The sequence below is a fragment of the Propithecus coquereli genome, unplaced genomic scaffold, assembly GCF_000956105.1.
Source record: "Propithecus coquereli isolate 6110/MARCELLA unplaced genomic scaffold, Pcoq_1.0 Scaffold72, whole genome shotgun sequence".
NCBI lineage: Eukaryota > Metazoa > Chordata > Mammalia > Primates > Indriidae > Propithecus > Propithecus coquereli.
The window spans coordinates 6,070,329-6,198,094 of record NW_012153285.1 but is presented as its reverse complement, the minus strand read 5'-3'; the positions used below and the strand labels follow the sequence as shown (position 1 = coordinate 6,198,094).

At 38.9% G+C, this 127,766-nt stretch overlaps 1 protein-coding gene across 1 annotated transcript; it reads left to right on the top strand.

Moving 5' to 3' along the window:
- Positions 1-10,423: 10,423 nt before the first annotated feature.
- On the top strand, positions 10,424-77,560 carry WIF1 (WNT inhibitory factor 1). Its single transcript, XM_012661552.1, has 10 exons — positions 10,424-10,972; positions 11,458-11,597; positions 52,807-52,915; positions 60,549-60,689; positions 61,656-61,751; positions 62,716-62,811; positions 66,698-66,793; positions 73,026-73,121; positions 73,621-73,716; positions 76,705-77,560. Exons 1-10 carry the CDS (start codon positions 10,825-10,827, stop codon positions 76,833-76,835), a joined length of 1,149 nt encoding a protein of 382 aa, XP_012517006.1. The 5' UTR covers positions 10,424-10,824; the 3' UTR covers positions 76,836-77,560.
- The last annotated feature ends 50,206 nt before the right edge of the window (positions 77,561-127,766 follow it).

Sequence of the window (127,766 nt, the reverse complement as noted above, 5' to 3'; positions counted from 1 at the left end):
CTCTTTTCAGGTTAGTACTAAATCATATTTTTTTCTAGCATTTTGCTTCCTGTTTTATATATATGTGTATTTTATTTCAAAAAATTTAGAAAGTATAGTTTTTTGTTACATGGATGAATTGTATCATGCTGAAGTCAGGGCTTTTAGTGTATCTGTCACCAGAATAGTGTACATTGTACCCAATAGTTAGTTTTTTTACCCCTCACCCCCTTCCACTCCTCCCTCTTCTTAGTTTTCAATGTCAGTTACACCACTTTATGACCATATGTATCCCTCCTTTAGTTCCTACTTATAAGTGAGAACATGTGATATTTGTTTTTCCATCCCTAAGGTCCTTCACTTAGGATAATGGTCTCCAGTTGTATCCAAGGTGCTTCAAAATTCATTATTTGATTACTGTTTATGGTGTCCATATACCGCGCCCCCCTCCCCGCCACATTTTGTTTGTCCACTCATCAGTGATGGGCACTTAGGTTGGGCCCGTATCTTTGTAATTGTGAATTGTGCTGAGATAAATATTTGGGTGCAAGTGTCTTTTTGATAAAATGACTTGCTTTCCTTTGGGTAGATAACCAATATTGGAATTGCTGGATCGTAGGGGAGGTCTACTTTTAGTTCTTGAGGAATCTCCGTACTGCTTTCATAGCAGTTTACTAGTTTACTTTGCCAACTATACCAACAGTGTATAAGCATTCTGTTTTCACTGCATCTGTGCCAACATCTATTGTTTTTTGACTTTCCATAATGGCCATTTTGACAGGGATAAGGTGGTATCTCACTATGGTTTTAATTTGCATTTCCCTAATGATTAGTGATGTTGAACATTTTTTCAGATGTTTGCTGGCTATCTATCCTCTTTTGAGAAAAATCTGTTCATGTCTTTTGCCAGTTTTTGATAGGATTGTTTGTTTTTTTCTTGCTGATTTGTTTGAGTTCCTTGTAGATTCTGGATATTAGTCCTTTGGCAGATATATATTAATAGTGTGTGAATATTTTCCCCTATCATGTAGGTTGTCTATTTACTTTGTTGATTAGTTCCTTTTCTGTGCAGAAACTTTTTAGCTTAATTAAGTCCCATTTATTTATTTTTGTTGTTGCTGTATTTGTTTTTGGGGTCTTACTCATAAATTCTTTTCCCAGGCCAATGTCCAGAAGAGTTTTTCCTAGGTTTTCTTCTAGAGTTTTTATGGTTTCAGGTCTTACATTTAAGTCTTTAATCAATTTTGAGTTAATTTTCATATATGGTGAGAGGTAGGGATCCAGTTTTATTCTTTTGCATGTGTCGATCCAGTTTTCCCAGGACCATTTATTAAATAGGGCATCCTTTCCTCAGCACATGTTTTTGTCTTATTTGTCAAAAATCAGTGGGTTGTAGTTATATGGTTTTATTTCTGGGTTCTCTATCCTGTTCCATTGGTCTATATGTTGACCTTTATACCAATACCATGCTACGTTGGTTACTATGGCCTTATTGTATCATTTGAAGTCAGGTAATGTGATGCCTCCAGATTTGTTTTTTTGTTTGTTTGGTTATTTTTGTTTGTTTTTGCTTAGGATCGCTTTGGATATTTGGGCTCTTTTTTGGTTCCGTATGAAGCTTAAGATTATTTTTTCTAGATCTGTAAAAAATGACATTGGTATTTTAATGGGAATTGCATTGAATCTGTAAATCACTTTGGGTGGTATGGACATTTTAACAATGTTGATTCTTCCAATCCATGAATGTGGGATGTTTTTCCATTTGCTGGTGTCATCTATGATTTCTCTCATCAGTATTTTGTAGTTCTCCTTGAGATCTTTCACGTCCTTGGTTAAGTATATTCCTAGGTAATTAATTTTCTTCGCAGCTGTTGGTGGGTATTGATTATTCTTTCCCATGTATAGAGCACTTTTTAAACATTCTCTGTAGGGCAGGTTGGTCTAGTGGTGACAAATTCCCTCAGTGTTTGGTTATCTGGGAAAGACTTTATTTGTCCTTCATCTATGAAACTTAGTTTTGCAGGATACAAAATTCTTGGCTGGCAGTTACTCTGTTTAAGAAGACTAAAAATGAGACCCTAATCCCTTCTGGCTTGCAAAGTCTCTGCAGAGAAGTCTACTGTTAGTCTGATGGGTTTTTCTTTGTCAGTTAGCTGTTGCTTTTATCTTGCAACTTGTAGGATTTTCTCCTTTAGTTTGACTTTTGCCAAACTGCTGACTGTGTGCCTTGGTGATGTCCTATTTGCTATGAATCTTCCAGGTATTCGATGATCATCTTGTAAATATATAAAAACAATCTGTCTGGCACTTATCTCTAAACATAGAATGATAAGATCTACCTTTTTTCCCAAGGAGGAACCAGTCACCTCAACATCATTTATTCATTGTTTTCCAGATATTTTGAGTGTCTGTATGTAGTCTGTCTCTATATACTATATTAGTACAATATTGCTCTGGTTGTCACATAAGGGCAAGTTTCTCATTTATTGCTGACATTTCAGGGCATTTTCTTATTTCTTATGTGTATTTATATATACATAATATATTACACAGAAATGTTCTATTTTCCTTTATGCTTTTTTCACTCAAAATTATATTATGAGCTATCAAAAATTATTTGAAAATGTTATTTAATATAACATTCTTAAGGTTTTATTTTCAAAGCAGGCAAGCAAAGAGAATTAAAATAGCTCATAATTACATTACCCAAGAAATTTCTAAGAGCATTTCAAAAAGTAGAAATTAACTATATGGCTAAAAATTTCAAACACTGGAGAAAAAAAATAGTAGAAAAAGTTTCTCTCCCCAAACTGTACCTAATCTATAGTATTTCTCTCCAGAGTAAATCAGCATAAATTTTCTTTGTATTTTTCCTGAAGATAAGTTTATGATGTATCTGCCTATGTGTGCTTGTAACTGTGCCTGTTTCTGTGTGTACATGCATATCTGTGTATATATGTTTGTGTATATATCACTTTTTTATGTACACCAAAGAAAACATACTACAAACACTCTTTTGTATCTTACTTTCTTCCTTCATAATGAATCTTGGAGAACTTTCATGATCAGCACATACAGACCTTCCACTTTCTGGGTTATGGCTGCCTGATGTTCCCCTGCATATATGTACCATAAATTTGTCTGGCTAATTTCCTATTAGTGGATATTTAGGTTGTCTTAAGTTTTTTGTTTGTTTGTCTTTGCTATTACAAACAATAATACAAAGAATATCTTTATAAATGTATTTTGGTGGACTTTTTAAGGTATATTCATGAAATAAATTCCTAGCAGTGGAATCATTGAGTCAAAAGATATATACATGTTGGATTTTGATGGATATTGGGAAATAAAAAAATGTTCTCCAAAAAAGATAAATCAATTTATACTTACATCGATAATATATGAGAGTCTCTTTCCTACATTCTTGACAATATTTATATTTATTTACTTTTTAATTCATTTAATTTTATATTTATCAATATTTTATATTTAGACAATCAGTAAAACAAAACAATATCTCTCATCGTGATGGACTTAAGCACCTTTTTGTCTTTCTATATCTGTGAATCATCTATATTCTTGTCCATTTTTCTTTTTTTTTTTTTCTCGAGACAGAGTCTCACTGTGTTGCCCGGGCTAGAGTGCTGTGGCATCAGCCTAGCTCACAGTAACCTCAAACTCCTGGGCTCAAGCAATCCTTCTGCCTCAGCCTCCCGAGGAGCTGGGACTACATGCATGCGCCACCATGCCCGGCTAATGTTTTCTATATATTTTTAGTTGTCCAATTAATTTCTTTGTATTTTTAGTAGAGACGGGGTCTCGTTCTTGCTCAGGCTGGTTTCCAACTCCTGAGCTCAAACAATCCACCCACCTCGGCCTCCCAGAGAGCTAGGATTACAGGCGTGAGCCACCGTGCCCGGCCATATATTCTTGTCCATTTTTCTATTCGGTGACATACTTATTGGTTAGTACAAGCATTTCAGAAATTAAGGAAATTATCCCTTTGTCTGTCATATGTTTGCAGGTATTTTCCCTGGTATTTTGTTTATGGTGGGTTTTGCTACATAGCTGTTTAAAACTTTTTTCAGGTCAAATTTTTATATATATATATTTTGTAGCTTTCAAGTGTCTTACTTAGAAAGTCTTCCCCCATTCTGAACTTCTAAATACATTTGGCCATATTTTCTTCTAGATCTTTCATGATTTTTAGATGATATAATAATTTTAATAAATGTTTTATTAAAATATAATATGCATATAGAAAAGTACATAAATCTTAAATATACAACTTAATGAATTTTCACAAAATAAACATTCCCATGTAGCTAAAATCCAGATCAAGAAATGACATTATCAGTACCTCCGAAGATTCTTTTATGTCCCTTCAAACATTACCACTCTCCAAGGGTTATCACTATCTTGACTTCTAATATCACAGATATGTTTTTCCTATTTTTGAATTTTTAAAATATGAAATCATACAGTATGTACCCTTTTGGCTTCTTTTTTAGCTCAGTATGGTGCTTGTGAAAGTCATCCCTGTTGTGTGTAATTCTAGTTTTATTCTCGTTGCTATGTAGCATTCTATCTATAAAAACATAATGATTTCTTTATCCATTCTACTGTCAATAGACATTTGAGTTGTTTCCATTTGGGGGCCATTACAAATAGGGCTTTTATAAACATGCCTTTGGATCAATATATACACAATCAGTTTTTTGTCTGGGCTTATACCTAGGAGTAGAATTGCTGAGTTCAGCTTTAGCAGTTCTTTCCAAACAGTTTTCCAAAATGATTGTACCAGTTTATACTCCCACCAGCAGTATAGGAGAGTTTCATTTGCTTTACACCTCACCAACTTTGTATATTATTTCTATTTATTTTAACCATTCTGATGGGTCTGAAGTGGTTTCTCACTGTGGTTTTAATTGACATTTCTTTGATGGCTGATGAAGGTCAGCAATTTTTTGTCTTAGTTGCTGCTTAGGTAAGTTCTTTTGTGAAGTGCCTGTTCAAGCCTTTTACCCAGTTTTTTTACTGAATTGTTTGTTTTTTTCCTTATAGATTTGTAGAAATTCTTTATATGTTCTGAATAAGAGTCTTATATATCGATGCATCTTATCCCATTCTATGGCTTGTCTTTTCACTCTAATACTATCTTTTGATTAGAGAGATTATTAATTTTAATATAATCTAATTTACCAATTTTTTCTTCTATGGCTAGTGCTTTTATGTCCTGATGAAACACTATTTTTTTATTTCTTTAAAACATTTTGAAACAGATTTAATGAAATAATAGTTGACAGACAATAAACTGCATATGTTTAAAGTACATAATTTGTTAAACTTTGGGGAGTGATTAATAGTGCCTATTATTTTGATTGCAGTGATAGATTCATGGTTGATTGCATATGTCACAACATCAATTTTAATAGTTCAATAATATTTGATCCTATGAAGGTATTCTAATTTGTTTTCCCATTTCCCTAATTTTGGGCAATGAAATTCTTTTCCCTTTTCTCCCTATAATAAAAATTAGATTTGTTAAATGTCATAAGGATGAAACAGCAGGGATAAACAGAGAATAATGGATATAATTTGCAGAAGACAATATATACTAGGTTGCTTGGCAATGCTATCGTGAGGAGAGAAGAGCAAGAATGTTGTGTGGAATGAGGAGGAACACTTGAGCTGTGCTGCGCTTCAGTAATGAGCTGTCATGTGTTGTGATATACAGTTCTTAAGTGATAAAGTGTGCAAGCAGCACAGCAAGAGGGCTGGCCTACGGCGGTGACAGCTGCCTACTTTGGGAGAATCTGACTGAAGCAGGAAAAAACAAGCTATTTCTTTCTTAAAAAATGGTTTTTCAATTATACAAGCATCTGCTCATTTTATTAAAAATCAGGAAATATTTGTGCATAAAGTGAAAATCATTCTGCATTCCTGTTCCTACTCTCCATAGATAACCACTGGAAATATTTTGATATATAACAGTACATAATCTTTCAGACATTTTATATATATATATATATATGTGCACACACACATATACATACACACACGTGAAGTTATAATCTATGCATAGTTATGTATATATACTTATTATATACATAGATGGAGACAGAGAGAGGCTTTGTGTTTTTAAAAAAACAGAAATGTATTAAGCATAATGCTTAGCAACTTGTTCTTTTCATGTACTATCTGTGGCTCCCTTTCCATAGCGGTGTGCTACAGGAGTGTCTGCACTTTCCTTCTCCTGGCGCAGCTGATATGCCCCAGTCTCAGTCCCAACCCCTGCAGTCTCCAAGATAGTTCTGGCTGAGACTGGCAGGGGACAGTAGCCAGCAGAAAGGCAGCTTGCCTGGGCGAGTGAGGGTTGGGCAGGTGAAGTAAAAGTGTGAAGCAGGCCGGGAAGAAGAGCAGTGCCACTGTGGAAACAGGACGGGGCTAGCCCTGTCTGAAGGACAGCCACTGCTCATGCCATCTGATCATCCCCTCGTCAGAAGGGAATAGTGCCAGATCTCGAAATTTTCAAGAGAAGACAGAAATCTAAATTTTCATGAAAAATCTTCTGATTTTCAAATGTCAGAAGCTAAATTTTTTTTAAAAATGTATGCAGGTCTTTATCATTTATTTTATTTTTAAAATACACTTTATATTTTAGAATAGTTTTAGATTTATGGCAAAAATGGTAAAGACAGTACAGAGAGTTCCCATATACCCCACACTTCCATTAGTCCAGTATATTTGCCACAATTAATGAGCCAATATTGGTACATTATTACTGATAGTTTTTAGATTTCCTTAATTTTACCTAATGTCCTTTTCCTGTTCCTAAATCCTATCCAGGATATCACATTACATTTAGTCGCAATGCCTTTTAGGTATGCCTTTTAGGTTCCTCTCAGCTATGAGTTTCTCAGAATTTTTTTTTCGATGACTGTCAGTTTTAAGGAGTATTGGTCAGGTATTTTATAAAAATGCTCCCCAATTAGATTTTCCTGATGTTTTTATCATGACTAGACTGGGGTCATGGGTTTTCAGGAGGAAGACCACAGAAATAAAGTACCATTCTTATCACATCACATAGATGGTACGTACTATCAACATGACTTATCACTGTTGATGTTGACCTTGGTCACCTGGATGAGGTAGTGTTTGTCAGGTTTCTCCATAGTAAATTAACTCTCCACTCCCTTTCCCATACTGTACTCTATGAAAGGAAGTCAGTCTGCACATCCCACACTGAAAGAGCGAGGAGTTTTGCTTCACCTCCTTGGAGACAGTGTCTCTACGTAAATTATTTGGAGTTGTTCTCAGCACAATCTTCCATAACCAGCTCCTATCTACCCTTTTTGGCTGTATCCCCAGCTGCTCCCTCGTCATACGGATCAGTAGCTGCTGTTCCTGCAGAGTGCCATTCTTTCTTGTCCCTTTTTTCTTGCTATTTATGCTCTCTATGCGTGGACTTTCCTTGTCTCTCTCCCTTGGATGCCCAATTCCCCAGTGACCTTCAAGACTGCTTAAGTACCCTCCACTCTAGGATGACTTCCCAGAATCCAGTCTGTATTAGGAGACTTTCCTCTTACTTAGTCCCAGAATACCCTGTGCATGTCCCCACCATGGCATTCATTCCTCTCTATTGTTCATTCTCAACACTCTCCCCTGTTAGACTGAGAGTCCTATGAGAATAGAAGCTGTCTGTTTACCTGCCTTTCTATCCCCAGTGCCTATAAAGTGCATGCATCAGACACTTGGTAAATAATTTTTGAATGAAAGAATGAATTTAAAAAACTTTCAAAATTCCAGGTATGAGATTTCTTCTTTGAATGTCCAGTCTTTCTTCCTTTTATCAACAATCACCATATTCTGCCCTGTATTATGGCTGTTTGGGTGTTTGTCTTACTCATTTTAGTAGCTTCAATGCTCTTTGAGGGCTGAGATCATGTTTTGTTTGTCCTGTAGTTTCTACGTTAGTGTTCTGCACATAATAGGTGTTTAATAAATCTCTGTTGAATGAATGAATGAGTTAATGAAGAAATAAATGAAGCTGTCTGCAAACATAATTGATGAGAGTGAATCACACGAGGAAAGGAAGGAGAATGGACTAGAAAATAAATGATAGAATTTTCAGGCTAAACGAAGTTGACTGGTAATATCTCCTACCACATTATTTCCAAATTTTTATCACGTGCAAATAATATTGTCACATTTTTATTTGAGTGGAGAAATTTAACTCTATTCTAAATGAAATAGCTACTTTGTCTCCTCCTTAACAACAGAAAGGAGAGGCAAGCCTGATTCAGCTCCTAGATGGACAATCCCACAAAAAAGATACAACGTTACTTTTAAAAATAGCTGACTGTTGTATATCGCGATGTATATTCCCTCCTTTCATTTAAAAACCAAAAGAGCTTAAATCTGAGATTTTTAAAATAGCATTTTCTTTATCTATCTATCTCTAATAAAATATAATTCTTCTACGTGTCCTCTGCTAAGAAGTGAACAGAAAACAACCACTCTGGAAGGAAAAAATGTCCATACAACAAAATAGATTACCATTATTATCAACATCGATTTCAACTGCTGAAGAAGAACTTCACTCAGAGGAAGCAGAATTAGGGGGGAAGTTAGTCCCTCTTTTTCTCTTACCAAAAAGTAAATTTTATGAAGGATATTTCTCGATTAATATTTGATTAGAACAACCTGTAGAGGGCGTCCTTGCACCAAGAGCCATAGAGACTTGAGCAATATTAAGGGAAAAAACGACTGACCACAGGCTCCAAGACAAAGAAAATGTCTATTGTGTTATGAAATTATTATCTTTAACTGGATGACATTGGCATTACAATGCTAAAGTATCTTAAAGGTTGCCTAATGTATTAATACATTATTTAAATAAATATTCACTGAAATAAAAAATAAAATGTTGGAAAAGAGGTAAATATTTTTATTTTAAAGGAAGAATGGCTGTGAAGCTTTGGATGCAGACACACTTAATTATGATTTACTTAGTATTAAGTATAGTCATTAAGAGAATGAGCTTTGAAATCAAAGCTGGGATTTGAACCCTGACTCTGTCACTTACCAGCTGGATATTCACAGTCAACTCACTTAACTTTTTGAGCCTTGTTTCCCCATCGGTAAAATGGGAATAATAATAGTACCTAAATAAAAGTTGTGAGGATTAAGTAAGCATTTAAAATAAAAGTACTTTAAATATTAAGACACTGCAAGTTTGAATTAGTCATAATTAGACAGACTCCTTGTCTAATTGCTTTCCTCTGTTTTTCTATAAGTTTTATAGCTGAAAATATTTCATAATTGGAAATGTATATAGTCTGTTCTGTTTAGTAACTTCTCATGACCTAACATTGATTTAACTTAATGCATGCACATGTCAGCTTCTCTTCTGTTGTTTCTGTTTGTTTTTCCCTCCTGAGGTGTCCACTACTCTAAAAAGGATTGAGTGAAACACCACGCCCAGCCCCAAATACTCCATCCTTGGGGCATTTGTCACAGCATCTGGGTACTAAAGAACAAAAAGAAGTAAACAAACCTCTTCTGAGTCTGAAAACTTTCTGAGTTTTTGAAAAACCTTTTGCTTCTGTTTTCTTTGCACATCCAAGGAATTGGGCAGGAAGCAAAAGTAAGTCCTTTCTTCTGGGGCCGATGGATAGGTTACGCTGTAGCCGATTGCCTGCCAAATAACGCTTCCCACAGACAAGGCCAGAGCCTTGATCTTGCCCCCCAAGCACCTGTGATTTCAGCAACTGCACGCACCTCCAACTTTCTTGAATCACCAGCCTATACGTAGATATTCGTGACTTTAGGGCAACCCTACCCCAGGGAGTCAGGCACCTCTCTCATCCAGGGCCCAGGGAACTCTTCCAGGCACTGCCGGGTTATCAGGGAGACAGAAAGACCTCCCCAGCAGTTGGGTGTCTGGCAAGTGCCCGCCGAACACCTGCGCCTCGAGCCAATCCGAGCGCCTGCAATCAGCACCACTGGACAGTTAAGTCGCGGGTTTTAACTGCGTAGGAGCGTGCAAAGTGTCAGCGTAGCGCCGAACAGAGAAGACAAGGGATTGCAGGGAGAGAACTCAAACTGGTGGAAAGGGAGACAGAGGGGGGAATATGATCCTTTACTTAGTATCGGGGTAGAAATGGGAGTCGTCGTCGTCATCATCATCATCATCATCAGCGCTCAATCAAGCCCACCATTGTCTGTTCACCCCATTTCCCTCCACCCAAGCCTCCCCTGGCCCGAGGAGGAGCGAGTGCCGTCCCAGGGGTTCCTTGGAGTGCTCTTCCGCGCGTCCCCCCCGCACCGCACGCGGACTTTGCGCTCCACTGGGCGCGCGGCTGCCCCGGGGTCCCGAGCGGCCCCGCCCCCGCGCCCTGCAGCGCCCCCCAGTGGCGGCCGGCTCAGCCTTGAGGCCCCGCTGCTGGCTCGCACCTCGCGGGCGCCAGCCCTTGCCTGTCTTCTGCTCTCGCTGCATGTGACGCTGGGACTGCTGGCCTCGCCGAGTGTGCGAGCATCTCCAGCTTTGCCAGTCTTTCCTCTCTGCCTTCCCCTCTCCCGCCCGCGCCCCCTCCTCTTGCGCAGCTCGCGCCGCTCATCCCCTCCCTTCTCGCTCTCTTCCCTCCCTCTCTCTCCTCCTCCTCCTCCTCCTCCGGCTCTCCCAGGCAATCTGGCACCCAAGCCAGGAGGCTGCGCGCCCAGCCGTCTAAGCGGGAACAGCTCCGGCTGAGGGAGCTGAAGCGGAGCCGAGAACCTGACGGCCGCAGGTTGCGTGGGTGCAGCAGCAGGAGTTTCGCCACCAGCGAGAGGGTCCTGAGCAGCATGGCTGGGAGAAGCACCTTCCCCGCCGCCGCGCTCCGGCTCTGGAGCATCCTCCTGTGCCTGCTGGCGGTGCGGGCGGAGGCCGGGCTGCCGCGGGAGGAGAGCCTGTACCTGTGGATCGATGCTCACCAGGCCAGAGTGCTCATAGGTAAGGCCCCCCGTCCAGCACCTTCCCCGCCTGTGTCCGCGCGCTCTCCACTCTTCCATTACAGAAGGAGGGATACATGTTTAAAACTTAATTCCCCAAGGAAGATTGCTCCCCCTCTTTTAATTAAATATTTTCCATCTGAAAGCATATGAACTTTCTTAAGAAACCAAAGCTGATCTCGTGTTCTGATCACGCTGTTGCTGGTTTTTACAGCCCTACGTTTTTAGGTGCACCTAACATTTGTCTGCATCAGTTAACCCCATGCCCATTCCTTTTCCCTGAGAGCATGTGTCTCTTGGCATCATTCTTACCACATACAGAGGAACATTAGTTTCAGTAGCGTTGTTGGTACCAAAAGCAGGTGGTTCGTGAACTGAAATGACCCCTACTCATTCTTTGGTTTTCTTTTTGCATGAAACTTCTGATTTAGATTCTTTCAAGTCCACCTAATTTGATAGTTTTGTGTATCATTTTTTAAAAAACAGGATTTGAAGAAGATATCCTGATTGTTTCAGAGGGGAAAATGGCCCCCTTTACACACGATTTTAGAAAAGCACAGCAGAGAATGCCGGCGATTCCTGTCAATATCCATTCTATGAATTTCACCTGGCAAGCTGCAGGGCAGGTAAGTTCTGATAACCAGGAAGGGGGCAGAAAATTACCCTTGAACATTTCCACAGCCTGATGGCAGGTAGGAGTAATATTGTATAGTGTGTAGTCTGGTACATTTTACAATATTTAAGAGCAATTTCTCATCTGATCGCCAGAGAAAATAATTAATTTCCATTTATTTAAAGTTGTCACATAAATTAAAGATTCTGAAAAGAAAAGAGTAGACAATGTGCCTAAGCTCACTATTTTGGTAAGACTCTTGAAGCTGCTGGAAATGTAGAGACACAAATACCACATCACTGTGTTTCTGTGATCACTGATGTTAAAATTTAACATAATATTTAAAAGACTTTTCTTCATAGTATGTACTGATGTATGTCCTTGTGACATTACTTATACTTCACAACAAATTTATAAAGTCTATCTTGCGTGTTTTAAAAAGTTGGTATGTTGAATGTTACTCACTGGAATGTGAATGATATACGTGTTTCTGGTAGAAGTTCATAGACTCAAAAGATGTCACATAAGAATGTTGTAAAATATTGCAGCCTATTGATTTTTTTAAGTTACTATTTTAAATGCTTTCATGTGGAAAAGGAAACCGTGATCTATTTTTATGAAAAAGCATTTCTTTTATTTCATAGTACATTAGCATCTTTCATATGTTACCTTTTGCACGTTTTCAGTATTATATAAATGGCCCCTAATTTTGGAAAGAAAGGAAGAATAAAATGCTTATGTGAGTTTAATTTCTTTTGTACAATTGGGGAATTTGCTCTAGAGAACAAATGGTAAGTAATAAATTCTTTTGCTCATTAGTTGGCAAAATGTGTCTACTATGACAATCATTGTAATTATAATTCAAATCACATTTTCAGGGCTTTTTTTTCTGAAGTTACTTAAATGGCTATTTTCAAGAAGAATGTGATACAGAAAACACTTTATAAAAAGTAACTATTTTGAATTGAGAAACACTTTGGTTTCTTCTAATTACCTATTATGGTATGGACACTATCATTTCCTCCTCCTCTTCCTCCTTCTCCTCTTCTTTAGATAAAATCTAGACCCTTCAACACTTCCATTGCTATGTGATTTTTAAAAATTTAAGTTTTTGGATGCACCAAGTTTATAACAGGAAGGTCAGCTATTCCAATACTCCCATTTTGCAGATAAGTTCACTGAGGCTTCTATTGCTCTATAGGGAGAGTATTCCCTTTCTCCCTACAATTCCCTCTTCATAGATACTTTATGGGCAATTAAGTTTGGAATGTTGTGAGGTCAGTAATAAATGGCCTTTCATTATCTCCTTTTCTTTTCACCTGAATCTATTTACTTGTGGTTGACCACTTGTCAGATGGTCATTAATTAAAGAGTCAATTAATTCTATATTTTTGAAAAGACATTTTTTGACCTATACTTTTATGGATTCATGAGAATCATTAGAATGGTAGCTTAAATTGCACCCCCTAGCTGAAAGGATTTGGTAACTGGATAACTATAGCAGAAGTGGAAAATGCCAGTAGCTCTTTTCTTTTTTATTTCTTTTCTTCTTTCTTTCTTTCTTTCTTTCTTTCTTTCTTTCTTTCTTTCGCATATGAGTATGTCTTTTGAAGAATAGAATTTGAAGCAAAGTTTTAAATCCCATATTATCTCCCCTATTACTTTATAGCATAGTGCATGTTTGTAAATACTGACATATTGATGAGTACGAAATGGATTGACACATCATACAATCTCAGAAATATGTCCTGTGGGGGATTGGGGAAGATAGTGGAACTGGCATGAAGATCAAGTTTCTAGCATCTTTTTTTCTCCTGCTAAGTGTTGCTCACCCATGTGAATCATCTCATTATGCAGGACAAATGTTAACACCTCAATTAAGTTACTTGCCTTCTATGTTCAGTCTATCCTGAATAGGTTACCACAGGTAACTACATGAAATCTGGTGTCTGTTTTTCTTAGGGTAGAAGGTGGCAAGGAGGAAGGATTTATACAATGCCAAACAGCAAGATGTTTTAAAATATAATTTAAATATGACTAATTTTACACACTGAAGTTATATGATTCCAGAACCATAATTTTTGAAATGCATAGAAATTTTGAAGATGGGAAAAATGTGATATCAAGACCGGTTAAGTATTCTGAAAGGCATCGGTGGCTAAAGCCAAACCACATCAAAACATTTATATAGAAAATGGAAAGTTCATTCCATTATCTAGTTATTTCATTCAAATGATATCAGACATTTAGGTGTTTCCACAATACATAAACAAAACACATAGCTGATTAATGAAATTTCAAGCTCTATATTTAAGTGTCTTGGCAGCACGAAGACAAAGTTAAAATAACTTTAGGATTGAAGACCTACTAGAGACAGTAAGGCGTTATCTACTTCCAATATATTTAGTTCAGTAGCCCCAAGTGTTTTTGGTGCCACTTAAAACACATTTCCTGTTCTACTGCAAACGAATGCAAATAAAAATTACAGTGAGATTAATTTCCCCGCATCAAGTTGGTCAAATTCTTAAAAAGTTATTTTAGTTGGTGGAGAATTAGGCATACTCATATGCTGCTGATGTGCATGGCTGCCTTTTTGCAGGGCAATTAGACTCTGATGGCAAAAGGCTTGATACAGATCCTTTGTGAAATTTTACTTTCAGATTTTCTTTCAAATTTTCAGATTTACTTTCAAATTTTACTTACATTTATGCTAAGGAAATAATCATGGACATAAATAAAAATTTAGGTTCAAGAATGTTCCTCATCATGCTGTTTATAAAAATAAAAAAATAGACACAATTTAGGGTCAGCAATAGTGACAGAAGAATACAATGAAGCGATAAGAAGGGTACTCTAGACATCCATTTGAGACCACAGAAAGATGTTCCTTCAATTAAGTAGTCTATAACATAGTGTATCCTGTCTGATTCCATTACAAAATATGTTGGCAGTCATAGGAAAAATCATCTAATCAACATCCGATCCTCCAAGGTGTAAACACTGGTTACATCTGCTTCTATCATGTTTTGTTTTTTTCACAATAAATGTGTGTTAATTTGTAATTTTTAAAAGTATAAATTAAAAACAAGTTACAACTTTTGTAAGTTATATGAGTTTAAAATTATGTGATTTTCTGTATTATAAATACTTTATCTATATTTGTTATCTGGCATCAATTTTACACTAATCACTCAACAAAATGGTAAAACAAATGGTTTTCATGGGTTATTACAACTAGGGAAACCAAAGAATTCACTAATGCTCATCTGATTCTCACCAGTTTCTTTTAAGGTCCCCTAAAATCTTTCCTGCCTGGAATCATTTTTCTTGACCTCTCTCTGTCCCTGCAATTCTCATTTTCCATGGACAACTTTTCCTCAGTTTTATCTCTGATTTTATTTTATTTTATTTTATTTTTTTTTTTTGAGACAGAGTCTCACTCTCTTGCCTGGGGCGAGTGCCGTGGCGTCAGCCTAGCTCACAGCAACCTCAAACTCCTGGGCTCAAGCAATCCTACCGTCTCAGCCTCCCGAGTAGCTGGGACCACAGGCACGCGCCACCATGCCCGGCTAATTTTTTCTACATATATTTTTAGCTGTCCAATTAATTTCTTTCCATTTTTTGGTAGAGACGGGGTCTCGCTCTTGCTCAGGCTGGTCTCGAACTCCTGAGCTCAAACAATCCGCCCGCCTCGGCCTCCCAGAGTGCTAGGATTACAGGCGTGAGCCACCACGCCTGGCCTTCTGATTTTATTTTTAATACTCATTTTCTGACATGCTTTTTCTCAAAGCTTTTAGATGAAAGAAGAATTTCTACTGAAGAGACTTTGGCTTAAACGATTTTTAGTAATTAAGGGAAAATACCTTTTATTATTGTATATAAGTTTTTAATAGTTGATATTTTTCAATGAGGCATGCCTTATTCTTTTTTCCTAAATTTGAGACAGGCAGGAACCATGAGCAACAATTTTGGTTTTCTAAATTAGGTGCTAATCAAACATTTTATTTGGAAAATAACCCTTTCTAAACCCAATGGCTTTCAAGTAAAAATTTAATGAGGAGTTTTGTTAGACAAATCTGAATCTAACATTAGGACACCACTGCTGATTTCCATATGAACCAATTGGGTGTAAGGCCAAAATGTTTTTTTATGTGGCTCATATAAATAGATCTTTATTTATAAAGATCACGTAGACTTGATCTTGATAACTATAATATGTTCTATCAGCTCCATAAATACGCTAAGGTGCTATGAATCTAGTACTTAGGTAATGGAGCATCTCTTTTTATGTTGCCTTTTTTAGCAGTGGCAATGGATTTATGTTGACCCATCTGTATTAGTTTTTGAACCTCTTTGTGACCAAAGGCCTGGATTTCTAAGATGGATGGCAAGGGTTGGGGTGAAATTGGTGTCTATGGAATAGAAGTTCTCTGGGCGAAGATAACCAACCAGTATTAATTTCAAATCCACCACTTGGAGTACTAAGCAAGCTCTAGTCATCTGTACCAACGGGTCCAGATCTTAAAGTAAATTTTTTGTCATGTAAAGTGTGCAGAATTCTTATAACCACTAGAAGTCAGTGGTGTAGCTTCATTTTTCTCAATTTCAAGACGTTTAAAAACAAAACTTTAAAGTGTTGCTGTGGATGCAGGAAAAGAAGAGGAGAATTTTGTCTGCTGCCCTGGGGATTTGTGAGGTCACGTGTATGTTATTGAATAACTAACTTTATAGAATTAAACTGCATAAACATGTTTCTTTGTTTTTATGTATGACCATCGGAAATAGGAAATATTAGATATGCTGAGGGTACAGCATACAAGTGCAACATTTTCCAACACGTAAGGGTTGTTATAAATGAGTTAATGACACTCATTAGCTCCCTATCAATTAAAAAAAAACTTCTCAATTGAAAACTGTCAGAAATAATAATAATAATAATGATAATAAATCAAGTAGAAGGAAAGCTTGAGAACTTTGCCCAGATAGTAGTGCCTTTGTGAATGATTCTAGTCAGTATCTAGATATCTAGTCAGTATCACCCAAATGCAGCTTTAAAGTGAGAAAAGTACCTTTGGAAAAAAGGTAATTCAGAAACAGGCCCTTTCTCTGACAATTGACTTACATTTTTGCTGATTTTTTAAAAACAGAATTATTCTACTGACATGTTTCTGTGATATCGATTGGATAATCCAAGGCCATCATTCAAATATGCCTAAAGCCCCAGATAGCTTGTTTTTCTCTGTCCTGTTTGATATGATGTAATACTGGTCCCATTAAATTGGCTGCAGTTTGCAGTCTCAGGTTTCCCATTGGACTGGACTGGAGTTAAGCAGACCTATATTAAAAGTATTTTTTTTCCTTTCCTTTCTCCCCTTGACAAAAGTCAAAGAAAAATAATAGAGGGTGAATTTTAATTCAAGTATTCCCTCTCCATCTTCAAAGGAACTGCCAAACACCGTTAAACACCTCTTTCCTACCCCGAAGTTATGAGAACACATTATTATTATTTAAATCCCTTAATGTGTACTGTCCACATTTTTTCCTAATAGAGTTATGATTGTTTTGGTAGTTACAGCCCAAGTGGTTTCATACCTTTGCACTCCTGGGGTTTGCCGTCATACCTTAGTGGTGGTTTTATGTCACCAAATGAAGGAAATGCCTCGTTTTCTGACCCCTGTTCCATGGTTTCAAAGTGGGAATGTGGATATGTTTACATACTGTGGGCATGATGTTTTTAAGGAGGTACTCATATCAAAAGCACAGCTTTAAACCTTTAATGTTTAGATTCTGCTATGCTGTGGTATTTTGTATTGCGGTGTTGTGGACATGCCACTAGGGATCAAAGAGTAATTCTGCAGAGAGCCCATTTCATTTAGTGAAGCAGGCATGTGCCAGCCATCTGTTGTATCTGCTGATAGAAAACAGCAGTAAGTTTCTCAAACTTTTGCCAGAAAAAAAAAAAAAAAGGCTTTATTGCTTAGAGGAGATGAGTTACAAGGTACCTTGTAAGCCACATCTGGTTCTATAGGGATTTACATGGCATAAATGTAAACTCTGCTATGTCTTCTTTCCACGGTGGTGTAAAGGCGTGTAAACAAACCCTTCATTGGTGTCCTCCTTGTTTATTCCTGACTTTAAATTGCTTGCACAAATCAAAGTCTTTTACATTGTTGTGATGAAGCAGAAAGTTATGATATTCAATAAAGCATTTTGTTTTGGATTAAACTAATTTAATTTACCTGTCCCTGGTGCATAAGATGGGTGCTGTGAGGGAAGAACTTTGGGGACTAAGAGTTCAGTGATAATGTCCTTCATCCTCTTGCCAGATCTCTGGAGGAGGCCTTGTCAGATCAGGGCTTCTTTTGCCGCAGTAATTTAGCCAACTGGCTAAAGTTATATGGTAGTAACTTGGCTGCGTTACCATGGACCCTTGGTGGATGGGGGTTTGTTTTCCCACGTAGTGTTTCTCTCTGACTCAAGCACTCAGTCAACAAGCACAGAGCAAGGCACAGAGCATACAAAGAGGAATAAACTCAGTACTTGCCCTCAGGAAGCTCATAGTCTAGGAAACAAATATTCAGCACACTCACCCAAATGAGGTTAAAAGTACAGGATTGGCTGAGTGCAAAAAAGAAGCCACTCTTTACCTGCCTGGGGGAGGCAGGGAGCCAGGGGCACTTCAGTGAGCTCACTGAGCAGATGATGTTTGAATTAATTCCTGAAGGATGAGTCAGATCAGCTGGGGGGCGAGGGGGTGGGGGAATGCCTTCCCAAGTGGAGAACTCAAGACGCTCAACTGCGTGGAGGTCTTCAAGGGGAATACATGCTCCAGGTGACCGTAAGGGGCCTTGTGTCTCATCCGAGAGGTAATGGAAACCCGGCGAAGGTCAGGGTCAAATAATGGAGAAGGGCTCTGGGGGAAGAGAAGTAGAAAGTAGAAACAACTTGAGAGGTTTCTCTCTGCTCTGCTGTGGAGAGAATGGACTCAACATCTTGCAAGTTTGTCCCAGGGATGTATTGAGTAAATCTTTACTTATATGTTGAGTGGGCAATGGCCTTTCCACACCCCAATTTATCTCTTCTTTCTTACTAAACTTTTGGAAGAGTTTGCAATGATTAGTCTCAGCTCCAGGTTTTGTTTGTTGGTTGGTTGGTTGGTGATTAGGGCATGGAACTATAAAATAAAAATCACTTCTTGTGAGTGCATCAAACTAAAAAAATCAATTTAACTTTCTAATGGAGTCTAGAACTTTGAATGTAACATAAAAGGGAGCTTAAATAAGAAAAATAATATGCTAATTTGAAAAAGAATTGACTTAGCAGCTATTTTCAACTCCTACACTACCTTTTTAAACATCAAGAAAAGTACAATAAAAGTATAGAAATTAAACTTGGCAGGTGATCCTTCGGTTTAAAAAATGAGAGCCTGAACACTGGAAATGGATTTATTTAAAATAAGCCTGTTTCTTCAAGTATTTGATTTTGTTTTAAAACTTATTAGCTAAAACTCTAAAGTCACAGGACAATTACTATTCCTCCCTGTTTTTCTCATATAGACATGTGGATATCCATCCTTCTGATCTGTACATTTTATCTTCTTTTTGGATTTTATGGATGAATATGATGAAAGAATCTTGGGATATTATCAAGCATCTTTTGAAACTCATTTACCTGAATAAAATCTTGCAGGGCAGCTAAGTATTGTGGGCTTGGGACAAAGGGAAAGTTTAAGGGGTAAATTCTTAAGCAGGCAACACCAGAAAGGAGATGAATGTAGTCCTTGCTTAGCTGCTGTTGGCCAGAACTCAGATCATGCCCAGGGAGTAAAACACGATTAAGAACCAGTTCCCTAGACCAGCCTGAGCAACATAAGGAGACCCTGTCTCTACAAAAAAAAAGGAAAATTAGACAAGTGTGGTGGCACAGTTCTGTAGACCCAGCTACTCGGGAGGCTGAGGCAGGAGGATCGCTTGAGCCCAGGAGTTTGAGGTTGCTGTGAGCTGTGATGACGCCCCGGCACTCTAGCCTGGGCAATAGAATGACACCTGTCTCAAAAAATAAAGGAAGAAAGAAAGAACCAATTCCTTGCTCTTGAGAAAATTAGAAGCTAACTGGAGCGACAGATATATAAACATATCATCTTAACAATTCCTGGAAAATGATATTGTAGAAGTACTGAGGTATTCTCAGGTTATAAAGACAGCACAGAGAAGTATTAATAACTCCAGAGCTGAGTCTATTGAGTTAGCCAAGCAAAAGTGTGGAAGACGGAATGGTTTTTAGGGACAGGAAACAGCTTGAGGCAAGGCACAGAGACCAGAAATGCAGTTGTCTGGGAAGCTGGCACTTAGGTGTGGTTGGAGTGTACGGTGTAAGGTGGAAGAGGGGTAGGCAGGGACTAGGTCGTAGAGCACTTTGTCCGTCACACTAAGGCATCTGAGACTTATTCTACAGGCAATGACGAGTCAATCAATGAAGATGCATAAAGCAGAGGACAACAGGGCCAGAGTTACATGTTTAGATCATCCTGTCAGCAGGGTGGAGGGTAGTTTTGAGGGGAGCTCGACTGCAAGGAGAGAAATCTGGGGTAATGAGAGAGGAGATCTGGGATGAAGAGGAGGGAGATAGATTGGAGAAATATTTAGAAGATAAAATCTGAAAGTTTTGGTGCTAAGAATAAGGAACGTCTCATTTCCTCCATTCTGCTTCACTAACTTGGCAATAACCCTGTCAACCTTTCCATCCTCCACCCCCAAGCTCACCTTTCCTGCCTCAGGGCCTTTGCACATGAAGTTCCTTCTGTCTCGAGTGCACTCTCTTCAGATTTTTGCATGGCTTGTTCCCTCGCTTTCCCCATGTCTGTGATCAAATGTCACTTCCTGTGAAAGACTTCCCTTGATTCCCCTCCCTAAAACAGCCACCACCGCTTTCATCACTCCCAGTTTCCTTCTCTGCTGTATATTTCTTTTCTTTTCTCTTTTCTTTTCTTTTCTTTTCTTTTCTTTTCTTTTCTTTTCTGAGACAGGGTTTCACTCTATCTCCTGGGCTAGAGTGCAGTAGCATCATCATAGCTCGCTGCAACCTCAGACCCCTGGGCTCAAGTAATCCTCCTGCCTCAGCCTCCCAAGTAGCTGGGACTACAGGTGTACACCACCATGCCTGGCTAATTTTTCTATATTTTGTAGAAATGGAGTCTCACTCGTGCTGCTGTATATTTCTTCATGGCACTTAGAATAATGATAATACTTAATTATAATTGGTTTTAATTGTTTAACTGTTCCATTCAACATAAGCCCATGAGAGCAAGGACTTGGTCCTGTTCACTGGGTATCTCCATGTCCTGGAACAGTTATTTGCTGAATGAGTGAATAAGTAAAGTCAGTTCCATATTATTATCATTTGACAGATAAGGCAACTGAGGCACAGAGGAGCACAGGTCACAAAGCTAGTAAATGGCAGGGCTGGGATTCAAACCTAGACAGTTAGGATACAGAGCCCTCGCTCTGGTAAATGCTAAATAGAGGTGTGAACACAGAGCTCTGGGAACACAGAGGAGAAAGCAGCTAATTGTGGCTGGGGGAGTAGGGGAAGGCTTCACCAGGGAAGATAGGTAGCAATGGAACTGGCACCTGAAGGATGTTCATGAAGCTGTTTAACCAGCCAAGGCAGGGGTAAGGCGCTGTAGGAAGGGCTGCCGCAGAGGCAAAGGAGTTGCCAGAATGCAAGTGCATTCTGGAAAGGTTAGCGGTGCCTGAGACTGGAGCTCGGTGTGTGGGAGGGAGAATATTGGGGGCTGGGGACAGGGGGAGATGAGGACATGAGGCTGGACATTTGGTCAAGGCCAGGTGGAGAAACACTAGAGCCTGCGGAAAGGTCACTTAACCCATTTGGGCTCTAATACTTTTACCTGTAAGAAAAGCAATCTGGGTTACTTCTAAACTCCTTGCAAATTTGAAAATATTATGACTCTAACTCTGAAGTAAAAAAAATCTTCAATCATTTAACATTAATGGTAATATCTTTATGTAAAATGTGATATCTGTCTTCAGATTTTTAAAAATTAATGCACAAAGATTCTTTTCTCCAAAATTGTCTTGTTTGTTGCCAAATTTAGAAACATTCTCCTCAGAATACCCCTTTATTTATACTATGTTAACAATAATAGGCAGTAATTACATAGTGCATACTCTGGGCCAGGTGCTCTTGGAAGCATTTTACAGATTATCTCAGTGAATCTTCACAATGACTTTGAGGTAGGCACTATTATCGTCTCCAATTTATAGACGAGGAAACTAGGACAAAAGGAAGTTCAGTTACTTGCCCAAGACTACACAGCTAAGAACACTTAGGCACACATTTATATACTTCAGAGATCTGTATCAGATCTGCTCTGATACCTTTTGGAATATCTTCTCGTTCCAAACAATAATAACTTTTGGAACAGCTTCTCATTCTAAAAAATAACAATTTAAAGAACACTTATCAATGTTCACTATGTCCTAGGTCCTGAGAATATGAATTTTAACTGATCTAACTGCCTTCAGGAAGTCACCATGGCATCATAATAATTGTGATAAGTTCTCAGGGCCAACATGGACAAGGTTTCTTGTTGCACGTGGGAACCTGACCAGAGGGGCAGGTGGGAGCTGGAATCCAGCCCACACTTCACTTCTCAAGTCTTATACCCTGACACAGAGCTGTGTCTGTCGAGAGGGGGCACTTCTACCTAATTTGCACAGTGACTTCATGGGGGCTAGCTGTGGTCCCCGTAAATGCCCTAAGAAAAGTGCCATGGGAGCCTAAAGCCAGAGGAGTTTGCCACTGATCACGTAAATTCGCAATTACTTAAAGCTGGAGAAGACATCACCAAGGAGGCAACATCTGAGCTGGGTCAGGAAAGATGTTTAGGCTGAGTGGCCAAGGCAGGTGGGGTTGAGGTGGGCATTCAAGGTATCCTGAACAGCCCTCAGGGAGGTACACAGAACTGAGAATCAGTGGTGTGTTTGGAGAATGACAATTAGTTAAAACAGTTAAGAGCTTATGGAGCAGAATTGAAAAATATTGTTCTAAAAAGGTAAGTTTGGGAAAGGTTATAATAACATCTATGCGCCATAGTTGACTTTGTCTTAAAGATAATGGGGAGCCATTGAGTGTTTAAAAGTAGATAATAGTGTAGTACCTGTAGGGGGTGTAACTTTGGCAGCAAATGGAAGCAGATGATGGGATGCGTGACTGAGGACCAGCAGCCAGTTAGGACATTATCTGAGATACAATGAAAGGTGGGGAGAGCCTGGACTGAGGCAGGCAGGGGAGAGAAAGAGGAAGGGACAGACTCCAAAGGTACAATTGACAGGACTTATTGAATGTGGGTGTTAATGGAAACAAGGGAGTGGAGGATGGCTCTGAGATGGCTGGGGGGATAGTGATGTCTTAACTGAGAAATTAATTACAGGAACAGGAGCAGAACAGTTTGGGGTACAAAGACAAGGGGATCCACTTGGAAATTGCTGGACACATTTTCTATTGAACATTCAGATGGCAAAGTCTGGTGGGCAGTTGAAAAAATTTGAGTCTGAAGCTAAGACGTGGAGTGGAGAATGGAAATATTGATTTTGAGCACTGAATCTTCCTCATCCTCCCTACCTCCCCCAGCCTTCTTTTGACCTCAACTCAATAAATATTTCTTGAGGTCCCCCTAATGCCAAAGCTTAGGCTGAACATTAAAAAAAGTAATGTAAACTGGATGTGAAGCTTGCTCTCAGGGAGATCACAGTCTAGTGTGGAGACAGGTATGACCCAAATCACAGTACTGTAGTATGAAGCATATTATCATCGCAGTATGAGCAAGGTGCTGTCAAAGTGCTGAGGAAGGCACATGAACTGTCGGAGGAGCGGGGAATTGTCTGCACACGGTTCCTGGTGTCCTTCAGGGTGTACCCTGAGACCTGTAAACCAAGATATTCACAACCGGAACAACTTTTGCTCTGTTTAACTTCATAGCCTTTATGTACTTGAGATAATTGAGCCTAATGTATTGTGCCTTCCAATTGCCATAATTTTTTGGAGCTGAATATGACAAATGTCACAATATCACGAGGTGATAGAGCAAGTCAGCTCTCTCAAATGAAACATATGGAGCAACCTTTGAGGAGATGAGTTTGCAGGAGCTGAAGATAGGCCTGAATAAACTTACATTGCAGAGTGCGTTAGATGCCTTATTTGCAAGGGCTGTTTCAGCGTCAGTCACGGGTGCACCAGTGGCAGGATTCACATCTGAAGTCAAGGCTCTATGGGACATTTCCCACTTAAGACAATAATCAGATGGATCCCAAAAGACTTGTAGAATTACTCTGATTCCTACCATTTGAAGGTTCAACCAATATTTTTATTTCCAGTTAGAACTTGATGAGGATTTGGTCTTGTATTAATATTGCTGTCACTTATAGCAATAGCCAGCAGATGGCAATGTAAAAATTACTTCATGGAATTTTCTACTTCAACAAATTTTTTTAAGGCTGTGGGTGCTCTCTGTGTAACAGAAACCCATTTGTGGGGTACTGTGATCTTACTCATTTCAATAGACCATTACTGTGTTCAGTAGGTTGGAAAATAAACTTGCTCAAAGTCAGTGTCACTGATAGCATTAAAGCTCATATGTTTGGGAACTCATCCTCACTAAAAATGTGAATGATTTTATTACACATTGATTGCATATTTCTTCCTTTTAAATCATTGCTCAAATTCAGGCAGAAGTTAAGTTTTGAGTTATCTCTTCATCTTCATCTAATTTCTTCTTTGCCTTCTTGGCTGTATATTTAGAAGACACAGAATAGCAGAGTTGGAAGAGATTCCAGAGCTCATCCAACTCAAAGAGGCCAACCTTTCTCCAAAGTATCCATGAATTGTGGTCTTCTGGCCTATAGTTGGACATGCCCAGTTGAAGCTCCATTGGGATGCCTGGTCACATAGATAATTTCTGGCCTTGGTCCTCTCTCTGTCCTTTGGAGCCAGTGCGAGTATGTTACAACCCCTTTCTCATTGGAAACTATAGGCATTTGAGGCCAGCTTCCATCCCCTTCAAATTATCTTTTCTCTATGCCAAATATCCCCAGTTACTTCAGGTACTTCATATAAGCAACTTTTCATTTCCAAAAGTACAATTGACAGGACTTATTGAATGTGGGTGTTAATGGAAACAAGGGAGTGGAGGATGGCTCTGAGATGGCTGGGGGGATAGTGATGTCTTAACTGAGAAATCAATTACAGGAGCAGGAGCAGAGCAGTTTGGGGTGCAAAGACAAGGGGATCCACTTGGAAATTGCTGGACACATTTTCTACTGAACATTCAGGTGGCAAAGTCTGGTAGGCAGTTGAAAAAATTTGAGTCTTGACTCCAAAATATTTATCAAAAGTATTGGCTGGGTGCAATGGCTAATGCCTGTAATCCTAGCACTTTGGAAGGCCGAGGAGGGAGTATTACTTGAGTCCAGGGGCTCAAGATTAGCCTGAGCAACATAGCAAGACCCATCTCTACAAAAGATTAAAAAAAAATTAGCCGAGTGTGGCGGCGTGCACCTGCAGTCCCAGCTACTGGGGAGGCTGAGGCAGGAGGATCACTTGGGCCCAGGAGTTTGAGGTTGCAGTGAGCTATGATGATGCCACTGTACTCCAGCCTGGGTGACAGAGCAAGACCCTTTCTTAAAAATCCAAAAAACTGAAAATAAGTATAAAATTATCACAGATGGAATTTACTGGTACTTTACTCTTTATACTCTGATGAGAAAAGAATTCATTGCTAGAATTGGAGATTAACTTATAGAATTTAAAAATCATCTTTTGGTCTATGAACCTTGTATAATAAACTAAAGAAGAAGAAGAAGGGATTGAGCACAGGAAAAGAAAAAGAAGTAGGAGAAGGAAAAGAAAATAGAGGAAAATAGCTAAAGCTTATTAAGTGTTTTTTATATGCCTGTCATTGTCCTAATCACTTTTCATCGTTATCTAATTCCCCCAACAACCCTATGAGATAAGCACTACTAATACTTTCATTTTACAAAAATGGCAACTGAGTCACAAAAAGGTTAAATCATTTGCCTGAGGTCACACAACTAATAGGTAGCGGAGCCAGGATTTATACTCAAGTAGTCTGACTCCAGAATCCATGATGAACTTTAATTGAACTCTTTGAAATCAAGATTTTCCTGACTCTTCATCTGTATTGTTTACATATCCCTCTGTGTCCTGTGTGCATTAGTTTAAATAAAGATACTGAGCAGGAATTTACCTTCTTAGAGGAGGGTAAAATAGCGTGGCTTCAGTAAATATTAGGTGGACTTGCTTGACATTACCTTTTTAATAGATCAAAATGATTGAATTTTATGTGATTTAATCTAATAATAAGAAGTTACATTTATTGGGTATTTGCTATGTGCCAGCAGCTCTTCTAAGTAATTTACGTAGATTGTCTCATTTAATACTTGGACCAACTCTATGAGCTGAAAACACCATTTTAATCTCCATTAAAGATAGGAGAAAACTGAGGCACAGAGAAATTACGTAATTTGCCAAGGTCACACCGTAGTCACCTATAGAACCTGGGTTAGAACCCTGGCAGTCAGATGCCAAGGTATGTGTATATATGCATATGTTATTTCATCTCTATATTATATAAGGGTAGGCCACCTGTCCATCCAAATCAATTTTTAAAAAAGCAGCTTCATTTGGAGAGTCCTTCCTTACAAGACACATTTCAGATCATCTGAGTCAAGATCCAGTTCAGAAGCCGGATGAAATTAATACAAAATCCTCTTGGCTCCAGACTGACTGAATGTCTTGGATTCCCAGAGTTTGAGCATTAAGCTTATCTGGTTTCTTGAATAGCTGCAGGCTTGAGTTTAGAGTTATTGTTGCATGTCCTGCATTGTCCAAGGTTTGAGGAGGGACCGAGTGTAAACTGGTATAGCTCTTCTGAATTGAGGTAAGATATTGTTCTATCATTCTGCTAAAGCAGCAATACCTTTCATTTATTGCACACTTGATAGTTTCAAACATGCTTTCATTTATATTATCTCATTAAGTTCATTCAGTCCTCCCAATAACTGAGAAAAACCATGCATTAATGAAACTTTAGATAACTAAATATGAGGAATAACTGAAAATTTGCAGTGAGTGGCCCTTAGCCAAAAGTAAAATAATTCAAACCTGATCTTTAATAGTTGTGCATTCTTCTATAATACACAAAAGATTCGTGTGTTTGTGATTTTATAGAATTGCTTTTGCCTTTCAATAAAAATAAATAAGGGCCCATTGAATAAGTATTATTTGAATTATAAGGAAACATTTAGAGTGGAAAATATAAGTGGATTTTCATTCCATTACATAATAAGCATAAAAATAATTACCCTTCATCTGTTTCTGTACTCGATATTTCGGAGATATTTTGCCATCCATTCCTTGAGAAACTCTGCATATTTAAAGGCTTTTAAAGCTTTACTTAAAGAATGATATTTACTTGATTGTAGAAAGTTATCCCCCCAAAAGAAAACATTGCAAGTTAAGAGAGGTGATTGAATCTCTGAGTACTGGGCACAGCAAATGGCCCTCCCTAATATGGGTGGGCCTCAAACAATCAGTTGAAGGCCTGAATAGAACAAAAAGGCTGACCACTCTGCGAGGAGAGAGAGCTCCTCCTGTCTGACTGCCTTCGAGAAGAATCACTGGCTTTTCATGCATCTTACGTCTGCTGGCTTTCAGACTGGAACTGTACCACGGGCTCTCTTGGGACTCTAGCTTGCCAACTGGAGATCTTAGGACTTGTCAGCCGCCATCATTGTATGAGCCAATTTCTTATAATAAATCTCTTTAAATATATCTCCTGTTGGTTCTATAATATTTCTCTGGAGAACTCTGACTTATACACCATGTTTTCTGTAGTAACTGCCCACCAATGGGAGAAGTTACTATCAAAGACAGGCAGAGCGGGCTCTCGATCAATTTAACCTCTTGAGCCATCATTTTCTTCAAGTACTAAAAGGAAATAATTAACTTACTTTTCACAATGGAAGCAAGATGCAGTTGCATAATGTGTACAAATACTTGACACACAGTAGACACTGAAAAAGTAGGGTCTTTTCTTCCCTTTGTGTGATTGAGCTGTTAGTGCTAGGTGGGAGTCGTGAGGCCAAAGACAGTCCGCCAGATCCCAAGCTGGGGCGTATGCTGGCAGGATGCCCAAATTCCACTGAAAGTGAATGGTGTCCCACTCTCTGAGCTCAGAGTGTCACACTGAGCTGACCTTGGGGGACCTGGCTTCCAGCCCAGCTCCCACACCAGCTATCTGGAACCTCAGACAAGTATTTCACTTTCTTTCTCATCTGTAAAGTAAAAGGGTTTTTTCCCCCCCATTCTAAAATGTCTGTGATTTATTAGTCATTATAATTTCTGCGTTGTTCTTAGTTTTGTGTTTGGATTCAAATCACAGTAACAAAAAAACAGCTTGGTTATACGGTTACTCATAACAAAAATAAAACAAACTTTGAGCAGAATTAACTTTTCAAAATACTGTTTGCCTGAATAATGTTAATAAAATCTGCTAAAATCTGTTTTAGGCAACTTTTATCTGGTTTCTCTATTGGCTTGGTTTCAGTCCATTCAGTTTGTCTGATAAACTGACTTCAGGAGTTAAACTCTGAGGCAGGTAGACAGAATGGCTGTATTACTAATATTTACCCTTTTGGACCTTCTGCATATAGTAGTTCCTTTCTAGATATTCATAACCTTTATTACTGGAGTGGCTCTTTACAAAAAACTGAGAAATCAACTCTGAGATTTTTGTCTCTCTGTTATAAATTGAAGTTTTTACGTTGCTAGTTGTTCTTCCAATAATTATAACTTGCAAAACCCATTACTCACCAGGAACGTAAACTGGACTTCATTAGAGTTTGCAGTACTTAATTTCCTGGGCATAACTATTTTTATGAATCCTGACAGCATTTTGTTTTAAGTTCATTACTTTTTTCCATCATAAACTAGTACACACTCTAAAAATTTTGGAAAATACCGAAAAGGAAAAAGAAATATGGGAGAGGAAAAGTCATACATAGTGAACCCACCTAAGAAAATGTTAGTATTTGGGGGGGTTCTATCTAGTGTTTTTTTTTTAATTGAAGTAACAATTTGTGTCCTTTTTTTGTTTGTTGTTTGCATAAGGACAGTAGAGCAGTTTCCCATGTTACAACAACATTAATGGCCACACGATAGTCTGTGGTTTATTTAAACATTCTCCGATTTAGGTTATGTCTAATTTTTCACTATTAAAAATAACACCGAGAAGAGCAACTTGATGTGTAAGACTTTTTCCATGTTAGGATTACTTCCTTAATGGAATTCCTGTCAAAGTGACGGTCGTTGTACAGGTTCTTGGCACATATGTTATTGCCCAATGGCTTGTAATGGCTGCTCCACACTTCCAGCAGAATTATACAAGAATGTCTTTTTTAGTATTCTTTTGTGGCTTTTAACAAATCCTCCAAATGAAGCTTTCCAAGTGGTACTGATAACTGTTGATTTGTGCCCGCATTTTTGTTCCGTTATGACAAGTGTATCTCAGCAGGAATTTCATACTGTAGGGGGCAGTGGGGGATCAGTAAGCGGTAGGTGAGTGATTCTTCTCCCTTCACTACCAGGCTGTTAAGGTCCGTCAAGATAAGAGGCTTTGCACAGGTATAATTATTGATTGTGAGCACGGGACTCATCAGATAGATACCACATTATAAATTATACTTCCAGTATAAAAATGTAAAACTAGTGGGTGATTTCTAAAGAATAAAACAGCTTATTTCTTTTCAGCATAGCAAAGAAGCACATTTTCTACTAGTTTTAAATCAATATGAGTAAATAAATATTTGTATGAGTTTCTCTGCACATTTCATATACAGGTGCAGATGTACTTATCCATAAATATTTTGATATAACAGTGATCGTAACACTTATTTTTGTATATATACTCTTTCTAAAAATTTTTGTATATTAAGTAACGTATTCTCCCAACACTCAGGGGAGTTAGTTCCTCAATTTTCATAAGGACAAGACAGAGTGGGGATTAGCAAGTAGATCAACTTCATAGTTTAGAGAGTTATTGGCATCAGTGGCTGGAACATAGCACTTTTTAAGAGAAAGAATGATGTATTTGCTATATTTCATGCAAATGTGAAAACTCTGAGCAAATAAATATACTCTTATAGGTGTTCATAAAAGAAAAAAACAAATTAATTTGCTGGTCAGAGCTCCCAGAACTGTATGTATAAGTGGAAGAAGAGGAAAAAGTAGATGTAGGAGAGTCTCTAGACAAAGTATTCAGCCAAAGAGCTGGTTTCACTTGAACCAGCAGTCTTGATATCTGAGTAAATACTCTGTATTTTAGGCTTTGAAGTGTCTGTTAAGTTATGCTGAATTTGCTGTCCGTGGAATAAAAGAGTTTGAGGCAGCGGGGTAGGGGCGGGGGAGCCCGGTAGGTAGACACAAATTACTGTTTATAAACTGCTGGCCTCTCTGCCACAAAGCATCTTCGGCAGCCACTTCAAAGGCAGGAGCCATCACGTGGCTTCTCTGAGCGAAATCTCCTGCAGCGAACATGCGGCAGACAGGAGGGAAATGGGCAGGTCTGATGGAGGGAAATCAATCTCGACCATCCCATTGGCTCGCTATAAATAATCTCTTAAATTGGATATCAAAATAGATTTATGCAATTTGAAAACATTAGGAATTGAAAAAAGGCAAAAGTTCGTCTCCAAAATTTGTGCACTGAATTGCCAGGTTTGCATGTTTCTGAGATTGCTCATTGGATCTTAGATCACTAAAAGCTCAGAAGTAATGTGCTGAGACTTTCAGAACTAACTCTTTATTGAGCCCATCAATTCTTTACCCAGATATGTATGCAGAATGAACTATTAATATATTCTTCCCAAATGTTGGGACTCTGTGTTAAACTTCAGAAGAATATGTCAAGGGCTTCCTTAGAATTACAAACTCTTGGAAGGGAAAGAATCATAATACTAGTTCAACCACCTTATTTTTCAGATGAGGAAACTGAGGACCAGAGATGATGACCAACTTCTGAGAATCCCAGAGAGAGTTAACAACCGAGCTGGCAAAAGAGCACATGTTTTCTGACAACCAGAGCAGAGTTTTTCACTGTGTTTCAGTCTTAGGGTGCAACATCACCATATTACAGCTCAACAGTCCCATAAACTGTAGAAGGAAAAAATTGCCTACAGTTTTTCTTCCTAATGGAGTATGGGGAAGTCTGTTGATCTGTTTTTGTCTTATTCAGCCCAATAAACACACACACGTAGACTTTCATGTTCAATTGTGAGGCAATAGCTGGGTGGGACAGGCACCACTGGTTACTCAATTCTGGCCGTGATACGTTTCTCCCAGGGCAGTGCCCAGGACATGGTAGGTGTTTAACAATGGCAGAGTGGCAATGGCTGGTAGGAAGGCAGTACAGTGTCATGGAAAGTGTGCAGGGCCAGTCCTGACTGGGTGGGCTTTGGAAATGTAACCTGACCTCCCTGATCCTTAGCTTTCCCACATGATCTCCTAGAATTTTTCCAGCTCTAAAATGTCATGATTTGCTGTTTTACCTTAGAGGGGCTTTGTGAAGACTGGCCTGTTTACAAAGCTCTCTGAGATCCCTTATTATGGAGATTCCAACATCATCAAAAGGAACTGCAGATACAGATTTTTCAAACAGAGTTGAAAAGTGTTTAACAGTCAGATAACATATATGTTTAAAAATAGCACTGTTTTCCCATGACTTTGAAAAGTTGGCCTGACCCTGTGTTAACCTGTTTCTAAAAGCCTGTGTTCATAGATTGGCTTTGTCTTTTATCCACTGCCTATGGAGGAGGAAAGACATTATGTCTTTTAGCACAGCGTGTACTAACCCTTGTGTTCTGTTGTCCTCTTAATTTGTTTTAGAACTTTGGTGGCTCTTTCTTGGTGATATGTTCCTTTCCCCAGAGCCTGTCAATCCTAGAATTACAACCTCTTCCTTCCTCCTTCCTTATTCCACTCAGTAAACATATTTTTCCCCTATGATACTAGAATTTTTTAGTTTGTTTTTTCAAAGATGGAGTCTTTTTTTTTTTTGAGACAGAGTCTCACTCTGTTGCCCAGGCTGGAGTGCCGTGGCGTCAGCCTAGCTCACAGCAACCTCAAACTCCTGGACTCAAGCAATCCTCCTGCCTCAGCCTCCCAAGTAGCTGGGACTACAGGCATGCACCACCATGCCTGGCTAATTTTTTCTGTATATTTTTAGGTGTCCAGCTAATTTCTATTTTTAGTAGAGACAGAGTCTTGCTCTTGCTCAGGCTGGTCTCTAACTCCTGAACTCAAATGATCCTCCCACCTCGGCCTCCCAGAGTGCTAGGATTACAGAAGATGGAGTTTTATTATGCTGCCCAGGCTGGAGTGCAGTGATTAGTCACAGGTACCATTGTGGCACACTACGGCCTCCAACCTCTGGGCTGAAGCAATCCTCCCGCCTCAGCCTCCTGAGTAGCTGGGACTACAGGCACAAGTCACCACACCGGCTAATACTAGTGCTTTTTAAAGTTTAATTTTCTCTAACAATATCGCCCAAAGGGATATGACACAACCAAAGAAAACTGAGGGAAGACATTAAAGATATAAATACGTAAGAGATAATGCCAAGGTAATTGTAAAAAAGGCAGACAGAAGATTACAAAAAAGGCTGTGGAAAGATTCACTCCCTGGGAGGGAGATAATTTAGAAATGAATGTTGGGGAAGGATTTGATATTTTGAAACAAAGCGACTTTGAAGGGATCAGGAAGAGTAACAGAATAGAAGGAACAAATGATAAGGCCTGGGAGTGGGAAAGTAGGAAAAAGAAGTAGACAATGTGAGCATCTTCATATTTTGCTTGTCAGAGTCACGAATTAGAGTATCTAATAGTTGAGTTTCCAAGACTAATCTGAATGGAACGCCACCCAGTATGTACACCGGGTGACATAGGTTTATGCTTTGGGTTTGGTTCTTATATCTATTGTTCAGCCATCCCGTAGAATGGTAAAAGCTAGATTTCCCATTTTGGTCAGTAAGGATGCCAAGTAGGAAGGGATCAATATCAATTCTGAAATAGAGGTAGATCTCTCTGTTGTTTCCTGTCCTCTCTTTTGAGGAAGGACATTAATGTAGTCTGGCACTGTTTGCTTCTCATGACCGTATGTTGATATCTAGTTTGTTCTCCTAGGTACTAAAAGAGCCATGAAAACAGATATTGATACTGACTGGTCTGTAATTTCCAGAGCCATTCTTTTTTATTTTTCAAAAAAAAGATGAATTAAAAAGGTGAATCAAGGCTGGGCACAGTGGCTCACGCCTGTAATCCCAGCACTCTGGGAGACCCAGATGGGAGGATTGCTTGAGCTCAGGAGTTTGAGACCAGCCTGAGCAAGAGTGAGATCCCTGTCTCTACTAAAAATAGAAAAATTAGCCCGGCATGGTAGTGTACTCCTGTAATCCCAGCTATTTGGGAAGCTGAGGCAGGAGGATCGCTGGAGCCCAGGAGTTTGAGGTTGTTGTGAGCTAGGCTGACACCACAGCACTCTAGCCTGGGCAATAGAATGAGACTCTCTGTCTCCAAAAAAAACAAAGGTGAATTAAAGTTTTCAGAGCTTTTAGTTTCTATACATTCATAGAAATCATAAATCAGATCATATCAGCCTTGCTGGTTTGAGTACATCCAGTTTTTCTATTGATCTCTTTTCTTTTCTTTTTTCTTTTTTTCTTCTTTATGTGACCTGTTACTCTCTGTTACAACTGGGGGCTCTAACAAGCTAACTGATATTTTCTTTAATATTCAAAAGCTAAATCCTTCTCCCCTCTGGTGTTACTGGTCTTCTCTGATCATCCTTTGTGTGTGTGTGTAAGACATTTGAAATTAATTTTATAAAATAAACTGGACCATTGGAAATAGATTGATAAATAGTTATAATCTCTGCCTTTAGGAATTATAATCAAATAGAGGAGATGTGAGCCAAATATCAGATTTTTGATGCAGACGAGGACAATGGATGCATTGTGAGTCAGTAATTCTAATTTTAATTTAAAAGCTACCAACATGTTTACAAGTGGAGAAGTTCTGTACAGTGGCACTGAAGTCACAAAGATCACTTTTTACATAATTGTAGTGCTCTTTTGAACTAAGGAAACTAGAAATGGATATATAAATAAATTTGCTGGAAATTAGCTTTGGCAATTTTCAAATATGTTCCGACAGAAAGAAAAATCCATGATAACAGGTAACAGAACTGACTGAGGTGACACTGGGGGTTGGGGGCATAGTAATAGTTCTTGTGAGGGAAGGAACCAAGATGCAAAAATAACTCCTTTGATGTGTCCCCTCTTTATTTATTGCATTTGGCTTTATATACTCATCTCTCTTTAAAGATCTGATGTTTAGTCCAAAAAGATGGTACTAATCTTTCCTTGGATATCTTTTATTCTGTCATTAAGACTTCAATTCAGACTTCTTTGTCCTCTTCCATCAGAAAACTCTGTTGGTTTTGTTTTTTCACTGCTGTGGCCCTGGGTTAGGGACTTTTCTTCCCGAATCTTTTCTTTCATGCTTACTGCCCTTCTTCCCAAAGTGAAGGCAATTAAGCTACGCAAAACACCCACATTTCTAATTTGCTAATAATATAATTTGGTTTAACGAGATGGAGAGAGAAAGTAAATGTAAATCTTAGATAATGACATAATGTCGTCCTAGCCAGGTCCCAGTCATTTGAGAACTTCACCTGACAGCATGTCTTTGCTAAATGGATATGTTTTAACAATGATTTGTTGGAAAAGTCTCCCCCCCCACCACCACCGATATATTTTTTAAAGCACACAAGCCATGCAATTATGTAAAAAGTTAACTGGCTTTAATTAAACTGCTTTACACAAATGAGTGTCTATTGGATTTGGGGGATATATTTATCCTTTTAAGCTTTCCAAAAATCCTGCCCTTGGGGTACCCACACCCAAGCTTAGGGGTCTGAAGAGTTCAAGGCTGACAGTAGCTGTGAAAAGTTTCATAGTCTTTTAAGAAAGTTCAGCGGCTATGTTTGGGGAAGAGATATATGTATTATGCAGGACTGCTAGCTAATGCAGAGATTGTAACATATGGAATTCATAAAGGTCCAATTACAGGACCGTCACTGTTTGCCATGGTTTTAACTTATGTAAGTTATTGATTATACTTTCATGAGATCATAATCAAAAGGTTATTCTTTGGTAATGGTGTGTTAGAAGAGCTTTATCCTGAACTTCAAAGCCATCCTCTGAGCCCCAAGAACAAAGACTTAGAAGTTTGAACCGGGGCCAGAATCAGTCTGTATGAGTTAACGATGTTCCAGACCATCCGGGAGCTGAATCAACCTATCCACGTGCTGGAACTTTCTTTCATCACATTGGATCAACAGTCATCACTAAAAGATGACAGTTGATTCAACTTTAATGTGTCTTTTTTTAATGAGTCAGCTTGACTAACTACAGTGTCTGCTCCCATTTGCCTTCGAACCATTTATTTTGACTGTAAAGTATTGTCATTCACTGTGCTTTTAGAAGCAAGCGATTATCATTAGGTAGGTATACATTTAGGAACAGAATTGCAAGTACTAAAGAATTTACAGAAAATAGTTCTTAGAAATGAAAAAGCTAATATGTAACTTGATACAACAAGTAAAAAGTAATAAAGGAGGGTCTGGTTTGTCCTAATATTCTGGCATGTTTTAAGGGGCAAAAAAGAAAGACAGGTTGGCTGACATTACAAGTGGCAAACCCGCTGCCACTCTTAGCTTTAAAAATCCTTATATAAGGATCTAAGGGCTTACAACTATTACACCAAAAACACAAAATGCCATCAAGTGCTATCACATAGAGCAATCTTCACTCTTTCTCACAGCAGCCCTGCAAACCCACTGTGTAAGCTATTTTCTCCCTGGGTTTTTGGATAAATCCTCAGGCAGATCCTGGAATTTCTATAGTCAGCGTGAGATAATAAAATGTCCTCTGATTGCTTTAGTGCTAAGATTATGCTCATTTCAGTAATTAAAATGTCTACTTCTGTGTAGTAGTTAAAATTCTGACCTTCATTCAAAGTTAAGATTCTCTCCTCCCTTAGCTGTAGCCTGCAAGGCAACGTGGGACTCTTCTCACTGAGCCGCCTCTGGCTCCCGCAGGGTGTGGGGCATGGAAAAGAGAGACAAGAGGTAAGAGGCAGACAAGAGTTGATGTCACTTACAGGGTTTCCTCTGGCCCCAGAGGATGTTTAGAACCAATCTTATTATGGGCACCGTCCCGGGTTCCTACACTGGGGTCATCTGACTGCTCTGCCTGGGATAAGGCAATTCCCGCCCTCCCCCCATGCTCATAAGCATGGCACCCCCTCCCCCACTCCGGTACAGCCACACTGGCCTCCTGGCTGTTTCCTGAACGTGCCCGGTGTACTCCCACCTGAGGGACTTGGCACTAACTATTTCCTCTGTTGGGGTGCTCTTCCCCAGATACCCGCACAGCCTGCTCTCTCTCACTTTATTCCCGTCTCCAAGAAAATGTCATCCCCTTCAAGCAGCCTTGCCTGCCTGTCCTTTCTGCAATAGGAACCCCCCCATGCGTATTCTTATTCTCTATCATCTTTCTCTGCTTGATTGTTCCACAGAGCACTTACCATTACTTGACATATTAAATGTCCATTTAAACGTTTTTTTAAAAAAATGATGTGTCTCCTCTTCACTGCATGGGAAGTCACCTCCGTGAGGCCAGGACTCTTTACCTCTTTGTTGGTTGCCGAATCCCCACACGTGGAGCAATGCCCGGCACGTCGAAAGTGCTCAGCAAACACTTACTGGGTGAATGAAAGAAGGAACGAACAAAGAAAGACCAGCCAGATATAATGACTGATTCTCCTATTTATGTCTCAATTTGGAAGAGTTTTTGTTATTAATTAATTAGAATTAATTTACTTTAAAGCCATGATCAGAGCTGTTGGCTGAAATTGATTTCTAGGGTAAAAGGTAAGATCTGTGAAAATCAAACATGGTTTTGGAAATATAGGCACAGTATAATTTAACCATGATAACATTTTACCTGGCATGTGATTTCTCTCTATTCAAATTGTAATACAGGAAACTGGTTGTATAATACTGGATTTAATTTAAACAGAAGCAGATGCCGTTAGTTTCTAAGGTAAGTTCAGGCAAATGGTATTATTGTCAGAGTTTCTCAAAGATAGAGGCTAAGACTACTTTGGTAGTTTTCATCTTGCCTAATACCATACCAGACAATATAGGCAATAAATACTACTGACTTAAACCAATTCTTTTTTAAAAACATACTATTTGTTGTTGTCCTTGTCATTAGCAAAGTTTCTATAGCAATACAGGTAAGTGACTATGAGTGCTATAAAACTCATAAATAGACAACCTACAGAATGGGAGAAAATATTTGGGAGCTATACATCCGATAAAGGACTAATAACCAGAATCTACAAAGAACTCAAGCAAATCAGCAAGAAAAAAACAACCCTATTAAAAAGTGGGCAAAAGACATGAACAGAGGCTTTTCAAAAGAGGATAGACAAATGCCCAATAAATATATGAAAAAACGCTGAACATCACTAATCATCAGGGAAATGCAAATTAAAACCACAGTGAAATATCACCTTACCCCAGTTAGAGTGGCTTTTACTAAAAAGTCCAAAAACAATAGATGCTGGCATGGATGCAGAGAGAAAGGAACTCTTATACACTGTCGGTGGGACTGCAAATTAGTACAACCTCTATAGAAAACAGTATGGAGAGTCTTCAAAGAACTAAAAGTAGATCTACCATTTGATCCAGCAATCCCACTACTGTATATTTACCCAAAGGAAAAAAAGACCTTTTATTATATCAAAAAAACAGCTGCACTGGAATGTTTATTGCAACACAAAGATGTGGAATCAACCCAAGTGCTCGTCGATTCATCAGTAAATTAACGAAATGTGGTGTATGTGTACTATGGAATACTACTCAGCCATGAAGAAGGATGAATTAAGTTCTTTTGCAACAATTTGGATGTAACTGGAGAGCATTATCCTAAGCAAAGTATCTAAAGAATGGAAAAACAAACACCACATGTACTCGCTATTAATTTGGAACTAAGCGATGAGCACACATGTGAACAGAGGGAAGTAAAACTCAGTGGAAATCAAGCAGGGGGAGGGGAAAGGAGGAATGGACGAAAACCTACCTAATGGATATAATGAACCCCATCTGGTGATGAGCGCACCCTCACTCAAGCATAACAAAGCAATCCATGTAGCTAAAAACATTTGTACTCCTGTAATATTTTGAAGTAAAAAAAGAACTTGTAAATAATTCAACAAATATCAGATAACTTGGGAGGTGTTACTCTCTATGAATTAAAGATTATTCGTTCAACACAGATGCCAATAACACTTTTTCTTTTTAAAAGGACTTTTTATTATGGAAATTTTCAAGCATATACAAATATTGACAAAATAGAAAAATGAACCCCCATTCACCCAGATTCAAGAATTATTAATTCATGGCCAGTCTTGTTTCATCTATACTTCCCACCTAGTTCCCTCCTCCCATAGTATTTTGAAACAATCTCAGGCATGGTATCATTTCATCTGCAAATATCCCATGTGTGTCTTTAGAAGATAAAAACTTTAAAAAAAAAACTCATAAACTATTAAAAATAATTCCCTAATATAGTCAGATGTCTAGGTAATGTTTAAATTTCTATCATAAATGTCATACATTTTTAAAGGTTTGTTTGTTTGCATAAGAATCCAAATAAGGTCCACACATTGTGATCATTTGATAAGTGTTTTAGGTCACTTTTAAGATATTTCCCTTCCATTTCTCTCCTTTTTTCATTCCTTCAAATTTTTGTTGAACAAACTCGGTGTTTGCCCTATAGCAGTTCCTATAGCCTGGATTTTGCTGATTATATCTTTGTGGTGTAATTTAACTTGTTCTTCTATCTTCTGAATTTCCTGTAAATTAATAATTTCATAAGACATTTTTAATTTTGTAAAGCTAAAGAAAATTCCAAATTTGCCTCTACATGCTAATGTGAACTAGAAACCTACATCTGTGATAAGCAGAAATGAGAAACATTGTTTCACACTATTGTCAGAGCTCCTGCTTTCATTCTGAACCTTACTCCCTATGCCCACAGCACGTGGCTGGTGCCCTTCAGGACTACAGAGAACCCCCTGGATCACACCCTGCCAGCACCCAGCACCCAGGAATTGCCAAGCTGCTCTTTTCTACCTGTGGGTACTGCCACTGTCTAGGGACCCCACCCATAAGGGACTTCGTATTGATCCTATGTATAGTAACTAGCATGTGTTGAATGCTTACAGTGTGCCAACCTTTGCTGCCTACTTTACATACATTATTTATTTTAATCCTTGCAACAGCGCTATAAAGTAGATATTGGCCTCTTTGGGTTCCTCAAACTTGCTACAGCTTATGCACTGGATCTTTGCTAAAAAAGCTGCCCATCCTTTACCTGTTTAAACCTGTGTTCATTAAACAGATCTCAGTTCTACCTTCCTTTCTCAGGCAAGCCAATCCTGACCCCCAAAATAAATCAAAGTACACATTCTCAAAGTACCACGTACTTCTCGGAAGCCTTTTATCACAGTCTTAATTTTTAAATTATTCGATTATTTAATTTTAATTATTTAATTAGTCGACCAACTCCCTTCCAGCCTGCAAGCTCCGTAAAGACAAATATGAGGTCTCATTTTACTCGTCTTGGCATCTCAGGCACAGAAAATGCCTAGTGCCTGGCATACTCAGTACATGTGTATTGAATAAATGAGAGACTAGGCCTGTGCCCCCCCCAAGGCCAGATAGGTAATGGAATTAGAATCCAAGCCAAGTTGGTCTGACTCTAGCCCAGATTTAACTCGGGTTTTCCCCAGCCTCATGGACATTGTTATTTGGATTTTGGGCTCTCTTTCTTGGAGAGCCAGCTCAGGACTAGCTTAGTCTCCCTGCTTGGCCCATTCTTTCCCATTTCCCACTGACCTATGACTGGGGTCCTAATGTCTACCTCTCTCAGTCAAGGTTTTGCAAGTCTATTAGAGCTTCTGTTTCATTTAAAGTCAGCAACTTCATGAGTTGGAATGGACATGATAAAAAGTGATTTACCTATTTTTTTTTTAGTATGACTAATTTGACTCAAATTTTTGAATCACAAAAATTATATTAGTCACTGGGGATTCAAATAAGAATAGACAAAGTCCTTTCCATAGAGGAAAGTCTGATAGGGGGAGAAAAATAAATAGATTTTTACTGTAAGTACAATAGTTAAGGGAAAAGGATCAGGAAAGAAGCATCTGTAGCAGGGAGAGTTTTACCAAAGAGTTTCATGACATTTTCATGACATTTTATCCAAGCCTGGAGAGGCAAGTCAAAGTTTGCTTGGTGGATGAGGACAGAAAGTGGACATTTCAGGCATAGAGTAGGGAGCAGGACTCATGACAGAATGTGGCGGCTCAGTGGATTGAAGCTTGCTGTGGCTGGATCAAAGACCTGTGAGTCAGGATGTCGGGGAATAGGCTGGTGGGCAGAGCTGGATGTAAAGCTGTAGCCAAAGTCCTCCTTGTGATAAGAAACCATGGAGGGTTGTAAATGGGGGCAGTGATGCGGTCCAGCTGGCATTTAGGAAGAAAAACTGGATGATACTATAGATTGGAGGGGTTAAATCTGGAGGGCATGAGTTGTTAGGGAGATGTGTTAGGGCACAATTGCAGGGTCCTGGGTGAGAAGTGTCCAAATTTGCGTAATAACAATAGGAAGGAAAAGAAGGGAATAAATTTGAGAAATCAATGAGAATTTGTGGAAGTAGTTGGTAAGAGAGAAGTTAGGAGTCTGGAAAGACCACCAAGTTTATATTTTGGGTAATAGGTATATCATGCTATCTTAAGAAATACAAGTAAACAAATTCATTGGGAAGATAATAAGTTTGGTTAACACACGTTAAGTCCAAGGGGAGATGTTTGGTAGACAGTTGTCAACATGAATCTAGAGCTCAGAAGGTGAACACTGGAGACAAAAACTCGGAGGCCACTGAAATGTAGGTGTAAATTGAAGTCACGGAAGTAGAAAAGATACCCCCAAGACAAGAAGAGAAACAAGAGCAGGCCAGCAATTGTTTCTTAGGAACATCAACATTTAAGGCAATGGTTTTGAACTTTTTGTTGAGTCATAGACTCCTTTAAGAATGGGATGAAAGTTAGTGTCTGTTCTCCCCAGAAAAATATTCATGTTCGTATGAACACCAAAGCTGTGGATTCTCTAAGGGTGCATGGGCCCACATTCAGAACTCTTTTTAAAGGCATAGTTAAAGAGAGAAAAGCATGTGAAGGTAGTTAGAGAAAAAGTGATCAGAGAAGGAAAGGAAAACCCAGAAGTGGTTGCTATGTAAATCAAAAATGAAGAGCGGGAGAAGCTGATTGTAATAAAAAACTTTCTGAGAAGACACGAGAGACAAAGATGGAAAAAATACTCATTGGATTCAGCAACTTGGAGGCCATCCTGACCTTTTATGAGAAATTTTAATAGGGATGGGGGCAAAAACCATACTGTAGTGAAGAGTGATGGACAAGAAAACTGAGGCTTGGGCATACAGACTCTTTTGGAAATATTATAATGATGGTAGAGACAGAGTTTTTAATCTTTTCATCACATTAGTATACACAAGGGAAGATGACATAATGGAGAGGGCTAATCTCAGAAGGGATTGGGAAGGAACAGGATTGGGTGTGGAGACAGACTATTTGTAGGTAGATGGGGGAAGGTGGCGAGAATTCATACCTAGTAATCTCTGTTTGTGTGAATAGGATATTGACATCAGTTGAGAGAAGATAGCAGGGATGGGGCAGGGGACTTCGGGGAAACTGTGGAATTGTGTGCAGGAGGAGGGAGAGACTGGGGATGGTCATAGGAATTGCTCAGGGGATTGGGGGGCAATTGAAGCTGGAAACGTAGATTTAGCAAGTCCTCAAAGTATGGATTTCCATCATCAGTGCTCCTCAGGAAATTGCTTCAGTTCTGCCTCATTTTCTCTTTTTCTTGATCAGGATGAATGATGTTTGTGCGAGTAACAGCTTTTAAATAGCAAATGACTAGAGGACCTTAGAAGGTTAAAAGGGCCAGGTCTGTTATATCCTCTAGGCAATGACTTTTTCTAAAGTGTAAAAAAAATTTATAGAATAGATGACTATTCTTTGATTTTCTGCTAGTAAGATTAGTCCCCTAAATTTTGGACTTTGAAAATCTGTAACCATGAAGTTACAGACTCCCCCCACCCCCCGTTTGGCTCTTGGCTCTTATACAGGAACAGAACAAACTGGTCATTGGTGCATGTCTTATAACATAGTATTCTGATATATGAAGTTGCAGTTACATGAACAAAACCGTCAAATTAAGGCACATCTCATAACCTTTACCAAAGTAGTTTAATGCATTTTTTTCAAAACATTCAGCTAAGGGAAAAGTCCGTTTTCTTCTGTTTTTTTTTTTCTTATCAAAGAAGTAAGTTAATACTGTTCATATGGATTCAATAAAAAAGATTAATGAATTTAGGAAAACTATCTGGAGTAAAACTAAGGAAAATATGCCCTAATTTTAAATAGTTTGAAAGTCATCACTGAAAATATCTCCTGATGCTTCTAAGTCAGTTAAAAATTTTCAGACACTTTTTATCAACAGAAGTAAATACATACCCCTAGGGATAACTATGTGCTATAATGTGAAAGAAATAGAACATTAAGTGTACCTTTTCTGAGCTACCTACATGTGCTACTCAAGTTTGTATGTACATTTTATAAATATCATTCCTTCCTAAAAACTTTGATACGCTGAAATGCACCACCATGTGAGATGCACGAAGGAGAGAACAAGAGAATGAGATACTGATGGAGAACGAATGTACCGTGTGAGATGTAAGGGTAATTTTCAGGTTTTAAAAAAAAATTATTATTAAAGAAATAGCTCTTAGCAGAGTTCTCCCCACCTCCATATAAATGAATACGCAGCGACTGCTTCTAAAGCTTTAAGAAAGGAAATATTCAAATATATTAATAAATCTTGAGATGAGAAGAAAAAAATAGGAAAGGGATTCCTTGTCCTTTTTCGGAACTGCAGTGTCCCTCTTGCTTCCCCTCCCAGACCCTGGCACACGCGCTACAACTGCTCTATTGGCCCTTCCGTGGTCTAGGAAAATCATTCTGTCTTAGCATCTAGGAGAAACCTGTAGCTGTGCTCCCGAGTTTCTCCACACTGTTTCTTTTTCCACACCTTCTCTTGGACGTTCCCTGGTCCCTCAAGTGCCAACTACACCACTTGTAATGACGTTTTCTTTGCTCAGTCCTTTATCTTACCTCTCCATCACGTGTTCCTTCCTCCCAGAGCCCAATTTTTAGGTTGGCATTGACCAGTGATTTTGCAACTGCTTGAGTTGGAGCAGGCTTACTGTAAGGGAAGTCACTTATTCTAGAAGCTTGAGGAATAAAAGGGAGCAGAAGCTTTCAGAAAACCCACTGTTGCCTACACTTCCCTTTCCTTTGCAAATTTTGGCAATGCAGGGAAAGCAGTGTGCAGAACGAGGCTATATTTGGTTTAAAGACTACTGTGTATTTATACCAATACTGGTTTTCTTTTTTTAGTCTTTAGACAAACTGAAAAAGATCTTTTCCACCTCCCAATGCTTTGCTCTTCTACTTCCTTGTTACCCTTCCCTCAAAAAATAAAGATAAAAAACCTTAACTTTTGGTTTTATTTAATACAAAATAGCAATATAGCTCTCTGTTGCTTCCCTTTCTTTAGGAATCTTGAAAGAGTGTGACTAACCAACGCTTTGTCAGATAGCCAGGTCTATTTCTGGTTTGCATGAGCAGTGGTGATTTCAAACCCTAGAAGGAAAAAATGGAAAATGCCTTAGAAATTTCAGATTCATGTGAAGCCAAACTGTGTGATCTTCTGCCAGTTGTAGTTTACAAAACTCTCATGGTCCCGTATGTGTTTACTTGAACTTCTTCAAGTTTTAATATCACCATTATATTCCAATAACTTCACTCCTTCAATCCAGCCGACTGGCTGTGGTCTAGTCTCGTGTGTATAGAAACAGTTACTAGAACAGAAGAACTTGGCTGGTTGCTATTTTCTCTTTAAGCAATGCTCTTTTCAATGCCAATATAAACCAAGACCAGTGAAACAATTAAATAACTATTCTGCGTAATAAGAAGGTGCTTTACCTTTTGTTTTTAAAACAAGTTCTTCTTGGAGCCAGTTTCAAAAGAAGGCAGGGGAAGAAAGTCATTGTTGATAAAGTTTGGGAATTCTGAATCCAAAATCCAAAATGCTCCAGAATTTGAAACTCATTAAGGGCTGACATGATGCCACAAGTGGATTGCCACAACAGTTCTACACCTGACTTTATGCGACAGGTGACAAAATTATTTAAAATATTATATAAAATTACCTTCAGGCTATGTGTATAAGGTATATATGAAACATAAATGAATTTTGTGTTTAGACTTGGGTCCCATCCCCAAGATATCTCATTATGTATATGCAAATATTCCACAATGTGAAAAAATCTGAAAGCCAAAACACTTCTGGTCTCAGGCGTTCTGGATAAGGAATACTCAACCCGTATTTCACCAGATGTGCAGTTACATATTGTAATTTATAGAAGGCAAAATGACTGGGAAACAAAGTGGGAAACACAAACCAGAAGGGCACTGGACAAAGTCATGTTTCAGAACTGGACCTCGTTTACATTATCTGCTTCCATTCTTTCTGGGAGCCTCATTGCCAAGGTTTTGTCCCAGAACAGCATAAAACAGTTATAAACTACACACAGATTGGCTGGATATCAAATGTCAATGTTCTTTGATTGTTCTTTTTCTCAAAAGTGTTCTGTATTCTCTCTGTGGGCTGCGGTGACTGGCCACACAGGAAAGTAAGAGAGAAGTTTTTGACCCATAAAAGTAATTTAGCAATTGATAAAACAGAAAAGCTGCTGTCTGTCAGTAGAATCAGAGGCTAATGGCATTTTACCACAACAATGTATTCTGGAACGCGCTGGACTTACATTTCTGGATGCTTCTCAAAGGGTCAGTGGTTCATTCAGCAAATATTTTTCAAATACCTTGCTTGTGCATAATGCTGAGTGAGTTCCCAATAGAGTGTTGGAAAAAAAATATAATCCCATTCTTAGCCAAAATTAGATGAGAATACATGGTATGCACATACAAAAGGTTAAATAATAATACATGGTGGTATATGTTTAAGGACCAAGCTGGTTTAAGTCCTATCGAAGATCAATAGAGGTGAAATCACTGGAATATAAGCATGGCCATGGTACCACGGCAGGCCAGTTGAGCTCCAGAAGACGATCTGTGTTGGGGAGTAGCAGTAAGAGATAAAGGAAATTTGGAACCAGACTGTGGAAACACTTAACAGGCTAAAGGCCTTATCTTAGAGACAAGGGAGGACAGGAAAGGATTGTGACATGGCAAAAATAATGTTTTAATTAGATTTATTGGTTTCTATTATGACAGATGTTTTAAAGAGAAAGGCATGAAGGATATTTCAGAGAATGTTATAATAATGCCAACATGAGGAAATAAAGGCTGGATGAGAGTGGAAGTGGTGGGGTTGAAAGGAAGGGACAGAATCCAAAGATACTATAAAAGGAGAAAGGATGAGATTTTGGCGTCTTGCTGTGGACAGATGAGATAGAGGCAAGAGGCAACAGTGACTCTGAGGTTGAGTACCTTTGTCATTGGAATAATAATACTGTTGGCAGCTGTGAAGAAATCAATGGGCAAGCCGGTTTGGGAAGATAATGAACTAGATTCCATGCACCTGAGCGTGGGCATGAGTCAGGTGGCGGGAAGAATATGTACTTTGGAAGGAGGATGTGACTGGTCCGTGTGCAGCATCATTGCCCAGAAGGAAAAGTTCGATCTGTGAGAGTACGTGAGTTTTTTAACAGCATGTAAAGAAGGACCAAGGACTGAGTCTTACTGATTTTTTATGATTGTGAGCTGAGGGGAGGAGAGTTAATGAGGAAATGGGGGAAAATAAAGAAGTGGGGTGAGAATCAACGAAGTGGCAGAATCCAAGGGTACGAAGTTTTGAATTTGAAGGATGCAATTTTACAGAGAGGTAATCAAGAAGAATGCCAAGGAAGAATGTGAGAGCTGGCAAATTTTGGCCTAGACATTCGGGCATGGGATTAGTTTCAGCATTGGGCGTGCTTATTCCTTTCGTTTGAGTCTTTAACGTTGAACTATTTTCCTCTTGATTATTTAGGTAGATTTCTTCTTGCCCTTCACATACAGTGTAGGAGCAGTTTTGTGTCTCTTTAGCACTTCTCGTACATAGTATCCTGCTAATCTGAATTCACTCGGATGCTATAATAACAGGTTGTTGTGAGAATTAAATGAACAGTGATCGGAGTATGATAAGCACGCAACAAAAATTATTTGCAAATTTTCAAACCTTATAGCTTCTCTGTATTTTGTATCTATAAACACCTGAAATTTTCTTTGGAACAAAGGTGATACCTTTATTGTTTTAATGTTCTCCCATGAGCACTTAGGTCGGCATCATGATATATGGAGTTAAAAGAGCTTTGAGAGCCATGGTTTTATGAAAGACTTTTGATTCTTAACTCAGAGGTTCCTGCAAGTATTGTGCTTTTTAGGTTAGGTATACACCATAAACATAGAACTTCAAAGATGGAAAAGAAATAGTGGATTCTCTCCATTCCTCCCAATGGTTAATGCAATTGCTTCCTTTCTCCATGTCTACCCCAAAAAGAGCACCAGAGCAAAGGTCTTGTGAGTTGCCCTATTTTGCTGTTTAAATGATGTCTTCATCTGTTCTGGAAGGAGCAACCCTAATATTCAGCCAAGTCGATTGGAAGCAAGTTAAATGACCTCCAGCCCTCCTCTCTTGGTAATATTTGGGTGTCTTTTATGCTTCTCTATGAAAAGAAAATTTACTGCATGGCAAACCAGGCCAGCAAAAATTTTCAGCAACTTAATTTAGAAGTGAATTATTCTCCTGAATAGACCCATTCTTTGTTTGAATACAAAGCAATCTTTTCATGTGTTTCCCAAATAATCACCCTGCTTGCCTCTGCCTGAGTTTCCACTAGTGTTATTTAATAAAACAAAATGTACTTCTTTCTAATAGAGGTTTCAAACTCTCCAATGTGCCACTTCTCTATTACAGTTCATGTTCTGAGTTCCTTTTATCTAAATAATAAATCTTCAATTTGTGAACTTTGTTCCCGAACCATGAAGCTAGTTCTCTGTTCTCTTTGACATACAATTTAGGTTTTATTTGCTCCCAAATAAGTTTTTCCAATGGAGAGACTTGGGTCTAGGAATATTTATTATATTATAAATAAAGTAAAAATAGAAAGTTTTGTCTGGAAGTTAGAATATGGCATAAATCTATCATTCATTTCATCAGCCATTTTTTATGACTTTAATTTAAGCTCTTAAGGTAAATGAAGGATATATTTACTCTCTATGTCATGGTGATGATAATATATTTGTAGAAATATTTATATGGTATTGGTGCTTTTGCTAGATCTCTTTATAATGACAAAGTAAAACTTTGAAAGAAATCAGTGTCAAGATCAGAGACAAAATGCTGGTCAATTTCTAAGTGATTTTCAAGTTAGAATTTTTTAGAAGGCAATGAAAACAGTACATGGACAAAACCATTTTTGAAAAATATACCCTGTATGAAGGAAATTATGTATTTCAGAGATTCAAGCACCATTATCATCTTCAACAAGAAAGACAACCAAACAAAGGTTTACTCTGGCAACGGCCTTTTGCTAATAAGGTCCAAGGAAGAAACTGCTTTGATTAGTTCTTGCCTTGTGATACACACAGTCTTAGAATTGCAGTAGAAAAACTATGATGTTTACTGACTCTCAAAGAAATCAAAGGGACACCCAAAAACCTGTAGTGTGAAACTTGTTATTGATAAGATCAGAGTATTGGCTGTCCAGAGAAATCCATTAAACCTAGCTGCATCATGTGGAGCAGTCATGCCAATTATAATATAAACTCTCTGATACGGAATATAACGGATTCTGTGCTTCTCAGCCTACCTTATGTGGCCGTACAGAGACCCGCAGGCTCTGTGAAGTTAGGTTTCTGGGCTCTGAGTGAAATTCTTTCAGTTCCACGTTCTTTGAACATCATCAAAACTTTTTGAAAGAGGCATTCAAAAGGTACTTTAATGCTGATTGTTGTTTTCTTGAATCACACTTTCAAGGAGACATGCAGGAGTTTTAAGTAAAATAGTTGCATGAGCACAGCCACACTAAATAGAAAGTCCAAGAAGAATATTTCATCTATGATCAGACAATTATACTAATAGGGTCCGTGGTCGTCATCAGCCACACAGAACTGAAAGCAGGGTACATGGTTAATGCTTATTTTTAAATAAACACATTTATTTCAGTGTGAAAGGGATATAACCATATATAGACAATCTGAAAAATAGAGAAAGGAAATAAATCAATTGCCATCAATACTATACAATCATTATTTTACTCTTGGTGTCTAGTCTTTCACCCTTTTTCTTATTAATAAAAAAATACTTTTAAAACTGAAAGATCAGATGTCTTATTGAAATTATGGTCATTTTTACAAATGTAATTTTGAATATATCACACATAGAAAGCATATTTAATTTTAATGTAATGAAACTCAAAGATATAATTATGGGTAGCAAATGATAACTTATATGATATTTGAAGTTTTTGTTTCAAAGTTTTTGTGTTCTATTCATTTAGTTCTTTGTCATCGTTGTATGTACTTTTAATAAAATGTTTAAAATAAGTTTTGGCACATGGCATACATTGCACTGGTGCTTGTTGTGTTATTGTTGCTTTTTGTTATTACTGTACTTGGTAATATGAATAATCTAAAAGTTACTGATTATAAGAGTACCCACCACTAAATTCTTTCATAATGCCAACTAAAATACGTTTTATAACAAAATGTTAAATGATAAATATTGTCACCTAAAGTGTAGAGAGAAGTGTAGCTGGGAGAAGTCATTTAAAATACTTGGATTCATGAAAAATTTTAAAAGTCATTGGTTTTCCTGCCGGGACAAAACTACTGTTTTCTTTTTCAAAGGAATTCATCCCAAATTGAATTACCTTTCCTGAGAGCACTAATTCCATTAGACTTCTTTCAGACCTCTGCCTTCCCTTAGGGTAGGAGTCACCTGTCTTATGACCCTTTATTCTCAGGGCCTTCCTAGTGAATGAGTTTAATGAATTAATTTATGCAGCTCTGTTACCTGCCTAAGGAACTGTTCATAGTGGTTTTCTGGAATCGCTGCCACAACTCAAAGAAGGAGATACAGTGTGAATTTGGTCAATGAAGGTCCTCCCTTTGGCTTAGTGAGACCAGGAAGTGTTTTTCAATTCACTGCAAATGTAGACAATGTCCCCGTAGCAGTTGAGATTACCCCTTTGCATTTATATCCTCATACGAAGTTCTGAGTGCCTAATATATATCATACTATGATTTAAAGTAGAAAGTAGTTTGAATGTCTACCATGTATCTCTTAATATCTTCTATGTTGGAAAATAACTTTTATATTGCATGTAAGAAAGGTCAGATTCTTTTTAAACCTCCTTCTGTTCCATGTTTATGTCATTAATTTCTTTAATTAACCCACCCAAATTCTGGATATCTCTACAAGTAATCGCAGAACCACTCAACTTGCCTAACTCTCATGTTAGCATTTGTGCTATTTATTGATTGTTCTTTATTCCTAAGCAAGAATATTGTTTCCATCACAGGTCCTTATAATAACCCAGCTGAAAATCACTTAAGCCACAGGTGGGGAACCTGGGGCCTTACGGCCACGTGTGGCCTTTTAGGTCCTCAAGTACAGGCTTTAGATTGAATCTAAATTTTACAGAACAAATCCTTGTATGTTTATTAATACACTTTTTTCATCTTTTATATTTTTATTTTACTTTTAAAATGAATGTATTTAAAATTCCAAAGAATAAAATAAGTTTCAGCGAAGTAATCCTCCCAGAGTGACTGGCACAATTAGAACATTAGTAAGCCATAAGAGCTAAATTGACGGCTGCCACACTCATGATTTAATTCTAACTTCCCCCACCTGGCTGGTACCACTACCATACAAGCCTGGTTGGCGAGAGTTTATGGGGGTCAAGTTCGCCAGTCTGTTATTGGCTTTTGACAATGGTGCGCTGTGTTTCTGCTTGAAATGAAATGTGTGATAGTTGCACAGCTCGACAGTATTTTTTAATTCTGTCTGCTTAACAGCCCATCCTGTCTAAAAGGCCAAGAGAATGCTAAAGGAAGAAAACAGATTTTTTTAATGAGAATTAGGAATCGCAATATTATCTTGTTTCTGCTAAAGATAGGATGATTTGCTTGCTTTGTGACACTGCGATGTCAACATGAAAGAAATTCAGTGCTCATCAGCATTATAATACTCATAAGGACCACAAATATTTTAAATTAGAGGGAGAGGCACGAAAGGTTGTATTGCAGATATTAAAAGAAGAAAAGCAAAAACAAAGACGATTCTTTCAAGCAGCAATAAGATCTGGAAATAACGCCACTGAAGCAACTTATAAAGTAACTTATATGCTCAGAAAAAAGGGAAGCCATTCAGTGATTAGAAATTGTGAAAGAATGCGTTGTCGAAGTTGTAGGATGTTTAGACCCTGACAACCTTTCAAAGAACAAACAACGGCCTCTTTCAAGGAGAACCGTAACTGATCAGCAGCATGACTTAGCCTTCAATTTAACAGAACAACTTCACGCAATATTTCAAAAGGAAAATATATATTATTCAATTGCTTTGGATGAATGAACTGATACTACTGACTAGGTGCAGGTTTTATACTTCATTTGGGTCATAACAGAAGATTTTCTTTGCTACAAAGAGTTAGTCGCTTTGAGCACTCTTGCAAACAGAACACAGGGAATAGCTATCTTCAACAACTTTCAAGATAAATGTCCTGAAGTTGGGCTGAATTTGGTAAGTGTAGTGAGTGTATGTACAGACGGTACACCTTCGTGACAGGAAAACAGGAAGGGTCTCTTGCACGGATAAAAGAAGTATTAACAGATTCAGATGTTCTCATTTCATTTCAGTTTATGTTGCATCAGCAAAATCTCTGTGCTAAAGCTGCTGTTTTAAGTGACATGTCGCAACAAGTAATAAGTATTGTTAACTATATTTGCCGTACAAATGTGGCACAGCATCATCAGTTTCATAACATGCTAAAGTTGAATGGTGATGTATTCAATGTGGATTTGCTGTATCATTCTAGAGTGTGTTGGCTATCCCAGGGACAGGTGTTAGCCAAAATTTTATCTCTGTGAGAACAGACAGGTGAATTTTATGAAGAACAGAATCAGCAATGTGAATTATTGAAAGAAAATTTCTGTAGGAATGCAGCATTTCTGTGTGATACCGTGTCAAATCAAAATAACTTGAATATTTCTTTGCCAGGTAAAACTAAGTCTATCTGTGATATGTGGCAGAAAATTCAAGCATTTTAAAAACGCTATCTTTTTTCAAAACACTTCTTCAAAAGGAAATTTTGGATGAACGTTTTCCTCAATTAGCAAAGATCATTGATGAGCAGGATGATATATGCAAATTATTTGAAGAATACACAGCTGTTACAGACCTATTAATTGAATACAATGAATGGTTCACTGACTTTGAGAATCATGACATCACACTCGAATTAGCATTTTAGCCTCATTTAGTTGATATCACCAAGGCACCTAAAGAACTACAGATAGAATTGATTGAGCTCTCAGTAGATGACGTTTTATAGTGGTTGTTTGATGACAAGAAGGATCCAATTGAAATATGGGAAAATGCCGTAGAATACCCATGCCTTTGGCAACATGCCCAAAAGTGCTTTTTTGCATTTCAACCATTTATTGCTGCAAATCTACATTCTCCTACCTAACCTAAATCAAGACTTCCTTAAGGTCACAAATGACTGATACTCAGCTAGAGGACCAGATGAAAGTGTGGACCTCCATGCTGCAACCAAATATTCAAATGCTTTCCAACAAAAAGCAGACACAATAAAGTCATTAAAAGGTTAGTTAACTTTAAAATTAACACCTGGTTTTCATATTTTGAAATTCTTAAGAACATAGTAGTTAGATATTTACAAAATAATGTACATTTTTAAGTATATCTAATTGAAGTTTCTTGAATGTGGCCTTATTTGATTACAGCTAAATTAATGCAGCCTTCCAACATGAAAAGGTTCCCCATGCCCACTTAAGTTAAGCATCAAAGCTCCATAGTGTGATTATATATCACTGCTTTCAGTATTCATGGCCATTTGAGTAGCAGGAATCATTTTCTCAACTAGAGACTTAGTAGGAAAATGAAAATGTTTACAATGTAAAGTTTTATGGCTTGTTGTCATATTGTACTGGCGGTTTTTGCATTTTTAGGCTTTTCCCTCCATAATTAAATTGAGACCTTAAATATAAACCTCTCAAAGGGAGTGACACTGAAAAATCAATGTTAACATCAAGATTATTTTGGACTTTAATGTCTTCTTTTGCCAATAGATTGCTGTTTTCATTATCCCTTATTTATTATAACTCTCTCAAATTCTGATCAAAAGACTCACTTTAGAATTTAGAATTAAAAAAATTAAATAATGACTAAAGAAGCTGAGATTGGTTTTCTAATGACTAGTCTGTGATTGTTTTGACATTGCTTATTTCCCTAAGAGAATTTTTTTTTCAAAAATCTTTCAAAGAAACAGCAACTAAATAATACCATTTAAGTTAAGAGTAGCTTTTGTGGGTGTTTTGAATAAATGTTTTTAAGGAATCACTTCTCTCCCGAGGGTCTAATTCTATAGTTGTAGAACACGGAAGGGTGAGCTGTGCCTGCACAGTATCTTAGATGTCATGTGCTCCAGAGTTCCTGGAGTGAAAATTATCACTCTCCCATCAGATGGATGATGAGTTGAGAAGTGCCTTCTCAGTCTCCGTGGTTTCCATGGTACTAATTGTCAGTGCCTTTTGTTGTAGGCAGAATACTTCTATGAATTCCTGTCCTTGCGCTCCCTGGATAAAGGCATCATGGCAGATCCAACCGTCAATGTCCCTCTGCTGGGAACAGTGCCTCACAAGGCATCAGGTGGGTAGTCTTTGCCTTGGAGAAAGGTTTACACTTAAAATGTAATGGTGATGAGAATACTATTTAAGATCCAAATGTTATCCGTCAGAGGGATTCTGAAATGTTTTCCCGAAGCGATCTGTTGATTTTTAGGGCAGCTCAATTGTTATCCTTTGGGCAAAGGATTAGGAAGGGAGTGAAGAAATAATGGTTTTATAATTTCCTAAAACCTCAAAATGGCCCTAGCCCACACCCAGTTCATAAATAATTCTGTATTTAAAAAAGAAAAAGGAAGAAAGCAAAAGAAAATAAACACACTTTGTGAGATATATCTAGCCAACAGGTATGGATTAATATAGTGCACATAAATGTGGCAAAGATTCAAAGTAAGTGATTGGGGGCAAATGGGTTAACTCAAGAAAACTCCCCCCAAAGTTAGCATTGTATTAAATAGGAATTTGAAGGAGAGAAGAGACATGGAAAAGTGGGAGAAGGCGTTTTAACTTCCAGGTCTAATCATCCTTCTTTGCTAAGAAAATAGTAATATGTGGTATTTGTTTTGAGCTTTTCAGCTTGCAGAGTTCTCAGTCACATGTTATCTAAATTGAATACTGGGAGGGCATGAAAGCCAGAATTACAGCTCCATTTTATAAGTTAAAAAATTAAGCCTTATGCGGTTTGACTGATTTACCCGAAGTCAAATAAGTGGTAAAGTCGAGACCAGAACCCAGGATTTCCAACTTTTAGAAAGATACACTTGTGTTAACATGCTAATATATTTTTTTCTAGCCTTTTTTCTATGACTATATATTTTTATGTGTGGCAGTATTGTATGTTGGTTTCGCATTATGATTGTTTTGCTTTTAGCTTTTTTTCTTTTTTGAGACAGTGTCTCACTCTGTCACCCAAGTTAGAGTGTGGTGACATCATCATAGCTCACTGCAACCTCAAACTCCTGGGCTCAAGTGATCTTTCTGCCTCAGCCTCTCAAGTAGCTGGGACCACAGGCACATGTCACCACACCTGGCTAATTTTTATATTTTTAGTAGAGACGGGGTCTCACTCTTGCTCTGGCTGGTCTTGAACTCCCGATTTCAGGCAATCCTCTTGCCTCCGTCTCCCAGAGTGCTAGGATTACAGGCGTGAGCCACCGTGCTCAGCCTGCTCTTAATATTTTAACATAAGCATCTTCCCATGTCATTGTAGATTTTTCCAAAAGTTGTTTTTAGTGCCTTTATTTTATTGTATTCTATGAATATACCATAATTTATTCCATTCCCTTATTGTTTGTTAATGAAATTATTTGTCAAGTTTGCATATAGAAATATCACAATAAACATCCTTTTAAAACTAGTGGATGGTGACCTCTATAAGGGCAGGAGCCCTGTTTCTTATTCACCGTGGCTCCCAACACAGGGCCTGGCATAGAACAGGCACTCAGAAAGTAATTGTTTGATTAATGTGTGTACCAAACTCTGGGTGGTTAGCTCATTATTTTGTTAAAATAAATTCTTAGAAGTGGAATTATTGTGTCAAAGAATATGAACTATGAACTTTTTAAAGCCTCTTAAAACAAATTGCTAAAATGTCAAATTACTTTTCATGAAGGTTATTATACCCGTTTGTACCCTGGTTACCACTGTGGGAGAGAGCCTGGCTTACTGTAATCTCATCAGCATAGGGTATTAATCATATTAACTACTTTTCTGGCCTAAATGGCAAAAAGTCATTTCTCATAGTATTCTTTTAATTTGATTTCTTTTATTCTGATTGAGGTAGAACATACTTTCTTGTATCTATTAGACAATGTAAAATGTCTGGTATCATGCTCATTTTTTTTTTTTTTTTAATTTTCAGCCACGTCACTTGGGTTAATGATATGTTTTAAGGAAATAGGATGACCCTCTCTCAGCCCTAAAGTCACACGGGGCAGCAGGCAGGCTTCCGAGAACACCTCTGAAGCTGAAGCATCTCCAGAGTAGCATTAACAATGAGAATATATTCTGTTTTCTTAGGCTGCTCCTCTAAGGGCTTCACCCTTCTGAGACAAATTTGTCCTTCTTATACTGCTTCCTAATCATCTGTAGGTCAGAGTGATGTGGCTGATTTCAGAGTGTATCATGCTCATTTTTATACTGAGATAATAGTGTTCTTCCTATTGATTTGCAAAGCTTGCTATACATTAAGTATATTTACGTTATATAATACTTTCTTCAAATTGTCATTTATATTTTATTTTATTTTGGGGGGAATATGCAGAGGCTTTGAAATTCTATGTGGTCAAAGCTATCTTTCCTTTGCAATATTTTTCTGTTACTTTTATGTTTTGAAATTAATTTCTATACATTGGGTTTGTTTAGAGCTTACTGTTTATTTTAGTATTGTAATGGTTGTACCTTTATAGTATTTAGAAATAATTGATAGCATAGCCCTCTGTTAAAAAAAATTGTAGTCTTTTTTAATTTAAAAAATTTTTTAATTGACACATAATAATTGTACATATTCATGGGGTACATAATGATATTGTGATACATATAATGTATAGTGACAAGATCAGGGTAATTAGCATATCCTGCATCTGGAACATTTATCACTTCTTGGTGTTGGGAACATTCAATATCCTCCTTCTAGCTATTTGAAGCTATGTAATATTTTATTGTTAACTGTAGTCATCGTACTATGCTACAGAACACTGAAATTTATTCGTCCTATCTAGTTGTAATTTTATATCCTTTAACAATCTCTCCCTTATATCTTAAATCTTCCCAGGTTTTTTTCATTTTTTGTGTCTAGTAAAAAAATCTGACTGAAATTCTACTTCTTAACATGTTGACACATAATATTAAATATTTTGAACATATGATGTGAGAGTATTTTAATAGATCATGTTCAGATAGAACATCATTTTCTAAAAATTTTGAATCTTCACAAATAATAATTTTAGAGAAAAAGTGAGTGACCCTTTGGGCAAGGTGAGATGAAAAAGAACAAGCCTTATTCTGGGACCAGGTGATGTGCACACATGTGCGCACACACATGCACACACACTTTGCATCTACAACCCCCTCTCACACACATACATACACATAGCTTTTTGGCAGCAGATGTAGGATTTGTTTGCAGAAATACAGGTGCAAGAAGTTTATGGGAATTTTAGACCATTGCAGGGCAGTTATTCATTAGGCTCATTAGCTCAGTCCCCTCAGTAGGAGAAGTAAAGTACTTGAATTATTAAAAAGTAACCAAATCAGTGTGTCTTTGCTCCTAAGCATCCAGGTAGTGTTCATTATTCAACAGGGCTATTTTATACCCCCGAGCAGCTAAACTGCTCTTTTATCCCACAGACTCCTATATGCCCAAACGTTGCATGAAAAAAAGAAAACTCTTGATCTTTAACAGTTATGAAGTGCCTGCCTTCTGGCATCTGAAGAGAACAAAAACAGGAAATACAAACTGCAGGGTGGTTCAGTAAAATTACTGAGTTGTATAACAAAAAACAGTTTCCACAAAGCTGACACTCTTTTAACATTCTGTCTTTGTCATGCCATGAAAGCCCAAGAGCATTCAGTGTTTCTCAGCTAACACTTTCAAGAATTCAATGTCTAGAAATTTGTAAATAGGTGCTAATGCCGGAGGGATCATCTTCTTGGTGACCCCAGTTCTTAGCAGAACATGGAACCCAGAGTAGGTGCCTGGGTCAGTATTTGCTGAGGGAATGAATGGCTGGCAGGGCAGCTTGAAGCTCTGATGGATATTTGCGTCGGTAATTTCTAGTCACGTAGCAGTTTGTAATCCCGTGGTGTTGAGGATGAACTCTTCACGCAGCCTTTCCTGTCTCTTCCCTGTTGTGAGGGCACAGACTCAAGTGACGAGGCTGAGGCTGTGAGCACCGTGCCCATCTCAGTGTGGAAGAGGTGTGCAGCAAGAATGAGCTTGCTCGACTTCTACGTAGAGTTAGTTGACGTGCAATCAATTGCACATCAGTCTGTACTCGGGTGTGTCTATGTACTGCCATGTGAGTAGTGTTAACCTACTTCAGTTTTGCTGAGTTGTTTTATTAATAATTCACCTCGTTTTAGATTATATGACCTAGACTGGCATTGGAGTATACAACATCTGGCCTAATTCCGTCTAGCTTTTGGTAAAAGTGGCTCTCATATGTGTGTCATTGCAGAAGTACATGACTTTCACATTTACATTATTCTTTGGAAGTAAAGAGTCTGCTTTTTCTACTTTCAATGCCTCTTTTTTTCTTGTACATGTCTTTCTGAGTGCCTGTTGTTAGTATTTTTGGTCTGTATCTCTGTCTATGATGAATTTCTGTCTCTGTGTATGTGTGCAGGTGTGTGCGTGCGTGTATGGGCAAGTGAGTGCCTGTGGACATAAAGGTATATGGGTGCGTCTCCCATAATATATATTGCATCTGGCTGTGCCTAGTTTGTGACAGACGATATGCTAAGTGCTGAGATTGCAAATAAATAAATAAAACATGGTTCTTGCCTTTCCTTAGCAAAGGATGCAGACCATAATTAAATCATTATACAACAATGAAATCACATGTAAAGCTGTTTGAGGAATATATAAATGAAAATATTTAGGTGGGGGTATTAGGGAAGGCTACAGAGGCTACTATTTAATTTTGGCCTTGAAAGTTGAGTGGGAGGACACTGAACAGAAAAGAGGAGAAAGAGCCTTCCGAGCAGTGGGTGCACAGGCAGGGCATTGGGGACATGCACCACATCTTTGGGGAACTGAGAGGAATATAGCATGGGCAGAGAACAGGGTTCACAAAAGGCAATTACTAGAGACAAGCCTAACCAAAGTCAGGTTTTGCTGTTTCTTTTTTTAAAGCAAAATTCTTTAAAATATTTTAAAGCATTTAATTTTTAAGCTTTTAAAGGGTGTTTAATTATAATTATTGTTACTGTCTAAATGGTCTTACAGATAAAATTTATATAAGCGGAAAGGAGGACAAGTAGAGTTTGCATAAGAGGAAATAAAATTTCCATTTTATGTTTTAAAATTGAAAAATGTGCAAGTGTACTGGTATAACTTATCACATCTTTCATTAATATGTACTTTTACATTAAAAATTAATTCATTGAAACCATAAACTATGTACCTCTTAACTTCTAAACTTTATTTCCTAGTTCTTTTCAAATCATTTCGGGTTCAGATCATAACTATACTTACATAACTCCTATTTAAAAAGAGATAGATATGTGTAGGTGAGACTTTTCCACCTGGGCTGAAGGAATTTTTAATGTGTTCATTTTTAACTTGAAGCCAAATTTGTCAAGTTGGAATTATTCTGTAAAAATAAAATGAGCAAAAATTTTAATCCTAGAATGTGTTAGATCTTTAAAAGATGAAAGAAGGAAAATAGTTCATGTTAATAATAACAGCAATCGGATATAATTTTAGATTGGTAAAATAATTCTTAGAGATATCATTTCAGTTGGTTTACGAAGAAAAATGAAGAAACTACATCTTTTGTTATCTGCCAAGATTGCTTGCAGTTTTACCATTCAAAAATAAAAAGACTGTTTCTTTCGCATCTGGCACAATTTGGTGTAACTGTGCTGTATGCGTGAATGTTTTGATAAGACTTTTTCAAATGAAAGACATTTTTGATGGTGTCTAAAAACATTACACTTTTTTTTAAACTTTCAAATAAAAGAACTTTTCACACAATTTTCTAAAATTATCTTGGTAATATTATTATTAGCCTTGGCCAAATGAGGGAACTGAGGCCCAGAGAGTTTAACTAAGCTACCCCGAAATCAGTGGGTCATAGCAAGTGCAATTCTCTACCTGATCCTTGTTTTAAACATGAGACAATATTCCAAGGTGACATTTTTTTTATGTACCTCTTGTAAAATTAAAATATGTGCAAATTAGAGATAGAGGGATTATAAAAGTCAATACTCAAAGAATCCAGTAGTTGCAGACCCAAAACAAACACTGCAGCTGCTTTCAATTCCAAGTTAAGTCTGTGGCTTTAAACATGTCAATTTCTACTTTATTTTTCTAGATTTTTAAATGATTAAAATATTTTACTATAATAAAACATCTTCAAAATAGATCACTGAAACATAAGCTCCATAAGAACGAGGTTTTTTGTTTGTTTTGTTCACTAAAGTATCCCCGGTGCTCAGAACAGTGACTAGCACATGGTAAACATGCAATAAATAATGCTTGCATGGAATGGACGAACCCTTGTATTTTGACCCAAATTTGTATTCACTCATTTAAAGGGAAAGGTTAACCTTGAAAACCCTAATGAAAGTCACTTATGGTGTGTTTTCCTTGTTGAACTTTCTATTAGATTTTGCATCCTCAATGTTTTTCCCTGGGATTGTTCAGAGCCGTATTTTTTAGCATCACTACAGGCCAAGAACTCTGTGAACACAGTCCTGAACACTGACAATGCCAAAGCCTTGAGAGGGGTTTTTGGTTGCCAAGCACGTTAAGAAGATTGTATGACCAGCTTGTATGCAATGCAGACCGAGTTCTACTTCGTTTCTTCTCATAAACCTAGGGAGAAATTTAATAAACACTCCAAGGAGAAAGGATTTGTCTTGGCTTGATATGATTTTCCCAAGCTTGGCAGTAACCATAACCTCCTACGCAGAAACAAAATGAAGCAAAATTTCACATGTACACCTATCAGCAATATCTCTTTGTATTTGTATGGAAGACCTATCGTCTAGTGGATGAGTTAGATCATTCTTTCCCAGTGGATATGTTATGATCATCCAGTAGATCTTGGAAATTTACATAATCAATCTCTCAGCCAGTAGTCACATCTGATTTACCCAGTTCCACCCAATGACCTGTGAGTATTCCACAATGGGCTGCCTCCTTGCCCTCTTTGTACAGCAATTGCTATTCCCAGTCCCTGCTTTGTGGATTCATTGTCAGCACCTGCACACACCAAGTCATCGTTAGACTCAAAAGAAAGAAGTGGCTTCTCTTTAGGAACCTAAACCATTAGATATAAGCCTATCCATGAGATTATTTCATCACGCCAAACTCTCTTCTAGATCCCCAAAGTACAGAGACTTCTTCATATGAACAAATAGCCTGAGAAAATATTAACTTCATTAATTCAGTCCAATGATTGAAGTCTAGTTTGAGTTGTAAAATATTTTCAGAGAAGGTATTTCGTCACTTTCAAGTACACAGAGTAAAAATAACCAGTGGGATATTGCTCACAGGACTTTATTTAATGGATTATGATATATTGATTTCTAGTTCTTTGGGGATTATATGGAAGCTGGGGAAGATGCCCACAAAGTTTCTTCCCCTCATTAATCAATCTATGCTTATTTTTTGGATCTTTAATTTCCAGAGAAAATATTTTTTTTCAAGATAGTAAGAACTCAAACTATGAACAAAATATTCCCAATTCCATATTAGTGAAGTACAAGTTAATGACAGTCATTCATTCTTTCTCCACCAAGCGTGAAACACAAGTTCCGTGAAGAATGTCCTAATGATTAAAATACGGTTCATAATCCAGTGGAGATACAAGAAAGTCAATGCAATGTTAACATTTTGCTTTGTTCTTTGTCTCTCTTCCCAGGATTTCTGCAAAACTGGATTCAACTAGATAAACTCTTTCTCCATCCTTTCTCTCTTTTTCTTTTAGTTGTTCAAGTTGGTTTCCCATGTCTTGGAAAACAAGACGGGGTGGCAGCCTTTGAAGTGAATGTGATTGTAATGAATTCTGAAGGCAACACGATCCTCCAGACGCCTCAAAATGCTATCTTCTTTAAAACATGTCAACAAGGTAAGTATTGACAGTGATTCAAGAAAGAGCTCATAATACTTCTGGGTGTGATTTGAGCAAACATTTATATATATAGTTTTTTAGAATAATCATTGTATAACCACACCAACAGGAGGAGGGGTGGTAAACACAGGATTCAGTAACAGTGCTAAGACAGGTTTTCTCTGGCTTTGACCCCACTTACAATTTTAGGAACTCCAACACCCCTTGTAAAGACTCTCTCTTCTTCCTTGCTTTTCACTCCTCCAGCACAATCTTTGGGAGTCTCCAGTGATCGATTCTCACCTGTGGTCATGAAATTCCCCTTTTCTTGCTCTGGTTCCTCATAGCAAAGTTGCCAGTCATTACCAGCCTTTCCCAGCTATCAGAGGCAACACTACCCATACCCCCTGCCAGCAGCTTGGTGCTGCTCACGTCGAGGGAGGACAGGGTGCCACCATCATGCCAGTGATCTCTGCCGGGGCAAGGCTTCAGCACTTCCCCACCACACCCCACTGCCCATTTGGACATGAAGCCCTGCTCCTTTCTTACCTCCATACAAGCTTCTCCAGCACAACATTTAAGCTCTGGAGCTTTTCAATGCTCTAAGGGTATATCAAAAAGTCATCCTACCCCTCTGAATGTGAATATCGAAGGCAGTATCATTCATTCTATTACAGTGTGAATTTAACGAGGTATAGTAGATGGATAGGTGGGGATGAATGCAGAATAAAACTTGCTTTACCTTCTTCCATGATCCCCCTACTGTTGGAAACAGGATAGAGAGAGGCAAAATTATGCTTTGAAGATTTAGTGAAATCCACGTGTTATAGGGAGAATGAAGTAAAAGTATAGGTATAGGTATTCAATCAATTACCACAATTGGTGGACTGGAATAAAAATGACCACGCATGTCTCATGCTGGCTGTAATTCACCCACCGTGATTTCAAGGGTGTCCATATAAGCCTTGTTTCTCTTTGGTGAAGCTGAGTGCCCAGGAGGGTGCCGAAACGGAGGCTTTTGTAACGAAAGACGTGTCTGCGAGTGTCCTGATGGATTCTTCGGCCCTCACTGTGAGAAAGGTAAAGAACAGAGCGTTGACTTCTCTTGCCTGCTTCCTGATGAACATGGACGTCACACAGGAGCCCCACGTGACTTTTTAACATCTGAAATTATTTTTCTGGTCCCATTATAAGGGTGAAACTTTTTAAAAAGCCACAGAAGAGCTATTGAAAGTATTTCTTCTAGGAGTAGTTTCCTGTTAAATCCAATTGTGGTGACAGGGGCAGAGAACTTTGGTGCAATGTCTCCACTTTTGTGGCCATTCCTCATACCCCACTCCACTATTATATGTGCTGTACTTTGGCATAATTTTATGAAAGTTTTGAGGTTTCTTTCCTCTGCTTAAGTTGGGTTTAAAAAGCTATTGATCTGAAATTTTTCCAATGAAAAGTATCTTTATTCACAATTAAGACCACATCTGAGTTATGAAGTTGTGATAAGGCAAAAAAAAAACAGGATAAAAATCATTTGTTTAGTATGTACATCTATTTCAGGGAAATTACTTTTAAGACAATTATATGAAAAAAAGAGATAAGCAAGAAAATGGGTATTTATCATAAGATGCTTAAATACTAAGAGTTTATTTGACCAGAGTAAGCAAAATAATTTTCATCTTTAAGAAATAAAAATATTTAAATTTTTTCTTCATTGCACTGATCTTGGAATTGGAAGATGAAGGAAATAGAGCAGAGAGAAAATATTTCGTTTTAAGAAGATCACATCTTAGTCAAAATGATTCTGGGAAATATTTAATCAGGCATTCAACTGGAACAAATTCAAAAGTCTTTTCTAAGAACTTGATTGAGATTGACAAATATCACAGAATAATGCTTAATATAGCAAACTTGTATTTCTGAAGAGTGACCATTTTAGAGTCAACCACAAAGCTTGAAAATGCAGGCCTGTCCTATTATTGACATTTCAAAATGGTCCTGCTCCAAAATCCAGTTTGGCCTTGATCAGGGTTCTCTCTCTCCCCGTAAGCCCTGTGCACTCCACGATGTATGAATGGCGGCCTTTGTGTGACTCCTGGTTTCTGCATCTGCCCACCTGGATTCTACGGAGTCAATTGTGATAAAGGTAACAGTTTCTTTTTAAAAACAAAGTTGTTTCTATGTTTAAAATGTTTGATTAGAATAAGTATACTTAATATGTTATCACTTTTTATAACAGCTCTGTAAATAAGGTATATCACTTAGGGTAAAGATGGCTGCTATAATCACTTAAACTCCAATTTTAGTGTAGCTTAACACAGCAAAGTTTATTTTGACTCACAGAATGCTTCAGTGCAGGAATACCTGATCAGAGAGCAGGGCAGTTCTTCTCCATGCAGACTCAGGGGCCCAGGCACCATCCATCTGTGGTCCTACCTAGAGCTTTGGAGCTATCTAGGTTCCGCCAATAAGCAGTGACATATTGGAGTAGCAACTGCTGAAAACAAAAATCAAAGAAGCCCTGGCCCAGAAGTGACCCACAAAACTTCCACACCTATTCCATGGGTAGGAATTAGCTTCATGGTTCTACCTGGATGCAGACAGAAGAAATGTTGTCCCTGGCTGGACAGCTGTCTCCCACTGACAATTTGTGTTATGGGAAGGGAACACAAATTTTGGGGAATAATTATCTATCTGTAACACATAGAATTTTGGAATGTCCTAACTCAGTTTCGTGGGTGAGCTTCTAAGGCTAAAATTAAACAATCTGCTCTAAATTGCCTGACCTACAAGTTTACTGACTTCCAATTCAATACTCTGCTCACAGATCACATCCCTGAGAGATCAAGTTCTTCCTTCTTAACATTGCAGCAATATAACCTGATTTTAGTGATTCAAACTTGGCCCTAAAGTATTATTGAATGATTCATACTCTTTGCAAGATACCTGTCTATTTTGCCCAGTTCACATCTTTTAAGTGGAAAAAAATTAAAAAATATCCCTGCAACGTATGTATATTTAATAAAGTTATCCTTGTGTCCAAAATGCTAATTACATGAATAGAGCATTGTTATTTGTTAATAAATACATGCATTTAAATAGAATGATAAATTTTGTTTTTGAGAAATGTCTCTTTAGTGGTCACTCAGTATCAAGTAAGATTGGCAGGCGAGAATTCTACCACTGAACCACCAATGCTTATCAAGTAAGATTGGAATCAGAAGTTTTGTTTTAAAGAAAGGAAAGCTAAAGGAAAGAGCCCTCAGCATGAGTCAGAATAATAACTTATGGTTTCTGCTATTTTATAGTATACAAAGTACTTTCATACAATTGTCTGATTTTACTCTCCATGACCTTCTGAGATATGTAAAGTATTATCCATCTCATTCCCAGATAAGCAAAATGAGGTTTATAGAACTTGAGTAGCTTGACCCAAATTCACATCTTCCACGGTACCATGTTGCCACCCAGGCTACCTCATTCAGGTCTCGGTTCCTCCACGAGTGACTCTGCATCTGGCAGATAATTTCTCTCCGGGTCATGCTTTTTCTTTCCTTTTTTTTCTTTTTTTCTGTTTTTTGTTTTTTTAGGCAGTTCAAAGGAAGCATGTGGGTCATGCTTTTTCTACCTCTAAACTTGGAATTAAGTTTCAACCTTCCCGTCCGTCGCTCCTGAGCTATAGGTGATAGAGACATTGAGATAATATGTGAATGCATTTCCACCTTTTCCTTAAAGTGGTCTTAGAAAACTATAGCATTGATTTAAAACCATTTTTAAAGTGCATATTCATAAAATTTCATAATGGCACTGATAACAATTAACAGCCAGTGAGTTAAATTCTTCATTGTGAATCTTTTTATATGTATAAATTCAGCATTCAGCATATCTGTGATTTTAAAACTAGTATTTTCTAGCAGCAGAATTGAACTCATATTATCTCAAAACTATAAGAAATAAAGCAAATCCTTTATTTGCTTTATTTTGGATGAAGAACTCATGTATTCACAGGTTTAAAGAGATCATTTTTGAGGCCTGCTTACGTACATGTGGCCATTAGTGATGTTGTTTGCACATTGAAGTGTCAATTGCAATGTTTTTCTAGTGTTATGGTGGCACAAACACTGCGTGGTCACTGCTGAAGGAATCTATCTATATTCCAGTCCACTTTACATTTTGTAATATTTTATCTTTCAAAAGAAAGATCTTCCTACTACTAATTTTTTAAAAAATTCATTTGGAAGGTCTTTTGAAATTCCACTTGTTCTCACTGGAGAATCTGGGAACATTTAGAAATGATATTTTTTACTACATCAATGAAAAGATGTTTTTAGTATCCAAGAGGGAGTATGGAGCTTCTGAAAAATGGTTTAATTATTGGCATGGAGCTGGACCTTAGCACTATATATTTGAACAAATATTAAAGAATAACTTTCATTGGCCCTTGATACATCTATCCCAAACTCTAGGAACTGAGTTGTTAAGCATTGGCCAGTATACCCTCAGCCCCAGGAAGAGAGACTTATTGTCTCTGGCTTATTTCTCTAGTTAAGAATCATTACACAACAGAAATGTAGAGAAGCTTGGTCATGATAGTAAAATGTTAAATAAGAACTAAGAGTGTGGCCAAATTATATAACCAGTGTTATCAAATTCTATAACTTTCAATTAAGCTACTTTCAATTAAGGTTCATTGCATTCTACACAGCAGTAAGGGACAGGACCCACAGGGCACAGGCCAAGTGGGCACTGATCCAAACGTTTTGTCATCTCCTCTTATCCCCAGGAGAAACAGGGACAAGTGGGGAGACAGAACACACACAAACAACTCTCCAGCCCTAGCAATACGAGCAGCAAGTAGCAAAGAGAAGGCCCCGAGAGCTGGTTCTCCTAAACCCTAAATCCTACACTGAAATTCTGCTGGTCCCTTTACAAGAGGCTTGATTTTACCAAAGCAAGTACAGCATTGCCTTAAGCTGGGAGATACTTGTGATTTTAAACACAAAGATTATCATTTAAGAAGCATGATATTCACAGACCATTTTACTTGGACTTTTTTCCACAAAGAAAGCATACACTTATAACTTTTGGATTTCCTTTCTGATTTTCCTACTGGAAGCTTTCTTTAGCTTTTGTTCATCTATAGCCAATTTTGGCCTGTTTTATATGGGATAAGAACAAATAGATCATATAACTGGAATTGCTAAAAACTCAAGCTCTAAGTTTAATTTCCTTTACAGAATGAGCCAACTTGTCTATTTTTAGATATTTCCTCTCCTCTGTCCCCATTTCTTTGTCTTCCCTCTATTTTAGGTGGCAGTGAGCAGTGACATTGCAGAAATTGACACCAAAGAGAGGGTGTAGGATGAATCTCAAACAGTATGATTACCCCCTAGTTAATATGTCCAACTTCGTCCTCCCTCCAGCTCCTGCTGCTGCCACCTCCCTACCTGTGGGATCTCATGAGGGCTACAGTCTGTCCTTTTTCTGAATATAATCACTCCTTTGTCCAAATGCCATAAAAGTCTATCTTTTAAAAATCCCGTTAGGTAAGATGAATCTCTGTTCATCTGATTCTGAAAGAAATTTGCTTTCTCCTTTGTCGGATCCTGATATTTGTGGCTTCTCTCCCTTTTATCTGTTCCAGAATAAGTCTTCTCCTCTTTACTCTTCTTTTATCCTCCAACTTGATGTTTACCAAAACTATTGGGGGGGGGGGGGTTATAGCATTCTTCTCCTTTTAAGGACATAGATATTTACAAGAAAATAAGAAAGATAATTTTTTATGCACTGTGCCTTTCTTCAGTAAGATGTACACTCTTAGGCATGGGCAGTATATTATGTGTATGGAATGTTCTGGAATCTGTGAATGGTCAAGCAATTAGTTACAATTTTGTATTTGTAAAGTGGATTACTTTATTAAGTAAATGGGTAAATTTAGCAGATGCTGAAGAAATAGCAGCTCACTTTAAGTGACGTTTTTGTTCAATTGAACCTACTGTATCATGCAACACCCCCGTTGTTCCTTCTAACAGCAAACTGCTCAACCACCTGCTTTAACGGAGGGACCTGTTTCTACCCTGGAAAATGTATTTGCCCTCCGGGACTAGAGGGAGAGCAGTGTGAAATAAGTGAGTATTATTGACTTTCTGAATTCTCTTTGGTTTTGGGGGACCTTAGAAACCTCATCTCACCCCTTCCTTTTAATCAAGGAGGAATCTGAAGCCCAGAGAAAATGCATAGCTTGTCTAAGGTCTTAGGCCATTGATTCAACTGCCACTTATTTTGGCTAAAGGTGGGACAAAGAGTGACATAGTTCACCTCAGAGGACTCAGAACAAATGCCCTCTGACTTGGTTATGTCTGGGTTTGGATTATTTGGTGTGATATATTGTTCCTCGTTAGTAATTTTGTCCCCTCCTCATTATGCGGGGCCCATAGCTTCAGCCTAGAAATGTAGACCAGAGCTTTGAGCCAGCTGGGCCCCGTTCACCTACCTGCAGGCGTAGAGGAATTCTTTCTGCCTCTCACCGCCAGATATCCTAAACTAGACTGAGCTTAATAACCCCTCTAAGAGAAAAGAATAGACCCAAGAAAAAGGAGAAAAAAAGGTGCACAGCAATAAAAGGGAATGAACTAATAGAACACACAGCAGGAATGAATCACACAGACATTATGTTAAGTGAAATGAGACAGCCACGAAAAAGTAGCTACTTGTGTGATCCCATATTTTTGAAGTTCAAGAACAGGCAAAACTAGTGGATGATGGTGAAAACTAGAATCACAGTTAGGGCACAAAGGAACTTTCTGGGGTGCTGAATATGTTCTATATCTTGATTGGTGAAGTGTCACCTGAGTGTTTATGTAAAAAAAAAATAATTAAGCTGTAAACTTAAGATTAGTGTACATTATGCCTCACTCACTATATGTTTGTCATGCTGCAATACCAAAAAGTTAAAATGTAAGATGGACTGTGGTAATCATTGTTTGGGGAGTCAATATACCAAACTGCTTGTCCTGGCGCTGCCACCTACCAGCCATGCCAGTGGCCTCAGTGAGTCACGTAACCTCTCTATTAAACTCAGAAATGAGCCAACCCTATCCTAGACTCCTTTGTGACCCAGAAGACAGACAGCACCAAAGTGCATGGCTGGAGGGAGCAAAAGGAATGTGAGCATGACCCTTGAGGGTGCCATGTCCCTGCCTTTCTTGATGTGCGTCAAGGGAAACTTGGTCAGCATTCCCATATCCAGCTATGGTAGCTGTAAAACACCACTGTGTTTGGTACAGCCATAGTTTCTGAAATTGCAGTGGGTTTAAAATTGAATAACACTAAGTTTCTATTTTAACTTTCAACCTCTAATTTATTTGTGGGTTTGTGTACTTTAATGAGCAGTAGATGAAGTAACCATTTTTTATAGAGTTCAAATGAAATACCTCTAAAGTTTCCATAGAACGTGTAATTGATTGTCTGGATGTGGTTTCTATTCTTATTAATTACCCTTTCCTGATAAAGATATCTCTGAAATAACTCCCCTCACTTCTCTCCCTGTACTTACTCTCAGACTTTGCACACTCATTGGTTCATGTTTATGAATCTTTGTTCACCGGCTCATTTTTTTAATGCCCTTTCATGCCCTTAGGTTTATGAACTTTCCATTGGCAGAGATGATGTTTTTCATTCTTGGTTTTTTTGTTGTTTTGTTTTTTCTAACTGCACCAAAAATGTGGGTTTTTGAAAGGTCCCTGATTGCCCCTACCACAGGTTTTATTCAAATCCTTTTAGGAACTTTCCTGTTTTTACAACAGGAAGCACATTACCAGGAAAACACGGAAATGGGTCTTGAGTTGAAAAGTGCCTCTAAAAGTATAGAGGCAAAAACATGTAACTGAATCATGTATTCTCATTTTTTAATTAAGATATAACTCACATACCACATAATTCAACATTTTAAAGTATATCATTCAGTATATTCACAAAGTTTTACAGCCATCACCTCTATCAAATTCTGGAACAACTTATCATCCCCAAAAGGAAGCCTGTACCTATTAGCGGTCACTCCCCATTCCCCTCTCCCCCAAGACCCTGGAAACCACTAATCTGCTTTTTGTCTCTTTAGACTTGCATATTCTGAATATTTCACATAAACGGAATCATGTAATATATAGTATTTTGTGTCTGGCTTCTTTCACTTAGGTTCATCCTAAGGTTTTTAAGGCTTCCCCATGTTGTAGCATATATCAGTACATCATTCCTTTTTATTGCTGAGTGATATTCCATCGTATGGATACACCACATTTTGTTCATTCATTCATCAGTTGATGGACATGTAGATTGTTTCTACTTTGGGACTATTCTGAATAATGCTGTATAAACATTTGTGTGCACGTTTTTTGTGTGGTCATAAGTTTTTGTTTCTTTTGGGTATATACCTAGGGGTGGAATTGCTGGGTCTTATGGTAATAACTTTTTTGAGGAACTGCCAGACCATTTTCTAAAGTGGCTACACCATTTTACATTCCCACTAGCAATGCCTGAGGGTTCCAGTTTCTCCATATTCTTACCAATACTCATTATTATCTGTTTTTTAATGAAATATGTATTCTGATGTCATTTTTATTTCTCCTGATTTCTATCAAGAATGATACCTTCTCAAACTTCCTTCCCACTTGATTGTGAGATATGCTTGCATGTTAACAAATAAAACCATGGTTAAAGGGATCTGGGTGTGTGCATTCTTCTTGTTATTTAAGGCTCGTGGGTTCCTCAAGAATATTTAATAAACCTTCAGTTAAAAAGACCACACAAATTATTTATATTGTATTATAAATGGATTTTTGAAATAACTTAGTGGGTTCTTCTTATTATAAAAGTTTTTAGTATAAAATATTCTCTGTAAAAAATTTAGAATATTGGAGAAAACAATTAAAAATCACCTATAATCTTAAGACCTATAGATGACAATTGTTGGCATTTGTTGTAAACCAATTTTATCTTTTTTCTTCCTGTACAAATTTAAGTTATCCCACAATTAGAAAGGTGGAGGAAGTTTAATGTCTTTATTTTGTCAATATCTTATTTCATTTTTCTCATAGGGACTTATCCGCTGGTTATAATAAAAATGCTAACTGTTTAAACTTAGTCAAATCTTATTTGTTTCCAGGCAATGTTTAGTCTCTTTAGGTAAAAATGTGCAGTATCTCAGGCTGACTCAGTTTACCAAAACCCAATGGACAGAATTTGCTTGCAAACTATTTTCAGGAAAAGGTAGTCAATATTAAAGATACTTATAGGATTCTGAATTTTAAAGCAATCAGATCTTCAAGAATTTTGGCTCCTAGAGTCTGTGACCTAGCTGTGGCCTTCTAATGTCTAATGTCTCCTGCAGCCACATTTCTGTTGTGTAACCAGGAGAGAACATCCTCCTTCCTGGTTATGGTGAACAAGGGCCCTCACTTCCCTCTTGCCAAGAAAACAGAAAGACCTGTGGAGTCAGTGAAAAGATTCTCCCCACCAGTCACTGTCTGCATTGTCTCCAATTGCCAAATTTACCCCTCATAGAGCATGGGAAAATTTGGGCTCACCAAGTATTTCACATAAAAGTACTCCACCTTTTCTGCCATATAATGATCATCTCATATCTTCCTTTCTTGAAAAAACCCAGTGCATTGTAGAGTACTGTGATATGATCCAATTTTGTGGATATGTTGTGGTTAGGTGTTTCTTTGATGCAAATGGAAATTTGGATTTAGATATTCCTTTCCTTTAGGTAAGAGCGGAGATCTTAACTAAATAGTAAATGGTATTCTTATATCCACACCTAGCAAAAAGGACTCTTTTGGATTTTTAATGGTGGATGAAAAGGTGATATTCTATTATTAAGGTTGTTTCAATACCTGTTCTAGAACACCCCTGCTTCAAAGTCTAATGGTATCCCAGGTTTGTGAGAGACCCTAACATCCCAATATTGTTATGTCTATATTGTCTTCACAATGACTAAATTCTGCTTTGGTCTATTTATATATGAAGAAGGTCTTTTTAGGTAAGTAAAAAGAGAAAGTGTTTTTAGTAAAATGATTTTCATATGCGATTTACTTCATGTTTGTCAAGAATACTGCTTGTCTGTAAAATATATGATAGTTTACTGCTTCCGAAGCTTTCTCTGGTGCTCGACACAGGGGCTTACACCTGTAGTCCCAGCACTCTGGGAGGCTGAGGTGGGAGGATCACTTGAGCCCAGGAGTTCGAGGCTGCAGTGAGCTAGGATTGTGCCCTTGCCACTGAATTCCCACCTGGGTGACAGAGACCTTGTTTCTGAAAAAAAAAGCTTTCTTTGGCTTTTTTTTTTTTTTTTAAAGGAGAGCTTTTACAAAAAGGAGGGCTTAAGAATGGAATTCGGGTTGGTTTAGGATAAAGATTTCATTACCTCTTCTCATGTACCCAGAGGCCTTTGTCATGAGTGTTCTGCTAAAGTGAAAAAAAAAAAAAAGAATAACAACAAAAACAATTCAAACTCCTTCACTACCAAAATCTAATGGCCATTTGCCCTTTATGGAACATCATTATGCCCATCACAGGATGTGGTTTCAGTTCTGGGTGAACAGTATTTTATCTTCCAGTTCTTCCAAAATTTCAGCCTTAGGATGGCAAATTCTAGATCACAGCGTGAGGATAAATAGCCTTTGGAGTAAGAAGGGAGAAAATTATTATGTACTTTTTACATCTAAGGCCCTATTCCAGCTCTAAATTTATGTAATTCAAAGATCTGTGGAAAACATTAGCAATATTCATTTTGCACAAAGAAATAAAAGCAAGATGTATCATTAGGGTCTAAGACATTCCAGGAAAATGCACAGCTGTGGTATCGGGCACCTTTTGTACCCTATGTCACGTCCTCTGAGCCAACCTTTCACTCCAGCCATGGTTACGGCAGCCTGTTTTGCACAGGTGTAAACAGACCACATCTCACTTAGCAGCTCCACACTTTTGCTTTCCACCCAGAGACTTCTCTGTATCCTGAATCCTTCCTTCTCTGAATCCTAAAACACACGCTACATCACACACTCACAACATGGAAGTGTAAGGAAGTTAGCCCATGGGCCATCCCTCAACCAGTGGGAGACAGATGCTGATGAATAAACACTCCCCTTTGCCTTCTTTGAGACAGCTCTAAGGTGCAGTCCATGTGGCTCCTCGGAAGGACCCGACAGGACAGAGCCCAGTTGCCCATAGTGGTGACTGACTCACAACACACTTTTTTGTAGCCTTTTCCTCCTTCACTCTTTCAGTCTTTCCATTCCACCACCCCATTCCTGTTTCCTAGGATCACTTCCCCAAATAAACTATCTGCAAGCAAGTCCTGCTTTCTGGACAATTCTAGGCTAAAATTTAAGTCATCAGGTATAGGTGTAGACCTGCTTTCAGAAAAAGTGACATTCAAAAATCAGAACTCAGAGAAAAGATCAGTTAGCAGAGGTCCCCAACCTTCAGTGAATTGTATAATTATTTCATTATATTTTACAATGTAATAATAATAGAAATAAAGTGCACAATAAATGTAATTCACTTGAATCATCCTGAAACCATCCCCTCCCGACACCCCGGTCAATGGAAAAATTGTCTTCCATGAAAACGGTCCCTGGTGCCAAAAAGGTTGGGGACCACCAATAGAGAGGATCGTTCATATCTTAATTTTTAGTACAGTATATCTTAAATTACCAGTGTTTATGAGTCACTTAAAAGCTTATTCTGGCTGGGCGCGGTGGCTCACGCCTGTAATCCTAGCACTCTGGGAGGCTGAGGCGGGAGGCTTGTTTGAGCTCAGGAGTTTAAGACCAGCCTGAGCAACAGCGAGACCCCGTCTCTACTGAAAAAAAATAGAAAGAAATTAGCTGGACAACTAAAAACATATATAGAAAAAATTAGCCGGGCATGGTGGCGCATGCCTGTAGTCCCAGCTACTCGGGAAGCTGAGGCAGGAGGATCGCTTGAGCCCAGGAGTTTGAGGTTGCTGTGAGCTACACTAACGCCACGGCACTCACTCTAGCCAGGGCAATGGAGTGAGACTCTGTCTCAAAAAAAAAAAGCTTGTTCTGTTTATTAAAAAGTAACATAAATACAACACTTTGGCAACACATTTATTGTGGAAGAAGACACATATCCAGAATCATAAGTAAAAGTATTAGCTTGTCCCTAAAATGGAACTCAAAAGATATAAAAGCTGGAGTAGATGTGAAATAAGTGGAAATAATTGCTATTTTACAGCATTTATCCTATCAAAGCCTTGTAATTCCTTTGAAAAATGTAATTACCGCTGAATGAGCCACAGCGTTCCTTGCTTATTTGCATTCTTCTCTTTTGCAGGCAAATGCCCACAACCCTGTCGAAATGGAGGTAAATGCATTGGTAAAAGCAAATGTAAGTGCTCCAAAGGTTACCAGGGAGACCTCTGTTCAAAGCGTAAGTACCCCACACACATAATCAATCAGGGTTAAGAGATAGTTAAGCTAGCAGTAGTCTCTTACTCATAACTTCTGTGCCTACTGCATGTTACCTAGACATCATGGTTAACCTTTCTTCACGACACATGTGCTTCCTTTATGTAAACCGAAGGCGTTACATGAAATCCATGCATGTAAAAAAATTTACACACACTCAACGCATGCAACTGAATGTTTTAACTATTAGAGGTTTCCTTAAGGAAAATAAATTTCCATTGCCCAGCAGTTTCAAAATCCTACTGAACATCTTTTGTGAATGAGAAACATCATGCTTAGCTTGAGATCAGTCTCAGGACTTTTTCAAAAAGTCCAAAATTGACTTACAGCTGGAGATTGACTTAGGGGAAAAAAAATTAGGGGATGAAGCCAAAACTAACACATTCTAAAGAACGGCAAGAAAAGCAGCTATGTAATTCTGTCAAAAAATGAAATATTCTTTTTACCTCCTTTGATTCTAGCTGTCTGCGAGCCTGGCTGCGGTGCACACGGAACCTGCCATGAACCCAACAAATGCCAGTGTCGAGAAGGCTGGCATGGAAGACACTGCAATAAAAGTAAGTGGGAGCCCAGCCAGGGAGGCAGCCTTTCCGCCTCTGTTTCTTGGCTCCAAAGGCTGATAGATAACCCATAACTCAGCCCTGCTTTCGTTTCATTAACAGCAACTTCTCCTTGTTTGCCTCTTCTCCCCCACACTTCCCTGCCCCTCTCTAACTTTGGAGTTTAGGCATTAGAGTGTAAAGAGTAATGCATCATTGTAAAATATCACCACATCTGTAAAATATCACCACATGTGTAATATATCACCACAAGTATTTTCTAGGTCAAATTAGTAATACAGGTTGGGTTGGGGTAATACAGTATGTTAGCTATGAAAGAAATGACAAGTGAAATTAAGATTTTTAAATCAAATGTAGAATCGGTATCTACTTGCCTCTGATTTTATAATTCAAGATTTATCAACTAGCATATAAAACATGAAGAGTTTTGCTTTTTAAAACCTATAAATTGTATCAGTTATAGTAAGTTTTAAATGACTTCTTTTGAGGCAAAGAAAAGGTTTATGAAGCCCTCTATGGGAGAGATGTTAGAATGGAGTTGCATTTTTTTCAAATTTACTGACTACCAAAAGTGAGCTAGCTATGTAGTTAAACCACTGGCCTTTTTATAGACGAAACGAAACTTGCTAAATTCATTGAGCATTAATTGGTGTCTCCTCTACACTAAGCATGAAGCCAGCCACTGGGGACACACCAGTACACACAGAAAAGGCCCTGCCTCTTCGAGTGCAGGTTCTAATGGGAGAGACAATTGGCAAATGAACAAAACAATGCAGTTTTAGTGTATCTGCCTGCTAGAACTTGGTCTTCTAAGCGTGGGCCCACTGACCATTTTGCTTTGAAGAAAGGAAGACTTCAGTCATATAATACTTTTCACTAACACAATTCCAAATTGTGTCTATCATATTATGTCTCCAAAATAATGAATACAAATCGATCAAATCACACATCAGATGTTTTTCTAGACCAGTGGTCTCCAAAGGGTGCTATATGCAACCCAGTGAATGTGGAAATTATCACTAAGGGAAAATACTAGTTTTTAAATATTTTTAAAATGTTATATGTATACATATTTACCACATAAATTTTAATATTAGTTTATTACAGTCTTTCTAACTTACAATTTTTCTTTATATTTTATAGTGTTTACATGTATGTAATTTCTATGTAGGTATACATCTTTGTTTACTTAAAGTAGATTTGTGTTTGGTCCAGGCTTCTCTAAGCCATTGATTTGATTCTTTTTCACCCACTGAATTGACTGGATGATTGATTAAACTGGCTTCAGGTAGGCACAGTTTAATAAGAGCAACTCCTCTAGAAAATAGCTCTTTACACGGTGGTAATAATGGTTGAATGGTATCCCCGCTAGGACATACTTACGGGGAGATCTTCTTGGGACTGAAAGACCTGTAGAGAACACCATTTCTGGAGCCATTTTGGAAAAGAGTAAACCAAACCCTTTATCCCACCCTCAACTGGATATAAGCCCCAAGTCTTGTCCCAGAATCACTTTAAAGTAACTTTCCAGAAGTCCTGGGGCATAGGGATGACCTCACGTCAGACCACACATCCCAAGACTCAGTTACCAAGGTCTTCTGGGACTCACATCTGGGACCTGGTGATCACCAAGAGTGATGGGGGCTGGGGGAAAGTGTTCCCTCTGAGCGCCCGGTCACTCTTCCAAGAGGCAAGTTAGAGGCCTCGTGTGGTAGAGATGAGCACTTTGGACAGGTCTGCCATCCTCTAAATAGTACCCCCACTCATACACCATGCTGCTGGAAAGCTTCTGCTGTCAGTGTGCCTCCTTCCAATCAAGGCTTGCATGCCAAGAAGATGCCCTGGTGCTTGATTAAAGTGCAACCGTGTTTCCCAGGAGAGGCCACCTAGCCATTTTGTATTAGCTAAGAGAATCGAGCTGAAAGAATGGGGTTTATTTTGTTTGGAGGGAGGTGACAAGGAAGCTCTGAAGCACAGAGTTGCGAGGTCCCAGGCACCCAGGCATCGTGGTGGGGAGGAGGATACTGGGGACAAATGTCCCTGCAGAGGCTCACCCTTGCCAGCAGGGAGGTGTGGGCTTCATGGGTGGCAGGCCAAGCAACATGGTAGGGATTTATTCCAGCACACTGTTGGCTCAGGTTTTGACCACTCCATGAGCTACTAGCCTACATACTCACAGTTCAAAGAATCACATTGAGGAGAAAAAAGTATTCTTTCTCAGCAGCTGTATAACGGCATGATTGCATTTTAAAACCACAAGGAACAAATGAATGCCGAACTTGACTCTGATGCACAGGGAGATGAAGGCAGATTTTTAAAATGCAATTTGCTGCCTTGGATCAGTTTTAGAAAATCAGACATGAATCACTGCCCCAAGCATCTCTCTAAGTTCACAAGTGGGAGGACGTGTTATCTTCCACTTAGAACCCAGCTAGAAACAGATAGATGCCCAAATCCCCACTGATAAGGGGTCGGTAGGTCTCTAACACGTATCATGGAAGTCCTTAATTCTTGCACTAGCCACACCTGATCATGTGATCTTTATATATGGAGTGGTTGTTATATTGAACTGGATCGATATGAGCCAGGCTGGTTTTGCAATGCAGTGAAAAGGATCCATGACCAGACCCTCTGCAGAAGCGTTCAACACTTCAGTGCTAGATCCTTCCCAGCTCTTGGGTGGAGAATATCCTTCCATTCAATTATATTCATCCAAACTTTGCATCAAGAGTTTCTGCATGGCCAAAATACACAGTGAGTGAGAAATCCTATGGAAGCCAGATTTGATGGAGTTAGTAAAATGAGGTTCTTTTAACAGAGATCTTGATCTTGTAACAGCTTTCTTTCAGGTAGCTTTTTGTGGTCACTACGGTCTTTCAGTCTGGGTTGAAAAGGCAAAATGGATTTCATTTGAATGGTTAATAATGAATCTGAAGAGCCTGTTTTTGTAGTTTCTTTTATTTTAAGCTGTGAATAATTTTGTAGGGTACGGAGCCAGCCTCATGCATGCCCTGAGGCCAGCAGGCGCCGGGCTCAGGCAGCACACGCACACGCCTTCACTTAAAAAGGCCGAGGAGGCGGGGCAGGATCCACCTGAATCCAATTACATCTGGTGAACTCCGACATCTGAAACGTTTTAAGTTACACCAAGTTCATAGCCTTTGTTAACCTTTCATGTGTTGAATGTTCAAATAATGTTCATTACACTTAAGAATACCGGCCTGAATTTTATTAGCTTCATTATAAATCACTGAGCTGATATTTACTCTTCCTTTTAAGTTTTCTAAGTACGTCTGTAGCATGATGGTATAGATTTTCTTGTTTCAGTGCTTTGGGACAGATTTTATATGATGTCAGTTGATCAGATTAAAAATTTGTCTTTTCAGTGTGTAGTTGGCAGATACTTTCAAAATTATAACGCATCCATGGTGTTGAGGGGCTGGGGAACATTAGAGAGGTTAAATTGGGCAAAAATGCATAAATCACGAGGGTTGGATAAAGCCGTTAATAGTGTTAAAGTTACAGCATTTCAGATTTTATTGTCATATATTTAGGTGTGTGTCACATTTTTTAATTGCCCTTATTTTTAAACTCTCAATGCAATATATTTTGACTTTACCATTCTTCCAGAGAATTCAGTATTAAAAAAAAAAATTACACTGTCGTAGTGGCATTTAAACAATATAATATATTGTAAACACAATGAAATAGGGAATATAATGTATGAACTTTTTGCATTGGCTTGAAGCAATATAATATATTGTAAACAAAACACAGCTCTTACATACATTTTATACTGTTTGTATGTATAAAAATAAAGGTGCTGCTTTAGTTTTCTGAATGTTGTATGGAGTGGTCTTTGCATGTGTTGTCTTGTGCAAATAAGTTAGTTGCCATTTAGTGGTAGTTAATACTTTGCAGTACCATAAAGAAGATATTCCATTCTCTGAACCTGCCGTAGCTTCCTAACCCCATCCGTCCCCCCGGCTCTCTGACTGTAGTCCCCCGCGCCACACCATACCCCGTTGTCTCTGCCTACAACACTGCTATTTATGTCAGGTCTCAGCTTAGTTGTCATTTCTCTCCAGGAGTCCTCTCTAGCAAGCATATGTTAAATACCCCATTAGTGGAAGGCTTTCTAAGACTTTCTAAAAGTGTCAGAATGTCACAAATGCAAAGTGCTGCCATGTATTCATTGGCTGAAATGGAGGCTGTTGAGACAGAAATGATTTTATAAAGGTTTATTGAAACACAAATAGGAGGATCGACTCAGGAAGAAGACATACCAACAAAGTTAGTTCTCAAGTATATGTGTTATCTTACAATCCTATGGGGCAGGTATTATTATGCCCTTTTATGGATCAGGAAACTGAGGCTTGGAGATGTAATTTTCCCAAGATCTCATGTGGTAGGGACATGGTTTCACTCCATTTCCTCTGACTCCAAAGCATTAACACTAATGCTGCTCTCCTAATCTCCCTCCTTCCTTTTTCTTGGCAGATACAGTAAAACACAAAACTCCACGAATCCTAGAGAGCAACTTTCCAACATAGGTTTTTCTTCTCATTCTCCCAGCGGCATGTGGACGTTATTTTATAGATAACGTAATGTCTGTAGGTTTTCTTCCACTAGGGTGTGGCAGGATCAGTTGTGTGGTGTAAGGAGGTGACATGTTGACAAGAAGGGATCAGGGGAGAGGCTGAGGCAGAGTGAATGCATCTTTTGTTGCAGAGCTGGACACAGCGACCTTTCTTCTCTAACAAGCCGGATCCCAGAGTGTCAGCCCGTGGTCACACAGACTTGGCAAAGCAGGCCAGGAGCCAGGGAACCAAACTTGGGGATCCTGAGATGAGAACAAAACTCATTTATTTAAACCTTTTATATAAGAATCCAGATGCATGATAATGAAGATCTAAGATGATGGTAGGGAGTTAATTTCGGTGAGAGGATAATAATAACAGCTAATACATATAGTGCCCACTTTATTCTAAACACTTTACTTGTATTAACCAATGGATAAATTACAGAATGGTGGGGAGGTTAGACTGAAAGCAGAGTGACAAAATGCAGTAATCTAGGTTGGTCATCTCCAAACTATTTTAACGGCATACTCTATTAGAAATTTTTGAGCACATAGTCCTAGATATGACCACTATTTATTTATATGGATAACTACTAATATATGCATTATAAAAGCTAGAAATGTAAAAGGAAGAGATAAAAATATAAATAGAAACACTAATTTTTTTTTCACTTACTCAAAAGATGGTTTTATGTTCACCCTGAAGTGCACACACACCCCGTAGGACACTTCTGGTAAAGGGGAGAGGTGATGGGTTCTGATATGGCTTCAGGGTCAGAGAGGGGAGTTTGGACTCAAGGGAGTTTTCAGATCTAAGCAGGGGACTAGATGACCAGTTGAATGTAGGGGTTAAGAACAGAGAGAAATATGGACAGTGGTGCTAATGACTGAGACAGGGAAAAAGGAAGAAAAAGTGAGTTTTTTCCAGAGATGTTGAATTTGGTTTGAAGATGTCAAGTTTTAAGTGCCTTTGGGATATCTTGTTGGAAATGCCCGATAGGTACTTGGAAATGCATTAGGAGTTTAAGGCCAAAATTTTTTCATTATTAGTTATATTATAAATGAGTAATACTTATTATATATTGAATTACTTTTGATAAACATACACATAGGAGCTTTATTTGGTAAGGTGTAGTATAATTCACCTGTGGTTTTTTTTGTGCTTTTAGATTCTATATACAGTTAACATCCTTTGCTATTTACCTATGTTATGTTTATTTATATATAAAACAATATGGCCTTTACTATTTGGCAAATGGATTGAGCACCAGCGCCCCCAGCCACCATATGTGCTGTAAATCTTCATCCAAAATATACCCTGCAGTTATTCATTTATGTAGGACCAAAACAATGGAAGCCAGCTCTTAAAACAAAGGCCAATAATTGTTACTTTATGGCATGAAATCATTGTTACTCTTAGGAAGTTACCATACAAGGAAAGGTGGAGGGGAAGGAAGAGGGCAAAGGAGGAAGAGGAGAAGAGTATCTGAATAAAACCCCTCTAAACAAGAATTTAAAAGTTAAAGTAGTAAGGAGTTAAGGTAGTCTGAAAAGATGTAACCATTTTGGCAAGATAAAATAAGTAGGAAAAATGAAGCAAAAGGAAATAAAGGCTAGACAACAAAATGAGTCAGGGAATGAGGTTAGGATGAAAGACACACGTGAGCTCCTGCACCCTTGTGAGAGGTGGACCATACCCTTAGCTCTCAGCTCTGTTCTGACTGCCTCGAAGAGGAAACCAGGGTTGGCTATGAGTCCCAAAGACCATAAACACAAACACTCATGCCCAGAAGTTAGACTACACAAGGTACTTCCACTAGGGCTGGATCAAGAGGTGTAGGTCTGTTGGAAAGCTACTTTTTTGGCATCCCTTTGAGTTGATAATCTTTAAAATACCTCTTCCACATTTACTGACAGAGTAACTGCACAAAAAAGAGTTGAAAAAGAAGGGTTGCTGGCAGAGTTCAGCTTCCCATCCACTATCCCAAGGCATTTGTTTCCAGCCCTAAAATTCTTTGCCCCGTTCAACAAACAAAAGCTCAGGGAAGCCTAGCAAAGCTACTCAGAGGGAAGATTATTGAGCACAGTGTTACTTGACCATGTTCATTCAAATTCTTAACACCACTTCAAATGGCTTCTCAAACTATTCCCTTCGACCATGCACAGTACTCTTTCTAACAGGAGTTTTGGCGACTGGAGTTTTTCCCCAACTCATTCTGTGTCCACCAATTCTTATGACATAATGATACGCTAGGCATGGTCCCAGATGAGCTAGCCCTGAAGCTAGCTCTCATCGGAAGCATAGAAATGTTTTCTACGGGTTCTTGTAAAAATGTCAGTGTCATGCAATGCACAATGCTCTCAGAATTATGGACAGAGTCATAAACCCGTTGCTCTTTATATTCTTCAAGAAAGCACAAATCTTCGCTATGAAGTACAGTTTAATAAAAGCATGTCCACCAAGGTAGCAGAGGGCAAGCGGAGATAGGTGAGCGTAATTTTTAAAGTACATAAAGGAGAAATGTTGCCCTTTCAAAAGAATTCCCAAAGGCAATAAAAAAGAAAGAAAAGGAAAAAAAATGACTATGCAAAGACAGGAGTTTTGTCACAATAATTATTAGACAGTTTATGCAAGTGGTGCAAATATAAAAATTTAATAAGCACATTGAACAAATGGCCTCCATATGGCTCCACATAAAAAAGTAGAAACCGTATACAGGAAACAGATATCATAAACCAAAGTATTCAGGTGTTCAGTAAGATTTGTAAAAATTCTAATGTCAACTCCAAATGTAAATTGATTTTGCACCCTTTTTCTGGTTTATTGTTGATAAGAGCATAAAAATTACAAATGAAAAATAATTTTTATTAAACTTTGGCATTTCAGAATTTTTCCTGGGCAACGGATTTACCTTCCTAATCACGTTCAGCTTGCACAACTGTTGAAATTACCTAACATTTCTTGAAAGTTTAAACCAACAAGAGGTCCATGGGGTGGCAAGAAAAAGCTACTCAAATGACAAATAATCCACAAAATCCACAGGAGGATGGTTAAAAGTTGACTCATTGCAGGGTGAATGCTCAGCTTCCTGCTCCCGAGAGGAGGACAAATCCTGGCCATGGGCCTAGGGCTGGATGTGGGACCATGGCTGGGAGAGAAAAACAAGAAGAAAGCAGACAGCTCTCACCAGCTATAATTTGCGAGAAAAACTGGCTACATAATTGGAGGGGCTGAGAGGAAAATGAAAATGTGGGGCCCCTTGTTCAAAAAGCCTTAAGAATTTCAAGAGAGCGACAACAGAACATTAAACCAAGCATGAAGTCCTTCTTAGAGCAGGGCCCTGTGCAAGTGCGCAGTTGACACCCCCATAAAGATTTTAGGTCCATGTATAAGGAAGTTTAGGTAAACTGCAAAGCATCTTCCTCTCCCTAGGCGCTGGCCACGTGCTTCCCTTGCCTTTCCGCTCTCAACTTCAGCCTCATGGCTGACTGTAACGACCCAGCCTTGGGAATGGAAGAATCATTAGGTATCCGATCAGTTAAGTCAGTGACCATTTTCTGAATTTCTTCTGAATTAACATTGCAAACACACAAGTAGGAAAGAAAGTAGAGGGCAAATGAAGGGAACAAAAATTTATTTGCTTTATGTTTCATTGCAGTCAAATTCTTTGAACCTCTGTTGCTGCTTAAGAAAGAAAGAATTTGTAGCCGTAAGTTTATAGCTCACAAGGAAAAGATATTTTTCAGAACTCTGTGAACAATCTATTTTAACCCAAAAGATAATCTTGGCGTATTCCAACTTCTAACTCTTATTCTTTATTAGAAGACAGAAACACACAGAAACTTGGCTAAATTGGAATCATAAGACAAAAAATAAGTCCATCTCCTCCCCCACTCCCTGACCCCCTTGGAAGCTTAATTCAATGAAGAGTCATGTGACCTCTCCAGAAATCCCCAAAACAAATGTCCCCAGAGCCCAAATTAGTCTTGCCTCACTTCAAGGAAACACTCAAAACTAAAATACAAATCTGTAATTTTTTTTCCTACTCTGTAAAGATGACTATTTGCTCAGAGTTTGCATTTGAGCCTAAAACATCACACACTTTAGGGAAGAGGCAAATGCTTCCTCTGTAGAAGCGAAGCCAGCCACGGGCACCTAGTCCACAGGACACCTGTTGATAATGAATCCTGGGCTTATGAGCTAAACCCAAGTATTCTGCTGGAGTTTTAAAGCAAAGGTTTTCACTGTTCGGTCATTTGGATTTTCTGCCCTGGCTTGTTTATTTGGAGTCCATACTACCTTGTTTCTGACCAAAACCAGGCTGAGGAGGCAGCTTCAGAGTCTGGGGCATGGTCAGCCCCAAGGCTGCAGCCCTTCTGGCTCCACATTTAAACCACCCTTGCAATGAGGATGTGAACATGGGTCATTCCATGACAACTCGTCTCGATGTAAGCGGCTAAAAATGTACTAAAGGAAATTACCACATCAGTTGCTCCTATAGAAGAGAAAAATGACCTTTGAAACAGACCATCAGGTTGGCATTGAAGCAAGTTCTAACTTCCTGGGCTTTGCCAAGTGTCCCCCAACGCTTCTACGTGTGTGCCAATCCGAGGTCAACATTCCAGGGATGTGCATTATTGAGATTCCTAGCAGAATGGAGTAACAGGAGAACGAATAAGATGTCGCTCTGCTGAGGAACGTTAGCTCAGCACAAAAGTAGCATTCCAAACTTTTTAGAGAATCTTTCTGTGGAAATTTTGATTCACAACATCTCTGCGAGGGGATTAAGTAATTCTGTGGAGAAACTGAGGCCTAGGATTCTCGGAAGATCACAAAATCATTTAGAAACAATAACAACCCTAGTGTAGAGATTCCAAAATTGTGTCCTAGAGAACGTCAGTCATTCAGAATGTGATCAGGAGTTAGGAGAAAACAGGATTCTGGGGTCACTTATGTCTAGAAGATGAGAAATTACACTAAGTTGGGGGGTGTCATTATAGTAGCACCTCTCAGAGCCACTGCTGCACTACCGTGTGCTGTCCCTCTACAAGAGGGGACTGGTGTGAGCATTCCCCAAACTTACTTGACCAAAGAGATCTTTTGCCCTAAAGCATTTCCCAGGAAGAAAATTCTACACAGCATACTTTGGGGAGCATAGCCCTAGATAAGTAGTTTGAAGTCCCTGAAGTTGGGTCTTCCACGCACTCTTTTTCCCTCCGGGAAGTTTAATATTATACTATCTCTTTGAAGCTAATTCAAGGATAAGTGAAACTTGTAACTTATAACACAAAGAATTTCTGTTTTAAAGTACAAATCAGTTGGTTTTAGGTAACATGCTTATTTTTCCCCTTTGTATTCCAAAATGAATTGATCTGTTTTAATCTAGCTTTACTCCTATACAGGAGCACTAGAAAACACTTTTATTATTGTAAGTACCTTTAAACTTTAGATATATGCTTATAATTTATGGAATTAAACAAAAGGATAAATGGGTCCATATAATGCATTAATTTTTGAGGCATTTAAGTAACATCTAACATTTAGGGAACCCATGTGAATTACCTGGCTAAATCACTTCTTTAAGTCAGCTGCCTTTGGAATGTGTTTACGGTGATTTTGTCAATTCTTGATCTTTGCTTCCTAAATATTACTCATCTTTAAGTCAGGGATGGAAGTGGTGGGCAGAGAACAAAAGGTCACCATCTAAAGACAACAGGGTGCATAGTATACCAGGAGGAGCAGTAGACTAGGAGCGAGGAGACCCTACCTTCAATTCTTCCACTCACTAGATGATGGTTCTTCCCCAAGAGCCCAAAAATGGTGCATTGTAAGCTAGCTGTTGCCCTACCTGTCTCCCTGTCTGGGCATTTTCTTTATTCCTCATAACAGTTGGCTCTGAAAATTGTCTGAATGCATCAAGCACTCTGATAAAGAGATGGAGAAACTACCATTTCCTTCATATTGCTGCCAATTCAGTGTTGTTCTTGGGTGCCCATGCCCTTAAATTTGAGTCTCTTCTAACAGTAATTAATCTTCCCTGGGGATGGCCCCTAGGGCGGTCCTAGGTTAGTGTTAGTGCTGGGATAATAAGGGAATATACCTACTTTCAGACTTTATAGAGCTCCCTAGTCAAAATAATAGTCGTAGCAGTGGTAATTAGCTAATACATACTGTCTGTTATATGCAAAGCTTTGTTCAAAGTTCTTTATATACGTTAATTGAAATGAGGTGGAGCGAGTTTATGCCAGCTCATGAGTGAAAATCAATTGTTAAATTTTTAGAAAATGAATGAGCTAGTTGTTAAACTCAGAAATTATTAGAATTAAATTATATGAACACAATTAAATGATTTTTAAAATTAGTAACGAATACTCAAACCTAACCTCTTCCTAATTATTTTACTACATTTTGCTACTATCTACATTCTTGAGGTTATTTATATCTATATAGAGAAAATGCTGTGTCATGTTGTGCCACTGTGCATCTCTTCCTCGTTTCACACTCAGTGATACTACACTGGTAGCTTAAAATTGTCTGTGGAGGGAGCGTTGACACCACAGAAATTGGAAAATGCTAAAACCAAGATTCTATTTATTTTTCTATTTATTTATTTTCTATTTATTTATTTTTACTGTTAAGTCCTCATAAAAACCTTATGAGGTATGTACAATTATTATGGCCATTATACGGATGGAAGACCTGATGCACAATAAGTTTAAGTGATGTGCCCAGAGCCACAAGTCTAGTTAGTGGCAGAGCCAGTATTTGAACACAGGCAGTCTGGTTCCAGAATCTTGCACTCCTGATGATTACAGGTAGTAACATTGGTTTGGACACAACAGAAAATAATGTATTAAATATATCAAGCAACACCAGATATGTATTTGCTTTCCAGATGGAAAGAAAAACATGTCCGTGATGTAGAAAGGTCAAAGAGCTACTAGAACTTCAATGATTGAAAATGAATAACTGAATGACTAAATGCATTTCATTCATAAGAAAGGCTTACCCCAAAGTAATGGAGAACCTTTCTGTCTCATGAATCCAGTACTATGTTTACTACCTCCATATATGCTGTGTTTCAGCTTTTACTCTTGCTCCATTCGGCTACCATTTTTTAGCAATTGTATTAGTCTTCTGTGGCTTCTATAAAAAATTACCACAAACTTAGTGGTTCAAAACAACAGAAATTTATTCTCACAGTTCTGGAGGCCCGAAGTCTAAAATCGGTTTCAATGAGCTGAATTCCAGGTGTTGTCAGGGTCATAATCCCTCTGGAACATCCAGGGGGACATCTGTCCTTTGTTTCTGCTAGCATCTGGTAGCTGTCAGCATTCCTTGGCTTGTGGTTACTTCTCTCTCTGCTCTGTGCTCATATGGCCTTCTCTTCTGCGTTTCCGTGTTCAATCCTGTGTTCTGCTTTTGTCAGCTTGTAAGGATAATTGTCATGGCATTTAGGGCCCAACCAGATATTTCACGATGAGCTCTTCCTCTCAAGATCTTTAATCACATACTTTGCCATATAAAGTAATATTTTCAGGTCCCAGGAATTGTGACAAACATATCTTTGGAGCCACCATTCAGCCCACTGCAGCCATCATCATCAATGACTACAAACCTATGCTGTGAGTTAGGGCTTCAGGCAGGATTGGTGTCCTCAAGAAGCCTACAGCCTATAGAGGGAGATAGAACTTGTACCAAGAAGTCGATCACAGGGAAAGCAAAATGATGCAGCCACTTTGGAAAACAGCTTGTTAGTTTCTAAAAAAGCTAGACATACATTTACCGTATGAATCAGCAATTCCACTCCTAGGTTTATAACCGAGAGAAACAGAATCGTTTGTTCACACACAGACTTGCACATGACTGTTTATAGTAGCATTATTCATAATAGCCAAAAAGTGGAAACAACCCAAATGTCCATCAACACAATGGGTAAACACAATATGGTATATCCAAGCAATGGAACACTATTCAGCAATAAAAAGGGATAAAATACTGTACGTGCTACAACATGGATGAATTCCATGCTAAGTGAAAGAAGCCAGACACAAAAGACCACACTTCGTATGATTCCATTTATACAAAATGTCCAGAACAATAAATCTATAGAGACAGAAAGCAGATTAGTGGTTGCCTGGGGCTGGGGGATGGGGAGTGGGCATGAAGAATCTACTTGGGATAATGGAAATGTTTCAAAATCGGATTTTGGTGATGGCCGCATCATTCAGTAAACTTATTAAATGTCATTGAAATGTATACTTAAAATGGGTAACTTTCATGGTATGCAACTTATACCTCAATAGAGTTATTTTTTAAAAAGTGAATAATAGCCCAAGGCCACATATGGTGAGGGTGAGGTAAGTGATGCAAAGATTGAAGAGAGAATATGAATGTGGAGTGTGTGTGTGTGTTTTGGTCAAATCTAAGATTTTATTATATTTTCAATTCTACCAATAAAGAAAATCATCAGACAGAGCATGATCTTGGGCTGATGGACAAGCAAAGCTGCAAATAGGACCTGCCCAGGGGTACCAGGAAAGGTCAGCTTCACCTCTGGCCTTCACGGCCCCCGTATCATCCTTTCCTCCACCCCTTTCATTACCTTTCTGCTTGCCCTCCCTTGGTCTGCTGCCCGGAGGTCCAGGAGTCCTGCAGCCCAGTAGATTCCCTGAACCTAACTTGGCCCAAAGGCAGGTGGCAACAGAACACGTCACCCCTCTCCACCCGACGTACGCAGCTCTCGGTCAGCCTTGCCCAGGGCTCCTCCATCAGGTGAGGGAGGCTCTGGGAGACCAGATCTGCTGAGCCCGCAGTGGCATAGCTCCAACCTTCCCAAGGCAGAATGACAATGCCATTCCATCTTCCTTTGGTCCATCCCACAATATTTACAATGGGTGTTCTCTCAGGAAGGATGACAGGAGGCTCTGGGACGTTGGTTTTGCTCTGATATACTATCAACACCGTTGAAAACATTTCTTAAAATGATGAGTTTCCATATATTTAGGAATCAACCAGGCACCCTAACCTAACCTCTGCGTAACCACCACACACAGTGGTACACATAAATGACAGAAAATTTACTTGTAACAAGTAAAAAGGAGTGAGTCCCTCACCACTAAGAGTTTGAAACCTTCCGACTAAATAAAAAAACAGAGTGGGGATGGGCATGGTGTCCTCTTGTTCTCTCATATCTGTGTCTTAGAGTGTTGCATAAAGCAGACTCAAAATAAATGCATATTGGATTGATTTATTCTTGGGTGCATACCCTAGAGAGATTTTGCACATAATGCCCCAGGAATCTTGAGCAAAGTGTTTGTAGCAGTGTTGTTTATCACAACTAAGAGCCTGACTGGAACAGCCTGACTGGATGAGTACTACACAGCAGCAAAAACCAATGAACTACAGCTGTAGAAATCAAACATTGGCGAATTTTAGAAACACAGCGCTCAAGAGCAGAAGAGTCTAAACAGTATGATTTCATTTTCAAAAGAGGCGAAACTAAACAATATGCCATATGGGGACACATGCAAAAGCAATGTGAAGATGTTAAAGAATGGGATTGGGAGGAACACATCAGGGTTTCAAAAGAACCAGTGATGTCTTATTTCTTAAACTGGGTGGTGAGTTCATGAGTGTTTATTTTATTTCTCTAAATCTATCATCTCGTATGCATGAATTATTCCTAATTAAAAAAAGAAAAATAAATCCTAGCTTTCCCAACAGCAAAATCAATGAGGAATGTGATCAAGTCATATCCAAAAGAAGAGATACCAATGACTAATAAACTGATTTTTAAATCTTCAAAATTACTAGTAATCAAATATTTATAAAAATTTTTATTATAAATTTTTTAAATGAGTAGCATTTCTCATCAAATTGGAGAGGATGCTTTTAAAAGAATACTTAATGCATGGTTGATACCATTAGAGGGACACAGTTATACTCTGCTGCTAGAAGCATAAATCAGTATAACTTTTCTAAAAAGCTATTTAACTATATGCATCAGGAAGCCTTAACATTTTTTCCTTTGACTCAATAATTCCACTTCTAATAATGTATCCTAAGAAAATCATGAAAGAGTCAATTGAAGATTTAAATTCAATACATCCTTGTTCATAATAACCAAAAATGCTAAACATTAATCCATTCAGTCAGCAAATATTTATTGAGCACCTACTATGTGCCAGGTAGTCTTTTGGGCACCTGCAATACATCAGTGAACAAAACTGGCAAAAATTCTTGGAATTTACATCATAATGGGAAGAACAGGTAATAAATAGTAAACTTAGTACATAAGAAAGAAATAGATCACATAAAAAAAGAAAAAACAGCAAGAAAAATTCAGTTAGACAAGAAGTACATGTTCAAGAGATCTATTGTACAATGTGGTGACTATATTTAATAACAATGTATTGTCTCCTTAAAAATCATGAAGAGAATAGATTTTGAGTATTCTTACCACAAATAAATGGTAAATATATGAGAGAGAGAGAGAGAGAGACCAGGAGACAAGATGGGGAGGAGCAGTTTGACTCATTAGGAACATGACACAAGCAAAGGTTTGAAGAAGTCAAGACGTCTGGGTAGTGGATCCTAGGCCACTGCGGGCATGGAGAACAGCTGGTACAAAGGCCCAGGGGCACGAGCCTGTCTGGTGAGGCCAATATGGCTGGAGAGGCCTGAGCAGGGGAGGAGCAGGAGATGGAGCCAGAGAGGTAGGGCTTGGGAGCAAGACTCAAAGGCCATCACAAGGACTCAAGCTTTCACTCTTAGCAAAATGATGAGAGCTTACAAGGTTTGGAACAGAGGAGAGATATGATGTGACTTATATTTTAAAGGATCTAAATGGTAAAACCACAGGGAAATTGCTAAATAAATCACAGTAAATTTTGTGCTTGTTCATAGTAGGAGCTTGGACAATATTTAGAGAAGAAATGAATAAAATGGACTGCTTTACAACCATTAAAAGTGATAACTTCAAAGAATATTCAGTGACATGAAAAAATGCTCATCATACATATTAAATGAAAAAAAATTACATGGTACAGCCCCAATTTTGGATAGATAGGGAGGTAAGCAGAGATGATAGATGACAGATAAACAGATGAGATAATAGAAAACTAGATAAAACTGTAAGGAAATGCCATCAAATATGAAACGGATTTAAGCTGTGAAATAAGTGGTTTTTATAGTATTTTGTTTATTTTTGTGTATTTCTGAATTTTCCGTAATAATAATGTATTACTTTTATAATCAGAACAAAACAATAACTATAATTTCTTTAAAAAAAAAAACCCACCATAACCACATGGTATTCTTTAATGACTTCTACGGCAAGCGACAGAAAATATGTCCATCGATCAAAATTATTAGCTTCTTTCTGAGTTCTAGGGAAAATGGAAGGTATTTGATATTCATTGGCTGAATCTAGCAGCAGGCAGCCTGCAGTTCATCAGTGTGGCTGTCACCAGTAGTTCAATAAACCCATTGGAATCACTACAGAAGAATTTCTAATGGGATCATGGAAACAATTTGGCTAGTAGAAAACGAATGATTAAAAAGTCATTACATTATCTACACAGGCGGGAGAAGAATTGCTTAATTTAAGCACGAAAGTCACTACAAAAGACCAAAATAATTACAGTGTAAATGGATACCCAAAATAAGGGAATCATTTGATTTTAATGATACCTTGAGAGAAAATTATGGGTGCAGGGTTAAGTTTGCCAGAACCATGTAAAACAGCTCATTAGCACCCTCATTGGATTCAATCGACTACTCATTCGGATCTGGGAGAGCTTTCTTGTTAATTTCATTTTGGTGTCTCAGTCTGAAGTCTTCAAACGCCTGAGGCTCACTTAAGGCACCCTGGAGGACAGGTTTCCCATGAGACCCATCTCCTTTTAAGTTGCTACAAGGCTCAATTTGTAGCAGGATTTCAGCCTTCTGTAGCCAAGAACATGTCGAACCACCAGAAAAGTGTAATTTGGTCCATGAGGCGTATGGAGTGATGAACAAAAAAAGGAATAAGAAAAAAGAGTCCATAAGGGAATCAAAAGTGGATTTCCACAAAACATTTGAAAAGCTCCCAGAAACGTGCCTTCCCTCCCTAAAGGGAAGGTTATGCATCCACCATTTCCCAAGGAGCTGAGGGGTGTCCTGGTACAACAGTATTTTCTTAACCAAAGTTAGCAAAGGCGGCTGCAAAATTGCATTGTTGCTGGTTTACTTAATCATGTCACAGACATTTATTGAGATCCTACCACGTGCAAGTTTAAAGATAAATAAGTCCCTTCATTAAGAATTGGAGGAAAAGCAGACAATTTGTCAGCGTTCTGTGGGATACATGTGTGCAGAGAGTAGCACCCAATGAAGAGCCATCTGATTCTAAGGAGAGGTAGTCAAATGACTCGAGTTAATTTCTAAACAAGTTAGGTAGAGAAAAAGGCAATGGCGGTTGGGGGTTACAGTGTCCAACAAAAATATTTCAAAAAGAAGACTAATACTGCCGGGTTTTAATTGTTGTTTTGTTTTTGTGAAAACGGCTTTTTCCTCCAATGATAAATGCAATGCATGTTAACCATAAAGTTCTTGCCTTTCACTGCTTTGAGATAATAAATCTTACACTGCAAAGCTCTTAGTTTGGCTTTTTAGCCTGCAAGTAGGATTGACTCACAATTTTTTCAACCTGTCAGGATTCTTATAGGCACAGGTAGTTGAAACAGAAACCAGCAAACTTTTATATTAAATTTACTCTTTTGAATAAAAAGTCAATAGAGTGTCTTCTTGCAAAGGCAAGAGGTGAGTTTTTGGTGCTATTATGATCATATTACTAATAGAGATTCAGGAGTTTCAAATCTTTCCCTGGGATCACCTTCCTCATCACAGAATTTCTGAGGAAATCCTACCCATAAGAAATAACAGACAAATTGGGCCAGGCTGGGGGCTCGGGCCTGTAGTCCCAGCTACTCAAGAGGCTGAGATAGAAAGATTGCTTGAGCCCAGGAGTTCAAGGCTGGAGTGAACTATGATCTGGCCACTGTACTCCAGCCAGGGCAACAGGGCAAGACCCTGTCTCAAAAACAAAGAAAGAAAAAAACATTATAGACAAATTGGAACCAAAATTTCACTTTATTAACATCTATGCAGGTCCTTAATAGTTCAGTAAAGGGATTGTCTAGACTTGGAAGCTTAAATAGGACTTCCTGTTTTATTTCTCAGTTCCCTCTAAAATTTAAATACCATTCAAGTGTGATTTCTGGAAGAAAGAAACCTAGACTAAGAGAGAGAAGGAGGGAGGGAGAGAGAGATATAAATCCCGCAAAGCAACTTTTAGTTTACCCACCCAGCTGTTAGTTCAAAATGGACGTATTAGTCAGTATATCACTCGATGCTGTGACTAACACGCCCACACATTTAGAGATGTGGTCCAACATAAGCTCATTCCTCACCTGTGCTGCAGTCCAAAGCGGGTGTTCCTGGTGACTGGGCAGCTTTCCTCTACGTAGTGAGTCAGGGGCCCAGGCTCCTTGCATCTTCTGGCTTTGCCTCCAGACTTTGATATTTTTAAAAATCACGGTTCACACGTGGTATTAATCTTGATCAGTCTTTCAGTTAATGGAGCGGTGGTTACAATAATGAGAAGGTTTGTTGATGAAGGAGAGGAGGCAACATGATAGAGTGGAAAGGACCCCGGTTGAGAGGCACAAATGATATGAATCCCTAATGTTTACCGAGCGCTGACTTTGTGCAAGGCTCTGTTCTAAGTGCTTTGTCTGCATTAATTCATTCAGTTCGCAAAACAGCTTATAAAACTGTCAGATCTAGGCAGTCTGAACCTGTGCTCTTAACCGTTACAGGCTATTCGTTCTCTAAATGTATTCAAATTCAGTTCCATTCTTTAAAACCTATGCATCTTTGCACACGTTCCTTAATATATCAAACCCCACCTCCCAATCTATAAAATCAGTTTCTGTTAGGATTAAATAATATGAGGTCAATAATATTATAATACGTACTCAGAAAAAATTAATTTGTTCAACAAATACTTTTAAAGCTCTACGTATGAGGCACTATGCTAAGGACTGGAGTTACAAGTGGTGAATAAGCCTGGTGAAGTCCCTGCCCTCAAGGAGCCTAAAGTATAGTAGAAAATACAGACATTCAATGAGCAATGCTATTATAATTAAGTAGAACTGAATAAGCTCTGTGTACCAAAAGTCCAGGATGATGGACACGACATCACCTTGTTGAGCTTGGATGGGGGCAGGGGTGGTGAAGTCCAAAACAATGGTTAGGAATCCCATTTTTATTTAAATCTAAGGTTAAAGGGAGAGAAACTAATAAACATGGAAGAGGCTAACCATTAACTTACTCTACCTGTGTTTTCATACGACTGTTATTTCTAGATTTATTATTATATCATTTCTGAATCTTGTAAAGCCAGGATTTATAGTAACAATTATTTTAAATATGGGGGGATTACAGAAAATGGGTCCTCTGGCTTATCAGCACCACCTCCAGGAGAACTTCAGGTATGAATGACGTCTGGAAAAAATGTTGGCAATGGCATTGAAACCAATGTTTTGTGTCAGGATCTTGGATTAAGCATCTCAAATAGAAAGAGAGACCCAAAATCTAGCTCCATACTCCCAGGGAGTGGCTTCAGGTGGTTAGGGTCTTTCTGAGGTAGGAAAAGGTCAAGAACACTGGGAAAAACAGGGAGTGACAATGTGGGTGTGAGGTGGGGGGCAGTGCCGCTGAAATGTCCTTCAGTCCAGCGTTGATATAGTAATAAGACTCACATGGTAAACACTTTTCTGGAAACTATGAAAAAGGAGAATCAGATACTTCTCCTTATTGGTCTAAATGGATCTTTGTCTCAGTTATAAATCCAAAGATATGGATCAACCAGCCAAACAGAACAAAATAAGTTCTTAAAATAATTATGCTGAACACATTTTTCTGGGTCAAAATTAAGGAGAAAGCTCTCTTTCCCCCTCTTCTCATTTCCATTCCTGTCTCCTCTCTTCCCTTTCTGAGAATTCTGTCCTAAAGCCATTAGGTGGGGCAGGCCCAGGTGGGCTTCCACACCGGCAGTGGGAGGAGGGGGGAGCTGCAGGGTGTTGGAGCCCAGGGGCGTCAGAGCCCCAGCAGGTTGTCCAGATAAGGGTGGCCTGGAATGGGATGGCAGGGCCCCAGCGGGGCAAGCAGGGACTCCACCGGTGGGGGCAGTCCAGTATACAGTGCCAGAGCCCACGCGAAGGGCGTGTGATGTGGGTGTTGGACTAGGTGCAGAGGCAAGGATGTGAACTTGAGGTTTTCCATAAACAAAGCAAGACACAGAAATGAAGCTAGGGGTGTGTGTGTGTGTGTGTGTGTGTGTGTGTTGCTCTGTGGAGAAGTGGCTGATTCCTGGGCTGGGGCCAGGAAAGAAAAAGATAAGCCTGGTATATCTTATGACAGAAAACACAGAATGAAGAAGACATGTCAAAAGGACACAAAAGTCAACTTGAAAGGGATCCGCTGACCAAACTGGGGGCAATTCACACTTCTAGAAATAGAACGACAACTGTACATTATAACCCACAAAATAGAAAGGAAACCGTAAGTCCACACCGCTTTAATTAATAAATTTATACACTGAAAGTTTGATAATAAGTGGGATATTTACACAGTTTCAAAGTACCTCCCCTGAAAAAGTTTATAATTACAAGTAACGAAACAGCGGAGAAACCAGGCACAGGCCTTTGCCATCTGGACGGAGCAAGGAGAGAACACACTCACTTCTGTGATTCCCAACCAAAGGTGAGTAATCAACACTGAATCATGAGAAAACATCAGAGAAACCCAAGCTGAGGGCCATTCTGCTAAATAACTGGCCTATAATCTTTTATAGGTCATGAAAGTCAAGGGAAGACTGAAAAACTGCTACAGACTGAAAAAAGCCAAAAAAGCGGTAACTAAATGAAATGTGTGATTCTGAGCTGGGCCTTTTTGCAAACAAAGGGAAATATTGGGACAGTTGGCTAAGCTGTAATGGGGCCTGAAGTTTCGATGGTAGTCATGTATTCCGGTTAATTTCTTGAATCTGATGGCTGTTCTGTGGCTTTGTAGGAGAATGCCCTTGTTGCAGGCAATACACATGAAAGTATTTAGGGAGGAGGGAGCACTGGGGCAGGAACTTACTCTCAAATGGTTCAGGAAAAAAGTTTTTACACTATAGTTGCAACTTTCTGTAAGCATGTGACCAAAAAAAAAACTTTAAGCATATTTTTAAAACCAGGAAAAATATATCCTATGATAACAACAGAATACGTGACAGCAGGACCCTCCTGGAATTGTCAAGGTGTCTGCCTGCTCTATACACTGTGGGTAAGAAAGAGCCTCCTGGGCAGCTCTTTTGGCCTTTCCAAGAGCAGCGGGCCTTTTGCACTTGAAGTTCTGGTTTTTCCTCCACCATGGAGCTTAGACCCAGATGATTTACGTTTGTTATTAGCATGGTTTCTCCAGGCTTGAAAATTCATCCTATGCTTAGGAGAACTTAAAACACAAAAGGCCAGGCACCTGTCCATTGAGTTTCCTTGCCAGGGTAGTGTTGAGACATTGCCACCAGCTGACATCTGCAAACTGTGTGTGTTCAGTGGCTCATTGTTCAGAAGCCAATACTTTTGAAGGACAATGACAGATGGTTGATGTCAGGATACCAGAGGGAAGCAGTTCCATTTTTTTTTTCATTGATTCAACAAATATTTATTATGTACTTATTGTGACAGAGTATTTGTGTTCCCCCAAAATTCATACATTGAAATCCAAACCCCCGATGTGACAGTATTAGGATGCAGGGCCTTTGGGAGGCGATTAAGTATTGACGGTGGAGCCCTCGTGAATGGGATCAGTGCCCTTATAAAAGAGACCCCAGCGAGCTCTCTCACCCCTTTCCGCAATGCGAAGACACAGTGAGAAGATGGCTGCCTAGGAACGAGGAAGCAGGTCCTCACCAGATACCGAATCTGCCAGCACCTTGATCTAAGACACTTACGGGCCAGACGCTGTGCTCAAAGCGGGGGATAGGGCAGTGAATAAAAATACAACCTTCTCCTCAAAAGGAGCACAACCTAGGGCACTTTTTAAAGAAAATTTTTAAAAATTGAACCATCATACACACACACAAAAGCACACAATAATCGTACTTCTTGGTGCATTTTCATAAACCAAACACACTTGTGTAACCAGCACACAAATCACGAAAGAGAATGTTATGCGCACCCCTCCCTGGCCCCTGCCAAAATTAACCACTCTCCTGACTTTGAACAAAGCTTAGGTTTGCCGAGAGCAATTCACTTTTAAAGGTGATTTAGAGCAGGGAAACTAAGTCTTCATTCTTCCAGAAGGGAGATTTTCCTCCTGGGGGACCTGGCTCCTACAGTGCCAACATGATTTCCCCCGATTCTGCTTCTCCGTGGTGCTATGAATGACTAATCAATGGATGACAGGGTGGGCTTTGCCTGGGATAGACCTGGACAATGATTCCCAGATGAAAGAGCTTGAGCAGGGCTGCTGAATACAGCTGCCAGCAGGGCCCCCTGCTGAAATCCAACCTCACGCCTTTTGTCAGACCAGATGCGACATGACAGGATACGGCGTGTGTCCGTCTCACACAGGGGCCTGCAGGCAGCCCTGAGTGTGGGAGTTATTTGAGTCCGAAAAATGAGTGGAGTGGCGTAGTGAGCTTTATTTGTGGATCTAATGGTAACTCGTGGGTTTACGTGCCTCTTAGGTGGCCCAAAAGGAGCCCAGCCCCTGCTTTTTTGATAGGAGGCCTTCAGGGATGCTCCCCAATTTCCCGAGGGGGTGCTGCTCCCTCAGAGCTGCTCGTTTATGTCAGTAGATCCCACTTCTGCCTTAGAGACTGTCAGACCAAAGTACCCTTTTATTCATGTCATGTAAAGTGGCTTAGAACTCAAGAAGAAGTAGGTCTCTATTCTCGGCGAGGCCAGCTAAAACATCTCTTGTTCTTTTTAGACATTTTGAGCCATCAGAAAGCCGTTGAACTCAGAATCGTTGAGCCCCTCTCATCCTGTGGGCTGCCCAAGGGCCAAGTTCATTCCTCCTGGCAGTTTTAGTTTCTTCCCTCACTGGTTCCTTTCTCACTCCCTGCTCGTTTGGCCTGACCGTCCCTTTTACTTTTCTTCCCCCCCTCGCTCCTTTCCTTTTCCTCTTACTCTATTACTGTTCTTAAGGGTTCCTCTTGAAGCTTGTCATTGGCAATCATATGAAGAACAGAAAAAAAGGAAGAAGACCTACCCCCAAAAGAAAGGCAGGGAAGAGAGCAGGACTCCTACACACATGGCCATGTATGTCACATGGCTTTACCAAATAAAAACTAGAGATACATATTGCCATATAAGAAACACTGTACATAAAGAGAATTTCCTTTTAAAGAGAATTTTAAGGAAGCGTCCAAAAGGGAGGACTAAGAGTTACATTGATGGGAAGGAAGAAGATAAACTTTGAGCTATAGAATGCTAAATTCGAGAGCATTTCTAGAACTTGGAAGGTTCTGATGGGTCACGTGACTCAATGCCCTCATTTTACAGATTAGAAAGCAGCTCAGAGATGCTCTCAGATTGCCGAAGGTCGCACAAGTAGTCAGTGGCAGGAACCCCCATCTTCAGTCTCTCACAGCGCTATTGCCCTCGTGACGGTTCTTATAAATTGAAAAAAAAACACAGGCCAACTCCATCCTAGGTGCCCTGCTCCAGCAGCAAGCTCCGGCAAGTTGGGAAATTAAGAATTACTGAATTATTTGCAAAAGCATCCATCAGAACTTATTCCAGCCTTCAGAAAACATGATACAAAGGAATCCTCTTCTTTACTACCTTAAATTAAGGGTGGCAGGTTCAGTGAGGTTTCCCTAACTCACTTGTTTTGGAAGTGTTGAAACTTCTCTGTGGAGTCCAACTTTTTTTTCTTCTTGCGGCTTGTTTGGTATTCATTACCCTCTTTCATCCCCTAAGATCCCTTTCTCTCCCTCCCCCTACTCCATCCTCCCACCCCACCCCAGCCCCATGTCAAATCTGAAGGATCATAAAGGGAACTATCCCAGTCACCAAGGTCTTAGCATCGCCAAGATTGATCCCACATGGTGTCAACGATGACAAAGGGCGAGGCTACAGCACTGTGTCCTCCACAGGGATGTGTGGGAGTGCGACTTCTTTAGCTCTTCATTACTCACCCCCAAGATGAGTTCAGCCTGCTAGAACCAAGAATTCCTACTCCCTTGGCTTCAACAGAGCTTTTAGCCATGCCTTTTTCATTTCTTCAACTGCATTTCAAGAGCAACAGGATTCAGGAATTTGAAAGGCTTAAAAAATGTATTTTATCTGATCCCGTGCCTACAAAATTCATGCTCAGATTTACCTTTGAGCTGTTGCCTATTTTTACTTAATCCAATTGTTCCTCTTGTGTCTATAAACTACATTTGGGTGGGTTTTTTTCCTTTCTTCTAGTTTGTTTAGTTTCTGGGATGGAAGAAATCTCATCTCATGTTCCAATTACAGCTCCAGAACAAATCTGTCATTTGTTTCCAAGATGTTTGAAGAGGTGTCTCACTCAGTTCTTACCCTTCAAGCCGGCCTCTCAGAATGTCAGTGGGGATTTCCAGAAGCTTCTCCTATTAGCCATGCATTGATCTGCACTCCGAATGTTTTGCTCCTAAAACCACGAGCTCCAAGAGAGGTAAGCAGGCACAAAGGGGTAAGTGCAAGAAATGCCGGGCTAGGATGGCTCCAGCCACCCCTGGCATTATTCCTATGGCATTGGTTCCTCCGCTACAAAATGGTAGCTATTAGTAATATTTTGAGTGTGTTTCTTTTAAAGAAAGAACTGACTTACTGTCTGGTTTCTTCCCAGGATCTTCATTGTTTGGCCGACTGTGTTTAGAGAAGCCAGGAAAGCCCAGCTGCAAGGAGGAAGATGCGTCTCGCTCTCCTAATTGCTTGCCCAGTTACCGGAGCGTCACAGCTCACGCCAACGGCCACACTATTGAAGATCCAGCCAGAAATGGACATGAAAGGAGGAAGGACACATAAAAGCAATTCTGCTCTAGTAAACTGCTTCATGGCATTCGAGGAGGGGAAAGGCAAACAACTCTGAATACAACCTTAAAATGCACTCAGTAAGAAACAAACTGCTCGCTGGGGGCCTTTGGAACTTTGTTCTGATGCAAAGTTCAGTTATACACTGAACTAATGAGTTATGGGAGCCCAGGCCGTGTTGGAGGTGAATAAACACTCTCACCCTACAGAGTGTGGCTCTGAAAAAGATTGATCATGTATCTGATGGATTTGCCACATGTCAAGAAAGACTTACTTTCATTTCATGAATTCTTTTCCCTTTTTTTTCCACACACACAAAAATGTGTAATTGTGGGGTTGGGAAAATGTCTGTAACAATTTTAACATATGTGAGATTGCCCAAGAGGTGTATCATATTTAGATGGTTTCAGAATTTCATTAATCCGCCTTCTAGGAATGTGATATTTTACAGATTGTACTTTTGTGCAGTACAGAGACAGACAGCTAATTCTTAACAGGACCTCGAGGGCAGTCTCTCTTTTTCCAGCATGCTCCTCACATTTCTTTAGTTGCTCAAACACAGAAAAGTAACTTAATCAGATGTTCAGCTCTTGGCTTCCTGTCCAAATTCCCTTCAGAAAACAAGTAATCTCCGCTTGAATAAAGTTGACAAGAGATGGGATTTGGGGCCAGAGATCATATTAACTGATTGGGCAGGAGTGGCACCTGTTCCATTTCTCACTGTCAGATTTGCCATAAAAACTTCAGTTTCAAAGATATAAAATATCTATCACCGAGTTAAAGTGTCTCTACAGCACAGATCGTACACATTCCTGTGACGAATTTCCAGGATGCCCATTTACAGCTGTCCCTTTTTTCTGAATGTTAAATAAAAATGCCATTCTTTTAGGCAAAAACATCTGTCACCCATAAGCCCCTGTCCTTTTGAGCTAAGTGCCATGGTGATGTCCGCGTGTCTTATCGAATCAGGGCACAACCCTGAATGAATATTTTCTTGCTCCGACCTGACTGACTGAGGCTCTGCCAACAGAAACAAGCAGGGATCTGAATGTCAACCAGAAATGTTTCACCATAACTCAGGACTAAGTGCAATCATCGTCGGGAATTTTGAACTGCAGATGGGAATTTAGCTCATCACCTTGTCACTGGGTGGAACCGTGCTCAAGTAATCCCCAAGAAGTTTTTAACATTTTTAAAAATTGAATTAATAATTATTGAGTGGCTCTGAAGGCAATAAAAAGAAATATTAAACATATCTTGGCTCAAGGAGCTAAAAATTTGATGGGAAAATGAGCTACTTAAAATAGTTACAGACTATTACACGCTCCTGCTCCACTTCCATGAGCTCTCCTCCTGCAGTCCTGCTGTTCCCCATCTCACAGTGTCACTCCACTCCAGGAGTGCCGGTCTTCTTGCTCTGTGCCCGGCACACCCCCACCTTTGCAACTGTTATTCCCTCTGTCCAGAACACTCGTCCGCCAGATGCCCAGTTGGCCTGCTCAGGCACCTCCTTCAAACCTTCACTTGATCTCACCTTCTGAAAGGGGCCCACCCTGACCGCTCTGTCTAAAATTGCAACTACCCTCTGGCCCCACCGTCTCCATCACACCTACCCTGCCCTTCTTTCTCTTTTTCAATAACACTTGTGATTTTCTAATACATTATGTAATTTACTTATTGACTGGGTGTATTGGTTCTTTGGTTTTCCTCCACTAGGATATAAACTTCACATAGGCAGGAATCTTTGTTTTGATCACTGGTAAATCCCGAGTGCATGGTACGGTTGTAGGTGTTTTCGTGAAATATTTGTTGAATGCATAAGCGAATGGCCCAAGGAAGCAGAAGGCCATAGCAAAGATGATCGCAGAAGAGGGAAGACTATCTCTTAGAAGCTCTTGTCCATATGACGTAAAAGGCCCTTCCCTGCAAAGGACAGAAAGGGAACAAAGCAGAGATCAGACTGGAGGGCTCTGCTCTCCTTAAGGGTTGAAAACCCCTGGAAGAGGGCTAAGGGCTGTAGAAACCCCAGAACAGTCTAGTGGAGAGATCCCAGTACAGTTCTCAGGGTCTAGCTCAGGGAAAGTACCCTCCGCACTCCACGTGCTTCTGAAGTTCTCCCATGCCTAAAGAAGGAGAAAGGAAAGGGGTGAGAAACGCTGAAAACTAAGGCAAGTACCCAAAAGAGAGTGAGGTAGAGCAAAAGTGACTATGTTAAAGTACAAAAAAGAATGAATTACTTTAACTGATTGATAATTTTAAGGATTTTCCCCACCATCAGCAGGAATGAAACCTACTATAAAAAATAAAGGGAACTAATTTTATTTTTGGTACGAGTTGTAAGGTGTAAACTCAATACTGCTGCATTTGATTATGTCTGTCTCTACAGCTAGACTTTGAGCCCCATGAAGAAAGGCTCCATATCTGTTCTGTTCATGGCTGTACTCCTGGCATTTAGCACAGTGCCTGCAATGTGGTGGGTGAAAAATACCATTGATTAAAGGGATAGGTTGTTGATTTAATGAATGAATCAATAAACTCATTTCGTATGGCCTCTGGAGTCAAACTGCCTGAGTTCAAATCCTTGCTGTGCCAGGAACAATATGGAAAGTAGAATCATCAACACCACGTCTTCATCCTCTGGCAGCAGGATCATTTATTGAGATTCTAATTTGTATTTTGTTGTCATCATATTTTTCTCTACCTCATTCTAAACCACCCATCTTCAAGGGATCATGACGATCTGATTGGTGAGAATATTATTAATGGTAGCAATGACAGGCTGAATATTAGGGGCATGTTCTCATTTTCTGAGCACCACATAAGATTCTCGTACAATCCTGGGAAGGTGTGTGGGGCACACTTGACTAAGTACAAGTTTCCTGCTGACCCAACATATTGGTGGAGGGGCGAGGTGTTGCTTCTGAGTCAGATTTTATTTGATGCAAATAAAATAAAGACATGGCCTCCTTGCATACCCACATTTATGAAGAAGGAGTCACATCACACACTATTATTTAACAAAAACTACAATTCTAGAAGCACATTGACCCCAAAGTTCCTCCAAGGACCTTCTCACTGAATGATTCCAAATGTCTGTTGGAAGTTGAGTAAAAGCGGCATTGGCTTCAACTTAACCTCTTTCTAAAGCCAGCATGAGATACTCTTGGGAGAAGTCTGAGCAGAGCTCATCTATCCAGACTGTTAGGAGCCCCCCTCCAGACACCCAACGTCAGTGTCTAGGAGTATGTTGGATCACAGGATGGGTTTCTAGGGTGGACTCTCCTTTTGGCAAGATGAGTGCTCCCCAAAGAATGTGGGAAGCCATGTTCCAATGTTGACAGCTTCTTTCACATTTGTTTTTCAAACTTAAGCTTAAATCCTATAATCCTGATCCCACAAATCCAAGTTTTAGAGTTCAACTGAAAATTGTGTTAAACCTTTTTGAAAAGTCACTCTCTGTATAGAAATAAATTTTCCCTTCTTCCCACGGCTTAAATGGGCATGAAGAATTTTTTAAATTATATAAGTACTTTCTTTATACTTGGCCTAAGACCAAACCTGGAAAATATGTTCCCTTTCCCTTCAATTAATAATTACTAGTATCTGATTCATCTTTTAAAAGTTACTTCCTTTTTCTAAAAAAATTCCTCCCTGCTAATACTTTTCCTTTTGCATTTTCTCCTCTGTTGTGTGTTTGCATATGAAATGCCAACAAATATGAGAACCATCCCTTCACTGTGTAAGTACAGTGAAAGTACCGTAATGATTTTTCTTTGGGGCTTTTTCCCCTTTTATTTCTCTCTTTCCTTTATTTGTTATCCTTCATTCCTAAAGCCCTCGCATTTAATTGACAGAACATTTAAATTTCAGAATATTGAACATAGCTCTACCTCATCAGTACATATGAAACAGAGTGTTAGGGACAGGCTGCCCCCTCTTCTAAATGTATCCATTTGCTTTCTTTTGTATGCAGGTGAACTTTGGTTGCAAAATGTGTCTTGAAACAAGAGTTTGGGAGGGGATAATCAGAAGATAGCCCAAAATATTATAGTTCCCAAAGAAGTGTATGATGGAAAGGGTGCTTCGCTGTCTGCTTCCCAACCAGCCTCATGGACTGAATTTGAAGGCCTATGGTTAGAAAGCAAAGAGGACCAGAAAGTGATGGTGCAGTTCAAGAAAAACCTCGCATGACTGTACATAAGCAGAGCTGTTTGGGGGCCCCAGAAGTAAATGGCAGAACCTGGGACCTCTTGGGGACCAAGAAGATTAGAAGCATGAAGCACTTGGAGTCAGCGCCTTGGCAAGAATATGGTCACTTCATGATAATGAGTGAGCGTAAGGCTTCTCCAAATGATTTCTTGAGCAGAAGAGAAGCATTCTTTTGGAAATTTCAAAAAGTGATTGGTTGTCAGGAAGTGAGAGTGGGGCCTGTTGAGTCAGCAGTCATTTACATTATATGTATAATGTACGTGCTTGTATATATAATAAATAAGCAGCACTTTATCCAGTGAATCTTCTCATTATCCAGAAATAATGAGAAGTCATTTTGATGACAGGGAAAGTATTAATAATTCCATTTCAAAGAAAGGAGTAAAATCAGAGAGGTTTTCCCAACACACAGCAAACCCAGAACAAGATTTCGAATCCGCTTCAGATCTCCTGTCACTGTTTCCCACTTGGTGTACTATCCCACATTTTGTCTTTGATTGGAAACATTTTTCTCCTGATATCTAGAATGAGTTTCCTCATTAAAGTCTCCAAAAGAGCATTTCTGGGGAGGCTGTGAAGAAGAAATAAACAAAAAATATGAAAAGGTACACCCAAGGACATTTATTGAAGTTTTTTTTTTTTTTAAAGAGACAGAAAACTAGTAAATGTGAGTTTTCATGAAGAGAGGAATAGTTAACACATTGGTGTATACAATTAGATCCATAGTAATTAATCTGGGGAAAATATCCATGATACTTTATAGAATTACATATGCAAGGTGCAGGGTAATGTATATAGTTTTTGCAAAACATAAAACAGTAACAAAAAGTTCTCCATAAGGCTCCATATATCTGTCTGAGCATAGAGAAAAGCATAAAAAGAATACACATCAAACTATCAGCATCATCTCCAGTGGATGGACATGGAGAGGGTGGACATTTTAAACATATTCTTTGTATATTTTTGCACTGTTTTATCAGTTGCAATAGGCAAACATTATTTTGGTAATTTTCTAAAGTTTTTAAAAATGATGTACTTTATTAAAAATGGAGCCCTGATGTTAACTCCTTCAGAGCTTAATTGCAGCGTGAGGCATCCTAAAAATTGACATGTCTCTTTAAAATGTTAACTGTAATTCACACTGCAAATGCATTCCAGTGTTACCTGCTTGTGATGAGAACTCAACACGATGAAAGCTTCCTGTTAAAAAATTTCCTTTTGAAAAGTTGCCATCACCGATGAAAGAATTTCAAATACAACAGGAGACACACAACTAATCAGAGTCTCACTATGTCTGTGCATTTGCTTCCTGGGTGTGTTGATGTTTAGTGCTGCAAGTGGGAACTGGATTTCGTTTTTGTTTCTTTTAATAACAATGTCTATAGGGAACAAGTAAGGGTAGGGCTAGGGAAAGCTGATATTTCAAGGGAAAGGAGAAAAATCCCCAGCCAGTCAGTGCCAAAACTATGGTTAAATAACAATGACTGGCAGTCACATTTTTGGCAAGAATTTCTTGGGCACTTCCAATATGTCAAGCACTATGCTTGATGCTGGTAATATAGAGAAACAAAGATACAACCTTTGCCTTTAAGAAACTCACAACTGAGTGTAAGAGATGGACAAGTTCTTTATTTGCCCTTTCTCATTCTCACTGGCAACCACATTTTTCCAAATCTTCACCAACCCAACTTCCTCAAGTTTTCTTTTATCCAATTTCTACCTTGCTCCCTCTTAACAAATAGCCTTACTTAATCTTAATTGAGGAAAATGAGTGACCAGGGATGAATTCCTTCAACATCTCACCCCACAATCTACAAGCATCTCTATCAACTCATCCTTACTTCCTTTCATGCAGTCTCAGAGGTGGAGTCTCTCTCCTCCTGTTTAAGGCCAGCCTGCTTCTGGATCTTGATCCTCCAGTGATCTCCCACCCTCTCTCCTATATATTCAATTTGTCCTTCTCTGTTAGTTCCAACTCTTCAGCCTACAAGGAGTTTCAAATTTCTTCCATCCTAAAATCATCCTCCTCAAATCTTATATTTTCTTCTAGTTTCTGCCTTATTTCTTTTCTTCCCTTTATACTAGTTAGTACAGGCTAGGTTATGCTGCAGTAAAAAATAAGCCCCAAAATTCAGTAACCTAATGTAAAAATGCTAACTTCTTGCTAATGCAATGTAGGCTTCTTTTGCATGTCCATTGCAGCGCCCTCATTCAGGGACATATGCTGACGGTGGACCTGCCACCTGGAACATCAATAGTCACCTGGCAGGAGATCAGAGAATTATGCACCAGTTCTTAAATGCTTCAGTTATATTCATATTTCTGAAGTCACATGGCTCCAATTTAAGGAAGAGAAATCCAAGTTTCAAAGACATCAAATGACTTGCTCAAGATCACACTTATCCATGATGGGGTAGAACTATTTCTCAAACCAGATGGCTTGATTCCAAATCCAGTACACTTTCCCCAACACCACAGTGAAAAAAAAATTCCGTCATTTAACTGTGTCTTATGACCTAAATAACAGATTTGATTATTTTAATTGACTTAACAGTTTTGTCTTAACCTGAGTGAACCAGGTATGAATATAAGGTGCTCACTAACAAGAGTAGATAAAAAATGTTCTTTTCTATTACAGCTCCACACACATACATCAATCTTGACCCAAAGAGATCATATTGAATGAGGATGAGGTTGCTCCAATTTTAGAGCCTACTTTTCTTTTGTACAGCCCATCTATGACTATACCTTAGCAGGGTGAAGGATGACAGGGGTGATAGTGGAAGTCTACTCAATAAAGTGTTCGGCTCTATAAATGTTTGGAGAAGGAGAAAAGGTAGGGAAGAAATGAAGAAGAAAGGAAAGGAGGGTGAGAAGGAAGAAAGGAGAGGAAGGAGGAGGGAGGGAGGAAAGGAGAGAAGGAAAAAAAGGAAAGTTTTGTGTAAGTCACAGAGATTAAGTTAGAGGGTAGAATGTCCTCACTTGGAAACAACCAAAACCACGTCCCGCAAGCTTGAACCAAGAGATTCATTAGTATGCACAGTTAACCTATATTATCTTTAAAGGAGTACAAGATTATAACAGAATTAACAAAAATAAGCCAACTTACTCGACAGTAAGTTGAGAAAGAATAGGTAGGATTTGGCAGCACGGAAGTTGATGATGGCCTTGATGAGAGCGGCTTTGGCAGGATGGAAGCGGGAAAGCTGTGAGCTGAGAGAAGAGCGGTAATGAGGAGCAGCAACGTCTGCAAGCACACAATTCCAAGCGCATGGTCTTTTCAGGATCAAAGAGAGCGGTTTGACAGTGTTGAAGGCTTGTGCTGATGAGGTCTTTTGTTTGTTTGGTTTTTGTTTTTGTATGTGTGTGGAGTTCGGGGTGTTTTGGGTTTGTTTTGTTTTGTTTGGATGCCTTAAATTCACCATTTGGTCTAACAGTAATGGAAAGTTACCTTCAGGTTTGTGCCTGAACAACTGAGTGTAGCCTTTTATGTAATCTGTATCCTCTCCCTCTGTCCTGGAAAATTTCCCCTAGTAATGTAGCATCATGGAGATTTGTTTTTCAGCTAGGTCTAGTGTGTCTATGTCTAGTTTGTTGAGAATTTTTATCATGAATGGGTGCTGGATTTTATTGAATGCTTTTTCTGCATCTATTGAGATGATTATGTGGCCTTCGGTTTTGCTTTTGTTTACGTGATGAATCACATTTATTGATTTGTGTGTGTTAAACTATCTTTGTATCCCTGGGATGAAACCCTCTTGATCCTGGTGAATTATCTTTTTGATGTGCTGTTGAACTTGGTTTGTTAGTATTTTATTGAGGATTTTTGCATCTATGTTCATAAGAGATATTGGTCTGTAGTTTTCTTTTTTTGTTGTGTCCTTTCCTGGTTTTGGTATCAAGGTGATACTGGCTTCACAGAATGAGTTAGGGAGGATTTCCTCCTTCTCGATGTTATGGAATAATTTATGAAGGATAGGTACCAGTTCTTCTTTGTAGGTCTGGTAGAATTCGGCTGTGAATCCATATGGTCCAGGGCTTTTGTTCTTGTTGTTGGAAGATTTTTTTATTACTGCTTCAATCTCACTACTAGTTATTGGTCTGTTCAGGATTTCTATTTCTTCCGGATTCAGGCTCAGCAGGTTGTACATTTCCAGGAATTTATCCATTTCCACTATATTTTCTAGTTCGTGTGCATAGAGATTTTCATAGTATTCACAGATGGTATTTTGTATTTCTGTGGTATCAGTTGTAATGTCTCCTTTTTCATTTCTGATTGAGCTTATTTAGGTCCTTTTTCTTCTATTTCTGATTAATCTAACTAGCGGTCTACCAATTTTGTTTATTTTTTCAAAGAACCAGTTGTTTGTTTTGTTGATCCTTTGTATTTTTTGTTTGTTTTCCATTTCATTTAGTTCTGCTCTGAGCTTTGTTATTTCTTTTCTTCTGTAACTTTGGGTTTGGTTTGTTCTTCTTTTTCAATTTCTTTGAGGTGTGATATTAGGTTACTAATTTGTGATTTTTCTGTCTTTTTGATGTAAGTATTTAAAGTTATAAATTTCCCTCTTAACACTGCTTTTGCTGTATCCCATACCTTTTGAATGCTTGTCATGATTGTTGTTCAGTTTCAAAAATCTTTTTATTTCCATCTTAATTTTGTCATTGACCCAAGGATTGTTCAGCAGCAGGTTGTTTAATTTCCATGACTCTGCGTAGATTTGAAAGTTCCTCTTGGAGTTGACTTTTAGTTTTATTCCACTGTGATTTGAGAAGATACATGGAATGATTTCTATTTTTCTGAATTTACTGAGACTTGTTTTGTGGGCTAACATATACTCTATCTTGGAAAAGGTGCTAATGAGAAGAATGTATATTCTATAGTTTTTGGGTAAAGTTTTCTATAAATGTCTGTTAGGTCCATTTGTTCTAGAGTTCCATTTAGGCCTAGTGTTTCTTTGTTGATCTTCTGCCTTGATGATCTGTCCAGTTCTGACAGTTGAGTGTTGAAGTCCCCAGAATTTATGATGTTGCTCTTTATTTCTTTGCTTGGATCTAGTAACATTCAGTCTATGAATCTGGGAGCTCTAGGGCTAGGTGCATATATATTTGGGATTGTTATATCTTCTTGCTGAATTGCTCCTTTTATCATTATATAATGACCATCTTTGTCTTTTTTTTTTTTTACCATTATTGATTTAAAGTCAATTTTATCTGATATGAAAATAGCTACTCCTGCTCACTTTTGGTTTCCATTTGTGTGGAATATTTTTTTCCATTTACCTTGAATGTATAGGTATCCTTGTGAGTTAGATAAGTTTCTTGGAGACAGCAGATACTTAGTATGTGTTTTTTCATCCATTCAGCCAGTCTATATCTTCTAAAAGGAACATTAAGACAGCATATATTCAATGTTAGTATTGATATGTGAGATACTGTTCTGTGCGCCATGTTGAATGATACCTAGTTGCATTGTTCTCTCCCTTGTATTACTGTTGTATAAGAGTTGTGAGCTTTAACATTAGGGTATTTTTATACTGGTGGGCGTCAATCGTTCTTTTCCATGTATAGAGCACTTTTAAGCATTTCCCCTAAGGCAGGTCTAGTGATGACAAATTCCCTTAGTATTTGTTTTTCTGGGAAATACTTGATTTATCCTTCATTTATGAAAGTTAGTTTTGCAGGATACAAAATCCTTGGCTGGCAGGTATTTTGCTTTAGAAGGTGAAAAATGGGACCCCAATCCCTTCTAGCTTAAAACGTCTTTACTGAGAGGTCTGTTGTTAGTTAGCTACATGGTTATTCTGCTTTTATCCAGGCTCTCTTAGGCACCTGTAGTCAGGTCCAAGCCTAGAAGGCAGTTTTGCCAATCTTGGCTGAGTTTGCTCACATTCTTGCAATCTTGACTGGGACAACCGAGCTGACTCAGTTCTGGCCACAAGTTCTCTCATCCTTTAGAAGATTAGCCCAGGATTGTTCATGGCAGAGGCCGGGCTGCCTCTGAGGGAGATTCAGAGGAGAAACACACAAGCCTTTTGAGATCTATGATGGATCTAGTAAAATTTTACTTCTGTCCCTTTCTATTGGTCAAAGCAGATGACAAGTACAGTCTAAATTGAAATGGGGAAAGAAATGGGGAAATATGTTCTACTTCTTAATCTTAATGTGACTGCAAAGTCACGTTACAATGGGCATAGATGAAGGAAGTAAGAAGGACTGATTATCGTTGCAATCTATCACAGCTACTTCTGATGGATCACATTTCTAGCGCACAAGATGTTGACTTCTTTTGCCAGCAGGTGATGCTCTCATTTTTATTGTTGTGGCTTATGCCTTTTTATTACTTTATTCATTCATCCATTTATACAACCAACATGTACAGACCAGCTATTGTGTCAGGCACTATCCTAGGTGCTAAGAATGCAGACAGAAGTAGAATAGTCCAAATCTCTGCCTTCATGGAGTTTATATTCTAGTAGAAGGAGCTTGACAATAAACAAAATATATAAGTAAATTTTACGGAGAAAAATAAAGCAGAGAAGGGGAATAGGGAGTTCTGGGAGTGTACATTCTTAAACAAGATAATTGTCATGTTGCAAGATTTAGGAAGGACCTACAATTATCCCAATGAAATATCATGCCCCCATTAAAAATTATGCTATGGTGTTAATCAGTCAGTGCCAATAGGGGGATGGGGGGTAAACTCACAACTAAAGGACATGGGGAGCATTGTAGAGGGGAAGGGCACGCCTCTAACCCTTGCTTGGGTGAGGCAAAGACATAAAATGTAACCAAAATGTTTGTACCCTCATAATATCCTGAAATAAAAATTAAAAAAAAGAAATAGGGGGAAAAAATTTTTTTGCTATGGGAGGATATTTAACTTCCAGTCAAGATATATTAGAAATCTGCCTTAATGCACCCTCCCATACTCTAATCACAAAGCGATGATTGATAAAATATAAAAAGAGAAAATAGAAAAGACCTAGCCAAATTCAAATAGAATATAAGCATTTTTGTGAACCATAGACAGGACAGAACTGCATACCAGAAAGTAGGATGAAGCTGTAGATTCTCTGGGACTTCCACCAGGTTTATCACTCAAATCTAGGGACTGGAGCAAAATTTTCTGACCTTAAAAGTGACAGAAAATGCTTCAGTTAACCACCTCCTGATTCTATGCCTTACTTACAACCACTTATCTATGAATGTGGGAGGATGCAGATACAGTTCCAAACCCAGAACCAAGTTCCCCGTTTTCTTGGTGATAGGATTTACTTACTCTTTAGTATCACCAAGAGGCTGGAACCAAGACCTCGACACAAGACCTGGTTCCATATTGTAATCCCTGGAGTATTGGATGGAGGCAGTGACAAAATTACCAAGGAATAAAAAGAGAGAGAAAAACTCCAATTCAAAATGAGCCTACATACCAAAATTCCAAAACACATAAGGAAAACTAAGAAAAATAGCCAGTAAAATCTACAATCAGGAAATAAAATCCATACAGGCAAAATAAAAATTGAACTATACAAAAACGACTTCAATATAAGTATGTCTATGGTCCTGAAAGAGATACAGGAAGTCATCATAGCTATAAAAGAACAAAGAATTATGAACCAGAAACAGACAGAAATGATTTTTTTTTTTTTAAGAAACAGAGTCTCGCTGTGTGTTCTGCTGCCCAGGCTGGAGTGCAGTGGCACAATCATAGCTCACTGCAGCCTCAAACTCCTGGGCTCAAGTGATCCTCTTGCTTCAGCCTCCTGAGTAGAACAGCCAGAAATGATATCCAAACTGATAAACATGAAAAAGAACAATTAGAAATAAAATGAAAATACAGTCATTGAAATAAGATATCTAATAGATGACATAAATTCTTGGCTGGACAGAGTTGAAGAGAGAGATATAAATTGGAAGCTAGTACTGAGAAATTTACACAGAGACCAAAAAAAGGAGAAATAAATATTAAAAAGTGATTGGGAGATACAGAGTATGGAGTGAAGGTACCAACTTTTACCTGATAAGAATTCTAGAATCAGCCCACCAATTCAAACAACAGATATTTATGGAGCATCTATTACATGCCACACTGTTCTAGGCACTTGGATATATCAATGAACAAAACAGAGGAATGAAATCCCTGCCCAATGTAAGCTAGAGCTTACATTCTAGAAGGGAGAAGAAGACAAAAGGTGTATCAGGATCCCTCCAGGAGATAGATGGTACACTTAAAGTGATGAATGCACATAATTCAGTGACTATTAGATGTGATAAAGCACCCCAGACTAGCAACCAGGGGAAACCATTGCCACAGAGGCTTGAAAGAACAAACCACAGCATGACAGAGAGATGAGAATTAAAAAGTTCCCACAAACTTAGAAAAAGACTGATTGTTGTAGCCCCGGTAATAAGTACCCATCAGTACCCATTTTAATGATCAAGAACCTATTCAAATGATCAACAAAAACTCACTTCAGTGAACATGCTTTCAGTAAACCAACTATCAGGACTCATTCTGAAAGTCAGGCAAACAGGGACAGACTCACTCCAATAAACATGCCTCTGAGAGTCAACCAATTAACAACAGTCTTGCTGACTAGCAATGTTTCTACAGATGATGCCAACCCATTTGAGCCTTTGAAAGTCTGCCAATCCTAAGTTCTTTGCTTCCCCAAAGCCCTGTGTAAGATCAGGAGTTTTCTCTGCTTGGGGACACTGTGCTGACCAGTTTAATGTCCTTTTACATCCTTTGGCAGGGCAATTTCGGGAAATACATACACCAAACTCTCTTCCCTACATCCAATATTTTGACAGTACCTCATACAGCTGAACTCCACTGGAAGCCAGAGAGCAAGGGAGATATGTTGATATCGCCCACAGATGTGAGTTTCCCAGGACACAGAACAGTGTGGATAAGGGTGAGGAGTAGATCTACAGCAGCAAAAGAAATTGCAAGCACAACAATAAATCTAATAAATAAGTAAATTATATTTAATAAGTAAGAAGGTAACAGAACAGAGAAAGTGGGATTGTAAGTACTCAGGAAGGGAGTAGGGGAAGATTTAAGATTTAAACGAGTTTCAGGGTAGGTTTCATTAAGAAAGTCACATTTGAGCATAGACTTGAAAGAAGAAACTGAGTTTGCCATTTGTACATTTGGGGCAACAGTAATCAAGGCAGAAGGAACGGCCCAAGCAAAGGCCCTAAAGCAAGAGCATGCCTGCCTGGAGCACTCAGAAAACAGTGTGGCTGGGGCCAGGGAAAAGAAGGGAGGTGAATAGGAAATGAGGAGAGAGATGAAACTGAGGAGCAAATCATGTAGGTCCTTGTAGACAACTGAAAGGATTTGGGTTTTGTATTAGTTTTCTAGGGCTGCCATAACAAAGTACCACAGACTGGATGGCTTAAACAACAGAAATGTATTTTCTCACAGTTCTGGAGATTAGAAATCCAAGATCAAGGTATTAGTAGATTTGAGTTCTTCTGGGGCCTCTCTCCTTAGCTTGCAGACAGCTGCCTTCTTGCTGTGGGTTCACATGATCATTCCTAGGTCTATGTGTTGTCTGTGTCCCAATCTCCTCTTAGAGAGACAGCAGTCATATTGGATTACAGCTCACCCACATGATCTCATTGTACCTTAATTACCTCTTTAAAATATAGACACATTCGGAGGTACCGGGGGTTAGGACTTCAACATATGAATTTGGGGTGGGAAGACACAATTCCATCAATAAAAGGTTTTTGCTTTGAATATAGGGAGCCACTGGATGGTGGATAATTTTGAACACAGAAGTAGCATAATTTGATTTATGTCTTAAGTGTCTATTCTGTCTTATGTTTGAAGCTTAGACTGAAGTAGGGTGAGGATGAGAGGGGAAGCAGGGACACTGGTTAGGAGGATATTTCAATAATCCAGGAAGAAAGTGATAGTGACTAGTTCCCGAATGGGAGCAATAGAGGTGATGGTAAGAGTCAGATTCCGGATACATTTAGAAGACAGAGTCAATGGGACTTCTTGGTAGTTAGGATGTGAGATGTGAGAGAAAGAATGGCATCAAGGATGATGCCAAGGTTTTTGGCTTGAGCAACTACAAGAATGGAGCCACCACAGCTGTCACTGGGAAGGCTACAGGAGGAATAGTCATGTGGGGAAGACTTAAAAGTTAATTTGAGGAACATACATTTTGAGACGCCTACTAGACATTCAAGTGGATATGCCAATAAGCTGTGTGATATATGGGCCCAGAGTTCAGGAAGGAGATCTGGTTGGAGATATGAATATAAGTCATCAGAACATAAGTGGCACTTAAAGCCAGGAGACTAGATGAGATCAGCAAGGGAGTGGCTATAGAAGGGAGAAGAGACCAAGGGTTGACTTCTGGATCACTCCAACATTAAGGGTTGGAAGAAAAGGAGAAACCTGCAAAGGAGACTGAAAGGAAGGAACCAGTGAAGAACAAAGAAAATGAAGACAATGTTGAGTCCTCAAAACCAAGTGAAGAAAGTTTGTCAAGGAAAGGAGTGGCCAACTGTGTCAAATGCTGCTGGAAGTCAATGTTCAGGCTATTGTTAATCTAGGCAAGATCATTCGACATTGCCCCACAGCTATTAAATTCTCTAGTCTATGTATTCACTTTTTTATGTTTCAGTTTGAGTAATTTCTATTGACTTATCTTCAAGTTCACTAATTCTTTCCTTAGCTGTTTCAAGTTCATGGATGAGCTCATTGAAAGAGTTTCTCACCTCTGTTTTCTATTTATTTTCATGCATTTCCACTGATTTTTTTCTTAGCGTTTCCATCTCTATGCTGAATTTAGCCCTTTTTCCATGCATGTTGCCCCCTTTTTCTATTACAACCCTTAATGTACTAATAATAGCTATTTTAAACTCTTTGTCCAACAGTTCCAACATTTGTGTCATAATGGAGCCTAGTGCTGTTTACTTTGTCTCTTGACAGTAGTTTTTTGTTTGTTTGTTTTTGCTTGCTTCTTTGTTTGCCTTGTAATTTTTTGTGGAAAGCCAGACATGTCATATAGAATAGTAGAGACAAAGGCTACTAGTCTGCTAGTCTCTACTATTTTTATGCCTTCTTTTCCTTCTGCAAGTGCTGTGCCTGCATGGGGGCACGCTTTTCCTTCTTCAGGGGAGGGCTGAATCAATCTAGTCAGGATTTGAGCTGAGTTTTGACTTGTTACAACAAGCTGTAAATTTCCCCAGTATTCTTTGGTGTTTAGGATGAGTTATGGTTTGCTGAATGTTTTCTGAATGTCTGTTACACACTCAGCTTTGGGTCTTCCCTTTTCACTGCACCGCAGTGCTGTTACTTGTTCATTGGTGTCTGTTAGCCCGGTTTGGCAGGGGCCGGGGGAGCAGGGGATCTCCATTGTTCTGCTTAACTCTCAGTCTCAGGCAGGCGCTGTGTTCCTGGATCTCTGCGGTAGGTGGTTCTGCCCCACATTCAGCTGTGGGTCTGAGACCAGCTCATTCTCCTGCCCTTCCCCTGGGAGTAGAGGGCTTTTGCAGTCCCCTTTGCCCAGTTGCAATGGGTTTCTCCTGTGCCCTAAAAGCAACAGTGTAGTGACTTAAGAATTTGCTCCACATGAAAGAGAGAAGAAAAGTATTTGTGCCTTTTCCACAGTGTCAGATGTTTCTCTTCTCCAGATTTGTACCATGAGGAAGGCTTTCTCTGAACTTTCCTCCTGCCCTCAATCTTTTTTGTAAGCACTTGGTGAGATCCCAGAGAAGAGCCTCAGGGTGGCTATGAATTTCCATTGTGCCCTGTGGCCCGCTGGCATTATATACTCTCTAACTTGCCCACATTCAGCCTTTAGTTTAAAATTTTAGTTGGAGTTCTGCCCCTTTTAGTGGGATTTGCCCCTGTAAACAAGTGCTTAAGTCTCTTTCTCCTGGGAGGTACCTGCTTTTCTTTAGATTTAAGGTGAGTTGATTGCCCTGTGGCCTTAGTTCTCTGAAGGGTTCAAGAAAAGTTGTGAATTTGCAGATTGGCAATTTTTGTTATTAGAGTGAGAACAATGCTCTTTCCAGCTTCCTACTGAAGGCCTGTTTTATTACTATTTAACTATGTGACTTCAAGAAAGTCATTTATTCACTTTTATCTTAGTTATGGGAACAGAATGCTAGAAAATCTCTAATGTCCCTTCCAGTGCACATGTTCCATGGCTTCGATAAACAAAACAGCTTCCAAAGAAGCCACAGTTTTTTACTTACCTCATTGCTCCCTATCACAGCTGCATCAGCTAACTATCTGGAAAATAATAAGATATAAGAGAACTTGAACTCAAATTGTATATAATAATGTCTATCACGATATGGTCTAAATTCTTAGATCACCCTCTATTCATTAGCTCCAAGGGAGCAGACCAGTTTCCATTCGATGAGTAGCTCATGGATTCTGGAACTCATTTTCCCCTTAGTTAATTGTCATCCCTAATATTTTCTTTCATGCTGAACCTTGTGGCTCCTTTAACACATTCCCGAATGGTTCCACTACTCTCTCATGTTCCCTTCCTCCCGTGATCTCTGGCAACTTTGAAAAACCCTACAAGTTGTTCCTGCCAGAAAGTGTTTGCATCTCCTTGGTTCTGTTGCTTAGTTTGTGGAGTGCTTTATCTTGATGATAGCTACTGGGAAGGCATGAAGAATAAAAGTCCCATGTACCAAATTCCCCAACTTCACAGCCTCTCTGAGCTCACCATCACAAGGAGAAGTCTAAGAGGTTATGTTTCCCTCCTTATATTTCAACTTGAACAAAGAGTTATTGTCCACAAACCAGTCCAGCCGGAAAACAGCCTCACAAATTCGCAGACTGTTGACTCTTGCATGGCAATATGCACGTGGCATTGATGAATCCTTGGCCTGACATTTCCTCCAAGTCTCATACAATCGATTACTGGATTTTACAGGCCAGAGTTGGCTACTACATAGAAGCAGCATCCTGGGCTCTGGAGAGGTTTGCCTCGTGCCTGTCCAGCTTCTCTGTTACTATTTATTTTTATGTCTTACTCAAGTCCTTTCTTTTTTGCAGTTGATGACTTTCCAGGCTTAATGTTTAGCCAAAGGAATTAACAGATAACCCAAAGCAATGATTTCATTGCTATGGACTCAAAACACTGCCATTACACTGGAGAATACAGAATTTTATGGTCTCTCCTTTCTAGCTTCCACTCCAACGCAGTGCAAAATCCAGGGGTTGTTAGATGGCAGGAAGCTGAAGTGGGCTCAGGGTTTTGGACAGAGTGACTGCTTGTTGGCAGAGCTTGCTACCTGGAGAATGAGAGAGCTACACACTTTCCCTTTAAAGGGGCCTCGGTGAAGGGAAGTTTCATAAAATGCTTTGACTCTCAATTGGTTTGGCTTTTCCTCTCAATCAGTCCATTATGTGCTGAAACAATGTTTCCTTTCTTTTGATTTACATAACTTGTTTGATATTTGTAAATTTCCTGGACCAAAATTTTGTGACCTATTTAAACATTTTTTTTTCCTGTGTTATCTCCACCCCTCAAGTTCCATTCTTCTCTCTCTCCAAATTTAGATCCTGGTAAGATCTCTCCAGGGGCAGGAATCCCTCTAACATTCACAGGAAAGTCTTGAAAATTACAGGACATCAATGAATCGTTGAACAATCAATGAGCTTCATTTTAACTTAGGATAGGGGAAGCAAATGTTTGGATCAATCTGATCTAAAATGGGGACTCTGGAATGCACGCCCTTTCGTGAGACCCTTGAACACAGCATCTTTATACAGGCTCATGATACCACCAGAGGGAATGAGAAGAGGATCAGATGTCACGTAACTTTCCCAACACAAGTACAGGAAGTGGGTTACACCACTGGAACACTCAATTCTGAATTGAAATGCAGAGTGGAGCCCTCGGATGAGACTGGGAAAATGAAGAGGAGAGGAAGGAGCAAAAGAAGAAAAAAAAAGGAAGAAAGCATTTTTGAGCACTTGCCAGACAATGTAATGCATTGGCATTCATCATCATGAGATGGTTCAGTCTGGGATTTAAAGTTGGGCTTCCTGAATCAAACCTTAATTGTGCCTCTCACCAGTTGTGATGACTTGGCCAAGCTACTTAACCATTTTTTGCCTCAGTGGTACAAAGTGCCATCACATCATCTCACAGGGTCATGGCCATGCATTGATCTCTGTCCTGTAGATCTCTCTGGTCCTGCCCTCATTTTAGTCCTTTGAAACCCAGTTCATCGGCTTTCCTATAGGGTTACAGCCACCCCACATGTTCTTGGTCTTTTTTCTTTTTTCCTTTTAGGTTAACAAGAATTGACTTCTGTTACTCATAATCCAAAAAAAAAAAAAAAAATCTTAGCTAATAAACCCTCATTAATTCAAAAATTGTTCCAGTCTCTCCATAGCTTACAGAAATCCCAACTCTACACTTTGAATTCAAAGTTTTCCATAATGAGCTATATTCTAATTTTCCGTTCTTCTCTCCTAAATACTCCCCTACATAAACCTAGGCCATTTCTTCCACAAACCTTAGGAACCTGGCCCTCCTATCTATCCAGTTTACCTAGTGCCTTGTAACATACTTCGTACTTTCCACCTATGCCTTTCATGGTTTGTCAGATTATTCCAAACCTACCAATCCTTTTACCTCAGCTCAGATTTTAGGACCTCAGAAAAAGCTCTCCAATCATCATCTTCATCAACCAATCCCTCTATTCTATAAATTCTTATAGGCACTTAATAGACGGATGTTTCATTTGACTCTTAATCATAACTTTCCTTGCAGCATTCCTATTGAGCTTTAAAAACTACTAAAGCCTGATATCCCCAGAGTATCTGATTTATTTGGGGTGTGGCCTAGACATCAGGATTTTTTAAAGATCCTCCATGTGATTTTAATATGCAACCAACATTGAGAACCAAAAGTATGTATTGAAAGCTCACTGAGGGCAGGGACCCCAGTGTTATTCCTCTTTGAGAGTTGAAGAGGAAAGTATTCCAGTCAAAGAAAATAAGACAAAGACTCTGGGGTGAGAAGGAGTGTGGAGAGTTCCAAAATTGAAAGATCACCAGTGTAGCTGCAGCTCAGAATGTAAGGGAGAGATCTGAGATCAAATAGAAGTAGGAACATGAAACTTTTTTAGAACAACACTTTAGCTTAAGACTCTTCCTTCCCTACCTTCATTCCTTCCCTCTGTCCTTCACGGAAGTCAGACCAGCATCTCTGCCTGAAGGTTCTCCCTATCTCCTTCAGCTCCCTCTCCTTTCACCCAGAATCCCTTGTAAATCTAATCTTGTCTTGGCATATGCTTCTCAGAGTACCTAAACTAACACAACTAGAAGACATAATCAGATTGTCATTTTGGAAAGATCTCTCTGCATGCTGTGTGAGAGTGGATTGGAGGAATGTTGGAGTGAATTTGGGGAGACCAGATAGAAGGTAACACCAATAAACCAGACCAGAATTAGTGGTGGCTTGTATCAGCCCAGGCTCACATTAAGCACAAGATATATCAGATTTAATGAGAGATATCAAGTTTCAGATCCCACCTGCCTATTGCTTGAGATAGGGCTTCTCGCATCCTATCAGAGTATCTCAAGATCTAAAAGAAGCAGAACTTACATTTGGAAGTGTCAACTAAAGAATGACAAGATTCATAAATTTGGAAAGGAGAGCTTTACTTCTCTTAAAGGGTTACAGCCTGCAGGGTGGCCATTCTGACAGGCTAGGAAGCACAGCCTCAGGCAAAAGCCAAGAGCATGTAGGGAACAGGACTTTTATGCTAAGCATAAATACGTATTTAACAAACTATACAAGGAGTCATGAGTATTTAAGAAAGGAGAAACACGCACATGCACAATTAAGCTTCATGCCCCTTCATGGGATCCGTGTTCAGAAAATGGCAGCCTTAGCATGATCCAAGGGTGGAGTTTTCAGCCTTCTGATGTCAAAAGGTGAAGCAGAGGACAGGAAAACCCTCACTGCATAACCTCTGTAGACTGGTCAAAACCACTCCATGGTTAGTGGTCTCTTATCAGGAAAGAATGCTGGTCAGTTGTGCCAAAACCGCAAAAGGGAGGAGCAGTATCAGACAGTTGATTGAAATCAGTGGTGGAGCAAGTCTCTCCAAAGGTCTGGTTCTGTTTAACTCTTAGGCAAGAAAGCCTAACTGTGCTTAACAAGGGAGAGGGTATAACAAGGTGTGTCCAACCTCCCATCCTGTCATGGGCCAGATTTCAGTTTTAAGGTTTTCCTGGGGTCCTCTTGGCCAAGAGGGTGTCCGTTCAGTTGGTTGGGGGACTTAGAATTTCATTTTTATTTCTCAGAGGGCTTCCATATCTGCAGCTAAACCTAGTTGGGGAAAATAGGCACTAACACCATGGAATTTGGGATGGTTTCCTTCAGCTAGTTTCAAAACATAAAACAATTCAGATCATGTTAAGGTTTTAGCAGCATGAGATTTTTCAATAACAAAGATTATAACATTGCTGTTTGGCCACTATAATTACGGAAAGGTCAGCATTTCTACTGCTAACGTCGTATTTCAAGAGCTATAAAACTTACAACATGTTGAAATGTGGCATGCAAAGTTAGCCACAAAAATTTCTAAATTTCCCGAAAATACTCAATCACTCTATTCTTGAAAAGCAAGAATGGAAATGTAAGTAAAAATTTGTTTAGAATTCATTTAACTTTAAAAGAGTGACCTCTATTACACAATCAAACTTGACGAATGAAAATCTTCACGTGAAGAAGCAAGGGTTTTCTATAGGAGTTTCATCAGATAGCCACTAAAAAAAGTATGTTTGTTGGACTTCTAGAAAACCCAATTGCTGCTCAATTTAGGATTTCTTGTGAGAGCATTAAACGGAGCCTTTTATAGAGGACTTTATTTTCTATTTGGGGGAAAAACCATCAGTATCTCTGATTCTTCAAGATAATGGAGGTGCTAAATTTAATTTTAAAAAAAAGGGGGACATGAGAGCAAAAATTTACACACCTAATGCCCCATACTAATGCTATTGTGTTATTTATTCTCATCAGAGAGTAGACTTAAGAATGAAAAGTGAGCCTGCTGTTTTATTCTTTCACATTCATATGGAGGCAGTGTCTTAACCCATGCTGCTGTAGTTGAATGAGTAGCAAATACATTTTAAAGCTCACTTCCCCCATGGGTAGAAAGCTATTTGGCTAACAAATTTCAGCAGTGCTTTGGGTGACACAGACAGGGAAACCCTGCGGACTCTGGGCACTAGAGCCAAGGGCTGGAGGAAGTTTGGGGTGGGGATGGTGCTTCCACCTGCAGGTAGAATGAGTGTTTTGCATTTCCTCAAAGTCCTTAAGACCACCCACTGGCATGAAGGATGGTGAACAAAGCCTGAGGCATGGAGGTTATCTTTCAAAAGGTGCTTCCTGGGAGATTTAAGGGACAACAAGAAAATAATTTGTTGGTTTGTACATCAGCTGACATAGCTTTTGATCATTCAGATGTGACAGTTCTGCCTGGAAGGGATCAATCTTTTTTTGTTCCAAAGAGGAACACCAACAGATACAAATCAAAGGAGGTATTCTTTCAAAAAAGGAAATTCCAGAAAGAATGCTTAGGCTTAATTAAAATATAACCCTTTGTTTCAAGGGCTCTTCTTTCCCTTGCAAAAGGAAAGGTACTCTCTGAAAAAGCATGTGCCAGGACTGGTGAGATAGATTTCTTCAACAAGTAAGGATCTGTCTACATTCAGGGCACATCTTGGGGAAGCCTTGAAGGGAGTCGTGCCTGGAGTCCCATCTGACTTAACTCATCATCACAGTCCTTCATCACAACATAATGAGTGTTATTACTTCCTCATGTGGCCTGTGGGCTTTGTTAATTAAAGAATGGAAAGGTAAGTAGTTCCAACCCTTTGCTTTTAATTAATCAAAAGATGTGTTTTCCATCTTTGTGTTGCTGGGCAGCGAGTAAAGTATTTAGTCTGCCTTCCAATACGTACAATAGTTGCGTGAAAAAACTCAGCTGCTGCTTTGAGATTGCTTGGACTACATAGCAGATGATTGGTGGTCTTTTACTTTTCTTTCTAAATTTTAAATCAACTGTATCTGTCAGACTGCTGTCTACAACATCATAATATTTGGAGAAAAAGCAAAAGTTGTCCCATATCATCTCGTCAGTACAAATAAAGCCTTCATAAAGAAAAGGTCCATATCTTAAAGTTTCTTGGATATTGACCACAGTTCTAGGTAAGGAGGAGGCATTCAACACAAAGAAAGAAGTGGAACTAATAAACCTATTTATTGGGTGCCTATTATGCCAAAACTTGTGCTCTTTTTATCATATTATGTTGCCTTTTTATTTATTTGATGTATTAAAACTTGTAGCAATTAGGGTTATTCTTCCACATTACATATTCTCCGCATTTTAAACAGAAATACATATCTGGAAGGAAAACACATCAACCCACTAACAAGCCTCCTACCTGAGAGAGAAGACGACACCTCAGGAAGTGAGCAGGGCACTAGTATATTTCCTTTTGGAGGGAAGTTACCAAAAACCTGGAGCAGAGGTGGCAAGTAGGGTTTATCTAGCACGCCAGCTCTACACAATTAGTGTCGGCTGCCGCCTGGAGCCCTGTTTTGAGAAGGAGTCATGAGGTGGAGAGTCTAAGCTCTGTAGGAGAGAAAAGTGCAGTTGCCTAATGATGTCAGATTTGCTGCATACTTGATAGTTGTTAAAAGAAAAACTTTAGACAAATTAAATTTAACAGAGTTTAATTGAACAAAGAACAATTCATGAATCAGGCAGCCCTCAAAACCGGAACAGGTTCAGAGAATTTCGGGCTGCAATGTAGTCAGGCAGCATTTGTGGACAGAAAACAGAAGTGAAATACAGAGACAGCTCCGTTGGTTACAGCTTGGTGTTTGCCTTCTGTGAACATATTCTGATCCATTGGCTGACGCTCGGCTGCTGTGATTGCTGTGACATTCAGTTATTCATTACAAACGTATACTCCTAAGTTACACTTGCAGTTAGTTTAAACCCTAAGTTAGGTTGCGGTTTCTTACATAAGGACTCAAGTGTGGAGTCATCCTTAGGCCAAATTTAGTTTAACAATTCCCCCACATTGATGCCACTCTCTGTCACCATCATAAATGAACTTATTTGGTCTCAGCATGGAATTCACAAATCATAACGTCACATCAGTTGAATAATTCTTCATGTCCTTGCCGATCTAGTCAAAGTGAGACCATTCAGCACTCAGTGCATGGCTGCATACAAACATTTAAGACTTGAAAGGATATGGTGCACCAGGGCGTCTATTGTGGTGACTATTAGGAGGATAATACTAAAAGACTGAAGTATAGTACTTAACAGGAGTCCCTACAAACTGATGTCATTTCCAAAGACCCAATCTTTGGGTTCTAGATTGTGAAGGGTTTGATTGTCCTCAGTTAGTACATTATGAAAAGCTTCCTTTACCTAGTGAAAATACACTTTAGCATAAAAAAAGAAAGCCTTGCAGCATTAGTCATATCAGAGTATAAGAGAGAGGGACATACATGGGGCTTTGTATTAGAGGCATAGGCCTTCCAGTGACTATTTCCTAAGGGGTCAACTTATATTTCCTGCCAGGAATGGATCTGATTGTCATCAAAGCCAATAGTAATACCTTTAGCCAAGGCAATCCAATCAATTTAGTTCACTTTGCCAATTTTAATTTTAAGATGCCATTTGTCCTTTCAACCTTTCCAGAAGACTGAGGGTGATAGGGACAATGGTAATGTCATTGTGTTCATAACATCTTATTTAATTGCTTTATAACTTTTCCGTTAAAATGGGTACCTCTATCACTGGAGATTTCTCCAGGAATGCCTTATAAGGGAAACACATTACTGATAACCTTTTAGCTACTATTATACAATTAGTCTTCCTGTATAGAAAGCTTCTATCCAATCAGAGATCATGGACCATTTCAAGAACATATTCATATCCCATATAAGGTGACAACTGGATAAAAATCTCTTTGTAAAAGCTCATATGGCCCATCAGGCAGCAGAAATGTATCCCCTGAAGTTTTAATTGTCTTCTCAGAATTATGAGTTTGACAAACCGAACATTAGTTATAAACCATTTTAGCAAATTTAGAACAGTCACCACACTAATATTTTTCCATACTTTGATCATTTGTCTACTTTAGGATGAGTTATGGAGTGTAGAACTCTCAATAATAGAAAATTTAAGGGCTCAGGCAGGACAAGGTGGCCATCCAAGCTCTCCATTAGTCCATGTTTAACATTGGATTTACATCCTCTTAAATACCAATTTTCTTTCTCCAATTCAGGGGCATAGCACTGTTTATTAAATGGGTTATCACAGATAATTTCACTTGGATCAATCGGATGGGATACATTCAAATTGCATATCTTAACAATTTCAGTACTGGCTGACTTAGCATGAAAATCTGCTAATTTATAGTGAAAACTCAGAAAGTAAAACAATTTTGAAATGGATCATATACTGACATTTTATAAATATACATTTCATAATTTCTAGAAACATATACTTCCTCACAGAGCAATTTTTTCATATTTGCTAACAGACCCAAATCTATTTAGTTTCTCTATACCATATAAAAACAAGATGCCAAAATATGTGTACTTTAAACTTACACTCAGCAATTAAAGTTTAAGTATTTTAACTTACTTAGAAATGACTGAGGCACTTCATAAATATTTATTACTTAATTTAACATAATATGACTTTTTATTTCCAAGAGATTAGTTGACTATTATCCCAGGAGTGAAGTCTTTAGGGGCATCCTCTGGTGGGGAAATAGTCCAGGCCAAATAGAATGGGTCCATCATACGGCTGGTATAAAAATGGATAATTTCTTTTCCAATGCCCTGGTTGTTTATAATAAAGACAGACATCTCAGAGTATAGGATTCTTTAATTTGGGACCCCTTGGTTTTGGTTTAAAATATGTATTAATACAAGGAGATCTTGGTCCCTGTACCTGCTATAACTGTAAAGACGTGTGCCTTTTTGCCTTTTGTAAGGAGTCTTGAAAAGGCAATTTTTTATTTATTTAGTCTTTTGGAAGGCTCTGAGTACCAATCAAAAAAATATCCCATACCTCAAAACTATAAAAGCCATATATGCAAACCCACAGCCAACAAACATATGAAAAAATGCCAACATCGCTAATCATCAGGGAAATGCAAATTAAAATCACAATGAGATATCATCTTACTCCTGTCAGAATGGCCATTATGAAAAAGTCAAAAAACAATAGATGTCGACGTGGATGTGGTAAAAAGGGATTGCTCATATAAGGTTGGTAGGAATGTAAATTAGTACAACCTCTGTGAAAAATAGAATGGAGATTCCCCAAAGAACTAAAAGTATACCTACCATTTGATCCAGCAATCCCACCACTGGGTATCTACCCCAAGGAAAAGAAGTCATTATATCAAAAAGACACCTGTACTCATCCTTATCACAGCACAATTCACAATTCCAAAGATAGCAAATCAACCTAAGTGCCCACCAATTGATGAGTGGATAAAGAAGATGTCATATATATACCACATATATTCCATATATACCATGAAATATTACTCAGCCATAAAAAAGAATGAAATTATGTCTTTTGCAGCAACTTGGATAGAACTGGAGGCCATTATCCTAAGCAAAGTAACTCAGGAACAGAAAACCAAACACCGCGTGTTCTCACTTATGAGTGGGAGCTAAGCTGTGGGTATGCTTGGTCATACAGAGTGACATAATAGACCCTGGAGACTCAGAAGGGGGAGGGTGGGAAGGGGTGAGGAAAGAAAATTGCTTATTGGGTGCAATGTGCACTATTTGGGTGATGGTTATACTAAAAGCCCAGGCTTCACCAATGTACAATTCATTTATGTAACAAAAAACCCTTGTACCCCCTAAATCTATTGACATTTTTAAAAAGAAACCTAAAAAAACATATCTCTTTGGTATGAAGCATTTTGGATCCCTTCTTTTCAAATGCATCTCACAGATGAACAATTTAATCTAGGTTAAAACTTCTCCATTGTGGCCACTGGAATTCTGCTTTTCTAGAGAAATGTATGAACCACAGGTTCTGATTCCATAGTTCTTATACACGAAATTGGCTGGCGTTCCAAATGGAGGCATTCTAGACTCCTTGGGTCCAGGTGAACCCATGATTCACTGTCTTCTAATAACCTTACCTACTTACTGAACCCAGTCTTGTTTCTGTCATGATTTCCAAACCCAGTCCAAAGAAAAAGCTCCCAAATAAACTCGGACAGCTCAAAACACAAGTCTGTGGCGCCCAGAATCCAAGAGAGAACTCAACCATAACTCCAGTTGCTGCAAGACATCAGTGGGCACAATGGGCGCTGATGGGGACCTTCATTTGGTCACTCGGTCCTCCTGGGAGTCACTGGAGTGCTACTTCAGATCCCAAGTCTGACACCAATCTGCTAAAAGAAAAACTTTAGACAAATTAAATTTAACAGAATTTAATTGAACAAAGAATGATCTGCTAATCGGGCAGCCCTCAAAACCAGAACACGTTCAGAGAACTCTGGCCTGCAAAATGGTCAGGCAGCATTTATGGACAGAAAACAGAAGCGAACTACAGAGACAGCTCCATTGGCTACAGCTCAGCATCTGCCTTATGTCAACATGGTCTGATCAGTTGGCAGCCCGCGATTAACTGAAGCTCGGATGCTGTGATTGCTGTGAAACTCAGTTATTTGTTACAAAAGTGTACTCCTTAGCTTTTGCACTAAGTTAGGTTGCAGTTTGTTACCTAAGGACTTAAGTACAGAGGCATCCTCAAATCAAATTTAATTTAATTTAACATAGTGGGGAGAGAGAGCTATAGAGTCCTACTAGCAAAACCTGCCCTATTAAGCTACTGAGAGAAAAGTGGAGGTATAAAGTGAAAATGGTCCCATCCCTTAATAAAAACCTAAATTTTACAAGACTATCTCTGCAGGAGAATCTCTCTGTGGGAGGAGGGGGAGCAGAAGACTAGATAGCCTCTACTACTCACTCTTTTTCCGGAATTATTAATACTTTCCTCTTGGGGATGTCTCACACTATGGTGGCCAGTAAGGAGTCAGGCCATGTTCCTGTCCACTCAATAAATACTCTGGCTCACATGTAGACATGTGACCCTTTCCTCAACAGCCTGAAACACAGCTGTAACAGGCAGGTTTGTTTGAAGAAGATGTCTCAGAGAAGAGCTAGACAATGATGAGTAAATAGAGCAGAGGCTTTTTAACCTTTTTGTGTTATGGAAACCCTTTGGCACTTTAGTGATGCTTATGGAACACCTTGTCAGAATAATGTTTTTAAATGTGTAAAAAAAGATAACAAAAGAAACCCGTTATATTGAGATGTAGTCAGCAAAATAGTGACATAAAGCAAACATCATTTAGTAATATGAATATATGGGCTTCTTTATTGGTACTTTAAATAACAAGACAATATACTTAAAGCATAGGCAAGTTAAAGTTAAATTTTATTTTTTAAAGATGGTAGTGTGAAGGCCTGTTAATCTTAATTTAAATAGAAACTTTAAACTTCGAGGGTGGTCCTTATCTTACCTCTTTCCATGTATTGACAAGGGAACACTGGAAAACAACACAGATGTCTATCTAGGTTGACCTCAGTGTTTGGTGGCTGAATGGTGGCTATATCACTGAATATCTGTACACAAGTAAACTTTGAGCCTGTATAATCTACCAGCAGTTTTAATAACAATCACAATTTCAAAGTAGTGATGAGCAAAAACAATATTTTAAGATATCCAAAACAGCTATAATGTGTTATCAAAATATCTGTAATTTCAATTGGTTACAAAGCCATTGATACTGCCTAAATTTCTGTGGTTTGTTGTTGTGGCAAATTGAATTAGTAGTCCCAATTTTTCACCCATCTGTATTCATACTTTTCGGGGTTTTCTTAAAAGACTTTTTTTAGAGCAATCTTAGGTTCACAACAAAATTGTGAGGAAGGTATCCCATAAACTCCCTGCCCCCACACAAGCTTAGCCTCCTCCAGTATCAACATCCCCTACCAGATTGGTACATTTGTTACAATCAGTGAACCTATATTGACACATCATAATCGCCCAAAGTCCATAGCTTACATTAGAGTTCACTCTTGGTATTGTACATTCCATAGGTTTGCACAAATGTATAACAACATCTAGCCAACATTAGAGTATCAGAGTATCTTCACTGCCCTAAAAACCCTCTGTGCTCTACCTATTCATACCTCCCGCACCTGCTTCCAGCCCCTGGCAACCACTGAGTTTTTTACTGTCTTCATAGTTTTGCCTTTTTATTCATACTTTTTACTTTGTGACTTTGCAGTTTCTCCCACAAAATGGCAGAATGCACTCCCCGACCCTAGGCTTTGGACTTGGCCATGTGATTTGCTTTGGCCAAATAAATACAGGCAGAAGTGATCATGTACCAGTTCTGAGCCTAGGCCTCATGTGTTTTCACTGTTCTTAGTGTTTTTTCCTTTATCATGGGAAAAGTATGCCCAGATTGGCCTACTGGTCTAAGGAAAATGAAAGAAAGACACTTGGTATAGAACCATCTGCTCTGTCCTCAAGCTGTCTCCTCGAATGATCCCAAGATGGTGCCCACATTGTCAGGCATCCCGTGCAGCACAACCATGTACAGCAGCAGCATGCCTGTCTCTTTCTGGGGTCTTCTTTGAAGAATAAAGACATCTTTCTCAGAAGCCTTCTAGTAGCCTTCCCATAACCTTTCATTGTCTAGAGTTTTAGCTTTGGTTCATGTCTAAACAGTCCCAGTCAAGGATAATTGGAAGACAATAACATCTCAGGATTACCACTGTGGTGGAGGGATGGGGACATGTAAGGGACCTAAGTCATACTTGGGAGGTAAACACCCAAAAAACCTGAAGCACTATCAGCAAGAAAAAAAAAGAGAGAGAAATAGCTGTTATATGGGCATCCAACAATGTCTGTTACAAGTGGGGATAGTAAGACATTTCCCATAGACCTGAGGTAAGGACAACATTTGAAAATTCCTAGAAAGTGGCCCAAAGAAGGCATTTCATGAATGTTGTTCTTCCTTCCATTTTCCCTTTCTTTCTCTCTTTTCCTCTATTTTCAGTCT

Coding starts and splice junctions, on each gene's coding strand:
- WIF1 (XM_012661552.1), top strand. CDS start 10,825: ATGGCTGGGAGAAGCACCTTCCCCGCCGCCGCGCTCCGGCTCTGGAGC. Junction 11,598..52,806: donor CCTGGCAAGCTGCAGGGCAG/GTAAGTTCTGAT, acceptor CTTTTGTTGTAG/GCAGAATACTTCTATGAATT. Junction 52,916..60,548: donor AGTGCCTCACAAGGCATCAG/GTGGGTAGTCTT, acceptor TTTTTCTTTTAG/TTGTTCAAGTTGGTTTCCCA.